We start from the raw sequence: 143,236 nt of genomic DNA, 5'->3' as shown, positions 1-143,236 counted from the left end.
TCAAGGAACCTGGCCTAGGAATTTTTCTTATTCTGAAAGCATAATGACAGATAATACAGGGAATTCTGGCTTTTTCAAGCCATTATTGCTTACAGGGGCAAATTCTGTTCTAATACCAGTTCTCACTGAGCTGAATGGTGGCTGTGCAGCTGCTCTTTGGTTAATTCAGTTTTCCTCTGCTGCTCTCACACTGTAGTGGATATGCATAGATTTGAGCAGAAATGTTTGCTCAGGGTACCCTAAATAGAAATGTTGGTGGGGAAGAGAACTGTCATTGCTTACAGCTAAATCATATAAACCAGAGGAAAAGCTGTCCTGGCCTGTCTCTGGCTGCCCAGAAAGAGGCTAGAATGTTGAAATCCTGCATTTAATTTTGAAAAGTACCTAAAGAACGTACACTGGAAGAATAAAGTCTCATAATGCATATAATCCTACTAAATAAATAGTTTAAAGGAATAGTTTAAATAAAGAGTTAAGGAGAGTGAATAATATAATAGGATGGAAAGTGTTTGGAGATCTGAAGCAACAGCCTCAAAAGGCTGAAGGTCAGCCTTGCTTTGCCAGCACACATCAGCTCTCAGGTTCAGACATTCTGGAGAAATTGTATGATGTCACTGTCTGTCAAATTAACAACCCTAAAGAAAACAATCTGAAGGGCTCTTTGAAAGCTTTGAAGTTTTGCAGTGGACCTGAAGAAACATGTTTCCCGATTGTGTTCTGAATTCCTGTGAAGCACAGGATGAATGAAAGCTGCCTTACCATTTCACCTTCAGCATCTGCTCAAAGCTCTCAGGCAGTGGATTGCCATAGCTCTCTGGGAGAAACAGGGTAATGATCCCAATCAGCACAGTCAGGCTTCCCATCAGGATATATGGTAGGAATCTGTTGTAGGCACCTGGCAGAACACAGAATATTCCAACAGTACTTAATGTCCACAACTAACAAACCCACATGTAAAATTCATATTCCAGACATTGCTGTAATGCAGAATTAATTTGGAATAATTAGCTGGAAGATTCATCAATATCAAAGGTGAATCCAAAGCTGAGTCACATCTATTACCTGCCAGCAGTCAAATTTTAAAGCTTCAACATGTGCTCTTGGATAGCCGCACCTACCATAATTTTACGCCAACCCCCATGTTTGTATAGCAGCTACAAGTTTGGGTTGCTTTTTTTTGGTTTGTTTGGGTTTTTTGTTTTTTTATTTGTTTGGGTTTTTTTTCTTTTACATTTTCAACTGGGATAATCAACATCTTTGCAAGGCAATAGCTCTGCTGGAGTCTTCAGTGCCACACTGTCATCAAGAACCAAATCCTCTGTTAAATAGTACAATATGAGGGAATAAAATTGCTTGTAAGCAATGAAGCACTCATCACTGCCTGAGATCGTGTATCTTGCTGGACTGATGCAAAAGAAGAGAAGAGACTAAGTCAGCTGAACAGCTCAGTTACAGACTAACAGCTCATTAATGGGGAAATGCTTTAATGCCTTCTTTATTGCAAAGGGAGAGAACGTCGGGCTTCCCGAGACGCACATGAGGCTCTGACCTTGGTCCACTCAGAACATTATTTTGGACTTGAAGGCAGCTGCCTCTGCCAGCAGCCAAAGCTGGCACACAACCGTTCAGGCAGGATGCAAGATCCTCTAGTCACAACAGCACAGCAATGAAAAGGTCTTTCAGAAAAGAGAATTAAAGTATTGAAGATAGAGAAAGTACCAAACTGGATTTGACAGCTTTATTTTATAGTTGGGATAGAGCAATATGCTTTATAATGTATGGAATAAACTCAGATTAAGGAGAGGACCTCTGGGTATGTCTCACAGAGATGAAATTTTGATCTGATCTCTTCTGTGTTTTTGAGCCGGATGAACTGCAAGGTCCTAATTTAGCTGTAGCAAATAGCAGCAGCTGACAAGTTTCTCCTGAAACCTCTTAAAGTTTAAGAAACAATTTTGATGTCTGGAACAAGATTTCTTAAAGACTGAGCCTATGGAGACCTGGGAGAAAAAATCCCCACAAACCCACAAAAAACAATCAGTAAAAATCTTATTTTGTATACATTTCTCTCTTAGTGCTGCAATGGAGACTGAAGGCCTTAAGGAGAGTCAACAGTCCTGCTGACCCTTTTACTTTACATTTGGACTGTACAAGTATGAAACTAAGACAAGGTATTTTCATCATTTTTTGGTACATTGTGTTCCAGTTACACTGGAATGCAAGCGTGAATCAACCCTGATTAGTTACAGATAGTCATCTCCTCTCCCCTTTCCTGGCATGGAGAATCAGCACTAACCCCTCAGCAGTACATCAGCAATGTTCTGCCAGAGCCAGAAAAGTCATGCTCATGTTGTATCAAAGATCTCAGCAGGAAGCAAGACTTGTTAGGGGCAGAGAGAGTTGAGATGCGTCCAGTGATGGCAGAAGGAAATAAATCGTGTGAATGAAAGAAAGAGGAGATTGAGCACCCCAGACTGAACAGTAGGTATTCACAGATACTCCCACCCTTAGTCCCCTGATCTCTATCACTCTTTCCTGTCTGCAACATGAGGAACATTTTCATGTATTAAACAAAAAACCAAACCAAACAATATTTGTCAGTTAATATATGTGCCACACTCAGAATGTGATGGCATTGAGTATCAAAAAAAGTCTATGAGGAAATCAATAACTCTGCTTACAGAAATATCAAGCAATAAGGAAAAGCAAAATGAATGAATGCTGAGGTGACTGGCTTAGAAACTAAAAAAAGTTTTTAAAAAAAAATCACTTCAAGTAAACACACTTTCATGCTACTTAACCTGTATGTTTTCCATGTATTACTTTAGAGAGCACGAATCCTGGGAATGTTTGGATTCCCACCTGGTTTATCTCCCAGCATACCCATCTCGGGATGCACAGGGACAGTATCATGCAATGAATTTCCTACTGTTACCTTTCCTTACTTTCAAGACCACTTCTTGTCACACAATCCTGGGAAACTAACTGGCATAACAAAATGTGATTATCATACCAGCCACTCCATTTGTAGTTTATAAACATCATCATTGTACTGGGCCGGCTCTAACCCACTTCAGTGATATATGAATGGTCCCCAAAGGAATGAAGTGCCTGATCATTCTGTGAAGTCCAGGGAGCTCCACTTAATTTCTACCATGTGTGACAGTGAACTCACACCCAAGCTGAAAGAAGGGACTGAAAAGACAACAAGTGAAGGGACTTAAAGCTGAGCCTGCACTGCAGAAGCTCAGACAACTTCTCTGGGCAGTTGTGTGGCGCAAGGCAAGAAAGACAAGATATCTCACCCAGGTAAACAAAGTAAGGAGCAATGATGCTGCCCAGCCTGGAGGCTGTGGAAGTCGCTCCGACTGCCATGTTTCGCACTACTGTTGGGTACAGCTCCACATTGTAGACATAAAGCATTGAAAATGCAGCTGTGATGCCAAACTTCCCAAGCATCACCAGTCCAACAGAGAGGACATTAAGTTCTGGAGGAGAAAAAAATAAAATCAAGGTGAATAAACAACACCCTGTGCTTATTACTTGTATTACTTCTACATCCAAAAGACTGTATTGCTGTGTTTTTCCTAAAGGTTGTGAGTTTGGTGCTTTAGTTTTTTTTAATTATACAAAGTATTAACCCCATCCCTAGATGACTCCAAATTCCCCACTGAGCATAATGCTCAGGTTATTTTGTATTTTTCAGATTTTGGTTGTCTTCATGTAAAACAGTGTTTTTGAAATGGAACAAAACTCTGGGTTATGCAGCAATAAACTACAAGCTTGAACCCACCCCTTTTTCACAAAATCCTATGAAGATTTACACACAGTGAAATCTGGATGCAGGTTTTTGTAGCCTGAAAGCACAACCAGATAAATCACAGTACGCTTTTGGCTCTCATTTTAGAAGCTGGTTCCCCGAACTATATAAAGCTCAGTAATTTGACACAATAAATGAGAGTCAAGTGTGACTCAGCATATGCATATGCAATACAAAAAACTAAGGCTGCAAAGGATCAGCATAACTCAGCCTCAAATTCTAAATTTGATCCTGGTTTCCAGTAATTTTGCAGAACTATTACACAGTACCATAAAATATTTTGGGTATTTCATATACTTAAGTCACACATTTAATTTTGTACCTGCAGGAACCAGCTGAATGAAGAGGACAACACTTCCACCTAAAAAAAAGGTGCCAGATAAGGAGTAGCGCCGTGGGAGGGAGCGGAGGAGAAGCCAGGCGATCACATAAGCTGGAACTTCAATAACAGCTGAGAGGAAACAGTTGACATAGGCATTTCCATGCCAGTCTGGAGTGCTCAGGGACAGGCCAAAGTAACCAACTGATGTGAAAAACCTGAGAAAAGCAATAAAACCAAATTATTCCAGAAACAGCAGTCTCTGAATGCCTCCAGTGTTGCCTCAGATGTTGTTACAAAAATAGGATTTTGCAAAGCACCGCCACAGGTATTATGGCTTAAAAAAGTCTCAGTGGCAACCCCATCTTTCTGTCATCCCATTCAGTGATAATATCCACAGCAGCTTGAAGACACCTCAGATTTCTCTGTCCTTCCTGCATACACTACACCAAGTAAAAAGCTTTGTGGAAGTCATTCACAAAGGCTTTTCACTGCAATGGTCTCAATGACACAATGAAACTCTTGCAAGCTTCCCAAGCCAACTACATTCCTACTTGTAGCCAGTGTCAGGATCTCCCACCCTCAGCAGTTCCATTACATCTTATTTAATGTTCACAGAGAGCTGGATGTTCAGGTTTCAAATCTCAGGAGTGCCTTACTATGGCATGCCAAGTATGCTAGCCAGTTCCTTTCTGCTGAGGGTAATATGGACAGAAAAGGGTCCTGGTTTGTCTATATGGCATTATTGGGTCCTCATTTCTCGTGGCTGCCCAGGCAGGGACCAGGATCTCACTGAGATGGGCACAGTACAGAAAGAGAACAAAAATGCTGGCCATGGGTCTGGCTCTTGTTATGTTACTGAGTTGCTGCCTTTGCTTCAAGAAGAACATTTCTCTTCAAATAGAGATTACAGAGATGGAAGCATTTGAAAAAAAAAAGCAATCTACTTCAAAATACACAAGTTGTTACATATAGTTTTCTAACTATTTTACATCTGAGTCAAGGCTACTGTCTCCATATTCATATTAATCACCCATATTAATGTGGGTGCGAGGACACTGAGGGCCATGTACCAGCCAAGGACCATTGGAGCTGGGCTCCGAGGCTCAGACTTATCATCTAAACCTGTGGCATGTGCCCTCAAATCAGAAACTGTTCTATTGCCTGGGTACTGTAGGAATACACATTTCCTTACCACAAAAGTAATGACATAATAGTAATAGTTGCAATGTTTCGGGTTCGAAACAGGTCCAGAAGGATAGCCTTCTGCTGCTGCTGAGGCTTCGAATCCTGCATCTGAAGGAAAAAGGAAAACAAAACCAAAAAAATTCCCACACACCTAAGAGCAAAACAACCGCTGCTACCCACAGTCTGGGCAGTTACGAAGTTATGACTATCAGGGGATAACTAGTCAGCCCAAGGGCCACTTCTGCACCAGGGAGCGCGGTCCTTAGGTGGGACTTATCTCTGCTACCAACTGTATTCATGCGAGTTTCCATTGCACCACGATGACTAATTAGAAAGGAGTACCAGCTGACCAGACAGACAAGTTAATGTTTCCTTAAGGATCTCACACAGTACTTGCAGAAGTAACCTCATTACCAAAGGCATTTTTCTGTCCATTCTGTGCACTGTCCATTCAACTCTCTTCAACCTTCGTAAGTGATGTGAAATAAATGTAGGAAATAATCCAGTTTTGCTGCCTGCCAGCACCCTGACAGGGAGAGGAACGGATGAGAGGAGGTTGGTGAGGTAGCCAGGGCACATCATAGGAGCATCCACCACCTCAGATTGGAGATGAAGAGTCTAGTTTGAGGCTTGAAGCAGGAATCTTTTGAGTGGAGTTAGGGTGCCTTCCTGCCTGCACATTTTGCCTTTGCTAGGGCAAAGCCAGCACTTGTGGCCAGGCTTCCCCCAGGCCCAAAGAACAAACCACCCTGGTTCTCCCTACAGGACTATCCAGGAGATAGCCTTTCCTAGGAAGAGATGATGGTTTCCAAGGAATGTCTTTCTAGTAATGTTTGAAAAATACTTCCAACATGAGACTTAGCATGCAGACATCATCCCCAGGCTTTTTTGGACAGACGCTTTGGCACACAAAATTTCCACTAAGCAGGTGTCTCCTTGATTTAAGAAAATATGCAGGAATGAAAATGCTGCAACCCAAAAAAGTCATGTCCAGTTTGAAAGACATCAAAGGCCTGGCTGTGAAGTAAGGGAAGTGCTTTTCCATGGCTGGTGCAGAATGAGCTTCCCATAATTGGAACATGCACTTCAATTTACACTAAAACTCCCACTTGGGAAAGAGATCTTCAGGCAAAATGTGACAGTCAAGTGACAGATCCTGCCCAGGGGAGGGGTAACTCGCAGACACTGCAGAGGAGCACACAGTGCTTTGCTTTCTGCTCTATCAGGAGACACAAAACTGAGGTGCCAGTATAAGGCAGTAAAGGAAGATCTAACCTGCATACACATGGTCATTGACAATGCAAGGCTGGAAGAGTCTGCACAAGAAAAATGTGCCTCTTTGGGAGGTGCTTCAGTGAGGGCAGAGCCAGCAGAGGGGGAGATGAGCAGACGAACCAGCCATCCCACTGTGGCTATACTGCTCCCTGCTGGGCTGCCAGGTTTGCACTAGACTTTCTTAACCAATAGTTATGAAATACAAGAAAAACACAATTTTGAAGAGGAGCTTCATGTTCTTCACCGTCTTCATTCACGTCGTGGTTTTCAAGCCCCCTTGTAGCACTCAGGTGCTTTGGCTGGTCTGTGCAACCTGAAGAGTCCCTCAGGCTCCACGCAGCCCCAGCTCACGTGGGTGCTGATTTAGGGTCCCCTACACAGCCCCCCTGCAAAGGGCTGTTGCTCAGCTGCAAACCACTAATAATGCACCAAACTGAAATGGGCACAAACACATTTTCCTTGGATCTTTGCAGTGCCAAAAGGATGAAGCAATCTGGGTCACCCTTGCTTTGAAAACCACAACAAACCACTGCTGAGGAAGAGAATTTTACGTAAAAAGCAAACCAATAAAGCCTCTCTCTGGGCTCTACTTTGATCTCACTAACCCAGCGCTTACTGCAGACCAACAGTCACTGCCAGCCCAAGAGCTGCTGGTGCAAACTAGTTCTCTGCTGGCATTTCCCAACAAGTCAACCAGCCAAATGGGGAAGTGCCAGCAAGGTAAAGTACCAGGATATATGAAACATACCTCTGCAGTACCGAAAAGCACAGATGGGGCTGGAATGCCATTTATTTTTGCAGCCTTTTGGATAATAGCTTCTGCCTCCTTGTATCTTCCCTGGGAGATCAGCCACCGAGGAGACTCAGGAATGATCCTGTAATAAGTTTCAGAATAAATGACTCAGTGTTTTCCCAAAAGTAAAAAGTTATTTATAACATATTTATTGTGTCTATGAGTTACACTCAGATCTCACAGATTGCTTGGAGCAGGAGACAGCACAGAAGCATGTGGGCAAGGTAATTCAAATATATGGGACTGTTTTATTCTCATGCTAAAGGAGATGCTTTGTCCTCAGTGGGGTTTTTTTTAAGGAATAATTGATGTCCACCAGATGTCACCAGATAGACAGAAAGGATGGGGGTAGCTTAGCCAGTGTCAATCAAAAAATATTCTTAGGAAACTGCACACAACGTAGAAATGCTTCAAATATGCACAGGGTGTATTTAAAGGTTCTGTGTCCTAGGAACCTTATATACAAACCTCACCATATTACCACAGCTCTGAGGCAGATTCTCCCAGGCAGAGGGCAGGGGCCAGTGTCCCCTTGCAGAGTTGATGACATTTTCTAATCAATTACAGGTACATGTTGAGTGAACTAACACCAAACACAGGACAGAAAACTTTAACTTTCCTTACTTAAATCCTTTGGTCTTAACAGATGCCACCTTGCTCCCTTTAGCCAGCAGCACTTTTTCCTCTCCTTGGAAAAAAGCAAGTCAGACCTCGTTTTCTGATGAACCCTAAAGACTGACTCAAAGCCAGGTCAATAATTTCAAACATCAGATGATTTATATCTGATCATTAATCACTAATGGGACTTTCTGTAAGATGAGCTGCCTCTACCACTCTTCTTACTGGGAAAGCTGAGGATCTTGAGACTGCAGAGACAATGCTGGGAACCTTCTGGAGAATTTGGAAGGGAAATGAGTAAAAGAGCAAGAATGGCACAGAGCAGAGGGACGTACACATCACATGGCCCGTGGAAGCAGTGGGTCCACTTGGCAGAGCTTTGCCTTGGCAGAGCTTTGCCAGTTCACCTTGGTCCCCATCTACCCCGACATCGACCCGAGACAAAGTGCCATCAGAGGAAGTTTTTGGCATTTTTAAGTGTAAGCTTTTAAAAGGCCTGGGAATTCCCATTCCACAGATTTCAAAGCAGGACTCTGAAGTCATGCCTTGGGGACAAATTTCCTGTGCCTCACAGTGCCTGTTCTATAGCAGACATGTGACAGGCTCCTACCCAAAACCAGCCTCCCCAAAGAACAGCCGCTCGGTACAGAGGGAAATGCTGCTGTGATGAAGGAGTTTGAAACACATCAAGTTAAATAAACAAACTGACCCTTAAACAGAATCAGAATGTCTTTAAAATACAATGACAGTAGAGGTGGAGCTGAAAACCATTTTAAAGGTTTGGTTTGAAGACTATGGTTAAAAAAAACCCCAACTAACCAATATACCATCAGCAGATGTTTCTAACAAGACTGGGACATGCAGGAGGTCTTTCAGACTATGGAAGAGTGTGTCTAAATCACTTAACTGTTATAAAGATGCTAATTGCTCACTTATAGGTATAACTTTTTCAAGATAGCAAGAAAAAAAGAGTTCCCTAAATAATATGAAAGAACTCTTCCTGTTGTGAATTATCCTTATTTTAAGAGTGTGAGTGATACCTTGCTTTTCCTTTCTTATTTTCAAACACCTGTCCCTTCAGAACACAGCAGATGCCCAAGGCAGCAACAGAACAGGGCTATCTGCCCTTCTTCAGTGCTTTGGTCCAGCTAAAAAGAGCAGGGCTTCAAGCACACAGACAGCACACACAAAAGGCTCTCCAGGTACTTACTCGACTTAAAACTGGCAAGAAAAACCACATAAAAAATGCCCCCTCAAGGCAAAGCCTTCTCACATGGTGAAGAGAAAAGTGCCCCTCCTCCCTGACCTCCTGCCATTACCCAGAACCTAGCATGAAGAGCATCAGGTGGGAGGGGAGGTGGGAAGTGTGGCCTTGGCATGGACTCACCACCAGAGCGGGATGCAGAACAGCCCCGGGACAGTGAGCGCCAGCAGCAGCATCCGCCAGTCTCTGATGAAGTAAGCAAACAGTGGCAGCAACATGTAGCCAATTGCAAAAAATATGCAAACTCCTAATGTAGAGAATAGAATACGAACTGATTTGCCAAGAATTTCTGTGCCTGTTTAAAACAAGGGAGGTTGGATTAGCATTTTAACTCTTTATTTTCAAGCATGACTAAATACTTTATTGCATTTACGAACAGAAAAATAAGCTAAACAATCTTGAAAGAGCAGCACAGCACAGACCCGCCTCTACAGAAAAGCTGCTGGGAGTATTGGGAACCTTCAGATAAAGAAGCTACTTCTGTTTGCTTTGATTAATGCATTGGCAGAGGCAGATAAGGACAGGCATGGGGGATGGTCAGCAGACTTCCCAGAAGCCTCCCCCACACACTCACCTAGGACACAGCCTGCTCCCCCACTTAACCCATCACGATTTAAGATGCAATTCACTGCTGGGCACTTCTGGAAGAGCAAAGGTCTGAGCACAGCAGACTGACGTGGGATGGAAGGATGTGAATTTACAGTGAGGTGAGGTGGGAACAAATTTCCCACCTATTTTTTGGAAGAGAAGAAAGGTTGGAATGTTGGATTGGCACATCATGGGCTGAAGGACAGAACCAGGGAAGATGCCATCCTCTAGCAATGTTACTGTACCAGTAGCCAGGCAGCAGTCAGGGAAAGCATCCTACAGCCACTGCACCATGCAGCAACCTAATATTGAGTAATAAAAACTGAGATTGTTCTAAGCCTTCAAGAGCAGCTAAATTCTTTTACAATAAAACACCCAGCCACTGCTTAATAGAATCCAGTGATGCCATCAGGCCCACCTCACTTCTCCTTGAGCTCTCAGCCCCTGGTCTACAGAGCTCTCCTTCACATTAGGAACACTGCAAGGGCCGTAACTGCCACAGTTTGATATTCAATTAAAACGCAAACGACACTGAGTAAACAGGAGAGTCACTAAGTGTGGAGAGCGTACTTGGGTTGTGTATCATGGCAAGAACTCCAACATTTATTATTGCAGAGAAGATGGAAAAAACACCCAAGACTGGAAAACCCTCCTACTATTTGATAGTTACATGAATTCCCATTTCAGAAACCTGGAGTAACTGAATAAAGTCACAGTAAAAAACCCTGAAAATAAGAATTTGCTAGGCTAAAATGAGTGTGTGGGGATACCATCTTCCTCTTGACTTGCTCTTGTTTAGAGGGGCTTTCTTGGGAGAGGTCTGATACTTGAAAGATTGGTTTATGCCTGTTAAATGTTACATTATAATTTGTGCCAATTCAAAGCCAATATGAAATGACATCTTTCATCTACAATTCCCTTGTCTCCTGCCTTTCCTCTACCCTCATTCTCTTAGCCATGGAGTAACAGTTCTTGGACAATACCAACATGCCTTCACAAACCTCTGTAGTGTTTTACAGTCCTAGAACCTGAACACAACAGTTTTGAGCACAGAAAACAACTGAGGCCTAAAGCTAAGAAAGAAATTTCACAGCATGTGGTTGAAAAAACCCTAACATTGACTACAGAAGTTCACCAACAGCTCAGGAGGGAACTACTCCCATTAAGGTGGGCAATAGTGCAAAGGGCAGCATGAGCTTGGGTGACTAAGGATGCTGAAAGAGGGTCTGAGCTACACATTGTGAGGTAACGCAGGTTTGGATGTTTCAAGTTTGAATGAGAAGAGGAACCTGCGCTGAACTTGGAAAAAAAAAAACACTGCTCTTGGGGATGGAGGGTGCCAGGGCTGCAGCATGGCCAGGGTCAACAGGGCCTTTATAGGTGCCACTGCTCCCCTCCCAAGCACAGGTCAGCCCTGCCTGCTCTTGGATGAAAGAACAGGAGCATCTCCAGCACATCCTGTAATCAGGATGGGCTTTCTTAAGGAGTCACTTTTCTTTTTATGGGTATATTCTCCTATTCAGCACCTCTATCATGTGCAGCTTCCTGGAAGCTCCTGGGTTTCCCTTGCCACAGGCAGAAGTCACAGTGCTTATGGGGACATGCTGGCTATGGAGTGTAGGGTGGGAAGAACCACCCTCCGTAGCTACCTCCCTCCTTACCCATGACAGTCAATGGCTCACTTAAATGAGGAAGCTAATGTCTAAATTAGTTTAGATTAATCCTGCCCTTAGAACCAGCCTCAAGACTGCTGGGGAATGGCCAGTACTGCTGGCAAGTGCCCCAGGCATCTGACTCTCTGCTCCCTGGGATCCATTGCTGCTGTGACAACTCTACAAAGAAGAGGATGGCAGAAGAGACAACACAATAGGGTGAGGGCCAGCAAACAACAGCTAAGCAATTAAACAATGATACCTGGAGAGACCCAGACCCTGCTCAACAGTAGGACCATTTGCCCAGTGGGGTGTTTCTGGCCCTCCCTTCCAGCTTTGCTTCTGCTGAGCACCGAGGCAGCATCTCAATCCACATCCAGCTGTGCCCTTACATTCCCAGGGGAGTTAGGAACTAAATTCCTGCCCAATCAGAACCTGCACCTCTGTGCAACACAACACCCATGTTTCCATAAGGATTTTGAGCTTTATCCAGTGCTGTACCTCCCAGCCTTCCCATGGCAGGCATTTGTTCCTGCTCCATCAGCTCCACACAAGAATTAAACTACCAGGACAGTGGGAGCAGTGGCAGTGGTGACAGCAACGGCGACAGCAATGGCAGGAACAGTGACAATGGTGATGGCAACAAGGGATCTCCCTGCTGACAGCCTGACCTTAATCCTCCCTGCCACAGCAGCAGTGACTCATGACTGCTTGGGGACACAATGCTGTGTCCTCTTCATAGCACTGACTTCATATTATGCTCTTCTGAACTATTTTTTTCCCTGTTAAAGCCTCATGGGGTAGGAAAGACCAGTATTAACTATTAATATACAATTTTGGTCTAGCTCACATTACGATCTACAAATTGTAATGCTGACACCAGGGGTTTAAAGACAGTCATAAATATATGTATGTGTTAAAGACCACTCTTGAAAATCCCAGTTTCCCCCCTGAGACCTGCATCACTCGTCCCCATAATCTGCCCATGCATTTGCCTTTCCTGAAACCCCCATGCCTAGTGGGAGCCTCTGTGGGGTCCCCTTCCCCATGGGGTGCCTCGTTCCCTGCAGGGTCCCCAGGCAGCAACTGTAGCCATGCAGCTGCTGCGTCTTTCTTCCTACACTCCCCATAGAAAAGAAAACAAACCTTAGCCTCTGAAACTTAGGACTTTATCACTGATCTCAACACTGAGAGCAATGACTTTTTGGCTAATGGCACCCACCCAGCTCCTCTGCTCTGGTCCCCCTGGCACTCATTGTGCCTGGAAATGTTGGTTTGCTCCAAGGCTTTGCACTCAGGTATGCACTGAGCTCTCTGCAAAGGGTGCAGAGGGAGGCAGGGATGAACCCAAATGCCTTCTCTATCTCAGACCTGCTGGTACTGCTAAACCCTGAATGCTGTCTTGAATGTCTTCTCCAAGGAGGAATGAAATTGATGTCTATTTAGACTCTTCCTGCTCTCTTTTTCTCTAAACCCATAGAAAGTACAGGCTTGAAGAATCACAGAGAAAAAAAAATTATACTGGCCTAATAGTAGGAATTTTACCAGTGAAGATTTTACCACTGTGTAATTAAATGATCCAGGTTCAGAGGGGAAAAAAGTAACAGTACCTTAAGCAAACATTTAATCTAATGCAAACATATTCATACCCAAAATGAAGGCCACCACGTAGTTAGAGATCTGTCCCATCCCCACAATGAGAAAGAGCACTGTGAACATCTCCCAGCTGGTGGAAAAGATCTGCAGGAAGCTGAAGCCAGTCTGCACAGCCATTGTCAAAAAAAGGATATTCTTCCTGCCAAACCTTTGGTAAAGAAAAAGATTATTACTGAAATAGCATGTATTTATGGTGGGGGCTATGTAGGAGGGCACAAGGCAGAACAAATATTCAACCTCAAGTGATGCATCTTAGCACAACCTGAAGTTCTGTTCATCTTAAAGAATTTTATTATTTTCATATGCACTAAAAAATATTAAAATTTCCAAGACCCACGAGACAAACAGAGAAGAAAAGCCATGAGCAGAAACTTCAGGGATGCACTAGACAGAGATTAAGGAGACTAGGCAACAGTACAATAGGGAGACACATGCAGGCTGCAAGCCACACACCTGAAAGTTAGGAAATGATGGCTTTTAGGCTACTGGCATCTATACTTTGCAACACCATTATCCTTAATGTGTTAAATAGCTTTGTCAATTGGTTTCAGTCCGAGTTGCCACACATACTGCACCCTTTCCCTCACCTGTTTCTCTGCATTAGGATTACGTGGCATGTTGTCCTGGAGAGGCAGAACAAGTTCATGTATGGGTTTTCATACCTGTGAGCACAGATGCTGCATGGGCTGCACCACCTGCTGCCTGCAGCAACCCTTGAGAAAGGCTTCTGTAGCAGACACGGGGAAATTGCTCAGGTACAGGTTCAGATCATACCCTTTTTACTGACAAAACCCCCAAATAATCCAAGGAAGCTCATGCAGGAAGACATGAGCCAGGCTCTCAGTGGCTGTGCTGCCACCAGGGCAAACACAGTTCCTCAAATGCTCCCACTGCGCAAATGGCACCACTGGGATTTAGTGATTATCTCATCTCCCTTTCAAACAGTAACACCAACTGACTTCTGCACTGGGGCAGGAGTCAGGAGACTAAATTCAGATCACATGGAATTTAATGCTGGAGGCTTTAGGATTAAGACTCCCAGTGAGTTTTGAAACCCCTCTGATAAGCACCCAGAGGACTCCTGCTACCTTATGACATCCTCATTCTCAGAGAGCAGTCAAAGCAGGATCAGAGATCGCATAAGAGTAGGGCTCAGGGCTGTACGGAGAGGGGAGCAGGGACTTGTAGAGGGAATATTCTACATTCAATACTTGTAAGGCCAAAACCTCAACACTGCTGAGACAATTATCAAATGTCTGTAAGGATTTTTTTTTTACATTTTATATCTACTTTGTGAGATGCTATGACAATTGCTATCCATTTTCAGGTTATCTTTTTTCCTTGCTTTCATATATCCTTACTCTATCCTACCATATAGCAAACCCTCTATCCTATGCAGAGATTCCATTCAAAGGGCAAATTTCTATCTTGCAGCTCTAACAAGGGATTATCAGTTAATGTGCAACAAAACCCAGCATCTTTTAAACTACTCAAAAGGCTGGATAAAGAAACAAATAGGAACTGGGTTGTGAAGGGAAATCCATTGCATGAATCTGCAAAGCAGCCACATGGGTTTGTTTTGGAGATCAGTCCCCGGGCTCTGAAGTGCCCAAAAGACAGAAATCCTTCACCTGGGATAGACCAAGATGGGATTTTTGGAAGAAGCCAGGCCAGTTACATAATTTTGATCAGAACTCAGAGTATCAGCCATTTCATTCCTTTTGTGTCTTAAAAACAAATGCACCAGCTGTGGCCCCAGGTCTGCCCTGCTCTGTCCATGACATTACCTGTCTGAGAGCTGCCCCGAGATGAAGGAGCCGATGAGGACCCCCACGAAGAAGAGGGAGGTGGTCAGTGGGGCTTTCCAGTCGTCCTCACACACCAAGTTCCACTGCAAGAGAAAGGCCTGTGCTCAGATACAGCCCCAGTGCTGTGCCGAGCCTCATCCAGCACAGGAGCTGCTGGTTGGAGACACACACATTTCCATGCAATGGAATTCTCTTTCCCCATATCCACACTTTCACCTATCACTGCCACTGTTTTCTTAGTCAGGGTCACTGTTGGAACATCCTGCTTAAAGCACAGGAAAAAGAAGGGAAAGTGACTGCCTCCCCAAGGCAACTCCATGAGGCCAAAACACCAGCAGCTGTCTGACAGCCCCATTGCCTCTGAAGGGGATGAGTAGCCAGCAAAACCAAACCTGATGGGAACCTGTGTGTGCAGCTCAGGTACTGCCCTGGACCTGTTTCCAGCACAATCCTCCCGTAACATACACACCAGACCCCTGGACCTGGCTCCCTGTGGTCCAAGATGCTCCCACCAGTGAAACAGAGCAATGGAGAAGGGTAAAGAACCGTCCCAGCTAAGGACAGCTTCCAGTTTACCTCTGCCAGCACAAAACGTGCTGCATCTCTATAAATTCTGGCACTGACAAAACATATGTAAGAAGACACACAGAATGAAATATCTTTTCTTGCACTCACACATTATCAAATTCTGTTCCACCCCACAACCTGCACCACTGACTTGCCACCCATCACTCACAGCCTCATGACTGCAGCTGGCTGGGGCTGCAGACTTAGGACAGTAGCCAGTGTGGAAACTTCCACCTAAAACTACTCATAACTTCAGACAAGGTTTAAAAAAAAATAAAAATGGCATCATGAGCCTCTGTCCACTGAAGTTACAGCTGAGCATGTCTCTGCCAAGGCTTGCTCCCTTCCTGGTGACTAATCTCCTGGTTAAGGCATGCCTGCCAGGAACACTTAGGGAGAGGCTTCAAACATGTCACTCTCAGATCAGATAATTCTACCACAATGGTAAGTTAATTAGATCACAGATCAAAGTATGGCATAATTTTAATAATCATCCATGCTATCAGAGAGTGGGGCCGTCGCTTGCAAAAGCAGTCACCCTCTGCTTGAAGAATGCACAGGCCAAGCACAGGCAAAGGCTTGGTGATGGAGCAGAAACCTGCCCTCAGAGCTGCTCAGGCTCCTCACTCAGCTGCAGGTAACAAGAAGCAACTCTTGTGTTACAGACACCCAGGTGCTGTCTGATGGCACCACAAATCCTGCCAAAAACGAACCACTGGTGGATTGGTGGCTGAGCTTCACTGCTGCTGCAGAACAGGCAGGCAAACCCCAAAACAAGGGGGAAGGTTTGATGCAGTTTGCTTTAGACTGTAATTTAGGAAAGAGAGGCAATCAATGCCTATGTTCAGGCAGAAGTATGCTGCCAGCAGAGGGGAGTCAAGTACTTCTGCCCTTTGCCAGCCTGCAAAGTAACACCAGCTACATGACAGAAAAATAAGTTGAGGTTAAAAACACAGCCCATGCCTCTTCCTTAGGAGCACACATGTCTTCAATGCAGGAGCAAGGAGACTTACTAAAACGTGCTTCCAAGACTTAAATCTGATTAAGAACAAAAAGAACCCTATGGCGGCATTTTCTGTAAGGTATTTTCTCTTCCCTTCTGGGAAGGGAGAGGTGATGAAGTTTGGGCCTGTCTGGGCACACATCTGCGCTTATCTGCACTGTGTTTGAGAAGGTGGAGGTTAGCATGTGGGTCAGTGGGGCTCTGGTACGTTCAAGGATGCTAATTGTGAAAAACAGATGCAGGGATCTGCTTCACTTGTCAAAGAAATCAGATTCCTGTAAAGAAGGTTGGTGGAAATCAAGTCCAGTATTTAAAACAAAGCAAAATTCAGCTACAAAAACCATGGCATTAGAAGTACACTGCAGAGGTCTTTCACCACGTCCTGCTGCACCTCCCTTTCCCCACTTGGGGAAAGCTGTTGACTAACAGTGTGGCAGAATTTGCACCTGATACAAACTATTGTTAATTATCTGGGTGCTGAGCACCCTGGCCTGGGGCCACCAGCACGGCGCCTGGTCCCGGACCTTCAGACTTGAGTTGCTCGAGGTTAAGGATCAGTGTTTTCAAAATATCTCCATGGTGCCAAAGGCACTTTGGCTGTAAAATAAACCCAGCTAAATAATAACTTGCCCATGAAACTGCATTGCCTCCTTGGTGCCAAATGCCTCCTATCCAGGTGTTCGCTCCATGACATATTGCACACCCAGCAAAAATTCACTGTACAGGGTCAAGTCTTTAAGATTTGGGGGATGTGGTAAACAGCACACAGCAGCTGGCTGTCCAAAGAGGGGTTACTGTGTACAGGAACTCACTGCATTTGACCAGAAAACACACAAATACATCAAATCCATCTAACTTTAAGTATACCTGAAGCTGCTGAGTGAACAATCCACCTATTTTAGCTCCAATACCACATGGTACCTGAGCAATACAGTCCTACTCTACAGGTACACCTCATCTCCCAGATTGCAACCTCCCATCCCCACAGGCACTCGCTCTGACTGAGGCTCATGCCATGGCACTGCAGAGTGATCAAGCACATATCAACATGGTAAGGTTTCACTAGTGCTTCAGTGTATAGGGAAAAGTGAAATGTAGCTTATTTGACCCCTTCCTCAGAGGCTGCATCCATCACAGACAGCACCAAGCACACCATGACTACAGGAGCTACAGCCCAGCCACAGCTTAACTGCCTACAGCTACAACTTCCAAACTGTCTCTACTGGGCTAATTATACATTAACCAGAAAATAAGTAATTCTGTAATGTCCCTGCAAAGCAGACTGGGGAGCAAAGTTCATGTAAGATTCCAAGCAAGGCCTCTGAATGCTAGGAATAGGAGCTGCTCAAGAACACTGTTTTAAATCACTTTTATTCCCATCAAATCCCTACAACCCTTTCTGACAAGGTCCCAGCTACTGGTAGAGCCAATTCTGCTGCGTGCTGCTGGTAGATGGACAGGCTTTCTGAAAAACTGAAATTGCTGTAGAAGGTGCCCTGACTGCCCAAAGTACGGGGGCCCCGGCCCCCCCCCCCCCCGCCAATCAGAAATCACTAATTAACATCCTGAGTACAACCTATTCACATCAGAGGAGAAAACACTAGTGGAGCCTTGTGTAAATGGGTGGATCTGCAAACCAGGGAAAATCTGAACTTGTTTCCAAGAGTAAAGCTGACGATGAATAACTCAAGAAGTGTTAATTATTCACAGATGGCCCCATCCTGCTCTCTGGGAACCACGGCCAGCAATGAGACCAGCTCTGCTCAGTGCACAAGTGACAAGCACAGGCACCTCCATGCCCGAGCACAGGGTGGGCCTCCAGGGCTGGGTAGGGCTGATCTCCACTGACGGAAAGAGCCATAACAGAACAGAAAAGGCCTTCAGATGCCTTCAAACCTCAGCAATTCCTATCCAGTCTCTTGCTTCTGCTAGCCCCAAAAGCTTCTGGTTTCTGCCTTCACTAACATCAGTGCCAGGGCTGGGACAGGGACTGAGCAGGGTGACACAGGTGACAGACCAGTAGCCCCAGTAGAGCCTCTGACACTCACTCTGCCCTTGGCAGGGGCCTCAAAGTGGTGTCTGGGGTACATGCCATACCCCAGTGGTGGAGGGTAGCTCAGTGTGTCCCCAGGGAGTGGTGTTGGGTGGCAACCTCCCTCAAGGGAACTAACCTAATGCCTGCTCCTAAGGGCAAAACTGGTGCTTGTCCTTGAGCCTCTAATTCATGTTTGATCTGAGCATCATTATCTGGAAGTAAAAGAGAAGTAGATTAAGTTCCAGAAAAGAATACCAATGTAATAGACCCCAGGAGCCTGCCAAGAGGAAAAGGAAACCCTGCAGCCTCTTCATCTCAGCCAAGGGATCACTCTTGACCCCACAATGACTCACATTTCCACTTGCTCACCATCATACTTACAGCCCCTTTCTTATATCATCCTGGCCTGATGATCACCTGTGGACACATCCACTTTTCCCCATCATCTCCATTTTAAGACCATGCAAATGACCCAGTCTGGGATTCTCTGTTCCCAGAGTTCAGCATGTCCTCACAGACCAAGTAACACAAGGTGCTGAGCTGGCATTTCCCACTTCCCTTCAAGCAGCAATAACAACAGGATTTAATGCAACTGAACAGATCAAATAAAGTCTCCAGTGCTTAATCCTGTACCATCAAGTTCTGCTCTTCAACTGAGTTTGTGAACTGAAGCTGTTTCTTCACTGAGCTCTTATGATGGCATGTCCTGGCTTGTCTTTCCTAATACAGAGAAAAATGTTGGATACAAAAACAAGCATCTCAAATTTATCTAAACTGCCTCTTTCCAGCATTTCAACAGTGCCTGTTTTCCTTGTTTTGAAACCAAATTCTGCATTTTTTCCAAATGTCTATGACAATTTTGAAACAAAACAAGTATCCTTCTTTTCCATCTGGTTTACAGATGGGAACCTGGCACTTGGTTTCCATCTCTGAATGTGCTATTGCCTCTCTGGCATGCCCCAGGCCCAATGGCAAACCCCACTGCTGCATCCCATCCGAATCCTGCACAGAATGCTCTATTTGGCATCTGCCAACATAAATTATTTACTGTTCATTAAGAAGAATCACATTTCTCCTCCTTTTGCTTCATTCTCGCAGAGCAAGCACTGACTCCAAAACAGAGATGACAAGTTCATAGACACCCCAGGATAAACTGACCTCCCTCTGGCAGTGAGAGTGGCATTGACTGTGCCAGCAGTGGCCACCAGGCTCCCACCACGCAGCTGCGCCAGCCCATGGGTCACAGCCGGGAAAGTGGGCAGCACAGGCTGCTGCTTCAGTTTGCCCATGGACAGGAGCAGGGCAAGCTTTCCATGCACCCCTGCCTTGATTTGATATTGTAAGGGATCTCCAGCGACTGAGTACAACTGTCAGCACAAATGGCAAGTGTCACGTGTGCCAGTGACTTCCCTTTGAGCAGGTAACAGGAGACTGACATCCCCTGCCCACATCCTGCCTGCCTGGCATGTGGCTGAGCCCATGTCTGCACACCCCAAGCACAGACCCTCTTCCTGTGTCCTCAGGGCACAGACTCCTCGCCTCATCATCAGAACCTTTCCTGGCTGTGCCATCCATTGATGTTTTTTTGGTGGCAGATGTTGCTGCTGAGTCACAGGGACTTATGAGGAGGGTTCCACACCCATTCCCTGCCATGAACCCCGAGGGTGAGCCATCAGTGCATGAGGAGGGTGGCCCTTGGCTACCTAGGGCACGCTCAGCTGAAGGACCGCGGAGCATGCCAGCTGCCATTGCCTGGGATGAGGGTGAGCCTGTTATTCCCTGAAACCCCTTACACAACGCAGAACAGCAGCAGCACTCTTACAGCTTCAGAGGAATAATTTTCCTTCTCTAACGGAGTTTGACACTCCGTGCCAGCTTTACAGAACAGCACGTCCCGGCGACCACACCATGGCACGGCTAGAAGACCCAAACAAGTGCTTACATGACCCGGCACCGCTGATGTTCCCACATGACACTCTGTACAAATGATGCCACTGCAGAGCCTTACAAACTGACCGGACAGCCTGGGAGTGACCACGGCACCTGCCTCGCACCAATCCCAGCGCTGATGGCCACGGAAGCCAATGGCATTCCAGGGTGCGGGGCCAGCGAGGGTCCACTGTGCTCTAGCTCCAGCCAGGCTGGGTGTGTGTTTACCTGAACGTGTCCATGTCCCCATTCAACGCCGCACTGAGAACGAGCAATTCTACCGCATAGAAAATTTACCGGGATGGTCAGCGTGTGGCAGGAGGAAACTACCGGGCTTCTATTTTCAGCCTCTGCCTCCCCCTCCACACAAACCTGTCTTCGAGTAAAACAAGCTGGAAAACACAGCTGGGATGGCGAAGGTGGGCAGCTCCTTTGGCAAACCCTACATCTCGCATCCCTCCCGCTCCTCGCAGCATCGTGCCCACCCGGACCCTTTCCCACAGGCACTTCACCCGCTGGTTCCTGCTCCCTGTTCGCCGCCCCCCAGGCAGAATGACATGCCCCGGCCCCAGCAGAGCCTGGGGTAGGGGCTGCCGCTCCCGCGGCCGCGCACCTCGGTGACGATGGTGGAGCGATAGACATCGCGGCTGTACTCCCAGCCGTCCAGGCACGGCTCCTGCTCCACTGCCTCCAGCTCTACGTCGGAGCCGGGTCGCAGCCCCAGCGCCGAGAAGTTGGCGAGCGCGGCCAGGCGGTAGCGGCGGCAGCGGCTCGGCGCCTCCTGCCCGCCCCGCAGCTCCAGCGGGATGCTGGCGTTGCGCCACTCGCCGCTCAGGTTGGCCCCGCGGGGCACGACGCACCGGTGCTCGGGGGTGCCGGCCAGGAACACAACCGACATCCCGTTGAAGCCATTGGGAATGATGCTGGCGCTGAGCAGAAAGAAGACGAGGCGCTGGAAGCGGCCCCACTCGCCCAGGAAGGCGGTGGCAGCATCGTAGTCGCGCATGACGAGCGCGAAGCTCCCCGCGCCTCCCGCGGGGTCTGCGCGCTCCGCGGAGGCGGTGCGCGCAGCTCCGCCCCCGCCCGGCCCAGCCCCCGCAGGGCGGTGCGTCTGTCCCGGCGGTCCCGGCCGGAGGGGAGTGGGGGCTCTGCGCAAGCCCCGGGCTCTGCCGGCCCCGCCTCCCCGCGGCATCCCTGGAGCCTTCCCCCGGCCATCGCTTCTGCCCCGCCGCCGGATCCGGAGCTTTCCGTAGGAGGCGTGTCCCGGTTTTTTCCATTTATTTCCCTGGGCAGCCGCAGCCGGAGCGGACCGGGCGGTGCCGGTACCGACAGGATGAGACCGGGCGGCTGCCTCGGCAGCAGCTGCCGGTGCGAGATCAGCGCCCGGTGGGAGCGCGGCGATAGCCCCGCCGCCCCCAGCCTTCCCCGAGTCCCGAATCCCTGACCCAAAACACGCTACCCTCTGTATTGCTGCTGCAAGATGGATGCACAGCGGGGCACAGCCGGGCATCACGAGAACAGTTAATAGACAGAGAACTGGAACAGCGAGCCATCAGCTGGGAGCTGGCGGGGCTGCCGGGGCCTCTTTCCCCGGATCATTCCACGAAACGTAGAGACGGCAATTATGTGAGCCCTCCTACACACTGGCACAGAGGAAAACAAGGATCAGACACAGCTTTAGGAATCAAACGCTCTCACAGCCCCTGAAATCCTGTCCCTAATGCAGCCCCGTGCTTTTTCCCAGCAGTGTTTACTCTCGGCAACAGACAAGGTCAGCAGTGTCTGCTCAAGGAGCCTGTAGCAGCTCTGGCCTGGGGAGAGGAGCTTTTTATATTCCCATCTCCTATCCGTTTACTATTCCTACTCTACACGTGACTCTGGCTTTGCTTGCAGTCGGATACGTGGATAGCTATCTAAGCCATTTCAGAAATCTGAACAACGCTGTCATCTTCTGAAATAACTCAGGGGGCACTCAGAAACCCCGTGGTGTCTAAAACAAGCACGGTGCTTGCCCTGCTTGGACAGTAAACTACCTGGAAGTGTGAGCAGGGCAAGCTGTGAGCAGGGCGAGCCCAGACGAGGATTCCCGTGCCAGCCTCATGGGCGAGAGCAGGCTGGAAAGCATTGCTCCAGCAGAGATCACAGAGGGCGACGCGGGAGTGTGGGAAGGAAGCACGGAGTGGGAGCGATGGCTTGGCGGTGCTTGGGGAGGAGAAGCAGATGGTAACATTTATCTGGCCAGGCAGCGATCTGCTGCTGCTTCAGATGTGGGATGAAGAACCCATGTCGTGGGAAGATTCAGGTATCTCCTGTTTGGAGAGAACATCCTCATGCTGGGCCTGGGCTACTGAACAGTCTAAGCTGTCCCCAGTGATAAGAGGAGGGTGGGGGCCAGTTGGGACAGATCAGGGGTTCTCAGGCAGCATCAAGCAACAGCAGACAGCAGGCAGCAGCCCTCCACCTGCCCTGCCGTGCCCTGGGGCTGTGCAAGAACCATACTAAAGAAATGCAATGCATGCCTGCTCCCATGGGGAGATTAGGGTTGTGGACTGTATTGTCTTAAGCATTAATGTTAATGCAATCTTAGTAATTATTCAGTCAACAGTAATTTATTACAGAGGACTAATTTGCAGTGCTCAGAAATAACTGTGGTTAGGCTGCAAATTTAGCATATCAAAAGTAAGTGGTAGACATTGACTCAGTAAGTGGTAGATGACATGGTTAGGTTTATCTGGTTTGCAGATGTATCCTTAACATACTAAAATTTCACGTGTCTGACGTGAAAACACCACAGTGTTTTCTCTTACAATGTGAACCTGCATAAATTAGCAGTTATAGAAATCCCTCGTGTTCTAGCCAGCTGTACTAGTTTGAAAGCAAACCAGTGAGACACTCTAAATCAGAACTACAATTTAATAGGAAAATTAAAAATAAATGCAGTAGTACAGAAACACTGACAGAGACAGAATACAACCTGACACCCTGTAGGTCAGGGTGGTGGTAGCAGTCTGATTAAATGGTGGCTGCAGTCCTCCTGAAGTGATGGATGTGGTTCTATTGAAGCGGTGATCCTGTAGAAGGGCCTGCTCTTCCTCTGAAGGTCCAGTGGTGGTTATGTAGCTCTTTTCCTCTGGGAACCCAGGAGGTAAGGGTTGAGTGCGGGGTTCCAAACCTCAGATTATATCCAGTTTGGGATGCTTGGTTCCTCCCCCAGGCAGAGCATCTCAAAATGGGATGATGTAATTTTATGAGTCATGCAGTGAGGCTTGATAGCCCATTAACAGAAGATATGTCCCGGAGGGAGTTATCAGGGATGTGTCATGGAAGAGATAAAAGAACACTGCCCCACCTGGTTTTAACATGTTAAGATGGTGATAGAATACATACTTTTGGTTACATTTTGCACTGTAACTTAAGACACAAGCTCTGCCACAGCACCACAAGCTCCTGCTGCAATCACCATAACCCAGAGTTTTTGCTGGGTGCTTGTGGCAGGACATCCTCCTCTCTCTCATGGCTGGGGCATTTGGAAGAGATAACTCAGGCCAGTTTAATAGCCCAGCAAGGGGTCAGAGAGCCCAGTAAGGGGTCACCTCCAGGCGCCAAGAGTCTGAGCCCCAGCCCCAAGTACACATCGTGGTATGAGAGCAGATGTGGAAAGAGATAAAAGAAAATAAACATCGGTGACCAAAAGACATGGTCCTTATGTCTATAAAAGTCCACATGAATTATCACAGAGGCAGAAGTCTCTTACACACTCCTTGGGAACGTGTGAGAAGATTTCTTCCTGAAGCTTGGATGCAACTTTGTGGTTACTTTTCTGGAAATTGAGGGAAAGGATTTCGATGTGTGCCCCTTCAACAATTTGGTGGTAAGAAACAATGGATCCTAAGTTATACTATTTCTTAGCTAGCTGCAAATTTCATGGTACCTTTAACCCCAAGTGTATAATACTAGTATTCCCATTTGTCTTATTCCTGTGTAGTAAAAGTCTGTTTTAAGTCTGACATATGTTAGTTTTGTGTCTATTAATAAATAATTCATTCTATAATAGACTGAATCAGCCATTATTAAAGAACTTGCAAATGAGAGTGGGTCTTGGGGTGCTGGCCACCTCAATAATGCAACTGCCTGCTGCCAGAAGCCTGGACAAAAGGCAGGGACTTATTTAAACCCACATCATCCATTCATAACAGTGCTCCCCAGCTTGCAAACCCCACTTGTGATCCAAGCATGGAAATTATGAAAACCACATGGAAACAGTGGCCAGTGAATGGCTTGGACAGTTGTGGAGCAAATTCACTGTAGGGGAAGGACCAGTCCTCGTTCTTCCAACTGACCCTTCTGAAGGAAGTCAGTGCATGTGTCCAGAGAAGGGCAACAGAGCTAGGGAAGGAGCTGGAGCATAATTCTGACAAGGAGCAGCTGAGGGAGCAGGAGGGGCTCTGGAGTATGGGAGGCTCAGTGGAGATCTTGCTCTCTACAACTCCCTGAAAAGAGGAGGAAGGGAGGTGGGGGTTGGTCTCTTCTCCCAAGGAAGAAGCAATAGGATGAGAGGAAACAGCCTCATGTTGCACCAGGGGAGGTTTGGGTTGGATATTAGGGAAAATTTGTTCATGACACTGGCATGGGCAGTGGTGGAGTCACCATCCCTGGAGGGATTTAACACACATGAAGATATGTGACTTGGTGACATGGTTTAGTGGTGGGCTTGATAGTGCTGGGGGGCTTTTTGCACCAAAACAATTCCATAATTTTTCCACACCCTTATAAAAGACATTTTCAGCTATTAGATGAAGAGCATTTTATGGGAAATGAGGTTAGGGAGAGTCCTGTAAACTGAAATCAGACACTGAAGAGCCAGCAGAGCAAAGGAGTAGTTCATTATAGAGGGAGATGGAACAAATCTTTGAATGGCTGAGACACCACCTCTGGTGCAGGCACTTGGTTCTTGTGGAAGCAGAAAGCTGCACCAATAGCTGCTGGATGCCACAAGCTGCCCCTAGCTGTGGAGCAGCCCAGTGCAGTCACATTATCCTCACCTAGTGTGACACTGTGCTACTGCTGGCATCAGAGCTCCTGCTCTGCTCCAGAGTGGGGTGGTACTGCTCACAGCAGCTCTGCTTTTTCTGCTAGGGCAAAGCTCCTTTGAAGGGATCCTCTGCTGTGGTGGGATAGCTGTGCCACCCTCCCAGTAGCTGTCTTGAGAGCTGGGAATTAGAAAGCACATGACAGTTTAGAGTTTTGTGGATTGCACAGCACTTGGATCATGTGGAAACTTGCTTATCAAAGCAAGACCCATTTTGTATGTGTCCTCTGAGGGGCTCTGTACCACATGCTGGAGCTCCCATGCCACCCTGCTGGAGTGTGATAGAGCCTTGCTCTGCCCAAAGCCCTGGCCTTGCCCTCCTGCCTGCCCTGGAGTTGGTGATCACATCCATCAGGGTCACATCCCACTGGACCAATAGCATCTGGGAAAAAGTTATCTTTAGCAGCCTTTAAAAAGGCTCTTATCTCTGCCTTTCTGCTCTCTCAGCAATATAGTGCAAGTACCCCTGGAGCAGTGCCAAGAGTTGCCTGATGTTCACTTGAATCCAACTTGTGGGACTTGGAGCCCTTAGGGGCATTACGGCCACCACTTTCCAGTTCTTGGTAGTAGTGAATGAACATCTCTCCTCCTAAGCAAAGCCCAGCAGACAAACATTTGGTGTGAATGATATTTCATCTTATTTGTGGTAGGAATGCTGTAAAAGAGATGGATTAAAGAGATGTCTTTAGCATGTGTGTGAGGATTTAAGATAAACCCTCCCAAAGCCCACCTACTCAAGTGCAGTCAGCTTTCCCAAGGCTATCCACCACCCACAAAGGACTTCAGTAATTTTCCTTGGTGTAAGGTCACTCCAGCCAGGGAAGAGATATTGCTTTGGCCCTGGTGGGGACCAGCACACACTTCCTCTGCAGCAGCAGCAGGCGCATCGAGGCAAACGCGTCCTGCTTCCCTGGCCCCCAGCCTTTGGGTCAGAGCTCAGTGATGTGGGTCAAGGGCTGCATCAGAGCAAGGAATCGCCAGAGGTCTTGCCAGAGAAAAGACAAGATACTCAAGCCCATCACTACGTTGTAAAACGACCTCTCCCGGAGCGATCATTGCCAGAGGTTTCCCGAAGCGCTGCCCTCTGGGTGGATTTGGATGTTCTTTCTTGAGAACCTCCTCACAACGCCGGGACTCCTCACAGAGCTGGCTCTTGTCCCATCCTGCTGGAAGCCGCTGGATATTTCAGTTTTCATCACTAGATGGAGCAAGAGACAGCACAGCGCCTGGATGGAGCTCTAACTTGCCCCACGGCCCTGCATCCAGACAGCTCCTCTGCCCCTCATCCACTCCCCACATCCTCTATAGACCCCTGCATCCCAGGCACAGCCATTTACCACTGTCTCCCCTACACATCCCATACATTCCTCTGCACATCATGCATCCAATGCCCTCCTTTATACCCCCTCCACTCCCCCAGATGTTGGGGGACATGCTGCCTGGGGAAGCTCGGATTCTCCATTCCAAGGACAGATTAGACACCTCTTGGGAGGGTCATGGGTGGCTGATACTGCCTAGGGACACAGACAAGGCGTGTGTGGCCTCCCGAGAGCCCCTCCAGCTGGATTTTCCAGTGATGGTGTCCATGTCCCACTGGTGAGCCCAAGTCCTCCCAACCCACAGTCCCACAGTGCCAGCAGCTTGGGGAGGACACACTCATCACTGGCCTCCTGGAACCCTTCAGGTTTGGGAGTGAAGAACTAAGATGTTTCTTCAGAAAATAGTTATTCTCATTAATAAAGCCAAAAGCCTGAACCAGGCTTGAGCAGTATCTTTGCAGAGTGAAGTGCGACCCTGTGCACATCAACTGCCCTGAAAGTAGTACTGACCCCAGCCAGGCCCTCCCCACTGGGCTTCCTGCAAAAGGAACTGCTTTAGAACTACTTAAAAATTCAGAATATTTAAGCGTCCTGGTGGAGAAGCTATTCCTGGGCTGGAAGAGCTCTGAGAGTGTTTGCTGGGGAGAAACAGAAGCAAAACTACTTGCAGATAAATTTCCTTAGAATCGGGAGCAGTTTTCTGGGTTTTACTATATGTGTAGGGAAGATTTTTTTCCTCCCTGAAGTAATTAAAATAGTTCTTTCACAAATGAGAAAGGGAAGAGAGGGAACTTTTCCAAAGAGCCTCTTTCCCTCAATCCCCCTCCTATGGCACAGGACATTTATCCTCAGAGGAACGGATGGACTGAGATTGAGTCCCTGGGACAGACAGGCAGTAACAAAAGCAAAGGTAAACCACTCCAAACAAAAGCTGCAGCAGAACAGGGGTGTGGTGGTGGAAATAATGCCTGGCGGAAACTTTAATGATGATACATGGAAAGAGTTAAAATGATTAAAACTTGAATCAGTCTGGCCCTGGTCCCACCTCATTTAGTTAATAAATGCTGTGCTTCATCATGGTGGAGCTTACACCTCTTTTTTTCTAAAGAAGAGAGGAGGCTCCCAGTGTTAGGCTAGTCAGAGTAGCTGCATGGGCAGCAGAGGATCTGGGGGCCCCAGTGCTGCCCAGGCCCTCTGTACCCTTCAGTCTCACAGTGGGGATCACCCCAAGGGGCTGAAGCCCCCCACCATTAATGCCCAGGGCAGAGAGGCCAGGGATGGTGGTGGCTAAACCACAGAAATACATCCAACAGGTGTGCATTCAAGGGTGAACAGAAAAATCACTAACTGCAGAGTCATAAGCATGTTAATTATTTGAATACATGCACTAATTAGACATGGAGTTACACAGACCCACACTATGAAAACCTTTCCTGCCACATGCAGATGCTCAGAGATTGTGTCTTTTAAATGTTTTAGGCACATACAGACAATTTCCATATATGAACACTTGCCAAATAAAACTGTTTAGGTTAAATATTGGAGGCACTTACCTCATTGTCCCTTCTGACTTTCCCACACACCAGTGATTTGAATCCCAATCAACTATTAAAACCAGACCCATCGAGATTGAGCTACAGAAGCAAACATCCCTCTGACACAGCTGCTAACCCCAGTCTGCCCTTGCCTCCCAATCCTCCACATTCCCACCACCCAGTGGGCTTCTGTACTCCAAGGGTCAGCAATAACCTTTCCTTGGGAAGAAGGCCCAGATCACTCCAGCAGTGACAGCAGTAACACCCCCAGCACTGCAGAGCCTGGGACATCAGGTGGGAGAAGGTTCCCTTGGAGTGTCACCATGGCTGGTCAAACATCACCAAAACCACTGATTCACTGGCCTTGTGCAGGGGCAGATGCAGCAAAGCTCTGGACCATCACAGGACAAGCTGGGTCACAGTGGTAGAGAGGAGCCAGGCACCAGTGGGGGATCATGTAACAGGCAGAGACACAATGGCCTTTCCCATCTCCACACCCAATAGGATGTAGGATCCCAGGAAGATCTCAAGTTAAAAAAACCCCACACCAACTCCCTCCAAAACATAGGCCAAACCTCAAACGAGCTCTCAATGAAATGTGAAAAGCAATTCACATTTGCAATTCGTACAGAGATGCAATTCATAACTCCAAGATGCTTTTTGAAGTTTATCCAGCTGTCCTCACCTGGATACCAGGGGAACCCCACACGTACAGACCAGGCAAAGGCCAAGTGATGTCAGACAAAACCCATAATACAATTTTATTTTTTTGTTTCATACAAACAGCACCCTCCCCATATTTTACAGAGTTTAACAGCATTATCTGGTGACACAGAAGGTGACACTTGCCTGTGGCTGTTCCTGCAAGCCTCACAACAGTAATGGGGTGGCCTGAAGCCAGGAAACCATGTGCCCTGGGATGGGCCTGTGTGAGGCAGCTCCAAGCTCTGCAGGGGGATCAAGTGAATTGATTACTCCTAAGAAAGGGTATCATGAGAGGCCATGTGGAAATACTCATTTGAGGGAACCTGGGATCAAATTAAAAGAATGGCTCCATGCCCAGCACTCCCAGTGCTGTACTGGTGTGCCAGCCAAGCAAGACCACCAAGGGTGCCCTGGCTCAGCTGGGTGTTTAAAATGAGGGCAATGAACCAACTTAAGAACTTCTTGGCATTCCCTGTATCAGGGCTGCTGACTCCTGGCATCCTGAAGGATATGGCCACCATGCAGGTGGAGTCAAATGGGGACAAAAGCCTCAGGGAGTGACAAACAGCACCACTGCCAGGTCCAAATGTCTGCCTGGAAAAGGGGGAAAGGCACCTTGTGCCATTCATGTTGAGTTTTCCATCATGCAGCTGAGCTGTATTCAATCCTGGATTTGGGTGAAGCCCAAACTCTCAAGCTACAGGCACCAGAGCTCGAACCGGCTATGTGTAAGGATAACAGAGGAATTCAGAATAAACGTTTCCAACAATGGCAACCTAAGGAGCTCCAAGTAGAGCCCTGCAAACCAGGGCAGTAATGCTTCCCACCTGATTACCATTAGTCTCCTCATTTACACTTGTCCCAAACATTCCCCTTCAGAGAGTCCAACTGACCAAGCAAGGTCATGCAAATACAAGAAAAACATGGTTCAGCTCTGTGATAAAAATTTCCATGTTTCTTGTAATTTAATAATTAAAAATTCCTGATGGCAGAAGGAGGGGGAGGTGGATGTCCGGCTGCTAGCAGGAATGCACACAGCCAGCATCCCTGTGGTACCCAGCTGGAGGGAGCCCAGGGCTGCTGGGAGGCTGCAGGACACAGGGCAGGAGCTGCTGCATCTCTGTAAAGCACTGCATGAAGAGATCTAGATGGAGACCAGTAACACCCTAAAATTCCTTCTGGGGTGCAGAACCTGTAGGAAGAAATTACCTGCTCAGCCCCAACTAGGATCATGCTCCCAATCCTCCTCCAATCCACGGTTTTCCCTCTTATGGAGAACCAGGAGGGAAAGGGGTGAGGCTCTCAAAGTGAGGCTGTTGCAAAGCAGAAGTAACCTCATGGTAGCAAAGACACAGCTCCCATCACCTTGCACAGCAGTACTCAGCAGCTGAGCAACTCAACTCTCTCTCTCCTTCCTCCAAGTATTAACATGAAAAAACCCACATTTCTCTAACAAAGCAACATTTCAAGATCCACAAAATCTCTTCCCTGTCAAATAAAGTGGATGATGGACGTGGCTGAAGGCACAGCCTTGGGAGATGGGTATAAAACTAATCCTGCCGCCCTGGGACTTGGGGCTCACCCAAGCTCCAGTTATTCCCTAAGTGCCTGGAGGGATTTTATCACCCCCTCCCTGCTGGAAGGCAGACCCAGATAGCAGTGATCTGAGGATCCAGAAATAAAGGACTGCAAAACTATAGCAAAAACTGGGGAACAGTCACAATGGCCAAAGCAAAGGCATCTGTGGGCAGAAGTAGGGATAATCAAAGGGTGCTCCAGACTACTGCAGTGTCCTTTCAAGGTGTGCTTGAGTGATTAGATGACAGAACAATAGAATTAGGAGTAGAAGAAGGAAGAAAAAAACCTCATCACACACTCAGTGTGGAGATCTCTTGGGGAACTCAAGTCAGTCCGTGTCAGCTTCAAACTGCACTGCCCTGGTCCAGGGAGTTTCACTATAATTACTGCTTTAAGAGACCACCCCTTCCTTGACACATCTGCTGGGATGCAGCTGACTGAGGCACCCACTGGTATCGTCCTGACTCTCAGGGATTGGTTTTTAATCACTGGGGCAGCCACAGGACAGAAGATTAGGGTCAGGACATAAGAGACAGCTTCTTTTGCTAAAGTGCCTTATTTTCTTTGAGCTTTTAAAACATCTTCTAAAACATCTTCAGTAGAAGGAGGGCACAAAAAAAAAAAAAAAAAAAAAGGAATACAGGTTTTTATATGAAACAGAGTAGAGAATTAATCAATATTTACACAGATCTTGGATAAGACTATAGCACAGACTAATAACCCAACACAGCAAAAAGCAGAGTGCCAAAAAGAAGGGAAAACCTGTTTGAATGCTTTCAACACCATTCTCCAGAGATCCCAAGTGTAAATGGTTTTATCTAGGAAAAAGCATTTTAACTTGGGCTTTGGTAATCGGGGTTGATTACAGCCCCACTGCTCACAGCTGGCAGGAGAACGTGGGTGGGCACACCCGACCTCTCCAGAGCACAGCCCAGGCTTAGACGAGTTCAACTTTAGCGTTTGGATAAACAGCCACCACGTCATATCCCTCGGGGGGTTTAACCCTCTCCTTGGCGTGCGTCTCACAGTACAGCTGCTCCTCAATGAAGAAATACCCTCTCTGCTTCAGGTTGAGGCCACAGTCGTCGCACATGAAGCACTCGGGGTGGTAGAGTTTGTCCCGAGCCTTGACGATGGTGCCCCTGGGACAGATGGGGAAAGCTTAGGTGAGGTGGAGAAACAATGTGCATGAACAGCTTTTCCTGCTGCCTCAAGTAAAACAGAGTAGGTGGAGGAAAGCAGCATGCAGGGACATGTAAGGGTGTTATCAGGGGTTCTCATCCCAACATCTCAGCCCACCCAAAGCTGCCACCTCATTCCAGGTATGGCTTCACTATGCTTCTGCGGGAAGGGGTGCTCCACACCCGGCAGCACTGCTCCACAGCTCGATGCAAAGCAGAGCCTTAAGTATCTACAGTCAGCCTGGATCTGAAAATCAGGAGCAAGCATCCTGCAAGGACTGGGGCTGTACACTCACAGGCACTATGACTTATGGAGCAGAGACCCTCAACTCACAGCACCAAGAACACGGTTACAGTCATTTGCACAGCTCACACTCAGCCAGCATACCTGGCTTGAGCAGGATGTAAATTACAGCAAAACCTAAGTTACAATAGGTCATAAATTACAACAGAACCAAACAGAAAAACACCTATACTTTCTGAAATAAACATCCATCTGTCAGACAGTAACTCTTCAACAAACAAAAAAAACAACTCACGGCTCTCTTCTTCTCAACACTCATGGTGTTTCTCCCCCCAGCCCTTGTAAGGCAGTGAAGGAGGGCCAGTGCTGTGGTGCTATTCATAGTCCCTGGGCAGCTACTGTGATAAGCAGGGCACAAACCATCCCATAAACTATCCCTTGCGAGACTCCCTTAAAAGGGGCAATCCAAACTGTATTGCTCAGGTTTAGATATGGTTAGAAAAAACCAGAAAGGGATTCAAGGTATTCTCCTATAAATTATAACCCATGTGCCTGGCAGGACCCAACCCAGCTGTGTTCCAGTGTCACCATCCCCACTGCACAGGGGGCTTTGGTGAGGCAAGACACTTACACAATCCCATTCCCACAGCGGGTGCACTCGGGAAGCATCTGCAGCCCGGACATGGGACCACCAAGCTTTGGCACCGGGGGCTTGATGTTTCGGGGGTTGCTCAGTTTGTCGAGTTTTTCACCTGCCAAGAATTATAAAGACACAGATTGAAAACTCTGCCTCTCAGGGCTGTTTTTTTCTCTTTTTCTTCCTTTTCTTTTTCTTTTCCCTTAAGGAGTCCAATGAGTCTCTGTGTGTCATAACAGGATCTGCAACTTCCTTGGAAGTTCCAGGATAGCACTAGCTCAATAGACATGGACCTTGTCAAAATACAAAGCAGCTGTGATCTAGAGATGTGAGGTTAATTTGGCTGTAACACTACTTACTAAGTTAAGAATAATAAATAGTGAAGAGCTCAGAGAAGCTCAAAAAAAAAAAAAAAAGGTTCCATCACACCAACATTTCAGGTACACTTGGTAGATCCACCATCTCTCAAGGAGATGGAGATGAAAGCCTTTCAGAGAATGAGGCAAACTGAACCAAACAATAATAGAATCACATGCACTTTTCTTCCTAGAGCACGCATTTAAGCTCAAATAATCTAAACCAAAATATTGTGATAGAAGATAAGGTCTTCTGAGGCACCAGGCCTCCTTTCATAAACATCCAACAATGGGAAAGGAAGCAATGAAGATTTTGTGCATGTGAACAGTATCATAGCAGAGTTTTCAGTGTTGCTGCCTGCACTGCACTCCCTACAGACGATCTACCATCTGCCCTCCAATTCTGGACAACACCAACATGCTTGTTACCAACCCCTGGGATACTTAAAAGCTTCCAGTAGTGACTGCATGGTTTTCCACGGCTGACAACTGACTGGTCTGTTTGGCATATATCGATCTATGGTTCCTCTCTGATGGCCTAAGTTCATAGAAAGGAAAAGCTCATGAAGAAGGACCATTTGGCTCACAGTTTGGAAAAGCAGCAGAGGAGCTCTTGGATGAACAAGTCATTCTCCAGAGTTCTAATTTGCCACGCTCCCTGAGCTTCCAAGATGTTTCAGTCCAGGGTCCATTGTAAACACATGCTTCAAGCCCTGACTCCCAGAAGGTCTCAGTAGGGCACAAGCACTTTCTGACTGAGCTATCTGCACATACTCTGTGCCAGTTTTGGCAACTCCAGAGCAAAATCCAGTGCAAGTGCCTTCCGTGGCTCCAGGAACATCTCTGCCTTTCCTGAAGGGAACTTTTAATATCTGGAGCCAATGCATTGTCACTGCTGGTTGCTCACTGACCCCAGGCAGGGTCACACAACAGATACAGTTTGAAGGGCATTGCTCAGAAAAGCTTTGTTCCATGGAGAGACCCCTGCTCCTCCATCCAGTGTGTCTCAGGAGTGCTTATTGTCCTGGGCCCAGACAGGAAGGAGGGTGCACACCTGACTCATCCCCTGGGGTGCACAGGCACCTTCACACCACAGCCCCCCTCTCCAGCCATGGCTCTGACAAAGAGACCAATGCTTCCAGCGGTTCCAGCGAAGTGGGTAAAACCTAAAGGACCAACTTCCCACCAGACCCCACTTCCCCAAAACACAATAGAGTGTTTAGCAATGCCAAGAGCTTTGATACGTGCAAGAGTGCCTGCCCAAGAGCAGAGCAGGGCTACTCCACCCCAGGAGTTTCCCCCAGTGCTCAGCTGGCTCCAGCCAAGCCCCTTGCTGAATCCTTCTGCTGCCTTGCTGGGAATAAACTGAAGCAACTGCTCAAGCTGTTGGCTTCCCCCAGCATGAGACACAGCATGCTTGGACTAGACATGCTCCTTTGCCAACATTTAACAGTTAAGCTGTCACTGCCTCTCATGCAGAGTGCTTGATAAGCTGCTTAAAAAAGGAAGGAAGGGAAAAAAAAAGGGATTTTACAGCAAAATGAACCCTGCAGAGAAGGCTGCTTCCCATCTTCCTGAACTGTGGATCATTTTCTTCTATTTACCAGCTCAGTCTAACGGTGATTTACAGTCTTCAGCAGGGCAGGAAAATGCTTTAACTCCACAACCTCAACCATGCCATCCCCGTTATGGCTGGAGGGTGTCATTCCTGGGTCATGGGTGCCTATGAAGGTGGGCACTGCCATCCCTCCAGCCTCCACCTCAGCACAAAGCATTGCTCCCTAAGGGTGTGGGATAGGGCTAAAATGCTTTCAGTAGAAACACATTCCATATAAAACAGATTGTTGTCCAAGACACGCAGCTCTTCAGGAGAGGAGAGCTTGACTTTAAAAGGACGATGCAGAGCAGGCTTAAGTCAAAATGTGTAATTTTAGGCTTAAGGAAAAAGCAGTGGTGGCAGCTGTAAAACAAACCCAGCAGGAACACTTGGGATTGAAAACATGCTGGAACATCACAGAGCTTCATGCCAAGCAGAGATGCTTTTCACTTAATTTTTCATCCCTTGTGAAATAAATGAATGACCAAGGCATGAGTGGGGCTGTGCCTGCAGGCAGTCACACATTCCTTCCACACCAATGAGGGGGAGAGGGAGGATGGTAGAGCCCAGGAGGTGACAATGACTGCTCCAGCCTGTCTCATGCTGGCTGGTACCCGACAGCAGCCTCTCAGGCTCCAGTCGAACAGGTGGTGTTGCACTGGTGATGGGCTAGTGCCAAGAGAATGCTAATGAGCACACATCCAGGACTGGCTGGACAGTCCCAGGATGTGGGGACTTGTCCTGACACCTCTTTGTTCCCCATTCCTCCAGTCCACAGTCTTTTCTTTCTCCCTTCCTCCTAGCAGTGGGTTGCTGCCAGCCCAGGGCTGCGGGATGCAGGGAGAAGCAGGAGCAAAGCTTGAATTTTGTTCCCTTTCCCTGGCACAGAGAAGGGAGGCAGTCAGCAGTGTTACTAATTGGGATTAACAGTCACTTCCCATTTGCTTCTTCCTAATGAGGAGACTGGGGGAGCAGCAGGTTTGTCCTTGCTCTTGGTAAAGGACTTGAAGGTCCAACTGGGGCCTGTATTTAACATCAGTTTTTCTGCCAATCCAGGGGCTGTAATACTAATAATAAATATAATAATAAACCCAGTGCTTCTGAGGTTGGTCCTGTCTCATGCTTTGCAACTATGGCTCAGTTCCACTGAGAAAATCAATGCTGGTAGAATTCCATGATGATCAGAAGTTACCTGCAATTGTGCTTCTTGTGAAGCAAGAACCAACATCCTTCTCGTCAAAGAACGGACTTCTCCAGCACTTTAGATACACAGAAACTGAAGTGCAACAGCCCAGCTCCCTACCTCTCACAGCTTCATAATGAGATTTACAGTAGTTGGTATTTTCCCATAAAATATACGTTCCTGGATTCCCATGATTGGAGTATGGGGCCCTTGGAAGCAAGCAGAAAGAGAAGTCTTGCCCTAATTACTGTAAAGCAAAGGCTAAAAGTTTGAATATAAAAATCCCAATGGACTTAAGGTTGAAAGGCAAAAAGAAAAGGTGAAATGTATAGATTGGGAAGCTTATTATTTAATGTGTTAATGACACGGGCAGGAAGCTGTGACAGACCTGAGAAGTGAGCCAAGAACTCCTGATCTCTATCCCTGCATTTCTGAGGACCATCCCACATCCTTATGCAAATGCCATTTACTTAACCAGACCAGGTTCTACAACAGCGATCTTAAACAACTGCTTAAGGCCATCACATTTCATAAACCGTCTCGGAAAAACAGCTGCCACACTGGTTGCAAATCCAGCTTTCACACGGTGCTCAAGTCAGCCACAAAATTTGGCAAGCCAGAGTACACAAAACCCTGATTTGAAACCTGCCATCCCAGTGGTTTCCTCACAGGAGGGTGCTTGGGTGCCAACCTCCTTACCATTCTCACCGGCCTCCAACATTCCCTGTAAGTATCGGAAGGATCCCGACTGCTTTGGCTCTGAAATGGGCTTTTCATAATCCTGAAGCATTTTGTAGACATCTGACTCCACGTCAATCCCATTTCTGTTCCGTGGGAGAGACTTCACGGGGTCAATGCTGGTTTAAAGCAAAGAAAGAAAGGCTCAAGTCAAACAGAAACAGCTACTGTAAGCTCATCAGGCAGGTACTGAAATCTCTACATTCCCACAGATTTAATTAAGCACCTCTGTTCCCATGTGTTTCCCTGCCTGGACGTATGTCTGGCCCAGGAACAGCTGCTGAATCAAGGAGGTTAAACTTGTTCCCTTGTTGGGCTCCAATTGAGCAACACAGCAAGGGCTAGCCCAGTTACCAAATGCCTTCAGGAAAGAGGGCAGCTGCTTGTAAATGCTGTAAATTGCTTTGCCACCCATGGAATTTACTGAAAAAATGGGAAAAATATGCATTTCATTAGCTATGCAGGGCCAGGGCATGCACTCACCCCTTGTAAGGGCATCTGGAGAGCATGTGCCAGGCAGGACAGCAAACCCTCTCACCACCCACAAGTGCTTCTTGTGAAGCTGGTGTTACCATAGGTACATCACAAGCACAGCCCACAGCTTAACTGAGAAAACCATGCCACCAGAGAGGGGGACACTGGGGCTGCCCTGTAACCCCCACCTCCAGCCTTCAGAGTGGAGCTGCTCCTGGTCTGTATGTGAAGCATTTGGGATGCACAGACAACAAATAACAATTTAAACCACTATTCCAGTCCAATACATCAAAACAGGAAAAGCATGGTCTGGAATCAAAAATATTTCAGGTACATGTTTAAATGTCCTGCTGAGAACAGCTGAATCCAAATGCTGTTGTGCTCCAGAGGCCCCAACACACAGCACAGCTCTGGGCAAGGGGCTCCTCCTCCTTTTTATAGAGGTCATCAAGATCATTATAAAACCAATAAAAATAGCAAGAGCCCTGAAATCCATCAGCTTCACATACTTTAGCCATCATCTGGATAATTTTCTCCACCAGTATTATATTCACATCTGCTTAAATAAATAAACAAAAGAAATAACATTCGCTTTTAAAGAAAGAAAGAAAGAGAAAAAAAACCTCCAGACAAAGGTCACTTTCAAAGAATGGCCAGAGCTCCACATTCTGGGAGTGACTCCCCAGCAGCTCTGGTCCCTGTGGGAAGTAAGGGCCAGCCTGGGTGGTGGGGCTGAGCCACGCTGGGGCAGAGCCATGGACTTATCCCCATGACTCCCAGCCAGTCCAAACCCTGCATGTGCGCTCCAAGTGCTTGTCTACCCTGCTACACCTCACTCCTACATCAGTTCACACATTTTCAATGGGAAAAGGCAGGTTTTGGCCAGCCCAGCCTCATCAAACACCAATTCAAAGAAAACGCACTCCTGCCCCAATTCTATTCAAAGACCCAAGTGAATGTCCTGGCTTTCGGCTCACTTGCAGATAACACCAGATTTTGTTCTCTATATTTTTTGTGCAGTTCTCCTCTTTCCAACTTCATTAACTTTCCTGGAGCAGCACAGGGAATAAGGTGTGCTGAAATACAGATTCATGCAGACACAGAGTTCCCAAGCTGAAAAGAAACTCTCTTTGCATGTGATACAGACATTACTTTCTTGCAGGATATTTTGCCAGTTTGGAGGAACATAAATCAAGATCCTCATAAGCCATGTGAAAGCATCCCAGCCCACAACCTGGCTTGTCTCAAAGTCTGAGTTATTCACCCAAACCATTCTTGGCTACACAAAAGCCTTTTCTTTCCTAGGAGTATTATTTATTCCTCAGCCTCCCGGATAGCTGTACTGAACAGATATAAACATCCCAGTTACTGGAGTTCATCTTTTCAGCCGGTATCTCCAGTTTCCAGGGCAAGTGTTGGCTCCTGGGTCTGTGGCAAGGTGATCCCCACTCCTAGGAGGGCAGCACCTTCCATCCTGCCTTGGATATACACTTTTAATAAACAGTGCATTATTGTCTGTGACACTCACAGCCATGGAATTGTTTAGGTTAGAAAAGCCCTCTAAGATCATCAAGCCACATCATTCCCCCAGCACTGCCAAGGCCACCACTAAACCATGTCCCCAAGAGAAACATCCACATGTCTGTTAAGTCCCTCCAAGTATGGCGACTCCACCATCGCTCCAGGCAGCCTGCGCCAGGGTTTGACAACCTTTTTGGTGACATTTTTGCTAATATGCAATTTAAACCTCTCCTCCTCTTGTCTTCCCTAGCATTAATCCCAGTACCCAGGGACCACTAATCTACCTACTCACATCAGCAATAGAAGGGTCTTAACAGAGATCTGGAGAATGAGCACCTTCACCAAGATGCATACCTGAGCATTGCATCAGCATCACAAGCCTCAATTCAATGTTGCAGTTGCTACCTAGGTAGATGTGGCTGTTTTGTTCAGAAATTGGTGTTTCCAAACCTTTTTTTTCCTTTGTTTTGTTTATTTGGCTAGTTTCTTTTTTTTTCCTCCCACCTACACTTGACCAGTGAAGCAGGGGTCCAGCCCAGCATCTTGATGGACTTGGCAGAGTTAGGTCAATGGTTAGCAAGGATGATCTTGAAGGTCTTTCCAACTGAAATGAGTCTAAGATTCCATGATATCTGGAGCTTCAGGAGCACCACAGCTTCTGTGCACTCCCTGAACTGGAGTTTGCAGGAACAGCAGCAGACACAGAACGCAAGCCCTGCCCTGGTCCTACCTGTGGGCAGGAGTGATGTGGAGTCCACTCAGCTGGCCTGGAAGCGCTGACTCAGAGCTGTTGTTCACATGGAGCCGGGTTGGTTGGTGATGCTGCACATTCAGCATCTGCTTGTTGTCCATGGGGCTGCCCTCAGATCCATGGGGAATTGACCTCCTGCTCTGGGCAGGGCCACTGTCCTGGAAGAGAAAGAAAGCAGAAAAACCTAAAATTTATAATGTGTGATGTACATGGAGGGGCTGTGTTGGGACATGCAGTTTGCAGTAATAACATTTTATGTGTGTTGTGGAAAACAGGCATGTGCAGCAGGAAAAGGAAAATTCAGGCTTGACCTGCAGTTAAATTGTGCTGAATCTACACAGCTCCCCTTGGTCCCCAAACAAATGAACTTGCTGTTTCTCCATGGTGAGCCACTGCCAAATATTCTGCATTTACTCTCCTGTAAAAGTGTATTTGCTATTTCTTTAAAAGAAAGGCTCTTTAAGTGAGTCTACTTCTTATTCCACATTCCATCACTCTGAGGGCACTTGTTGTGCTCCTGCCTTCAGGGCCATCACTTCCATTTCCATCAGCAAAACAGGATAAATCCACGCTAGGCAGCTCCACTTGTAAGTTGGGCAACACCTGAGGCCAAGGGACCAGTCCTGGGATTTTCACTTGCAGCTATCCATGTCCACACAGATCCATGTTCGTTTAGGGAGGTTTTCTCCCCAGATAAGATCAGCCTTTTACAGTATGAGCAACACATCAGTCAAGGGTTTAGCTTTGTATTCATATTTCCATTTGCTTTGTAAGTCCCCAAGGTAAACTGTAGAAATCTTTTTGTCATATAACCTCAAGTCAGGAACTCAGATGCCATTAAACCACAAATTTTCCCCATTACTTTACCATTTTACCAATGTCAAACATTACCTATGTGTTATTCCACACACATGGAATTCTATGTATATGGGTGTGCTATTAGTCAGTCCCATCCACACCCATAAACCAAGCAGTACCTACTGCTAATGTCAACTGAGCCAGGCTTTACCTGCAAAAACTCACTATGGGGAGAGGAGCTAATTCCAGCAATTGGGAAAAGCAGCAGGAAGCTGGACACAGCCCATGGACACACGCTGGTTGCTATTTCCAGCCATGTGAGTCACAAACATGCCTGGACTGATGAAAGACATAGATGCTGTGTAAAAAGCTGGAATCTGTTTAATCTGGTTTAATTTGTTCTTGGGCAGCTCCCCAACAGAGCTGCCTTCCATCATCTTCTCAGTAGATTGAAGCTGATGAAAAACCAAGCAGGGAAATAAAACACCATCCTGTGAACAAACAACAAAGCGCATATTGTGGGGCTCTGATACAAAGCTTACTTTTGACTAAAATAATCCCATAAATACTAATTGGAAACAAACGTCTATCACTGGTGCACAGGACAACACACTGGCACTCCCAAACCTTGTAAAAACGAACAGCTAAGAGAAGTAAAAAACAGATCCTGCCAGAAAACGGTCTTGGAAGTCCAATCCTTCAGTTCTTCCTAAGGCAAAACACCCATTGATAAAACCAAGCTTAGTTAAGAACTGCAAGATGGTGCCTTTGAGGTTTTTTCCCTACCATCAGCTGAAATCCAGCAAGCTCCCAGCAACTTCCCCAGCTCAGAAACTGCCTGGAGCCCTCTTGGCACAGTTCCCTCCACACCATGCATGCACACACATGTGGGGAAAACTGCTTCCAATATAATAACATCAAATTGTCTATTAAAAAAGAAATTTTGCTGCCAGGAATAATATAATTTTAACTGTCCCCCAATTTATATGCTTAAAACAAATATATATACAAGCAGGCTATGGGTTTCTAATTCCCAGATTTACATTATTATTTCAAGGGAAATAAAGAAAAGACTCAACCATGACGCAGATAGGAAAAGAAGGATCATAAAGATTTTTTGGGAAAAAAGCAATAGCCCATATGGGTGGCAGCACTGAGAGCTATGAAAGCCATTACCTTTAATTATCTGTGCCACATGGCTCAGATTCACACTCCGTCCAGGGTGGCTGAAGGAGAGGGTCCTCTCCTCTGACCTCATGTGCTCCTGCACACTGGTTGCCATCCAGACATTTGCTGGGGAGCATGGGACTGGCAGCTGTTTCCAGCAAAGGACCTCCAGACCATCATCTCCATGGACTTGCTTAAATCCAAGGCAGTTTGTAAAGTGTTGCCCCTTTGTCCCTGTTAAGCTCAGCAATTTGTACATCAAGACCAAATGTTGCTGTAAAGCTAAAACTTATTGCTTGGGCACTCTCCAAAAGGCATGGAAGGCCAGTGATGTAACAGAAAAACAGAGTCCTTCCTGCACTGCTTGGCATCCCCAATTGCCACTAGCTCTCCGTCCCTGTGGGAGGAGGATGTTCATGGTGGTGGTAGCTCACCTTTCCTCTGCTCAGTCATGTTATAAAGCCACAGGTGACCCACCAGCATCCATAGGGATCAAGAGGCTTCTCCGGTAGCACAAAAAGCTGTTCCCAGATCAGAGCTCAGTCTCCTCTTCCTCAAAGGCTGTGAGACCTCTGCAAGACATTGCTTTGTGCAAAACACTCACACATTCACCCTCAGAAACCCAGAACCAGATGGATTTCTTTTCAGTTGTCAAATTCAAGATCAGTTCAAATTTCCCCCCTTTGGGACCTAATTTGCTTTTCTTTGCTGAATTTTCTTCCTGCTTTTTACGGCCTTTTTAAAACTGAGTTCACAAACCCTTCTTAAGGGTGGCCTGTGGACTTTCACCAAGGACAACTCTTTTAGCCTACAAACCAGAAACTCCCAATTTGTTTTCTCATGCTTGGTGGTTTTTTTAAATGCATTTTGCAAAATATCCTATTTGTCCTTCCACCTTTTTTCAACTGCAAGTCCTTAGCTGTAGAGACCACAGAGATTTAGAGAACATCAGACTTCATATTCCGATCCAAAGCATTTAAAGTTCATTCACTTCAGTGTGTTATAAATTAAGACTTTTAAAAGACCAGAAGTACAAACAAAATAATTAATCTCCTTTTTCCAGACTACCAGACAGAGATTAAAACTGAAGATTGCTAATTTGAGAGGTCAACATTGGCTCCTAGAACCTCCAAGCAAGCCCCTCCACCCACAGCATGATTTGGAAGAGCTTTGAGCAATGATGGTTTCAGTGCATCTAAGAAACCTTCCTTGGGAGCAAACTCACCAGCTGCAGAGCTGGAAACATCTCCTAGATTACACCTCCAAGCCCCAAATCTACCCTCCATCTGCCCATTTGTGCAATGGTGGTGGGAGATTTGCCCAGACAGGACCAGCAGCAGCTCTGTCCCTGTGATGTGGGAGCTCATCCCCACAGGAATTGCCTGAACCTTGTTTATTTTCCTAATCCTGGGCGTGCTGGTCCTGTTCTCACACAACACATAAGACTCAAACAGAGCTGAAGGACATTAACGCTTGGCTCAGCCCAAAGCAGTTTTCTGTTTGATTGTCTTCAGATCTCTTCTCAAAAACAGAGCACGATGGGCCAGTGTCACCTGAATATCTGCTGCCAAAATGCTGAATTACAGACACAAGCAATGCTATTTATGCACCAGGAGATAAAGCACCCTTCAGCCATAGAGTCACCCAGAAGAGGTGCCTCTTGTGACCTGTGTCCATCATCCAGCAACAGCAGGACAAGCCTGTCTGCTCCAGCTCCTCCTTTGGCTTCTTTCTCCCTTGCTCCAAGCTTAGGTAATTGAGTCCCAATTGATTCTGGCCTCTCCTGGCAGAGGGCTTTCTGAGGATGAAGTTTTACTGCCTTCATTATTTCAAGTCCTCTATCATGCAAATGTGCCAAGCAATTAAGCCTGAAGACATATCCCAGTACATCCTGACACCCTCAAGCCAAGATTCGGCCTCTGCACAGAAGACAACTGCAATGCTGCAGTCCCTCCTCTCCTTCCCCCAGGTTTTCAACAGTAAAGATACTGTTTCATCTCTGATAAACCAGTTCAAAAGTCCCAGAAATGGAAATCTTATTATTACCCCACAGAAGGGGCGCATGGGACAGACAGCATGGATTTAATTTCAATGCAAGTAAGTGATTTACACTGTGGCCAATGGCCACAGGAACAGGACTGATTCTCCAACAAAAGCCTCAGGAGAAGTCCCACGGGGAACTCTTATAACAAAGGCTGCTCCCAAAGCTTGGAGAAAAGGATAAATTTTAAAAGCTACACTCATTCTAACACGTATTTCCCTATAAGCACAGTTCAGATGTTCTGTGTATATGCTGCTTTTACAGACTAAGGAGCCTTCAATCTAACTTTCAAAAGCTCCAGTAAGTATGATCCCATTACTTCGCTCAGGTCAAAAGATTAAGAGATAAGGAAAAAAGGTTGAGTCTCATTTACTGAGGCTGGATAAACTGAGTGTGTGGGTTATTTTACAAGACAAATTTCAAATATTCTGCCAAGCTCCCCTTTCAATGTATACCACAGTCTGAAGGAAAACCTTATCCATCACATCCTTCTCACTACACTCCTTTCACAGTTGTCACATAATACCAAATTAGTTTTTCAGATCTTTTAAAGTAAGAGATCAAACTCTTAAAATCAGATGGTCTTTTTGTACAAAGGCTGAAGACAGTGTTCATGTGAACATGACTCAAGCTGGAGTGTGGTGGAGCCCCAGCCCACCCATATCCCCAGGCAGTACTGCACAAAGGCATGTAGTGACAGGACAAGGGGGAACACCTTCACACTGACAGAGGACAGGTTTAGATGGGATATTAGGAAGAAATTCTTTCCTGTGAAGGTGGTGAGGCCCTGGCACAGGTTGCCCAGAGAAGCTGTGGCTGCCCCATCCCTGGAAGTGTTCAAGGCCAGGCTGGATGGGGCTTGGAGCAACCTGGTCTAGTGGAAGGTGTCCCTGCCCATGGCAGGGGGATGGAACTAGATTAGCTTTAAGGTCCTTTTCAACCCAAACCGTTCTGTGATTCTGTATAGCACAAGGTACAGCACAAGGCCAGCACACATTTAACCCAGGAACAAATCTCTCACAGTCAAAGAGCAGTAACATTTCTCCACCTTGGAGCGGCCATGTGGATGGCCACCAGCAAGGCTCTGATGGATGTTTTCTCCCACAGCTCCAGGGAAAAGCTCCACCCCCATGCAAATTAAAGAGCTCAGGAGAGACTCCAGCTGCAATGCCAGGATTTTACCCCATAAGCTACCTTGCTCCCCAACAGTCTCTTAAAAATCCACAGCAATGGAAAAAAGTTACCTGTCAAGATTAAAAGGTGTTTGCATTTATCTTGCCTGCAGCAGTGCAGAGGGCACATTTTTAACATCAAGTGTGAGAGTGGTATTTACCCAGCAGCCAGAGGAGAGCTTTGTATGAATGTCTTGGTAGAAGAGCCTTGAAATTTCCTCCTTTCCCCAGCAGCAGCAGCAAGCTTCTGCCAGGTGACTACCTCACTAGAGCTAGGCTCAACAACAGTCTAAACCCTAGAGAGGACTTTCCTTCTACTTCCCAGTCTTCAGGGTCACCTTCCAAGCTCAGAACAGGAGGACATTGCTCAGTGCAGGTGTTGGACTGATGCCCCCACCATGCACAGACTGCTGTTGGATTAACTTTCCCACTGACAGAAAATAATATCCACTACAGATGGAAAAATACCTGAAACCATCACAGCAAGTGTCCACCCGCCCTCCTGCCTGCCCCCTTTCTCCCAGGGAAGATGCTACTGTTTCCATTTCAGTCCATGCTTCCACTGAATCACTTTTCTCACCATCTGGTGTTTGGCTTATAGGACAAAGTTGGTGAGCTTAACACTAACAGGCTATGTCCTGATTTCATGCTTTCCAGCTTACTGTCTCTCTCCTCTTCCTCATTTGGGGAATTGTTGCATTTTCAGGTGTTACCATATCACACTTTCTGATTTTCTTTCCATAATCATTATCAGCAGCTAATTGAAACTAAAAGCTTCACTGGCAACAAGCTAAGCTTCAGGCTACACAAACATTACATGTGTAAAACCAAAAGGTGCCTACTTCACCAGAATGGCTTATCTGAACACCTCTTTCTGTAAAAACCAGGGTAAGGTACACCAGAAAACACAGCAAAAGCAATAGGTTAACATATTTTTTCATTTTGGAATGCCCCAACCTTTTTTTTCCTCATTAATAAAGATAAATTCAGGTAGATTCAAAAACACGTCTCAGCCTTTCCCAGCCCTCTGTGGCATAAGCTGCTTTAGAGGATGGGAGCAGCTGCTTCAGCCTGATCATCCCGAAGGACCACAGTGAGCATCCTTCCACCATCCAGTATGCCCCCCCTTGCACCACTGGGGATGGCTCTCTCCACATCTGTCGTCCCAGCAGGTTACTCAAGTGACCTCCAAGAGCAGTTAATTCCTTTTAAGTGAGACACAAGGAAAAATGAGAGGGGATAAGTTGTTTTTCCTGATGGATAAGAACAGAAACACTGAGCTACACCTGTGCTTCCAAACACTCAGCACTTCTGAGTACACAAGCAGCAGTTTCCTTACCTGTGTTAACAGAGTCATCACTGAAACTGGTGTTACCAAGTAAAATAACACAGTGTATGTCTGTGTTAGCACTTAATCCAACAGCATTTTGCTTTGTCCTAAACCAACCCCCACTGTTATCATTTCAGTATAATTCCTATGTACCTTCAATGAGAACAAATTATTCAAGTTACCTAGACAGAAGAAAACACCATTTTAAAGTTTCCAGTCCCATTTTTTCCCTCCTTTATCCTAATAGTGGTTTTGCCTCTTTCATATACCAGGACTACCAAAACTCACTTAATGCTAATTTATATAAGACATACACAGAGAATTTCACATAAAAGATTACAGCTTGAAGATGTTACAGTGGTACTCAGAAAACTCCTCTGCTTTCAAATGCTGCAATACTGTATCACAGGAAAAAGTAAACACAAGTACACAGCTATGAGTGTGTAACCTCTTCACCCAGTAAATTAGATCACTGGTATTTTGTGGTGTAAAACCCCAATATCTGGGTGTGAAATGTTGCCTGAGCACCCGGAGCTCACAGCTGATGCACCCACAATGGCTGTCAGGATTCAGCATGTTTCTGCTATTAAATCAGTCCTCAAAAACGAGTTGAGAGTTCCCATGGAAAGGAACCCGCATTTGTGCCAGGGCATTAGCTCATCCTTTGTTTTCCCCAAAGCACAAGGCAGACATTTTCCCTCCTTCCGTCAGGAGAGTGCTGGTTCGTGCCCAGCCAGTTGGGACAGGGGGTCCCAGCAAGACCTTTCCCAGAAGCAGGCACGGCCCATCCTGCCCTGCGAGCAGGGGAGGAAGGAAGGTCAGTTGCCTTGAGAAAGGAAATTCCACCTCTTCAGCAAGGAGGCTTTAACCCCCAGCTCACAGAACTCAGCATGGCCTATGCCAGGCTTTTGAAAAGAAGTTATGTGTAAGTTTCCTGCACGGCAGCAACCCACGGAGAACTTAAAAGAAATACTCCATTTAATTAAAGTTAAATTAAACTAAATCCATTACTCAGTTAATTAAGTGAGGAGACATTCACCCTTAGTAAAAAAAGAAAAAAGATCTAGCAAAAAGCAAATATGAGCATATTTAAGACATTTTTAAAGGTGTTAAAATCAGTGCTAAGGGACATGTTAGCAGCAAAGTACCCTCCCTGCTCTACTGCGGGACAACCACTGCTGTCCCTAGGTGCCCAGAGCTGGGGCACCAGAGGCTCAGACTCCCCTGAAGCCCACATGTAATTTTATTTATGTAATTAGGAGCAAGCATGATCAGCAGTGATACTATTTGTGAGGTCAGGGCAAGTATGAAAAACTCCTAGGAATGATGCTGCAGAGCCCATGCTGGGTGGATGCCACGTGCAACAGAAGGTAGCAGCTCCTCAGTCCTGCAACCACACACATCTGAGCCCCTCTGGCAAGAACAAACAAAGGTGTATTCACATTTCCACTGGCCTGGCTCACACCCAGCACTGGGTTTCCTGCACTGACTGGATTAGGCTGCTCAAACAGCTACACTAAATGCAAGTTTGCCCCAGTTCCTCCTCTTCACCCCCTTCTGGCTGGCATTTTCACATGGCAAGCCACACGCCTTGCACCTGATTTTAGTCAGGACAAACTAACAACAAATCTTTGTGGACTGAGAGCTGGGTGTCAAGAACAGATAACACATAGGAAAAATAATTCGGAAGTGATGAGCAGAAACAGCCTTCTCATCATTCCTGTGCAACTCCCCTGATGCTGTGGAGAGACCAGCTCTTCTCCACTGCCCAGAGCTCATCCCCTAGTCGGGTGGTCGGGCTGGGAAAGCCACTGCTCAGGACGCAGCACAAGAGACATCCAAGAGCACTGACCTACCTCCCTCATCCATCCCCTGAGAATGACATGGGGGCTGCTCTGCCAGCTGAGTAGCACCAGGATGCCATTCCTGACAGACTGCTCTGGGAAGTGCCTCTCCCTGTCTGCACTGCCAGCGGAAACCCAGCCTTTCACCCCACATAGCTATTTCAGCGAAGCATCCAGATTTGGGAGGACTCGCATCCTATTCCAGCTCTGGCTACGTGCTGCCAATTTAATTTCTGCTGCAATTAATTCTCTCACCCACACGCTTGATCTACTGTCAATCAGCACTGACAGGGTCCCCATAGCCCAAAGCCTGCATTTCCAGCCCCCCTGGGCTAGAGAGCTGCTGATTCTGGCAGTTTGAGAATGAACAAGAAAATAAATATGTTCTCTTTTTATTAGCACTGCATAGGGGTATTTTGACTAGCAAGTTGATGCTACAGGAAGCAAAATCAGTGGGATCTCCAGAAACTGACGGATAGGTGCTCCCACTCTCCCCATCTGCTGGGGAGAAGTGGCTGGGGCCCATGCCCACAAGGACATAAACACCATGCCAAGTGAGACTGGGGATCCTAACACATCAGCAGTGATGTCATGTCTGCATGATGGAAATCTTGACTGCTGGCTGGAAAGCTCTGAGCTGCCCTCAGCATGCCTGTGGGTCCCACCTCCACCCATCTCCGTGTCCAGTGGACAGGATGCAAGTCTGAATGTCACTGCATTTGTGGCCTCCTCTGTAGATCCTTGCTGTTAAGGACAGATTTGTCTAGTGAAACCAACTGACAACCAAAACCTGCATAAAAAAAAAAAAATTCCTGAAGGTGACTCACTCATCCTGTTCAGTATTATTTCTGCTAATTATGAAAAAGCAGCTCTCCAGTTCCAGCTTCTTCAGTTTGAGGGCAGCTATTCCCCACAGTCATGGCATTAATCAAAGTTTTAATAAGGAGGATTGATTACATTCTTGGACTCTGAGTAGGGATTTTCCACAAAGCTCAACTGAGAAACCACAACAGATTTAGAAAGAGGGGAGAGGAAAACTCACTGGCCACTCCATACCTTCCAAGTTCTCTTGCACAGAAGATAACTACAAATTTTACTGCCTTCAAGACAAAGATAATACCTAAACAAACTAAATTCTAATAATAGAAACACAGATTTTCCAACAAATCACTCAGACTGAGGCATTCTGCTTAAGCTCACGTTTCAGGGCCTCCAGCAAGAGTTACTGTAGTCACAAGTCAAGATTTTCAACAGATCTTTGCTCAGGATGATGAAAAAGCATACAGAGTAAAAACCTGGAGGAAGGAAGGATATGGGCTCCACATTACTGCAAAGGCCACTGGGGTAAAACTCTCAAAATCTTTTGCACGGACAACCCCCAACCTCTTTTTGTGATTTGAGGGCAGAATTCCAGCAGAAATTTTTCCCTGTGTTTCAAAGCAGATTGCTTTTTTCCAGATGCAAGGAAGTGCACCTAAAGGTTGCACATATTGAGCAAAGTTATTACTTTACAATGAGATTTTTCCTTCGCACAATCTAGTAAGTGCCTTTGCTAGAGGGGCTGAATGAACACAGCACAGGACAGCCCTGGGTCACCTGGCACTGCTCCACAGGGACTCCAGCCATGCCTGGGAGCTCTGCAGCAAGGGTTGGCTCTCTTGGGTGCTGATGGTCATCCTCAGCCTCACACAGGTCAGAGGACATCAGTGATAACACTTGGGTTAGCACAGCTGTTGGCATGTGTCCCAGGCTGTCAACATGAACAACACTGGAGGCACAGGCCATCTGGGGAGAAGAGTCAACCAGCACATCTTGGGTGCAAGCACCACAATCTGGAGGTGTGCATGGAACCACCTTTACCTCCTCTCTGGGAAACCCAAAAAGCCACTAAGGAAGACAACATATGGGAACAGGCACCAAAAAAAAGAGCAAGAGCAAGGATCTGCTGCCTGTACTTGTGTACCCTTGTTCACACACCTCTCTCGGTGCCCTACCACAAACACATCTGCTTTACACATCTACTCCCCAGATTTACATATTTTCAGTGTACATCTAGATACAGAATAGTCCATCCCTATCCCCTTCATTATATTCTACAAAACTGTCTAATTTTTAAAAATATCCATATGTAACATATATTAATAGTCAGATTCAAATCCAATCTGCATTAAACCTCAGAAATGTTGTATCTGGCAGTGGAACTGCTGCACATTTGTTCCTCATTTAATACTGTTCATAGGGTTTGGGCACATTAAAGTCTAGTAAGAAAAAATATCTGTCAGAGAAGATGGCTATAACTGATAAATGAAGCAAACATGGCCAGAATGCAAAGCCCAAGCTCACACATCACCCTGTGCTGTAAGTCAGGGCAGGAAAGACAAACAGTCCCACATGTTGCTGGTGTCCAGTACTGGAGCAGCTCTGCTGGTGCTGCTGTTGTGCTGTGCCTCTACCCAGCAGGAATGCAGAATATCTGCAAATTCCACAACGCTGGAACAGCCAACAGACTCAATGGCCTCACGCTTTGGTCAATTTCTCATTGGAGGATCTTGCCCCATCCTGATCACTCGGTGGGCTCTCTGCTGCTAGTGCTTTCTCCCCATTCCTCACTGAAGGAAACACCATTCCTTGTAGCGCCATCCCCTCTCTTCCACCCCTGCAGCTCTTGCATTCTTTCTGGACTGAGCCAAATGAGGGCTGAGGGGGCACCCTGGGACCCTCATCAGGACACAAGCCTCTCTGGAAAGGAGCAGTTGAGCTAAACCAGCAGATCCTGCACACAGGCATTTTGTAAGGGTTCGAGAAAAAGCATGGAATAGCATATGACATAAACCACCTCTGTGGAGAAGGAGACCATCTGAGCAATATTTGAACATTCAGAGTCAGCCAAAGAGCGCTCAAGTGCTTCTGGGGCAGGCACAGGGGACTGTGTCCGCCTGAACTGACATACTTTGGTGTTCTGAGAGCTGCAGGCAGCCCCAGGGCCTCTGCAACTGCCCTGGGTGGGGTGGTCAACCTACAGCAGTGAGAAGCTGCTCAGCAGGCTCCAGCCCTGCCATCCCTGACCTCGGGTGCCCTGGGAAAGTTGGCAGCATGTGCATCAGCTCAGCACACATTCAAGGGGCAGCCAGACAGCAGGAGCTGCCCTCTGCCTATCTATCCCCGTGGTCTCCTCCTTGTTCCCCAGATATCTCTACAATGTGGACCAGCTCATGCAAAAATTGACAATCCAGTACCTCATAAGCAGAAAAGAAGAAAAGAAACCCCATGCCTCTTTCCATCAAGAAGCCAAAGGAGAGTGAGAGTCACCTTTGACCTTGTTAACAAGCCATAAGTCAAGAGATGGGTAGGAAAGCTGGGGAGACCTGCTCAGCTCCATTCACCGCCTGGCTGCTGCAGGAGACGGGGTAGTAAGGCAGGGCAGGATATAGGCAGAAGGTTCCAGGGAACAGAGCTGAGGACAGAGGGAAGAGAGAAGCTGCAAAGCAGAGAGAAGGAGTGAGAGAGGAAAAAAAACCAAGGCAAAAGATGAGAACATTACAAAAAAAAAAAAAAAAAAAAGAAAAAAAAGAAATCCACCATCATGGGAGGTGAATCACTGTCATGGGATTGAGAGGGTGCAACAGATTTTGGAAGCAGCCAAGAGGCACATCAGCTGAGGTAGATGCAGACAGACTCTGCGCATGCTGTATCCCGGGACGGGCAGGCACCAGGCAGTCAGAGGACTCCCAACAGCTCCATCCAAAATAACACTGACTCTGCGCTTGGTCACGGCTTCAGGAGGGTCAGTGCTGCCCAGCCTCCTTGTGTCCTTGGCAACCTGATCCAGCAAAGCACAGATAGACCTGCATGGAACTTTAAAGCCACACATGGAAAGTCCTTCACTTCTGGAAGGACCGTAGGCAGAGCACAGGGCTTTCCAGACTCCAGACATGGATGTCCTCTCCTCAAAATCAAGTTGGGAGAGCAGCAGGTGTGCAGGGCTGCAGCTGCCATACCTGAGGGTCTGGCTCGATGTTGATCCGGTACGCTTGAGCCTTGCCATCTTCCAGGACAGGGGGTGACCACGTCTTCCCTTCGGCTCTGCAGTGGGAAATTAAGTAAACTCTACTTAAATGGCTTTTAAAAAAGCCCTAACTAAAGCACTCCACTCCAAACAAACAAAATCCACAAATATCCCAAAGAAAGAAACACGCTCCTTAAACAAAACAAAAAAGCAATAAAACAAATTAAATAAAAACCCAAACAAACAAACCACAAAAGAAAAAAAAAAGCCAAACACATATATAGCACATATTAATTCCCTGGCAGGCCTATATTATATATGCATTTGTCCAAAATTATCCTCAGAAACAGTACAATGGTAAATAGAGAAGATGACAGTTTCACGCTATTAAAACCATGAAGCTCAAAATCATCCTTGAACTACTGGCTCTGTCTCAGTTTGGGGTTTAAGAGACAAACTTATTTTGGTTCAAGAAATCAGAAGACAGGCTCTTGGTAGCTCCTGTTTTTCATATTCCTGGCTTTGTCCCTTTATTCTGCTCCCAAATCCAGAAAGTATTCTGATTACATGTGTGTATAGATATATGTATACATACATACATGCAATCCCTGGCAGGCCTGTGTACTAGACCACATCAGGAATTCTATAAAAAGGGACAAGGCTTACACCACCCTGTATGAATCATCTTGACCCTTTCAATAGTTGCCAGACAGAAAAAGCCCTAAAAATACAGTTTCCATTCTGAAATGCATCTTCAGTCCTGCCAAGGCAGAGCACAGTACTGTCACTGTCCAAAGATTTTCCATGTGCCTGACCAATTTTTTCCCCACAAAGGCATCTGGGGGCATGGCTGAGACATGATCTCCAGCATAGATCTCCAACACTCAGGGTATGAGGGAGCTGCAGGGGCCCAGGCAAGGTCCAGCAGGTTCATATACAGGCTTTTCAGGATGCAAGAAGGTTAAGTTGGAAGATGGAAATTCCATTAAGTTCAAGATACAGCTTTCAACATGCGAACTATTTTGTTTATCATCGCAGTCTGTATATGCACCACTTCACAAAAATAGGTCTTGCTCCATGGGCACAGATACATCCAAGCATCCACTGTGGACTCTCACCCCTGCCACATACCACATTCACTTTCACTTTAATTATCTGCAGAGTCTAAGTTTGAAAAATAAGGAGCATGATTTTAACCCAGGAATTCTTGATGTGATTTTTACCTTTTTCACAACTACACAAGTCAGCAGACAAAGCTGCCTTTCCAAATCTAGGATCCAACCCCTGAGGATTTCAGCTTTTTTTTTTTTTCAGTACTGCCATTATAGCCTTTTCAACAGGGGATGATTACTCTCTCTCTCATAGCTAGATATCTTGTTCTGATAATTTATCTTTACTGTAGTTATTTGATTTTAGGCTGGGACAATTCACTATAAATTGGTCTTTCCAAATGGGACAAAGGAAACAGTCCCTCCCAGGAACATCAGCATTCCCAGCAACCCCGACTTGCTTTTTGCCACGATCCACTGCTGTGTATATTGCTTCCACACTGAAAATCAGATCTGGAGGCCCAGAACAATGGAAATGCCTAATTACATTGGCAGGGATCACCATTATTATTTCCATGCTTTCCTGAGCCAGCCTGATGAGAGCTCGCGGTGCCCCGAGAAGGGTCCATGATAACTTTCCCCCCACTCAGCTCTGGAACCCACATGCCAAACACACTTAAAGCATCCCAAAAGACTTCAACCTGCCAGTAAATAAGAACAGAGCTTCAGAAAGTGATTCTGATTGCAGAAGATAAGAGTGATAGCAGTAAGTTCATTCTGTGTGAAGGTAGGGCATTCGGTCACCAGTATTGCCCGCACTTCCCGGTTCTCCATACCCCTGACAGAGATCACACCGTCTGTACCAGAAAGCAGATAAACTTGTGCATTCTAAAAGTCATTATGGGTATATTTACACTTAATGACAGACATGGACAGACTTCAGTTTGCATGGAGAAGCCCATTCACAGTTAATGCTTTAATGACTGAACTCAAGGCTTCACCATCAGTTCTGCAGAGTGACCAGAAGTCCTTGGTATAATGGAGACCAATTCTGAGAGCTTCCAGTGACAGCCTGAACAAAACCAGGCTCACATTAGACCCAGCTTTCACTTGAACTATACTCAAACAAGCTGATACAGCACAATGTGGGCTCCACTTGGCACTCTGAAAGGCAAAGCAAAGGTGAATGGGAGAAACACCAGCCTCACCAAAAAGAAAGTCAAGTTGTAAGTTTGATGAGCATTTATGTTTACACAGGGAGACTTCCTCTTTTCCCTGGGAACAGCAAAATACCATGTAATCTGAAATAATCCAAAATAATTAAGAGATGACTGCCTGAGAGAACAATGCTACAGGCAGCTACTGCAGGATGGGCTGATGCTTGGAGCTCATGCTCCAGCCCTGGCTGCAGGAACACCCCATGCCCACAGCCCCAGCAGGACCAGCAGCACACGGGTGCCCTGCACCTCCCAGAACAAGCCCCAGAGCAGTGGGGACCTGGGGGTCAGCAGAGTCACCCCGAGACCCCCAGCAGCAGGGTCACCCTACCAATAGTCAGAGCTTTGTTTTTAGGCAACAGCAAAACCCCAACACACTTTTCATACGTCATAGGCAACAGATCAGGCATCACTCAAATGTTCCGAGTTGCTTAATTTACAGCTCGGGGACAAGAAAAGTGTTCTCCGATGTGTTATAGGGGATTAAAGGCAGCTATGTGAAAATCACTACCCTGCACTTACACCACTTTGCTCTCTTAATGGCAGCTAGGACAATACCAAGAAAAATACCTTCTCCTAGGTTAGTGCAAGGCCTTCCACACAGGGCTTCGTGGGAAATGGACCCATTAACAGAACATCACTAAAAAAACAAAGTTGCAGACACCTTTTATCCCACCATTTGTTTTCTGAAAGTTTAAGAGTCATTCTCAAAAGATTACTTGCATATGCTCACATATTTTACCAGAATGTTTTTTCACCTAGTAGTGATCTGCAAGTCTCACTCTCAACATTTGTAGAGCTGCTTTTAAGTTGCAAGAATTCCTGTGTCTTACCAAATTTCTGATTTCTCCATCCCCTTAAAAACTAACATTTATCACTTGGGAAGTGCCAGTCTGGATCCAGGTCACTGCCATCTGTGACCATGCAGCCGCAAACCACCAGAATAATCATGTTGCTATATTTCGCCCGCTTTCTTTGGGGGGTGACTCCACGGTCCTGCCTTCATCTGCTCTTCATCTCCCACCATGGCGCATCATGATGCTCACAAGTGATTGTTATCACTGATATGACCATTAGCCTTCTAGAAGCTTAATTCAGTCTAGAAGCAGCTACAGCCGATGCTTCAAACTTCCCAGGATCATGAACCTCACCACGATAACCCTAAGGCATTGGATCCACCCTCTGCAAGGCAGGTGAGCAGCACAGGAGCTGAGCTCTGCTGAGCACCCCGAAGGACCCAGCTCGTCCAGACTGTGTGAAGAAGTTGCAGGATTTCTCCTCCTTCATTCCTCTCAGCTGAAACCACTGTGTATTGCTCTGGAAAGCTGCCGGTTTTCCTCTCTATTAGTCTTCAAGGAGCTCCAGAGGGGAAGCTGTGATTCATTTTTTCAGTTGTACTTTTACTGGAAACTTGAGAACATACATTGTCATCCTTCCCATCTTCCAGCAGCTTGCCTGTGCTGCTCACAGCTAACAGACCCCAACAAAATCCCCAGGAGCTGAGGGAGACGGAAGGAACATCAACTACATGATGTTCCAGGAACTGTTAGGGTTACACGTCCAGCAGATTCATTGCTGGGCTTTCTCACACAGAAACTTTTAGAGAAAGTCCATCTCTGTACAAAGAGCAGGAATAGATAGAGAATCTTCATAGTCAATTCTCCAAGCAGACTCAGCATTGGCATACACACCAAACAAAGGGGGAAGAAACTGCTTCCACGATTTATTTTAGATAGAAGGAATCAAAGCCAAACCTTTGAGGATTAATTCTTTGACACCACAGTCAGGAAATAAATTCAACTCAACCACCCTGGGGTTCTTAGCTGCACCTGGGGCCAGGCAGATGCTTCCAGTCTTCCAGCATCAACCTGACCCTGTGCACAACAGCCCTAGTGCTATCACCAAAAGAAAGGGCTGGAATTGGACTGGAAATCATAAAATTGTGAAAGTTGAAAAAGCCCTCTTAGACCATCCAGCCCCACTGTCACCCCAGCATTGCCAAGCCCACCACTAAACCATGTCCCCAGGTGCCACATCTACGTGTCTTTTAAACGCCTCCAGGGATACGAGTTCCCTAGGCAGCCTGTTTCAGGGCTTGACAACCCTTTCAGCGAAGAAATTTTCCTTAACAGCCAATCAAAACCTCCCCTGGCACAACACACTAACACACTTCTTGCCTCTTAAGGAATTTGTTGTGTAACTTGGAAGCAACTTCACAGTGAGTGAAAAGAACAAATTTTGCCAGGTGTTTGTGAGTAGCAGTTCATGGGGCTGCTCCAGACCCCCGATCTTCTCCAACCAGCTGCCACATAACTGGCCTGACCCTTCCTGCACTAAGGCAGGCAAAGTACATCCCATGCTACCTTGGCTTGAGATTCAACAGCTGGGAAGATGATGATGGAACAGCTGCCTAATTTATCATCAGGGCAGTCTGAACCATCCCACTAAATCTTAATCGGTGCCATCGCTGCCTCCCCCACAGCCTCAGTAAGCCCATGTGAACTCCTGGCCTCCCATTTTGGAGCCATTAACCACAGCCTGAACATCCAGCCCTTGTTCCAGGGATGCCCAAGTAATTCCTCACACCTCACATCAATGCCCATATAGGCATCAATGAGGACTTTCAACCACTTTGTTTCAGAACAGTAAGGCCACTGTGCTGCTTTGCCTTTCACAGCCTCACTGCCCAAAGACAGCCTTGCACATGTTGGGGCAAAGCAGGACCCAGAAAAGCCAGGGACAAAACACCCATTAACTTCAGGGAGGTCGGGGTCTGGCCAAGAAAGGATTTAGAAAATGGAGGGTGTGAAGAAGGAGGGAAAACCCCCTCAAGAGATTTGTTCTTGATAAAGGACAAAGAGATTTAAAAAAAAGGAAGTATCTGCTAGTCCAGCCTGAGAGCAGCAGCTTCACAGATACTGACACTGACTGTTGGCTCCAGTGGCACAGGAGAGCCACGGAGCCCAACATGCTTGAAAAGCTGTGACATCCCCCCTTGCCAGCAGTTTTCCCAATGCCAGCATAGGGCCAGTTTCTCCAGGAAAGCTGCAGCACAAGCCTTCACCCTCCCAGCTGGCAGACAACAAAAAGTTCAGAAAAAGCTGTGGGACTCGCCCTGGCCCTCTGGGACAGATGGGTTGTCTAGACAGAGCTGCCAAGGGTTTCCCGGCAATCTGTGTCAGCAGGAACAGCGATGCCACAAGGTCTACTGTCCCACACCCAAGGTCCTCAACCCTCTGCTTTCAAGTAGTGATTTCATCAAAACACAGCTCCAACCCAATTTTATGGCTACCTTTATTTGATGCATGATACTTGGTCTTGGTCAGGCCACTCAGTAACTCCCCCTTCTTGTTTTTCCCACATTCTGACTTTCCTACTGAACTTCCTAGTCTAAGGGCACTTACTGACCAGCGTCTGAAAACAAAACCCATCTTGTTCTCTATCTCAGCAACATATAATGTCAAGGGTTGATGGAGAAAGGGCACAGAATGGAGCAGTCCAGACAGCACCAGCACTGTGCACCTCCCTGCCCTCTCCTTCATCCCCACGCATGCCCAGATGGAGGAACCTTGCTTTGACAAAACAGAGTTAACACCAAATTTCATGTATCTCCACTAAAGACATACAACAAACAGGCATGTTATTTCAAATGTATTTCAGACAAACACATTTAAAAATAAATCTCCTTGTGTTGACTTGCAAACTGTATTTTGTTAAAGGCAGTGTACAGAAAAGATGCTGCTTGAAGACCATCCTCTCCCCAAGGGAAAAGATACTAATCCACACCCCCACAGGCAGGGCTTTCTTGGAGCTCAGCCTCAGAGCAGGGTCCAGGGTGTTGATCCATAGCTGTGACAAACAGCAGTGGCTGGACATGCACACAAACCAACAAAATCCCTCATCACTGCCAGAGGACATGGCTCCCTGAGCAGGACCAGGTAACCCCACATTCCAGAAGGCAGATCCTGGAGCAGGCATCCACTCACACCTAGGAGAGAACGCCAGATGTGCTTCCAGCAATGACTAACAATTAGGCAACAGGATCCAAGAGGTCACTTGGGAGACAAGAGAGAGATCCAAGAACCAAGTCACTGTGCACTCACTTTGGTCCAAACTAAAAACAGACCTAATAGCGCATCACTGGAGCTGCTGTCCTCACTGCATAAAAAAACAAACTACTCAGTTTTTCTGTCAAGAGAAGTGCCACTTTCATGGACATCTCTGGGCACAGCCAAGGTGAGTTCTGCCCTTGGAGAAGCCACCAAACTGATCCAAGAAGAGCCACCCCATGCTGAACAGCTCCTCCCCTCACCATCTGTTCCTGCCTTGTAGAGCCCTGAGAATTTATTTTTGCCTGACTGTAAGATAAAAAAGTCTTTAAAATCTGCATTTATGAAGACTTTAAGGCCTGACAAAACCATTGCAATCCTCTTGTTTAGCAAAGCCCACCCACTGCAAGGCTGTGGGCCACCACCAGCCACATCTCTATCAGAGAATTCACCTTCTCTGAATGTAACACAAGGTCTCACTGTTAAAAATATCCACACCTTGGTAGGTACAGTTGGGTAAAAACAACCTGAAGCCACAGCCCCTCCACACAGCATCTTCCAGATCATCTAGAGGTCATGAATGAACATTTCTGTGTCTCAGGAAAACCAAGAAGACATCATCCCTAAACCCAGCAAGGCACATACCAACACTGTTGTGAGACCATTGTGACCACAATCCTTGCCCTGTGCAGGAATCACCACTTAGGAAAGGAGATGCACTTTCACAGAGATATTCAAGGGTCCAATCTGAGCCAAAAAAAAAATCCCACCAGTTGATACCAGTGGCTAAAATGAAGTGGAAAGGTGGGAACGCAGTCTGTCAATTCACACAGCAGAAACCCTCATCCATAAGAATAAAACATTGCCACGCTGCAGGTGAAAACTGTTTTCAGCAAAACTTGGTTCTAACTCCCAATGAAGCTGTTCTGCTGCCAGACCACCCCAGCAGCTGGTGGCTCATCAAAACCTCCTGTCACTACATATGGATTTCCACCTCTTCCAAGGAGAGCTCCAGCAGCCTGCAGACAGTCAGGAAAGGAGCCTTGGTCCTGCCCTGGGCCCAGGTCCTCTTGCAGGTAGAAAATCACCTAGTCTCCCTAAAACTGCTCCAGATGGAAAGCAAAACAACCACCTTCCTTGGCTATGGGAAATTCCACCTGTGTGAAGGGGTTTTGCTTGCTTTCCTTATTTTCTTTCTGTTGTAATACTGAAGCCACATCATCTGTACACCATGGGCTGAGCTCAGAGGACTTTGCTTTAGACAGGCAGCTCAGAGATGCCTGTCTGAGGAACCATGAGGAATCACAGAGGGTTTGCTCCATTTATGGCAGCACTCCTTCCCTGCTGCCCAGGCATCCAGTCAGAACTACATGGTTTTCCAAGAAAAGTATAAACAGTAAATGATAGCTCTTTATAGCAGGAAATGACTCCTTAATCTGAAGTGGAAAACTATATCCACTTATTTAAATTTATTACAGATAATATTAGCCATTTGTGAACCTTATAAGGAGCACTCATTTTGCCTGGGTAATTTGTGATTTTGCTACAGAATTAATTCCAACAGAAATCAAAAAACCCCCAAGAAAACCAAACCAACTAAACAAAAAACCCCACAAACAAACAAAAAACCACAACACACACAAAAAAACCTTGCTCCAACTTAAAAAAAAACAGAACAACCAGAAGACCCCCAACCCCCAATACCAAACTCACGCTTTCATTTTGCTTTGAAATACCCTAAAAAGTTCATTTGGCAGGACCTTCAAAAGTGTATTCATTGAACAGATGCTTAAAATGATGGGTGGATGTTAATGAAGTGGAAGGGTTTGTCCAAAGGAGATTATGATTCCCATGCTACTCTTGCTTCAGTTGACACAACCTCAAAGATTCAACTCAGGCCACAGCCTGGACAAGCCACTTTTTCTATCAGTAATCCATTAAAAATAATTTTGTTTTACTGTTTTTGAAAACACATGACAATTATCCAGACCATGGGGATGCTCCAAGAACCCAGCCTGAGAGCACATCTGCTCCAGGGCCAGCCAAAAGCCGTCTGAGCAAAACTGACGCAGGAGGACATCAGAGAGAACCAACCTGTTCACAGAGAGCAGCAGCTGGTCCACACGCGCTTTGATCTTGTTTTGTGCTTCTAGATGTGTCATGTTGTCCGTGTTCTCTCCATTGATTGCCAAAATAGTGTCTCCTGGGCATAGGTCTGCCATGGCTGCTTTACTTCCAGGGTTAATCTGGGAAAAATAAAAGGGTTACTTAAAAGAATGCTGGGTTTTTTTTAAAAGAAGTCCAGTTTCTTGGAATAAGATGCAGGTAAAGGGAATAGTTATTTCTGGAGAATATGTTTTATCTACACCAATGGCATCTACCTGAGGTTGGATGTCAGAGCTCTCAGGTACGCCCCAGTTCTCCAAGGGCCATCCCCTGCAACAACATTCTCTGAAATAAGGGATTTCAGTCAACTCCAGCTACTGTGTGACGAGGTCCCCTCCTCACATTTGTCTCGTGCTTGAAATAAATGCAATACGCTCTTTCCAGAGAGATGCTTCACACTCCTTTGGCTTGCAGGCCTTTCATGACGCTGCAAGAGTCAATCCCCAAGAAGCACATGAAACCCTCCCCTTCGATTAACCACCCATGGAGAAGTGCCATCCCCTGACTGCTGCCTGGGGAGAGGTCATGTTTGACACCACTTTTCCTGGACTGTCATCCAAATGACGTGTCTCTTTCTAGTCCTGCATGGTCACCAATCCCAACCCCAGAGGGATTTAGCAGATGTGGCACTTGGGAACATGCCTTGGCAATGGTGGGGTAACAGCTGGACTCGAGGATCTTTAAGATCCTTTCCATCCTAAATGATTCCATGATTCTATTCTATAAATATCACATGGCTCTTTAAGCCTCCACAATTCTTTCCTTCTGGTTTTGTAGGAGTGCCAGAACCTTATAAAACTTCTAACTTTTTTCCTGAGGAACTAATGACAGGTCCAGGTACTGTTTGTGGTCAGCCACAAGATCAATCCTGGAGCCCATAAAAGAGGTTCTAGAGAAATTTCATTTCATTTATCCTTCCATCATCCCAAATGTGGTTTTAATTTTTACAATAATATAAAATGATGCAAGGTATAGTCAGAAAAGGTAAACATGTCTGGTTAAACTCTTAATAGCTATGTGTTTGCCCTCTAATTTCCTCTTCAGAGCATCTGCTAACCAAACACATTTTATCAACTGAGAAGTCATGGCGAGCTTGACTTTTGGTTATTCACGTGTCACTGCATTAAAGCAAGCTGGTGGTTTGATTCTGTTTACTCTTGATTTACACAGATAACTCCCTGTCTTAGGTGGTGGGTCTCTGTCCCACCCTCCTTGAGAAATCCAGACAACAGGAGCACTACTCTACCTACCACCTCCCCTTGGACATGGCTTACAGTGCATGACAGCAACCAGACAGACCAGGTACAGTTTTTCAGACAGTAAGACCAAGTGGGGCAGTTCCCCAGTGTCCAGAAGCCCCCCAACCACCACAAGCCATCATTAAACAGGTGGTTTCTTAGAAAGGAGGCATGCATATCCCAGCTTACATCTTGATTTCACAGAATCCTACAATGACTTGGGTTCAAAGGGACTTTAAAGATAATCTTGTTCCAACACCAAGGCACCTTCCACTAGATCAGGTTGCGCCAAGCCCCATCCAACCTAGCCTTGAATATTTCCAGGGACAATTTGTTCTACTTTTGTAGGGAATTCAAAAGGATTTAAGTCTTACCACAACAGCCCCTGGCGAGAAACAGACAGCCCCCAGTGTAACATGGGCCTGCTGCACTGCTCCCTGCGTGACCACAGCCACAGGCACCACCGAAACACGAACCTGAAGGTGTTTGAGAAACTCCAAACCACTTCTGACAGTTAAGTAGAACTGGCAGCCCAAGTTACAGCTTTTGTTGCATTGTCAGAGTCAATCAGTATTTGCTATTTGCTCTTCAATAGTTTCAGCTGGGCTGTTTGGCTCTAACAAACCTGCCCAGGCCAACCCCTCATGGGCTGCCCAATGACTCAGCTCAGAGCAAACAACAAGAGATGTCTTTCAGCTCCACACACATTAGATTAGCTCTGACACAGGACATTTCAACGCAGGACAGGATTATTTTTCCCCTGGCATCGTTAGGGTTTTTTGGACCCCTGTATCCATTCACAGGGCATTAGGGTCCTTCTACAGCCACAGAAGCTGCCAGACTCATCAGAAAGTGAACCTGAAGCTCAACCAGCAACTCCAAGGAAGCACCTCCATGCTCTTGCCTGCTGTTATCTGCTTCCCTCAGTGTTCACCCCACAGCCCTGGCTGCCAGCTAGCTTTTAGACTAACAGACCTTCAGCTTGACCCAGGACAGCTGTATTTTGTTCTTGTCTATTCAGTGCTGTCTAGATGTCTGATGCATTCTTCCCCCTGCACTGATCTTAACCAGGTTGTAGCTTTCTTGAAGAATAAGCTGTTCTCCAAAAATGGGACTCTTAGCTGTTTCCTACTTTTAGCTTCTGCTTTTCAAATTTCAAATTATTTTGGCAGTATTTTCATGTTAGCATTTTATGTTAGCTGTGGAGATGACCGAGGGCTTGAAACAGAGCTGCACACCAAGAATCCATTTGAGATACAGCATTGGTGTCTTAACAGGTTGGGAATCATTATTGTAATGCCTGTCAGGCACAAAGTTTGTATTTCAGTGAATAATATTTAAAATACTGTAGACTAAGTTCTCCTAACCCACAGCTGTGCAAAGCCATTGACACCAAACAGTCCACAGAAAGCTGGACAAGTCTGGTTATGGGTCAGTGCTGTGCCTGAATCCTCGTGCAGGGGTTCTACCTGCTTTGGACATGGTTAGTGGTGACCTCAGCAGGGCCAGGTTAACAGCCAGACTCAATGGTCTTAAAAATCTTTTCCCACCCAAGCATTCTGTGATTTTTATGACATTAGAGCCTGGCAGTGCGCAGAGGTTTTCGGATGGAGCTTGTATCAGAGGCACTCACCTCTCTCCAGAGAGCCCTCGGGTCTGCCCTGAGCCAGAACCACAGTGTGTGTGACATCAAGGAAGCACACACAAGTCTGAGAATAATCAGGTATGTCATGAAGTTAAAAACACTGCAAAGAAAACCTGCACTGAGCCACTGCAGCCCCATGTTCTTGAAAGGGGCCTCCAAAGGAGCTGAGGTTTGAGGACAGGAAAGGATTAAGAAAAACAGTGGTAAGATTTTATTTGGTTTTGAAGTTCTCCATCTGTGCCAAGAACAAACCATTTCAAAAATCAATGCTGAATGTACACAGACCAAGCCCAGACCAACAGATAGGTAACTCAGGGTGGTGTGAACGATCTGCCCACCACAGGCAGCAGTGAGTACCCTAAAGCCAAGTCCCATCTCATGCACCAGGGCCTAACGCAGGCTATGTCCCACAGTGCCCACTGCGCCCTGCATGTGCCATGCCTCATCCTGCCTGGGCTTGGTGCCTGCCAGGATTTTGGGCTGCTTGTGTGCTTTTCTCCAGTGAACAGCTTGGGCAGGGCAATTACACATCAGCAATGAGTCAGCCCAGTCCCTCACACCCTGCTAACCCCCAGGGCAGCGGGGCCCCACGCTAGTGTTGGTGTTTCAGGTGGGGAATTCTGTGGGTGGATAGGGTGGTCTTAGCCCTCACACCATCAGCAGCTCAGGAGGGTCTTGCTCCCTGTGAGGCCATGTAGCTCCCAAAGACCTCTGTCATACCATGGCGTGACAGCAACCTCAACAGACCTTCAGAGCAGTTAAGTGCACAGCACCAAGAGCCAAAACCACAGCAAACACCACAGGCTTAAAGAAACACCAATATTTTTATTACAATTCCCCTAAAGGTATTTATTTTTCAATCAGACAAGAACCCCACCTCCTCTGGAAGCTCTGAGCCCCCAAAGACATAACTTCAGGAAGCAGTGAAGCAGCACTGAGGTGAACGCCCAGCCATCAGTTAACTCACACTCCTGGTTCATGCTGTCCTGCATGCAAAGGTATTTTCCCAACAACATAAATCCAAAGCCAACTAATGGAGACTTGGGATGAAGTTGCCCAACACAGACAAGCCAATCCCACAGAAAGGGGAGAGGACCTTCTCTCTGCATCTTCCTGCTCCAGGAGTGCCATCCAGCCTCTTCCTTTGTGCCATCCCTGGTGCTCAGCAGGTTCTGAGGCACAGCCTGGGATGCAATCCAGAAGAGCTGATGGTTTCACAGAATAGTTTGGAATGGAAAAGACCTTAAAGATCATCTTGCTCCAAACCCCTGCCAGGGGCAGGGACACCTTCCACTAGACCAGGTTGCTCCAAACCCCATCCCACCTGGTCTTGAACACTTGCAGGGATGCAGCAGCTGCAGCTTCTCTGGGCAACCTGTCCCAATGCCTCACCACCCTCACAGAAATAATTTCTTCCTCCTATCTAATCCAAGTCTTTCTTGCTTCACCTTAAGGCCACTCCCCCAAATTTTCTGCGAGTGAATCAAAGCAACTCAGAAGAATGGGTCCAGTGCAGTGGACCTGTCATCAGGGACTAGGGCAGGGCTGGAGTGAGCTGGTGTCGAGCTCTTCATGAGACGGTTAAGCAAAGCCCACAGTGCTACCCACCACCTAAGCACTGCTGTATTTTCAGCAGGAAGGAACCAAGCATGAAATATGTACAGAACCAGTTCATGTACTGGGTAGGTCACTGGCACTTGTGGTTTCACAGCTCCTTTTATGCCCATAGAAGCACTGGTGTGTTCTCTGCCCAAGGCAGCCGTGCACACACAGCATGGCCGCCGCTCCAGGAACGCAGTGTGCATGCCTGACAGCTTTACTGCTCTCCCAAAATTAAATAAAGAGAGAACAATGTTCTGTGTTTAACCCCTCCGCAAAAACAAGCAGCTGCTTCCTCACTTCCCTCTCTCAAAAAATGAAGATGCTTGGAAACACTTATAAACAGAAAATACTAAAAGAAACAAACCACTTGCCCAGGAATGATACCCTAGAGCAGAGCATAAGGGGCTGTTTGCAGAGCACGTGCCCCAGGTGAGCAGCTCCAGACTCTTGAGATCCCAGAGAGCAGCCCCTACCCACACAGCATGCCTGTGGAGGGTGCTTCCTCCAGGGATTTGTTCCCCTAGAAAGCCAGAATGTACTTTTTTCCCTCTTTTCTAATAAACATATTATTCCTCCTAATCCCCTCAGGATATGTCTCATTTGTGATATCTTTCTATGTCCTCGACATAGCACTGTGGTTCAAAAATACCAGAAGTCCAATACTGGTGCCCGTCTCAACACCCTCTATTGTTCCAGTAAGAAAAAGATAATTTTAAATAAAGAGCTCCCAGTGAACAGCCCTTCTTTCACTGTCCTCTCCCTCTTCTGTCACCACAGAAGGTTCGGTGACAGCACTGCAAGCATCACCACCATATTGCGGCGACCCAGCCCACTGTTGGGCTGGGAGAGTTGAACGCCAATCAATTCAGGGCTCTCCCTTGGGTGAATTTCCCCACCCAGGACAGTGACAATGAGGGTGGGTCGGTGGGCGGCACAGAAGCCTAAGCCGCATCCCCCTGGGCAGTACCCAAGTTCAAACCGCCTCCCCCTGTTCGAGAAAGTTCTCTGTTATTCGGTTGTTCACTAGCTCCTTGTTGTAACTCCCGCCTCCCGGTTTCCCCCATTGGTTCTTGTTAAATTGTATCCTCCCCCCCGGCTCGTATGGGTGAGAGCCCATAATCCCCCAGTTCAGTTATCTGCATACTTTTTTATGGTTGGTTAATATTTTCTCCTCCCTATATTATGTATAATTCTTTGTATATTCATCTTCCTTAATTTAATATGTATAAGTTCTAGAAGGTTCTGTCATACTTAACACCCCATTGGTTCCTTCCCTAAGTCCCTCCTTGGTGTTATTTCCACTGGTTCCCTCAGCCTCAACCCCACCTCCTGTCAAGTATCCAATTGGCTGTATCCCTTATCCCTGCCTTTCCTATCCCCACTATAAAATCCCTGGACACACTCAGATCTTTGGCTGTCTCCTCCTCACATTCACTTAAATAAACCTTCTGCATGGATCCTACACAGAGAGTCTCCCCTCTCTCACTTCTGCACCTCAGCCTGCGTGCTCTCCCACTCTGCTCAAGGGACAGCTCCCTCAGGTGACGAGCGCCTCCCCGCTGATCCTTTTGTGTGTGCCGTTGTAAATCAGAGGCTGCGTGGCTAGACCTCCAGGCTTCTCTTCGAGCCAGCACACGTTATTACAGCCTCTTATTACAGGCACACAACTCCAGTAGCACTCCCCACGCTGCCTCTCCTGGTCACGGCCACTCCAAAGATAGGTTACAGATTCTGTACTGCTTTACTGCACAGAACAGCCCAATTCAGCAAATACAGCTGCTACTACACTTAAATCTGCTTTATATTTACTCTGCCATAATATAGGGACCAAGGCCAGGGAGGGACAGCCTGCCCTGGGGACACCAGTGAGCCCTTGATGTGGGTGTGCTCGGAGCACTGCCACAGTCCCTCACATACCACACCACTGTGCACCTCTGCGCAAACCAGACTGAGCAGCATCACACAAAGTGTTTATGACCATGTTATAAACATATATTGTAATATTGGCTTCTCGCAAGTATTAAGGTAGATATTATATAATGTTAGAAATGCTTTTGCTGTGTGGATGTAGTTTTCTTCCTTTTTAGCAAGAATATTAGCAAGTGTGAGCAGGTAAGATGACCACCAAGCGAACAGAGGATGAGGCCCGAGAAGCTGCTGATCAACACTTTGTCCAGGGAACAAAAGGGCCCAAAGGCTACTCCGCCCAGAGAACGGGCGGCCAGGAGGGTCCAAGAGCCACTATCACCGCTCTGCCCGGGGGGCAAAAGGGCCCAAAGCTGCAATCAGCCCTGACTGTCTGGAGAATTGAGAGATCCACTCTACTATCAACTCTCACCTAGCGAGCCCAAGTCCAAGAATCAAAAGAAATAAAACCGCAAGGCAGAAGAATACGCATGCTCTAAAAAGGCGGAACCAAGGAGTGGCCATGCAGAACAGCTCCGGGAAAAGTTTGAATATGCATAAAGAACAGACAGTTAAAAATGGTATAAAAAGGACTCACCTCGAGCATCAGGCGTGCTCTTGGCAGAGCGCCAAGGCACCCGGCCGTTACCTCTTTGCTTTATTTTATGTGTCTCTTATTGTCTTTATATTAAACCCTTTAAATTCTCACAGGAGAGTGAACCTCGTTTTTCACAACCAGAATTGCTTCATCTCCTTCAGAGGTTTAGGACCTTCCCCCTCAGACACCCATCAACAAGCAGCAGGGCTTCTCGAGCCCTTCTCAGGAGCAAGCCTTAAGCGCTGTGCAGAAGACATGGGGGAACTGCTTGGAGTTTGCCTTCCAAACCATCTGACTCTTGGCCAGGAAGGCAGGCCGACACTTTCCTTCCCATCAAACGGAAAGTGTACACAGAGTGATCTCCAAAGCGAAGACAATTCTTCAACATAAAAAGTTTAATATAGTTGGTGAGCAAACCTGAAGTTTCATTCTTGCAGCACACTCAGGAGTTAATAATCATACACTGCAGGGATTTGCGCCTTTGCTATACACAGTTGCTTTCTCCCACTTTAATGGTAAATGTCAAGTATTTTGCAGGGCTTGGTCTTTTGAACCAGAAGCTTTACACATGCTAAAGACTTCTAAAATGTTTTGTTGCTTATGGTAAACAACAGCATGCAGAGCAGTGTCAGCATCCTGCAAACCTCCCAGCTGACCGTGTCCTCTGGTGTTATTTGACCAGTCCTGGAGTCAACTGTTCAAGACAGCTTCTCTTTTAGCTGTGCACTGCCCATATCTGATAATTAAGAATAACAACTTTAAATAATGTTCTTTAATCTGGTATATTTTTCTTTCTGAAGCTTGGGCTGTAAAATGTCACTGCCACATAGTCTGCTATTAATCCACACAACATGTAAAACTACTTAAAGCTTAATGGGTGTGAATGCAAGTTGCTCTGGTTGACAAGAAGGATTGAGTGTGGAACAGGCTGTGAGGCATCCTTATGGTGTTTGGAAAACTCATTGGCTGAAATCCTCTTGAACACCACTTTCTATTTTTTTCAAATAGAGCTGTGTTCTCTGTGGGGAGAAAGTGGGATTTGTTTTGAGTCTCTCTTGGCTGTAAAAGCTCCTCAGATGCCACACTGTGACTTGACATCTTTGCAGTTGCTCAAGTAACACAGTGAAAACTGTGCTTGAAGTTTTTGTGTAAATTCTGAAGTAGAAACCAAACACAACCTTATCTACCAGGGCTTGGGGTAAGTGGGGTGTTAGGGGCTGTGTACAAACCCACTACATGATCAAGCTCGGTAAGATAGGGGGTTTGCTCTGGCACACATCTGGCACTGACAACAAATCAAGCAGAGTATTTTTCTGTGAACTTGTTTGTTTTAACCTTTTTTTATCAACACTGCTAGATCTTGAGAGAGCTACTGTTTTCTTTCACACTTTAGCACCTGTGGTCACAGACGACTTAAAAAATAAAAATGTTTTTACTAAGTGTTTGGGTATCTGAAAACCATCAAGGCATTTTGTGAGCTCAGAAATCAGACAACAAATTCAGTTAGAAATATTATATTGCTCCTTCTAGGATTTCCCGTGACTCTTGTGAACTTGTGACATGTATTTTGTCCCCAAGCTACCAAAAATGAAATTAAATTGCATTGGTCTGCATTAATTCCACACAATTCATAATGGCGTATTTGTATTAAAATTAAAGGATTTATCCAATTTCAGGAGGACCAGGATTATAAATATCTGTTGTGTTATATAGCAAAAAAAATTTAGGGAAAAAAGAATAACTGCACATATTTCCCCCTGTATGCTTCTTACACCAACAGGGCTGTTCTAGTAAGCCTGTTATCTTAACTATTTTCTTTAACCCATTTTATCAAGTGGAATGTAAGTGCACACTTCTACAAAATAATTTTGAATACCTGTCTCAACAGGCAATCTTTCAATCTTCAAGGAAAACTGACATCACCACCATTTAAACAAAAAGAAGGGGGGAGGAAGAAAAACCCCAAACCCACAAATCCCTAATCCCAAATACCCAGGGACACTGAACCCATACTGCTTTGTCCAGCCTGGCAGAGGCCTGGCGTGTTTTCGAGGGTGTGCTGGGTGTTATTTTGTTAACTTGTCCCAAGGTCAGACCTTGCCTAAATAGATCTACATGAATCATTCTTTCCACCTGCTTTCCCACTTGGGATTATCAGTATGCTTAATTACGGTAATTAGTATTAGGTTTTCATTCCAGCATGTTCCACCATTACTGTCTCCTGAACCAGCACAAGCATTTATTCTTCTCTTTCAGTTATTAAGCAAAGCCTCAGTGATAGAAACACTTCAGCATCAAATACATTTGTGACATATTTCTGTTAGTTCTTATCTGTAGCTCAGATTAACTGTTCTATACCAGCACAGCTTCACACGTAACCACCCAGACCTCCTGCCCCCGAGTTTACAGGAATGATGAGAACAACAAAAACTGACTAGCAGAAGTATTTCCTTCCACTTGAAAAAATCATCTCACTTGAAATACGAGAACAAACATTACTATGCAACCAACTGAAGGACAGCTTTTGTCACTCAGCGCTACACAGGCAGTAAACCCACCAAAGTCAGCAGAAATCAGGTGGGGGCATAGTTCTGGAATTCAGCAATCCAGAGTGACTTCTTCAGTCCATTTGGGAGCTCTGACCAGAGAGTGCATCACTTCCATCTAACAAACTATCAAATACAAAAGAATTATGTGAAACCAATAGAAACCTTATGGAAATCAAAGTGAAAAGCCCTGTTCCTTTTGCTGCTGTCTCTGATTCTTACCTTCTCCACCAACACACATGGAATTCCTGGGGTAACCAAACCTGTTACTCCCAGCCCGAGCTCTGGGGAGTCCCTTCTGCTCAGCCATCCCCACCCACACAAGAACAAATCTCACAGGCCTCCCCAGATATTATACCACTGAGTGGGTTCTCTCTGCATTCACACAGGATCACACCATAGACTTGGATCTGCCCTGACAGAGTCAACAAAATCACTTTTACTGGAATTCCTTCCTCAGCAGAATTCTTTCTCGAGTATCCTAACCTTTAACAGGACACATCTCTGCTCAAATGCGAAAGCTGCTTAAGTTTAAAAGTCAACCTTAACTCAAACAATACCTGGGTAATGGATTGCAGACCAATTATTTCTCACCCTTCTTGTGTTACAGTTCCAAGCCAATGCTGAAAATTACATTTTTGCTGCTCGACTAGAGACCAGTGGGTAAACCAATATTGAAGCCAGTAGACAAAAGAAAAATTGTATTAAAATCTCATTCAAAAAATCCTGGAATTGGTCTATTTGTCAATTGTCTGTTTAACCAAGTAATTTAGCTATGATTTCAAAAGCAGCAAGTGCATGGATTAACACTGGCAGAGCTGGGCAGATGATGACATCGGCTGCTCTGGAAGCTGAACAAGCAAGTTCAAGTGATTAAATGCATTCAGCTCCTCTAGTTACGCTAATGACTGATTATCTTTTAATCCCGGGCAAGGGCTAGATCAACTGTGATCCTGCACAGAACCACAGCACTCATTAATGTGGTTACAAGCACAACAGTGAGAACAGCCGAGTGAGTTATTTCATTCCTGTTCCTGAGCCATGGCTGCTGGTCAAAAGGAATGTTGTCACTGGAGTAAGAGCCACAGAACCTCCTTTCCCACAGAGGGCAAACACAGCACTCAGTATTACCCTGCTCGACCAAGGAAAAAGCAGCTGTTTGCTACCAGAAATTTAATTAAGTCTTAAAACCACTTTCTGTCAAGTCATTAAGGCCAACTTGAAGGAGATCTTTTAGATCATTCCCTACCCCTATAAATATCCTTAGGAGGAATAACCATTAATGATGTGATGTCCTACACCTAGTGTTAGCTCACTGTAACAGTGGGTATAAAACAAACTGCATTTCCCCCCAAGAGCACAGGCTGGGGCTACAAATCCATCCCCTACACTGTGCTGACAACACACCAGTATCACCCTCCAGGGCTGCATGCCCCCAAACTGGCCCAGCAAACTCCAGCCCTGCTCATCTGGGTCCTCCTGAATATAAAAGAAGAAATGGGGGATAAAAGGGTAGCTATAGCATACCTAACTTTTCATCTGACTGCATGAGAGAGATGCCCTAAGCATGCCCTTCTGGATTTGCATTTATCGTTACTACTGAGGAATTCAACACTCCACCTGGAGCCCTGGCCTCTCCAGGGCAGAGCTCAGCATCAGCTGCTCAGCAGAGCAATCAGATCCTTACCCCATGTCACTTAAAGCTGATCAAATCACAGAGGGAAGTGACCTGTTTTCAAGAAAAAAAGGCCACTGCATAACGTCATGAGCCTATTTGAGACAGCTGCAAGGAATAGACTGAACACCATCAGCACCTGCACAGACACAGCCATCTCACAGGGGCTAAAGGCCAAAGTAAACCCTTGTGAGCGAGGCAAGTCCCATACCAAAGCAGGACGGGGTCATCATCATGTTTCATGCTACCAAATCCATATACTGTCATTTATCTCTTGACAAAACTGTCACAAGACACTTTTGTGGACCACCTTCAGCTTTGCCCCGTCTCATGCTGGACACCTCTCTGCCCCGCATCACTGTGCCTCTTCCTCAGCTCAGCCTGGCAGCTTCTTTTGCTATTTCCAGCTGCTCCATTATTTCCAGCCTCCAGCACCCAGAGCTGAATGTGGGTGGCTTTGGATGTCTCAAAACCCAAACCACAAATGATTTGCTGGCAGAATTTCTGCTGTTCCAAAGATGTTTGTAATTTAATGGCATTTTAGTATAAAACAAATAAAATTGAAAGTAAAGAAAAAAGGCACTTTGAAGGAAGCAGAAGTCAGCTGAAAGCCTCCACAATTAGCAAGAATCTCCCTCCTGCCGTGAGCCAGCCGAGGCAAGGGGGATGTAGGCTTCTCATTCCTGGAGACAGGAAGCCCCCTTGCCCATGTTTCAAGCCAGAAAGAACAGATTTCCTGGACAATTACAGAATAAGAGGGAATACAACAGCCATGATCAGTCCTCTGCACAGTAGCAGGGTTGCACAGACCCACCACTAAGCAATGCCCAGGCTCCCCAGGGAGCCCTCCAGCAGCCCCTTCCTGCATTCCCATGGCCAGGAGCTGTAGCAAAAGGTAATTCTTCCCCAGCTATAACATTTTCAGGTACTATTTGTAAAGCAAGCCATGTCTTCTCTTGTGTTTAGAGACTAGAGCCCAAGCAGAGCAACCTACATTTACATCCTAGCAAGTTGTTTACCATCATTCAGGAGCAGCCGTTAGAGTATGGCACATCACCCCACCCTTCAGTGGGAGCAGATTTTAAAAAGGATCCAATTTAAAAGGCTGCCAAATGGAATAACACCCTACATCTGCTTCTTGTATTACAACTCCTTGTGATCCACAGCAAGACTGGCCTAATGAGAATCTTCCTCCTCACATCTCCCAGGTTTGCTGAATCAAGCAAGAAATGTGGCAAGCCACCTGTCTAGGCAGAAGCAGATTTAGGTTTTTCTTGTTTAATATTAAACCAGTTTTTTTTCCAAAGTAACAGGAAAACAGGCTCCCTCCACTGAGTTCAGATGTTCATTTTCACAACAGGAACATTTCTACAGTTGCTGGGAAGTGATTTGTGATACATCCCATGTTACCAGGGGAGAAATAGAACTCCCCATGCCCAGACGGTTCAGGCTGAGCCCCAAAAGCCAAGTGCCCCCTCTCACAGCACAGCCCCCCAGTTACTCCTCCAAAACAGCCCTCACTGGAGCACTTGGAAAGGGACAGCCCAAAGTAAAAACAGAGACAAAGCCATGCAATAGACATATATGAACACAAACTAAATCTCTTTAAAACATGCTCTCTTCCATAAGTATTTCTTTGAAACTCAGGGTACGTGTTTTCTCTTTTCCGTCACAGCTTTGGCACACAAATGAAAAGATGGCAAACAGCTTGTGTAAGTTACAACAGTATTTTTAAGTTATAGCTCCTTTCAAATGCACTCAGGGTTTGTTCCAGAACTTAACCAGCAGCTGCCCAGGGGAGCTCAGCAATCGTACACAGCCTGACATGCCGGGAAGGCAAAGCAGCTTGGGGCATCCAGCCCTTTCCCGGAGCAGCCCGACGATGATAGAAACACTAGTGCCCACGGGAACGTGTCCAGCTCACACACAGTACCTCATCCATCACATAGCCCACCACACCACCTCGCTGCGCTCCTTCCTGCACAGGGAATGGTTTGTTTTCACATATATCTACACATAACGCCTATTTTAAGCTATCTGCGGCGTCTTAGCAAAGAATTTTCCAGAATACATACTTGTGAGGTCGAACACAAGTGTGAGTACACTTACACAGTAATTATTACCAGCCCACAGAGACCCCAGAACGCTGCAGCCTGCATGGAGAAACTTCTCGCTGACTTAACTCATGCCTTCTTTAAAAACCCCAACAGCCTATGAACTCAGTCCAGGGCAAGAATCCAAACTCTATGAACACTAAAAGCTTTGAAAGCAGATCCTTATGAATTAACAGCCAAAAAAACAAAGCATGGAGAACGCTGTAACACTGGGAAAAGCAGCCGAAACAGTGCAAAGCTCAGAGGGAAGCACTTATTCGAGTGTATTGGGTGTATACAGAATGATCTGGAGTTCAAAAGAGTCCAAGCGCTGCTACCCGCTGGCCCCGGGTACAGTCCACCCGACTCCGGGTACCACCCGCCCCGCCGCCCATCACTTGCGGCCGGCCCCCTCTCCACTCCGTTCCGTTCCCCTCTCCGCTCTCCCTCCGAGCTCACCCTGGAGATGGTCAGCGGGGCGCTGAAATCTTTACCGCCCACCAAACGAAAACCCCACGGCGAAGGGCCACGCAGGACCACCGAGTGGGACATAGCAGCAGTGGAGCACTCCCTACCCACGAACGGCTCCAACTCCCACTCGCGATCACCAGCCGCAACTCCTAAATGCCAGGGCGGACCGATCCCGCCTCCCCGGCACGCCCCGCCCGCAGGGCGTGCCGGGGAGGAGGGATAGACCCTTCCCGGCCGTCGCTGGGGGAGCTTTAGCACGGATTTCCTCCTGAAGCGTTTTGTAAGTGGGGTTCGGAGCGATTGCTCGCTGTGGTAAAGTCTCAGTACTTTACTAGTAGTAAAGCATACGTTTGGTGTGCTCAAAGCCCCTCTCACTGCAGTTTCATCCTCTGCAGTGGAAGGAAAATAATGCAGTAGGTCAGTAAACGTTTGATTGTGACTGTTTTATTCATTACAGTAAGTCTCTTGAAGGAGAAAAAAGTTCAAGAAAATAACCAGATTTGGTTTAAAGCACTTTGTGAAGCCTTCATGGTCATCACTTGGGCAAAAGATAAACTTTGAAGAAAATAATCACAGAATCACAGAATGATTTCATTTGGGACGGTCCTGAAACATCATCTCATTCCAACCCCCTGCCACAGGCAGGGACACCTTCCACTAGACCAGCTTGATCCAAGCCCTATCAAACCTGTCCTTGAACGCTTCCAGGGATGGGGCATCCACAGCTTCTCTGGGCAACCTGTGCCACGGCCTCACAGAAATTCTGACAGGGAGGAATTTCTTCCCAATATCCAGTCTACCTCTGCCCTCTGTCAGTTTGAAGCCATTCTCCCTTGTTCTGCCTCTCCAGGCTCATGCTCCAAGTCCCTCTCCAGCTCTCTTGGAGCCCCTTTAGGCACTGGAAGAGGTTCTAATTTGCCCCCAGAGCCTTCTCTTCTCCAGGCTGAACACTCCCAGGTCTCTCAGTCTGCCCCACAGCAGAGGTGCTCCAGCCATTAGAGCATCTTCATGGCCATTGCACCCCAACATCACTGTGTCCTTGCAGGGGTCTCTGGAGCAGCACCCGGCACTGCAGAGGATCTCAGTTTCCTGGTGGTACAGCACCTGTTGGAGCACCATGGAGATGTCCATGCTGCCAGTGGTGTTTAATGGGATGGTTTGCAGGCACAGAGCAGTGGGTTGGAGGTGGGGTGAGTGGTCAGTAGAGCTGCTCAGCATGTCCCCCAGAAGCTGAGAAAAAATCTCAAAATGTCTGTAAAATTTCCTTTTCTTTCTGAAAAGGGCCCTCTTGAAAAAAAAGGACTGGAATATCCCACTTGAAAAAAAGGACCTAACAAAGTATTCATTGTTTTAAAAGTCCAGTTTTATTGAGCACCTTCTCGCTGCCTGGTTTCTGCAAGTGTGATTTATGTGCCATTTGCTGCAAAGTCTCTTTGTTCGTGACCCAGGAAGGTTTGTGTGACTGGCTCATTGCTGTGCCCATTTACTGGGCTTTGGTCTGGGACAAGGATAGGAGATGTGACTTTTAAATAGGCTCCTGAGCTGTCCTGCAGCTTTGGGATTTAGCAGCATGAGTACAGTCTACATGCTATGTCACGAACCTGAAACACAATAAACTTAGTTTGCTTTGCTAGAAAGGTGCCTGCAGAGGAGAGGTCCAGCTGCAGCCCATACCAGCTGAGCTTTCCCTTACTCTTTGTTCCTTGTAAGTGCCTGCCTCCACCAAGAGAGGCTACAAAGCCTGACTTAGGTCTGGGTGATGAACCATACCTCCTCATTCCTGCATGGTATCACCCAGCTTGCAGAAGCCTGGGAGTAGGCTGGTCTGAGGTTTGCTTGCTTGTGTTAGAAAATCCACACAGCCAAACAGCAAAATTTCTCTCGCAGAGAGCTGGAGGACTGGCTGATGTCCCACCTCTCCTGCTTTCACTGTTCAAAATGATGAAGAGGATTCCCTGAAGGACAGAGTTAAAGATGTGCACAAATGTAGTGTGTCAGCATCGGCATCTCCTTCTTCTTGGAAGGGAAAAGAAAAAATTCTTTCTGTGAAAGGCACTAAGTTTACTGGAAAGTAGCAACAATAAACAATATGGAAGAAAAGAAGAGAAAAAAACAAACCTGCAGTTCTGTAGTCAAACATTTCCCACTGCCATTCACTGGAGCTCCATTCTCTGGTTGGGTTCTGAACTGCACCCTGCTGTGAGGGGCAGCTCCGTTGTGCAGCAAAGCCTCAGGGGTTCGAAGTAATTCGTTTGCAGAGGCAATAGATGATCAAAACACAGAAATCCCCTCTACTAGAGTATTCATTTCAAAAGCAGACAGGAAACTGCTGGCTCTGAGGGACTTTCTCTTCAAGGCTTTTTGAATGCTCAGCCCAGATCACCCCTCATAGAACTGACGGCTCATCTAAAACTTAACCCAAGTAAAACAAAATTAGCTAAATTGGTATAAATTTGTGGGTGTGCTTATTCCAAATGAGACTATATTCCAGAATACACTATGCTGTGTGAAGTGGAGGCAGTTTTACCCTGAATAAAACTATCTGCATTTAAGTTGCTCCTGCTGGAAAGTGTTCACATGCAGAGCAGCCCTCAGGATTCAGAACTGTATCAGGAACTAATTTTGTACCCCTCTGTCATAGATGTTTTTCCCTAGGATGCAGGGTATGAGAACATTAGCTAAAGAGGTCCTTAGTTCACAGGTGGCCCATGTTCTCTCAGCTGCTCACACACCTTTTCATATATGCTTGCTTTGAGCAAAGCAAACATAACTGCAGTCTACAAAGGACCCAGTCAGCTCTCACTTCAACCACCTAAAGTGAGCTCATAAATTTCTGGTTTTGTCTTTGATAGAATCAGAGTCACAGAATGGCTTAGGTTGGATAGGACCTTAAAGATCAACTTATTCCAACGCCCATTGGCAGGGACACATTCCTCTAGAACAGGTTGCTCAGCGAGAATTTTTCAATTCTACTTTAAATCATTTCCAAAAACTAATTGGAATTCTACTTCTGGCTGAGAAGTTAACAGCAGCTGAACCTTGCTGTGGGAGCAAGCCTCAACATCCAGCTGAAGTAAAGTATTGCCAACATGCTCATTCTTCAGCCGAGTGCTATAGCAAGCTCTAAGACCACACATTATTCAAAGAGAGGTCAAACATGTTCATGAATTCAATCTCATCACTCCATTCACTTTATCTTTCCCCTCCCTGATATTTCCCTTGGTGTTTGTTTCCAGTGTTTTTCCACCCCAAAGCCTTATCACCTCTTTGTTTCTTTTTTTGAATATTCCATTCAGGTTCTACTTTGCCACTAGTGACACTCTCAGTTTCCTTCCTTTGTTATCACAGACCGACTGGGTAAACTAAGGATCTTTGTGTCCCATTTTAAATGAACATCCACGTTTTCCATCTGCCACCCTCCCAATATCTAGCAGAGGTCTGTGTTTATCTGAGAGTCCTGATAATGACGCTTCAATGCTTTTGTTTGAACATCTGTCCATATGAGAGTGATTTAAAGCATCATTATGGCTTGATGGTTCTTCTCCAGGTCAGGAGATTTTCTTGCTTGTACAAATTGTCATCAGGGCTCTGGCTGTTTCTGCTTAGAGCCATTTCAGTGGCTGAAGTTAGTCATGAGTTATCCATCCCTGGAAGTGTTCAAGGCCAGGTGGGACAGGGCTTAGAGCAACCTGGTCTAGTGGAAGGTATCCCTGCCAATGGCAGGGGATTGGAACGAGTTTTAAGATCCCTTCCAACCCAAACCATTTTGTGGTTCTATGATTTAAAAGTAGCTTTAAGCACCAAAATAGCTGTTAGCCTGTGGGTTGGCCTGACCAACAGCCACACTCCTGTTAAAATTGTGTGTCAGAGGCTCATGGTTTATGTTTGAAAATCATTTGTTGTGAATGGTCATTTGTATGTTTTAATGCTGGTTACTCTTCTTCATATTTGTGATTAGAAAAGGTCCCTGAAAGTGATGCTGATCGCATGAATTCAAAATCCTTCTGGGAGTAAAAAACTCCAAGCAATATTGCATGGCATTTGTACAATTTGCCCTCCCAATAGTCAGTGTTTCTCAGAATACAACCTCTTTTCCTTTCTTACATTAAATCAGTAATCCTTGACTTTTTTCATCTTAATTTCCATTTCTATTGCCTGAATGAGTCCCTTCTGGTGCCTTCATATCCCAAGAGTATTCACATACAACAGATTCTCAAGGGTTCCAGTTTAGTCTTTTACTTAATAGTTTAAAAAAAAAAAAAATCCAAAACCTCAACATCCTGTGAACAGTTAAATTTGAAACTCATTATTTGGATTAAGTACAGGCAAATCTCAATCCTATGGCAGCTTTAGCTGCAGGTTTCCAAAGGGTTACTTAATTTATATGCTTTGCAGGATCTCTCAGATCTGTGTTATTATTTTGGCTTTTGAAAGTTCCTTGGCAGACACCCAAGTGTTGGGAACTGTCATTCTGAATTCTGTTTAATTCGTTTGTCTAAATAATTTCTAAGTTTGTCTCATGGATCTAAGCATCCCACAGAGAAAAATCCAGCTGTGATAGAAACCATTAGGATAATGAAAGAAATATCATTCCTCCAGTAGAATTTCTTCTCTGTAATCACCTTCAGGTGGAGAAGCCAGCTGTCTCCCAAGGCTTTGGAGCTTTTTTACAGAGAAAAACACAGAGAGAATAGGTTTAGATTAGATATTAGGAAGAAATTCTTCCTTGTGAGGGTCATGAGGCCCTGGCACAAGTTGCCCAGAGAAGCTGTGGCTGCCGCATCCCTGGAAGTGTTCAAGACCAGGTTGGATGTGGCTTGAAGCAACCTGGTCTAGTGGAAGGTGTCCCTACCCATGGCAGGGTGTTGGATCTAGGTGATCTTTAAGGTCTCTTCCAACCCAAAACATTCTGTGAGTCTATGAAAACTAAGAAGCTTCATTGTCCATGGTCAGATTCATCTTTGGTTTGCCACACTGTGCAGCAGGAGCAGATTCACAAAAGGGACAAAGGTAAATCCTTTGCCTTTGTAAGATGTGTTCAGAGGGTAAAACACAGCAGGGCCTGACACAAAATGAATTTTATTCTTCTATTCTGGCAAATATTAATGAGAAAATATTTACATGTTATTCTAAGTCTTGCTCATCAGGCTACCAGTCATCTACCAGAACTTCATACACTGGCGTTTTGCAACCACTAAGCAGCAAGGATAAGTCCCTACCTCCCAAACACTGCAGACTAAACACAGGACAAGAGCCTGTGGATGGATTTCCCCAAGAGGAACACCAGGAAGCAATGACACAGTGTGGCCAGCTCACATCGGAGCTCAATAGCAGCTTGTCCTTGATAACAGCAGCTTCACAGAAGGCTGTCGACAAGGACAAAGCTCACATCAGGGCTCACAGAAAGGTTACAACACATTCAAAATGTTACAAACAAAACACTTTTTAAAAAATACATATATTCCCTTCTTACCAATTTTGCTGAAAAATGAATTGGTTTCATGGTCACCCTATTCTCAGTCTCACTTTCCATCTCAGAAGTCAGAGGAAACAGATGAACAAGTGCCTGTTAGGTCACGTCTGACCTTACTCACCTTAATCCCCAGACTGAGACTAATGCCATGACAAGCCGGGCTGCACAAAGCAGGCAGGTGGGGACTGTCCTGCTGCCCTGCCACACTCACTGCTGCCACACTGAAGCAGATCCTCAGGTCTTTTTCACCTCACCTGTGTAGCTGCAAGCCTGGAATATATGGGCCAGATGGAAGAAGCTGGTCTGTTTGCTTGGAAGGGGCATGACCTCCTCCCAGCAGGTTCAGCTGCTGCTGACGTGGGCAGGATTAACCCCAGTTCTCGCCCTGTGCGAGCGGTAACCTTTTCACAGCCATGCCACTGTGACCAATGAGCAGCAGTTGAGAAAATAAAAAGAAATATTGGCATAATATTGTAAGCAGAAGATGAGATTACAAGTGATCTGCTTTTTCTGCAAGGCTAATTGTTTCCATTATGGGATTAAACTGATTGATTTCCCATCAGAAACGGTGCCTGGAAGAACAAAGTCAAAACCTCTGGTCTAATGTGAGTCACTTCACTGAGCAGCTAAACACTGAGATTTTTCTCTTGTGAAATCATGACAGATGTCAGCTGTTGGTATATCCTACAAACAAATTTGGCACATTTTTATTTCACACAGTAGAATCCAAGCAATAGTACCTATCCAGCAGAAGAGCTCCCCAGACCTCTTGGGGATTTCAGCATTTATCACCCACACTCTTGACTGTTTACAGTGATGCTTCCTTTTTAGGGTATTGTGTGGCTCCAGAATGCAGGCAACTGGAGAGAATTAAGCTGAATGTTCCCAATTTATGCAGGTCAAGGAAAGTTTGCCTTTTATCGTTCAGAGATAATTACAGCAAACTAACTCTTTTTGAAAGGCTGAGTTCCACAGATGCTGGTGTTAAGATTCAGTGATCACAAAGGTTCCTGTAGTTGGTTTTCACAGAAGTTTTCCTATTCATTTCAACCTTAAACTGATAGGGACAGAGGGACAAACAGTACACTAAGAAATAGGGGATAAGTTGTGTGATATCTTACTCCAGTATGTTCTTCCATCAGCTGCTGTCTCGCCCCATGTAAAGCATTCCCGCTGTGCTGGGGGTGTTCCATATGCTACCTGGGGAGAATCCAGAGTGATCAGTCCCCATCTAGTGTAAGAGGCTGTACTCTGCAAAGTGTAAACTGCATGGTAAGGGCAAAGCAATGCTGGTAGAATAGCTTAGGGTGTGAGAACAGGATGTGAGGCACACGGCTCAGCTCCTGGAGAAGATGCTTCCTCCCTCCATTCAGGCTGTTCTTCATCATGTCCAGGACTTTTGCAGAAGTGTCTATAGAGACCCAAAGCATCTCCTCACACCATAGGTTCTACTCACTCATGCACAGTTATGTCACTTCTTAGGGACTGAAGGGAACATCCCCTAGAAGGACATGGAAAATGCAGTGCTTAATTGGGGTTGTTTATCCTGGAGGAGAGAGGTATGTTTAACAGTTTGAACTCTCCCAATTTCTTAAGTTCATCGGTTCATCAGAGAAGGATTTCCAAGAATCTTTTGAAAATGATTGTGCTTGGACTTTGAGGTGAAATGCTATGAGGTGCTCACACTGGACAGAAGATTAAGCATTCATCATCCACAAGCAAGAAATGAAAAAACTCAGTAATACAAAATGAAGAAATTCCTTCCTGATGTTATAGGCTTTAGATTACTCCTTATTTTTTTGGTTACTATAAAGAAACAAATAGACTAAGCTTTCATGTCACTACTTGGGCTTGCAGGCCAGAATTAAGATGCTTTGGTGTCCAACTCCTGCCATTTCTGGGAGAGAATCTCCTGGGCACCAAGTGAGACCAAAAGCAGGCAAATAACATGCAAATAGAATTTTAGAGATTACTATAACAATTCAAGATTGGTCTTCTGAATTACTATGTCTTGTCTTAGTTCTCTCTTAATATTCCCAAAATTTGCACTTCTGTGCCCAGATTACACAAATATAACAGCACAAATTCCAAACCCTGAACACAGACAAAAAAAATAGGCAAAAAAAAAATCATCAAAGTACTTGCCAACATTTGTGTTCTAGCACATAAGCAGGAATTCATAAATGCTTGCAGGAATGTAACATATCAACCTCCTTAAACAGCCATATCCTGTTTCTTTTGTTTCCTTTTTTGCCTTTGCATTGACTGTTGCTACAACACCATCTATCACTGCTCCTTTCATCTGTCAGGCCCTCCACATCTCACCTCCATCTGTCACCCACTCACAGCTCCATACCTGTTTCCCTAGGTTTGAACTGTCTGGATTTCCCTCATGTTTGTCATTTCAGGTGTAGATGCTCATCCTTTGCAGCTGGAGCTGCATGGGCAATTAAGGGATCCCCTGTGGTTCCTCAGCTCCCCTCCCATTCCTGATCAGCCAGCTGCATGAATAGGTTTCAGTCAAGAGAGATTAGATTTGACAGGTTTTCTCACAGGGCATTCGTGCTGGGGACTGAAACGATGGTTAAATGGACACAGTCTAGGCTGAGACTGAGAGTGTGGTGGCTGCAGTCAGAGGACAACACACATCAACATCCCTCTTCAGAGAAGTTCAAGCACATCTTTCCTCTGTTATTATTAGGTTCTTAACACATTAAATTTGTGTTAAGGCTGATCAGCTGCAGGCTCCTGCCACTGAAGATGATCTTCTGCTCTCTCCAGAACACTGCCCCAGGATGTCTTCTGGAGCATATTCCTTGAAGAAACTGATGCTGCACAAATGGTAATTTAATTTTCTTTTTCCCCTCATTCCAAGCATCCAGTTACTGGGTCATGGAAAAGCTGAGCCTGAAATAAACCTTTGAAGTATTTTGAAGGATTTGTCATTATTCAGAGAAATAGGTCTGACATTCACTTGAGTGCAAGGAAGTGGAGGGAACAAAACGGTTTACTCAGAAACTGCCTTGGCTGGGCCAAAACTCTGTCTTTGGCTCCATCTGGGCAACTCATTTAGGCTGAAAGAGCTGTATTGCATGATTTGGACTAGAATTTGCCTTTGGAGCTTAAATAACCTGAATGATATTTAGGAACCTACAAGGCTGTTTGGTGATATTGCACAAAACCTTATCTAGCAAGATTGAATATTTTGCTCCAAGATTCAGTGATGTCAATAGAAAAGATCCCACCAGTGATGGTGGGAATGTTGATTCAATGAGCAGCTTGGCTATTATCCCAAGTGTCCAGTGGGCATTAGGATAACCAGGGATTTCATCTAAAAAAAGGGTCAGGTCTCACTGTTTCTTTTTTAACACATGCGGCCCCTTATGTTCTTCAGCTTTTTTTCTGCCTTTCTTAGGAAAGGGTATGAACTGACGATGGAATAAAATGCCTTATGTCTGAAAAAATAATAAAAATCACTTAAAATCTGAGGAGCATGAAAAGCCAATGTTATTAATGTTGAACTGTTTATCTGCTTCAAGCATAGTATTACACTATGGTAATGAATATATGACTGTACTTTAATTTATTATTAAGGAAATAGCTCCCATCTACTTCTCTAACCAAGGCACTTAAGAGTCTTCTGCAAACACCTCCAAATTTGTCCTTGCACACAGAATAAATGATGTTTAACAAATAAATAAGACTCTGCATCAAATGGTTAAATAAACAGTCATGCTAGAAATTGTACCCAATCTCCTAGTTCACTCTCCTGTGGTTTAAGCAAAAGATGGATGTGTCTGAAAAATCCACAAGGGACTGAGGGTCCTCTTCTGTCCCATCAATTGTCCTGAAGTCCATCTGGATACACAACCAGTTAGCAGAAAGAGCTAACAATGTTCCACCAAAGATATTTCGTCGGTTAAAGACACAACACAAAATAATACTTGGTTGCCAAAGAATAGGATATTTTATGAATGTTTAGGCATGCAAGCTGAGGTGTCACAAGATCAAACAGAACCTAGCAGTTCTGATGCTCATAAAATGGGCAGAAAGAGTGACTCATTCAGCTTTTTTAATTTTTCCATGACTCTTTGAAGATTTAATGTGGTTTAGTTTTTGTTTAGTTGGCTTTAAATCTTCACAGTGCTCTAAAGCTCATTATTTATTCTCAGCAACCCCAACGTTGATCTGTGAATGGGTCTGCTGAGCTTAGCCAGAGGGTGCCCTGCTGTGCAACCGTGTGCCATGACCCCAGCTTGCCTGTTCCCAGGAAAACCTCGCCCGGCCCAAGATCCATCATTTTTCTTTAGTTCACCCCAAAACCATTCACTGCTTCCTTCAATATCTTCATTTCAGCACTGCTTTTAAAACCAGAATACAAATACTTGGCACAGGTGGACATTTACTTTTCTGTTTTCATGGATGTGGAGTCAGTTGTGCCTGTTCAGAATGTCTCAGGAGAAGCATGAATAGTTTAAACATGTGTTCAAGGAAGATTTTTAGTTTATGGGTCCCCAGGTATTATTCTAAGTTGTGCTTTTGTAGAATTTCTCAAATAGGTGTACTATTGTTCTTCTAAAGGAGACTGAAAAAATAATTGAGGACAGAAGGAATATTCTTCACAGCGCACTTTGCAGAGGAAGTGAAATTCCTGAATTAATGCCAGAGGTGGCCCAGCATGGCTGCAGTCCCTCACCCACCCGGCTCCCCAGGAAGCCACAGGCCAGCCATGCTGCAGCCACACAAATCATCCCAAGACAGGGTCAGTTTAGATGGGATATTTGGAAGAAATTCTTCCCAGTGAGGGTGCTGAGGCCTGGCACAAGTTGCCCAAAGAAACTCCAAATGCCCCATCCCTGAAAGTGTTCCAGGCCAGGTTGGATGGGGCTTGGAGTAAGCTGGTCTAGTAAAACGTGTCCCTGCATTGGCTGGGGGTTGGACTAGATAAGCTTTAAAGGTGCCTTCCAACCCCAAACATTCCATGATTCTATGAGGGAGAGAAGTATAGTGCTCTTGAAATGCTACAGAAAGCTCTAGTATCTTGGTGGTTTGTAAACTGAAGCTCGGATGGAGCAAGCATGTAGCTGAGTTAACAGCAGAGAGGTTTCTCTGCATCCTGCAGTCACTGAGCATCAACTGCTGATGACTCACTTGGAAATGATTTGTTGGCAGCTTGTCCCCCACCAGCACACAGCCTCCATCCCACCACTCCCACTGACCCCCTGGCTGCACACACCATCTCCATGCTGTCGGGCAGGGAGGAAATCCAGCTGACAACAACAGATACCACAGGAAAAAATTGCTAAGAGTTTCTGCTCCTGTGAGGGATTTGACAATGGAAATAGGGGAAGTCCCTTCGCTGGACTTGGCAAAAAAAATTTGGACAGTGCCATCAGGAAAATATTCTTCAGTGAATGAGTGATGCAGCTTATTAGGTCTTTTCTGTATTTTTGTGACTATGAAGACAGAATTAATGAGTAAGAGGCCCTTACAGCTGGTGTCCAGCTCAACAGTTACAACATGCTGAGGGAAGCAGACTTTTTCTTTCCTTTTGGACAACCAAACGGTATGGTATTTTTAGCCATATAGAGAGTTTTTTTCTCTGTAATGATGTAAGGCTCCTGTTAGCTCATCAGATCTGGTTGCCCACTATAAAAAGCTAAAAAGAGACAAAATTGAACACCCCATCATGTCTGAGCCTCAGCTCAAGGCAGGATGTCAGGAAGAGACTTGTAGCTCCTGAATCAATCACACCCAAGTGGAGGAGAAGGCAGGACACAGAACCCAAACCACAAAGCCTGATTCTGGTTTGAACTGAACTCCTCCTAATGTATCTCTTTTTATGGAGTTGTTTGATGTTAGACAGAATATTAAGCTACTTTATGGCTACTTCATTTGAGAGGATATTTGTGATGACCTAAACCCACAAATTATACCCAGGTGGCAAATTTATTGTTTGTGTTTTTAGAAGCCTTTTTCCTATAATCCTCCTCATGGGTGGCTCATTGGCGAGGCTGGATCCCTGGCTGGTTGTCAGCCTGTGTAGTTGTGTCCAGTGTATTCATCTCTGCTGATTTGTGCCAGCTAACAATTTGCTCCATGTATTTTTATGTTCTAGTGTTGGATGGGGCTTGGAGCAACCTGGTTTAGTAGAAGATGTCCCTGCTTATGGCAGGGTGTTGGAATGAGATAAGCTTTAATGTTCCTTCCCACCCAAACCATTCCATGACTCTGTGATTCTTTGTAGCTAGAAACCTAGAAATCTCCCCTTCTTCCAGCTCCCACTGCCAGCATTGTGTAACTCCACTATAAAGTGTTTTCGGGACAGTTTTTTCTGTCTCCTGTTTTTTCATCTCATAGGCAACCAAATCACATTCACCTAAAGCTTTCTATGAAAGAAATTAATTTCCTTTGAACATTCATTTGAGGTGTGTTCGTTTATAAAGAAATCTAGCTCTCTTCATCGCCCTTCCCAGGCACTTCCTTTGCATTCCTGGCTGGCGTGTCAGTAGGAAATGCAGGTGCTCAACCTTTGACTGCTGGTACCCATCACTGTGGGAGAACAAAAGTGTGAAGTTGTGTGCCTAGAATAGTCAACCCAATGGTTTTCTCAATCTTCCCAGCATGGAAAGCTTGAGGTTTCTAATTAAATTAATGGTTTCCTATTGATGTATAAAACATAGAGGGTCAATTCCTGATGTGCTGTGAGCCAGCGTCACCCTGGGGACTTAACAAATGGCTGCTGTGCCCTGTCATGCATGGGGACACTTCCAGCATGCTTTGTATAAAACTGGGGTTTACCTTGTTGGACACATAGTCCCTCCTCTGCTGACCCACTCACTAAAAGCAACAGGACATTTTAGGTGGATGTTCACAGACAGGCACAAGTTCCAGGTCATACATCCTGCAAAGATGCCCCCAAATAATTTTGGGGTGTAGAAAAGACCTTCCTGGCCCATTGGAAGTGCCTGAGAATTAAGTTTCTGAGTGAGGCTGGAGCCTAAATGGGATTTACTTTTGCTGAATGCTGAGGGGCCCCTAAAGACTTTGTATTGGCTCCAATCCAACCCACGTGAGCATTCCCGTCAGTGTGGCTTTCGGAGCAGGCCAGGAGCAGTAATGGATTGCTTGCGATATTTCCCAGGCATTTGCTTTATAGTCACTGAAGACAAAGTGTATTTGGTTTCTAATGAATCTGGGACGTTTTTCAGCATAATGAAGTTCCTGCCCTTGTTTTGCTATTTGTAGCCCAGCATTATGTGACATATAAAACCACCCCATTTGTTTTGCATTGTCTGGAAGTAAATTCCCCCATAAGACCACCACTGAGCAGATACTATCCCGGAGGCCAGCCCCGCTCCCACATTCCTGTCTCCCTGGACCCCCAGCCCTGGCTTATCTTGCTGCAGGCCATTAGTAGCTGGTGATGCTGGGTGTGTTCACACAGTGTCCACCCCCTGCAGGCACAGCACATGCTTCCGGGCATGATGTAATGGTGTATCCCATACAGGCACCAAGCCCCAGTTCTGTCAGGAATGTGTCACTCTCATGCCACAGTACATGTTTAGTCCTAATTTCCATGGGCCTTTTTCAGACAGATATGCCCCATGCTCCATCCCACAGTACAGCTGGATGTGTAAATGCCTTTAACATTTCTGGGTGAGTGCAAATGCATATGCTTTGTCGAGAATAGTGCTTTATCTCATCCAGAAACAACTGTGATCATAATAAATAATAAATAATATGGTGAATAAAATCATATGGTGAATGTGAGTGGGATATTCTGGTTTGGGGCTTTTAGTGTAAGGAGATTATTTTGTGGCAATAGTTCCTGTTTCTATGTCTGAGAGAGTCAGAGTTGTTCAGCTTGGAGAAGAAGAGGCTCTAGGGAAACTCACTGCAGCCTTACAGTACTTAAAGGGTATTCATTAAAAAGAGGGAGAGTGGCATTTTACAGAGGCAGATAGCAATAGAACAAGAGGAAATGGTTTAAAATAAAAGAGGAGGGTTTTAGATTCAACATTAGGAAGAAACTCTTCCCTGTGAGAGTGGTGAGGCACTGGCACAGGTTGCCCAGAGAAGTTGTGGCTTCCCCATTGCTGGAACTGTTCAAGGCCAGTTGGGTGGTGTTGGGGAAGATGAAACAGGAAAGCCTTATAAATATGATTGCCTGACAAAAGATTTTGGGAATATGAAAACTACAGGCGACATCGAAATGAAAGCCACTTTTGAAATACCAAATCTTAGTTACTGAACAACTGGAAAACAATGGTATGGCCGACTGAAGGTAATCCCCTCTTGATTGAACAATACCCTCTGCTTGCAGGCAGGTCCAAGGGTCAGAGCAGACCCTACTAGCTCAGCAGAAGGGGTCCAAAGAGTAGTTTTTAGAAGTTAAGATGTAACACTCTATGGTAATATAAGAACTCTTATAGGCTGTATGTAAATGCTATAGGATTTGTATCTTGTATTAGATTGGTTAGTGACAATTAGAATATTCAGTACAGAAGATGATTTATTGTATTGTAACCAGGACTTCAGACACTCTTACTACACTCTCATCACTACTTCTTCACTCTCATTCCTCTCGCTCTCTCTCTCTTTACTTACCCACTTACTCTCTTGCTCTCCTGGGCCTGCTCCGAGCTGAGTCTGGCAGCTCTAAGCAGTGCCCGTGTACCCACGCCCTTTGCAATAAACCGCATGTTCCAAGATCTGACTATAGAGATCTCTCGTCTCCGTCTGTCCCGACCGTCCAACCCACCAAAGCTCCCGCAGGGTGGTGCTTAGAGCAACCTGCCCATGGCAGGGAATTGGAACTACATGATCTTTAATATCCCTTCCATCCCAAACCATTCTATGATTCAATGATTGTCCGTCTGTGGGGCTAATGGTGGAGTGTTTTGTCACTGGGGTGGCTCTATGGACCCTGGTGTGTCCCTTTGAGCCAGCTGCAGTCCTGGCTTGTCTTCCTGCCCTCCTGGGAGTAATTCAAGCCAGGACAGATGACTGACCTGGCCCCAGGCAGGAACTAGTATGTCCCCCTTCCTGGTCAGTGGGGGGCCAACAGACAGAGACTGGAAAACTTATTGTGAGATGGAGAGAAGGAAGAATTGTTTTCCAGGTTGCAAAGCTGAGATGTGTAGAAATGAAGTGACCTGACAGGGATCTTTGGGGACAAAAGCGTGGTCCATGTCTTTCTGATTGCAATCCCGTGAATTCATACAAACCCATCCTTCCTGCTCCCTGCATCCAGTGGTAGTGGTGCCTTGGGGAGCCAGCACCACTTTGGGAGGAGCAGCAGGAGTCAGCCCGGAGGGAATGTGCCTGGAGAGGTTAGCAGCTCCTCTCGGTGCTCCTTAATTTTCCAGTTGGGTATTTCCAAAGCACAGAGAGGATCAAGCATGCTGCGATGGATGTTTTCCACACAAAGCCTGCTTGCCAGAACTTACAGCCTGTGCAGGGTCTCCATTTCCTTCAGTGTCTGGAAGTCACGTTAGGAGCACCTGCTTCTCTTCATGGACAATAACTAACACACAGTCCTATATTTCTGCTACATTTAATGAAGGGATTACTCCCTAAAGGACTCAGTACAAAATTCTGGTGTTGTTAAAATTGTGCCAACATTTTACTCACAAATCTTTGGTTCCCACTGAAGTTAGTGGAAAGATGGCTTTTAACTTGCTGGGGCTGTGCTGGGGCCCTAAATCAAGTTCACTTCAGGATAACCCTGAGGAAACCTTTTTTTTTGTTAAATGTGGAAAGAATCATATATTCTACTTGCTGTGATTGCCAAGGAAAAAATATAAGGGTTTTTTATTTTTTAGCTTTAGGCTTTTTGCTTTTTTTGCTGTAGGACCAGGTGCTGGAGCACCTGTATGCTGGTCTACATTGTTGGTATAGTGCTACTATTAATAACAACCTGACCAGAAAAAAGAATCTGATCCCATTAAGAAACGTGTTACACAACTCTCAGTGTTGAACCTTGAGTGTATCGTGAGTTGAACCCAACCAATCTTGATTAATTTGTGTTTGACTACTAAATCTACAGTTGTAATTAAATTCAGGGCAACAGCAGTTCTACAGAATCTGAGTTTCTAATAAACTCATTTAAATGTTTCATTTAAATGAATGGATCTTCAGCTCGGACGTATTTTTTTTCACTTATGAAATAGACTCAAAGGATCATCAGGATTTGTTCTTTATTTATTCCTTGAGCCTAACCAGCAAAATTTTTGCCTTTTTTGTGTGTGGCTATAGCCAAAAGGGACGTTACAAATCTCAGACTGCAGCATTTTGGCTGTTTTTACAGCAGAAGACAAGTTCAGGTTGCCATTGGAGTTAATTAGGAATCCTGTTAGTTAAATGCTGAAGATATGCTTTGTGTTTACATCACTTGGTTGTACTGGGCTGTGCTCACCCTGGATAAACACAGCTTATTTTCTTCTGCTGCCCTCTCCTTCCCTTCCAGCTGTTTGCATTGCTGTGCCCCAGCATGAAAAGTATGGAGGCTTTTTAGCCAGAATCCCCAAATTCCTGTCACCACCTTCACGGTGGTGGCAGCTGTGAGTAGTCCTGGCTTGGAAAGAACAACACCAAGAGGCTGGAGCCAGCAGTGCCGACCTCAGCTGCTGAATCCTGGGGAGCAGTGCAGGGAGCAGCTCCTTCACTATCCTTCCCTGTGGCTGGAAAGTGCCTGTGGAATTAGTCAATCACATGGCTCCTGTGAGCAGCTCACTCAGCCTCTTGCTTGCTTTAGTCAGGAGAGTACCTCAGTTAATAAAGCTTTGCCAATTTGTCTCAGCTCACTGCTGGCCCCACGCAGTGACTCACTGCTAATTATTTCTTTGAGGAAATCAGAGGTGGTTTTTAAATGTGGATTTTTACTGGCACAGACAACACATGAGTCTGGATTTCATTTCACCCAGGAACCCAGACATTGCAGAGAGGACAGGCCCAGACAGGGACCCCGATCAAGGAGGGCGTCCATCTGCATGGAAAACAAGCAGGTTCCTAAAAGGAGCCCAGTGGGTGCACCAATGGTGACAGGACGGGTTGAGGAGGGAAGAGGTGCAGGGGGCCCCAGCTGCTTGTCATGAAAGAGCAACACTTCCTCACTTGTCACCACTTCACCCCAGGGTTAGCATCCTTGTCAGAGGGAGTTTGCTGGCTCCGCTGCAAACATCCCCTTGTACAAACAGCTCCACGCAGTCAGGCTTCTCTGTGTTGTGCCAAGTGCCAGGTGGTTGTGCAGGGGCCAAGGCAGGTCACAGCCCTTTGCCCTGCCTCCTCCTCCCTCTCCCTGTGGGACACATGGCTTCCTCCTGACAGAGTCAAAGAATGATTTGAGTTGGAAGGGACCTTAAAGATCATCTCAATCTGACCCACCCCTGCCATGGACAGGGATACCTTCCACTAGACACCAGGTTGCTCCAAGCCCTGTCAAACCTGGCCTAGAACACTTCCAGGGATGGAACAGTCATAGCTTCTCTGGGCAACCTGTGCCAGGGCCTCACCACCCTCACAGGGAAGAATTTCTTCCTAATATCCAGTCTAAAACCAACCTCCATCAGTTTGAAGCCATTCCCCCTTGTTCTGTCACTCCAGGCTCTTGTCCAAAGCCCCTCTCCAGCTCTCTTGGAGCCCCTTTAGGCACTGAAAGGGGCTCTAAGTTCTCCCTGGAGCCTTCTTTTCTCCAGGCTGAACAACCCCAGCTCTCCCAGCCTATCCTGAGAGCAGAAGGACTCCAGCCATCCGTGCATCTTTGTGACCTTCTGTGGACCTCCTCTAACAGGTCCATGTCTTCTTGTTGGAAGGACCAACAAATATGTTCTTGTCTTCATCCTCTGCAGGAACAGAGCGAGGGTTTCCCTGACTCAGTTTTGCACCCTAGTATATCCTAGCAGCTCTCCTTGGGTCCCAGCCCCCTCCTTTGTTTTCCAAACTGCTCTTTGATAAAGTCAGGAGGACTTAGAGAGGCAGAAATGCACTTGACTCCAACTCCAGACAATAGCTTGCAAACTTAGGAGCACTGGGACCTTATTTCTAGTTTCTGAGATGGACAGCAAATGTGAGCAGGGACTTCAAGCTCTCCTGATAATTTAGTGTAATAATGGTGTTAGCAAGAGCCAAATTGCTAACTTGGTTGTGAATAAAAATAATCACCCTGCCAGACCATTGCCATGAAAACTCTAAGAGCAATGAAAACAGACTGGTCTGGAATGAAACCCACTCATTGTATCAGAATCATCTTGTGCATATTCATTGCCAAGTATGTTGGCTTTTGGGTTATTTGACAAAATATGGCCTCAGCTGCTCTCTGCTGTTTGGCACCGTGTCAGGAGAACATGGAAAACAGGGAATACTATTCCACAGATTTTTAGAAAGAGGGTAAAACAAAAAAACAAAACAAAAGCAAAACCCAACAAAACCAAAACCCCAAACAAACAAACAAAAAACAACAAAAAGAGAAAGACAAAGGGTATTTCATATAATTTTTAAAAGAATTTTTAATAGTAGTAATGATGCAAGCAAGCAATGGAATGGATTTTGTGTGATTTTTATTCTTGGCTACAAATGGGATTTTTTTTGTGGGGGAGAAAGTTCATAAAGCCTCTCTGCTGTTTATTCCTTTGACCTCTGCATTACCCCAGCTGTGGCTGGGATGACAGATTACATCCATGCACTCGAAGTTTTAAGGTTAAAAGGAAAAGTGACTCATTCAGTATGAAACCCCCAGGAAAAAAATCCCTTCAGAGTGAGAGAGGTGTTAAACCAGCAGCTGAATTTTGGCCAGTTGCTGGACTGACTTATGGGTTAGTGCTGTGCATCCATGTCTGCTTTGGGGTGGGCTTTCTGGACTAACTCCTTAGGGGCACAGGTGCTCGCTTCTGTTGAGAATGGGTGGGGGGCAAACAAGTCCCAGCTGCACAAGTCCTGCTGGGACACACAGCATGGTGCTGGAACAGAAGAAGAGTTGGATGTGAGAGGACTGAAGGAACCCTTGTTTGTGCCTACTGTAGGAGAGGCCCCAGCTGGTGAAGATGTGTCATGCAAGCTGGTCCTTTTTAGGGCAGAGACACAAAGTGAATGGCCTTTGACAGTCTGTCATTTACAATTCTACTTTGTGGAACACTGGGCATGATATCTCAGTTTCTGGGGTTTGTAACTAGTGTTTTAAATCAGGCTTTTCCTCTCTGTGCTTTTGGTTTTAAAAAAACCCCTATTTTTAGAGAGCAAAAGTGGCATTTACAGCTCTCTCTGTGTAAATCAGTTTTACTATAACCACTCTGAGGACAGCTTCATCCTCTTGGTCACAGTCTTGTGCTGGGGATGTGTCATGTAATAACACATCCCTAGCTTAGTGGAGGAGGGAACAGCTTAAACTACAGAACTATCCCAAGACAGGTATTCGTCACTTTTGATGCTGAAAATGAATGGACTGGAAACAGAACTGCAACAGCAGAGCTGACCACCATCACTTACATCTGGTTTGCACCCTTTAATCCATTGATTTCAGTGCTCTTTCCTGATGTCAGGCAGTTCTCAGCTGCCTGAGCAGCCTGGGGTGACTTTGGGTTTGGTATCAGCATGAGAAGCCTTATGGGCTCTGCCTGTCTGCCCAGCATGGTGTTGGGCTGTTACCACCATATCCTGGATCTCTGTAAAGCTGATCCTTTAATTTGTTTCTCTGCTTCATCCAACACTTACAGTATTCTTGCCTGCCCACATGCTTGGATCACCTCGTCAGTCACAGGCAGAGCCCTCTGTCCTGAGCAGAGGGAAAATTGCATGTTAATACGGAAAATACCAATAATGTTGTTGAATTTTGTTGCTATGGGAACAGGAGCTGCCCATTGTGAAGGATGCCCAGAATTGTGTCTTTAAACAATGACATGGAAAAGGAATGAGACACAGAAGGCCAAGATCTGCTCTGTAGGTTAGTTTTCTGTTTCTTTTGACATTTAACTATAAATTGTCCCTCTTGTGACTGTCTCGTAATATAATCTTACATCGTACAGAATTTCTCATGCTCTTGCATTAATAAATGGGATGATGTATTCTCCTCTTCTCTCTCTGTGACTTTCTGTGAGTAAAATACTTCACCGAGAGATGAAAGATACTATTAGCGTTCAGCCCACATAAATATCTTGTGTTAATGTACTAATGCACCAACGTCTGCAGTCTGCACCCAGATGTCAGCCGTGATAGCTTTTCATCTTTCAGTGTGATCACTGGGTTCCTTTTATTTAGGAATGAGTAGGACTCAAAGAGGAGGTGAATAATTCTGTGGTTAATGAGCACATCTGCAGCTATAAAAAAGCCAGGCTATGAAGGAGTAGGAAGGTCAAACTGCCTCACATGTGTCCTGCAGACAGCAGGCCTCTGCTGAGCTCCCTGGTGCTGGTGGAGGTACTTTAAATAGCCAGGGCTGATTCCCATCGATGCTGACAGAACGGATCTCAGTGTATACCCAACTCCAGACCCAACGTTCTCTGTCCCTAAACTCCTTTTCCACCACTGGGAACCACCCTCTGCCAATATACAGCTGGTTTCATGTGTTTAGAACAAACTAAGTTCCACAACTTTGCAGCCAGGCCATGGCGAGGAGCCAGTTCCCATAATTTCTTCACTGGGGCATTTCTGCCTGCACAAATGACAGGCAGGTCAGTGCAAGGCCTTGATGCTCCAGTTCAGCTGCCATCCCAGCTGTGTCAAGGCACAGAAAACACCCAGCAAGAAGTGGGTACCAACAAGGCCCATGATGAACACTCAAAATGACTGTTTCTTCAAAGCTGCTGGGAGTTTGGTCTTCTGCTGGCTTACAGCATGCACATCTGTGATGCATCACCAAAACCACAGCCAAACACCTTATCAGGAGAGAAGGAGGAACACAGAGCTTGTGCTAGCACAGAGGAGAGGTTTTCCAAGGCAGGGTGGGGTGATTACGCCACAACTCCCTCAGCCTCAAGCCAGAGGCCTATGACAGCAGCACTGAGCAAGGCCTCAGACAACTGAGTCAGCCTTATCAGCTGGGGCCATGCCGGAGGGAGCAGGTTATGGATGGGCTGTCAAGGCCTCCTGGCATGGCCTGCTAGCATTAGGTAGCTTCACAGCTGCTGGCCACTTTCCACAGGACTTCTGAGAATGCTTTTGAAAAACTGTGCAGGGAGGTTGTATTAAGCACACTGCCCAGCTGACAGGAGTGTCTTCTCAGCACCAGCTAAATTCCTGCTGTATTTTTAACCTGTTCATTGACCGTTGCACTGTGTGCCTATGTTAGCTGTCAGGAGCTGTGTTAAATTTCTTTTTTACTTTGTCTCTCAAGAAGGATTTCAGCCCAGGATGCTCTGCTCTCTCCCAAGGGGTGGGACTTACATGCAGAGCATGTGTTTCAGGCTCTGCTCATGCTGAGCAAGTGGCTGATGGTGACCATGCTCTGGGAGAGGAGGGAATGTCTGACCCAGAGCGGGGGGCAGTGGATCCTCCCAGCTCAGCAATGCTCCAGGATGCACACATAGGGTGTGCAGGAGACCCCATTCCTTCTCCCTCTGCATGATTCCTCTCTGCTTCCTTCACATCTTCCTTCCACAGCCAATCCAAAATCAAGGCCAGGAGGAGGAGGAGGGAGAGGAGCTGCTGGTCAGCTCACAGTCAAAAGAGGGATTGGGATGCAGAGAAATGTCCAGGCAGTTATAGGATGAGCTTTGGTGTCTATTCACTTTGCCTTTCTTGAGAAAGTGTCTCTAAGACTATGAAAATAAATAGTCCTGCTGTGTCTCAATTGTCTTTTCAGCCAACAGAGTTTGTGATGCAGCTCCTGGCTCACTGGTGTGAGGTCAGACACAGAGCAGCTAACGCTGACTTCCTGCTCACCTGAATTCCCACCCAGAAAGTGACTATGCTAGTTTAAGTGAATTAATTTAGAAATGGGTTCTTTCAGGCCACACAGTTTCTGTAGGGCCCTCGGGAGCGATGCCAAAGGGGAGCTCATTCTTTCCTGCTCATTGTTTTATGGCTGACCTGTCAAAGTAGGAACAAAGGTTACATTTAGCAGGAGCTGTGACAGCAACTGATGCCATATGGACCTCATTCTGCTTGTCCCAGTGATTCACAGGGGCTGTCACAAACCACCGTCCTTTCATGGCTACCAGATTTCCCTTTCAACTGAATCAGATTAATCCAAAATGCTTCTGTCAAAATAAGGAGAGTAACCATGGCATTACCTATCTGGATGGCTGAAAGCCTATTATTAATCTCACTAATTCTGTGTTTCACTGTCAAACTGCTGAGTCAGTCACTGGTCTGTATTCGTGTATATTTAATGCTTTTAGGGATAAAGCCAAGATCCTTGGGTTTTGCAGAACACAATTCCATTCTTTTACTTTAAAATAAGCATGGCACACATATTAAATACAGAAATACCCATTGTTTTCTAGTTGGGTTATAACAGAACTGTTGGAACTGTTAAATCTAATTTCTGAATTTTTTGCTAGTTACTTTGTTACTACCCAACTATGTGTGGCAGATGCTGGTATCGTGTCAGATTTGTTTAATGTATAGTGTAATGTATAGTGAAATATATTGCTTACATGTGTAGCCACAATATGTTGGCAGAATGTGAGTTTTTATTTCAGTTTGATGTGAGGTAACAAGTACTTGAGTATTATCCAATGTTGCTTCCTTGGCTAGCCAAGACTCTTCCCTTCGAGGGTAATAACCATTTTACGACAGCCATGTGGAGCTAGCACAGCTACTTGGAGGGGGGAATGGATTTATTCTGAGTACCTACAGCAAGAAAAGTGTTTATTATTTAAATGTTCACTCTCAGCTGTGGAGGTTTTTACGCTGGAAATGGATGCACGGGAATGCAGGGCTAGAGAAGGCATGCAGCCCTTCAGCCTGCTCCAGAGGGTGAAGCATGAGGCTGATCCTGGATCCGGCTGATTCTGGATCCGGCTGATTCTGGATCCGGCTGATCCTGGATCCGGCTGATCCTGGATCCGGCTGATCCTGGATCCGGGCTCGGCGTGCTCCCACGCGGCCGCTCCGGGAATCGCAGTCCGGCCCGGGCCCGGTGTCCGGCCCGGGGTACACGCGTCTGGCTGTCGGTCCCTGGCTGCGGGGAGAGCCGGAGGGTCCCGCGGGACGCACTGCCCGGCTGGGCTGGGCTCGGGGACATGGTGAGGCACAACCAACGGGGTTAATACAGATGATGCACAAAGCTTAGAGCGGTGTTTTGCCCGGTGGGAAGGATGGGTGAGCTGTCTGGTCAGCAGCCAGGGCCTGGGGGAGAACGGCTGTAGCCTTCCTTCAGGGGAGGGATCTCAGCCGAAGCACTTGGTGAGGACAAAACCCAGGGGTGTCAGGAGAGCTGGGCAGCAGCACGAGGTGAAGATGATTCCCAAGGATTCTGGGGGCTGGGCAGCAGCGTGGGGCCACTGCTTCACCAGTGTCACATTAGAAACCACATGGCTGCCTTGAGACAGCTTCTGTGAAATAAACAGTGCCACACTGAGGCATGAAAAGCCACTTTGCACAACCACATGGCTCTGAGTTTACCACGAGATTGGACAACACTCTCAGATACATCACAGGATTCTTGGGGTTGTCCTGTCAAGGGTCAGGAGCTGGACTCAATCATCCTTGTGCGTCCCTTCCAGGTCAGGATATTCTATGGTTCCAAGGGAACTTTCCAACAGCCTGAGAGTGTCCTTTAATTTCTTGCAGCAAAATCATGCTGAAAGTGATAAGGAAAGGGCAGCTCCAGGCATGTGAGGCCCTGCTGGGAGCTGGGCAGCCATGGCTGTGTTCCCAGCTGCCCTTGGCTGCCCATGGGCAGTGTGTGCTGTGGGGTGTAAAACCACAGCAGCAGAGCTGTGCCACAGGCTGCACCCTCCAAGAAAACTGAACACAAATACTAGCACTGCCCAGGGTGGGTCATTTCATTTTTGACTTCCCAAAATCATTACAGGGACAGCAAGTTAGGCCACAATACCAGGGTTAGATCTGCAAGTAAAATAGCTTCATCTCTTGGGACCTGAAACTTTGCTAATTAGACCCTTCCTTCTAGAATTATTAGGGGTTTACAATCTGTATAAGCTGAGGATTTGTCTGTAGGGCTAAAATTATTTACCTTGTGATAAATTTCCTCTGTCACACCTATACATTCAATACAAGCCAGATTGAACAGAGTGGAAATGAAGATTTATTTTATAATATTTGAATGTGCTTCTTGAATTACAAATGAGAAAATATAGTTTAATTTTCTTCTGAATTTCCATCCAGAAAAAGTCAAGGGATATTTTTATGTTAAAGCAAGTAATGTTATTAGCCTTTTGGTTGTATTAATACATATTTTCCAAGCATATTATTTTTCTGTATTAACCATGGAGCTTTAAATCTTCATTAACCAGAATAATTCAGTTCAGTAATTGCTAAATAGAGCTGAAGTGGAGACATATATAACAAAGAGCAGACTAGAACATAAAACCACACACTTATATCATTACAATTATATCAGGAGATATTAAAATGCCTATAAAGAACACTGGAATCTGTTTAAATGTCAGAAATTGTTAAATGTATATACTCTTTACAGATATGCAATTTCATTTCTTGCAGTGGCAGCTTAATTCCATTGCGTGTCTACTTCTTTTTTTTCTCTTCTTTTCTAATGTAAGGGAAGAACACAGCCCATACTGATTTAAGCTCTTTGAGTTACTAAATGTGCTTAGAAAATGTGGAGCTGAAGATGCTTCCACACACACTATTTACTGTAGAACCAGTCATTGTGGAAGAAATCTCTGCCTCTGCACTTCCCCAGATCATGCCAGAAATGAACTGTCTTGTGTGTCCTATCACAGGCAGAGCAAGAAAAAGTATGTGCTCTGGAATAACACCAGCAAGTGAATGGTGTGACTTTACCTATGGAGTTGTAGCATGGGCATATGTAGAAGATATATTTTCCCTTTCAGCAGCTGTAGTGAAAGGAGTTCACTGCCTTATTTAATACCTCTACATGAACATCCATGCTCAGGCATTCACTGTTTACTTATGCTGAGTATACAGTGCACACACTGTGCCTCTTCCTCTGCCTGGGAAGGAATAAAGATCTACTGTTCAAGTCAGACAAATATTTTTAAAATCAAGTGATGTGCCAGAAAGGATTTCAGGAACTCCAGAAGTTAACAATTCCATCACTGAATTTTGCTGTGCAGATGTTGCTGCTTAGAGGAAAGATCAGGACTCATGCTGCCAGAGTTGCCCTGATTCAGCACTGAAGTGGGGGTTCAGAAAAGATGCTTTGCAGGAGCAGCTCCAGATCAGGCAGGAGAGGAGGCACCTCTGGGAAGAAGACTGACCCTGTCCCCTTCTGGCCTGGGTGGCTGTGCATGAACCATGAATGATACAAAACACAAATGAGGGGATGTTATGTGAGAATGATGAGAAGCTAAAGGACTAAGTACTCTGCAGTTGGAGGAAAGATATGTTTGCTTTGCTTGCTGGCTGCTGGCAGGCCTGGAGGTCATGAGTCTGTCAGAGTGGAACTTACACCTGTGATCAGTCAAATTTAGGAAGGATGCTGTCAGCCTCCCTGGGATCTCAGTTCTGAGATCTGAGATTTCAGAATCTCAGCACAAAGCTAACAAGCCCTCTGCATAAGCATTTTTCATCAGCTGGGTTTCTCTTCCAAGGTGTCTGTAAATTATGTTGTGTGCAAAGACGGGATATGAAAAGCCAGCACAGGCTGATGCTGAATGAGTAAGGACATGGAGCTGAGAGTGCTGGAGCCAGTCAGCAGTGAAATCGCAGAGCTTGCAAGCAGTATTTTCCCAGGCTGCTCTCTTTAGTACAAAAAACCCAAATGCAGTGACCCTTTCCTCATGTGAGAAATCTTTTTTGGATAAATATACCTCGGTTCCATGTGGAAAACCCACACACATAGCAGGAGCTATGCCCGGCAGATGATTGCCACCTAAAACGCAGTGACTGCAAATTATCATCTCTCCAGAGAGAAATATTTCATCCTGATCTGACTTCAGACTGATTCAATATGTTTTTTTTAAACGTCTGGTTTTTCATCCACTAATTAGTAGCCTAAATAAAATAAAGGTTGAGATTTTTGTGGTTTTTTTCATGGGCTTGTAATGTCTTTTACCCATATTTCTTAACTACATCTTTCTCTAAACCTAAAAGAAGTAATGTGACTGGATGGCCTTTCCTATTTCTGGATTTGGTTTATGCTGAAGTATGCGAAGGAATGACTCACAGAGCCTTTACATTGGCTGCTTAGCCTCATACAGAATCTGTGTTGAAACCCAGGGTGTGCAGAGAAAGGTCTGCCCAGTGCAGTGTGGGATGACCCAGTCCTCTTCCACATTCCCTCTTGGACTTTATTATGCAAAAAGTGTGCTTCTCCTCCACAAACCCCTATGTTAAATGTGTCACAAGCTTAAATCCCTTGAAGGTTGCTTTCTGAGCTTCAAGCAGGGCAATCTGTCTGTGTTACTTCAAAGTCTTCCATTTCTTTACCTAGCAGTGAAAATCACTGCTCTGTGGAGAATACAGGGGTCGGGTGGGCAATGCTCAGAGGTGCCTGCTTGCCAGCCACCCAGGTACATTCCACTTCACTTACACCCTAGCTGTGGTGACACAGGGAGATGGGAATGCATCTTTCTGCAGAAATCAGGATCTTCTTCAGGCTCCAACCACTTAGACTATTTCCTTCTTAGTTCAAACAGAGAGCACAGGGTGATCCATCATTCCTGCTAGCCACGTTTACAAAAGAGTTTATTCATTTGCTGAGGCAGGGGCCAAGTTTTGATTAAAAAACATAAAACATGGGTATAGTTAAAAAATGTTTCAGCCTGGAGAGTGCCTCCTTTGCATGCAAATGATGGAAGTCACAGTCCTCAGAGCTGTCCACCCCCAATGCCCCCTGACAGATTTCAAAGGAGAATATCAGAACATCATTTATAAAAGGTGCCTCATGTCCTGCAAGCCCCTCAGATGCTGAGCAAGCACTGCAGTCTGTATCCCAACACCCCCTGGTTCTTTTGGGCATCCGTGGATAATCTGGAAAATCTAATTAAAACATGGGCAATGTAATTTTAAATAAGAAGGGGAGAATGTGTGTCTTTTTCCTTCCCTGCAGTAAGAACCCTCTAATTCTGTATGGGTGCACTTGTACTGTTTTAAATAAGCCAGTTGGGAAATTAATAGTTTTTTCTGTGTTTGCAGAAGTTTAAATGGCTTTGTGAATGTGCAGCTGGGCACGGCTCAGAGTACTGCCAGACCAGCCTCTACTGTTCCAAAATTATGTTGAATAGGAATACAAGCCATCAGATTCCTCCCTGGGATGCTCCTGGTGAATCCAGCTTTAGTGTCCCAAACCTGGCACAGAGACAGCTGGAGGTATCGCTCTGTATGACAGACCTTTTCCATCTGAACACTGTGTGTTTATCTCACCTTAAGTCTTTTCTAGATTATCTGCAGCAGAATTTAAGGCATAAATCCCATCCTTTCACTTCTCTGTTGCACTTTGGTGTCCTCAAGGGGTGCAGCCTTGAATAACACTGAGTTATTCATGACTGCCTGCAGCCTCCCAGTCTGCTCAGCTCAGTTGCACCAGCACCGGGGTGGCTCAGGGCCTCACAGGACTGAGTTCCCAAAACAGTGTATTGGCATAAAGCCTTTTGCCCATTCCAGGAGGATCCTGGCACAGGTCAGACTGCTCAGGAAACTTTCATAGCAGGAGTTTGTTTGCAGCCAAGGTCTCTGAGTTTTGTCAGAGGACAAAGCATGGTATAGTTGATACCTCAGCATTTTACACGCTAGGTTTCTTTAGTCTGTGCAGGGCAGCTCCATGCAGAGACATCTGAGCTGGCGTGGGCTAACTGCTGGACAAAGTTACCTGCAATCAAGACAGCAGATGCCCAGTGCAGAGCAGTGGCAGCACGTAGAGCAGTGGGCTGTGTGGGCTGTGGAAGTGCAGTAACCTGATGTAGCTTTTTGTTGCCACTGTGCACAGGATGTTATTCCAAGAGGAAGTTGTACTCAGGTCTGTTCGTAGTGAAGTGTGTCTGTCTGGCCACATTGCCTTTTCCCTGTGTTTGCATCTTAGTCGCACCTTCTCCTTGTGATGGAGACATTTCTCTAATGCTTAAAGGGTTTGATTCAGGATGGCTTCCTGACAAATGCTCAGGAATTTTGCTGTTTGGAAATGCTCTGTGATTTTGCTGTCAGATGGGTACCAGACAGTGCCAAGCCCGTGGCTGCAGCTGGCACAGGAGGCTTGTCCCAGTACATACACCCTTCCCTCACCTCAGAAGCCCCCCTTCTTCTGCCCATCACCAACAGTACAGTTTGTATTTCCTTTGGTCCACCAAATTCTCAGCTTGTGAGATTCACCTGTGCACCAGCTAAAGGAAGACTAATAATTAGATGATACTTCAGCAGGCAGCACATCCACAGCATGGCACAATCTTTTATCTACAGCTGATGTAAAGACATTGCTCAGACTTTTGGCTGGATCTTTAAACAGCAGAGATTGGATATTGGCATGCCTTGACTTTTGGCTTCCATCCTTGCTCTTCTAGGATCTGGTATGATTATTTTTTCATTCATGAAAAATAAAGGAAGAGCAACAGACATACAACTAATTTTAGAATTTGTTCCTGTACAAGGCCTTTTTACACATGTAACTTTTAGCTTCAGTTTCAGGGAGAAACCTGAGCTATGCTGAGGTCAGAAAGAGTTGTTTTCCAGACATATTCCTGCCGCCTCCATTCTGATTTGCTGCATTGTTTTATGGGAATTCCCATATGGCATGACATAAGTACTGTTCAGATAGTTTTAATATTTCCTCTGCCTAGGTCTTGAACAAACCCTTGTAATATGAGAGACAAGGGGGCACCCAAAAATACTTCTGGGGACTTTTGGCAGGCAAGCTCTCTTCAAAGGGATTTTTACTCTACTTTTAAGGAACATAAGGGCTTCAAACACCCACAGGATGCTTGATTCTCCTGGTTTTAAAGCAGATCTCCATGCCATACCTTTACAGGTTCAGTTGTTCCTCTCACATATTCTCACTCCTCTCTCTGCAGTTTTTTTCCCCCTTTTTACATACGTTAACACTGCTACTGTTGGCAATGGGCTCAGCATTGTTCAGCAGCAAGTCTCTTGGAGTGTGTGGCATTGGCTCCATGGGGCGTGGGGGAAGCTTCCGGCAGCTTCTCACAGATGCCACACCTGTAGCCCCCCACTACCAAAACGTTGCCAGACAAACCCAGCACACCTATACAAACACATTTTTAGTCCTTTCTACTAAAAGAGAAGAAAAAATCTGCTTCTCCCTAACATAAGAGCAAAAAGTCTATAATAGATTAACAAAGAAGCATCAGACCTGAGGAATCTGGCTCTGACTCATGTCATTGGCTCTGAAGACTAATGGTGTTTTTACAGTCTCTAAAATGTACAAATATTGTTAATGCCACCACAGACTCACAGCTTGCTTTTCTCATTGATAGTGATGCAATCATTTCTAAGTTCATCCAAACAAATGTTAATGTACAAAGGGTATGTATGTGCAACATACGGAACTGTGTTAGGATGTTCTGGTGACAGGACAGCTGGACCCTTTTATTATGGTTTATGATATTAGCAGTTGTTGAAAGTTTCAGTGAAATTGCACCCTTATGTTAGATATTTATTTCCCTATTTTCTATTTTTCTTATGGATTGTGCTTTGGTGAGTCATCTCCCAAAACGTTGTTTTTTCAGTTGTATTTCACTAGATCTCTCTTTAGAAAATGGACTTGTGATGGAGTGAATTTGGAAAGCAAGAGGTAGCTTGTTCTTGGTGTCTTGCATGGTCTAACACGGTTCCTGGTTCTATTTAATATTGAAAAGATGTTATTTTTGGTAGATGTAACTGTTAGGGTGATTGGCAATGATGATGGTCACTCAGAGTTAGAGTGAATGCTGGTTTCTGGAGAGGAAACAGTAAATTAGACGTTCTGGTGAGCTGGGGAATGATTTTCTCTTTGTTTCAGTTCTGCCCGTGCCTCGGGTCGGGTCCGCCCTCGCCCGAAGTTGTGCTTTGGTCCCGGGACACCCAGTGGGGCTCCGGCTGCTCCTGCCCTTGGCGGAGCCCAGGCCAGCGTGAACCCATCACCCTGCTCATACGGCCCTGCCACGTTCCGGCACTGAGATTGCTTTCCTTCATTGCCATCATTTTCTTTCTGCCACGAGCCCGCCGCCTGCCCAGGGCTCACCCGGAGCAGCGGAGCGCTGGCTCGGCGGTGCTGTGAGCAGCTCCTGAGCTGCCGCCGGCCTGCAGGGAGCACGTCCAGAGCCAGGCGGGTTGTTCTAGGGATGGAGCAGGGGTTACAGGGGTGTTTGATTTCCCTCTGGATCCGCTTTTCACCGGGGAACAGTCGCTGAGAGGCCTCAGCAGCACCCGGGCGGTGGGGGCTATGCGCTGCTACTCGCGGCGTTACGGAGGGGGGAGGGGCAGGGGCGGGGCTTCGGATGTGGCGGTGGCCCAAGGGGGCGGGGCCGGGGGGAGGCGGGGCTGGAAGGGCCGGGGCGCTTCTAGAACGGGCGGCGGGAGCGGCGGACGCAGGGTGAGTGGGGTAGGGTTGAGAGTACAGGTACAGCTGGCGGCTACGCTGAGGGCGGTGGGGCGGCAGCAGCCTGCAATAAGCTGTGCCTGTTCTCGCAGCCCCCCGGGACTCGCAGGGGTCCCGCTGCTGGGCTCCCCAGTGACGCTGCGGGGGAGCCGTGAGCGCTGCCCGGCGGCGCGGTCTGAGCGGTCTGAAGGCAGTCCAGCCCTGCCGCGCCATGGTTAAATCCTTGTCCAGGGTCCTCGCTCCGCTGCTGGGGGTTGGTGGGTCCTGGGTGGCTGCCCCCGTCCAGCGCCCCGCGGCGGGGTCGGCGAGCAGCAGCCCCTCTATGCTGCCCACGGGCCGGGCTCTGGGAGGACGGCGGTTTGGCACGGGGGGAGGTGGTATCGCAAAACACCAGCGGGTCTTTGTAAGCGTATTAGAGGTCTCATCGCAAAAATCATGGAAGAGCTTGTTCTCCTTCTCCGCGCTGTTTGGGTTCGATAGGACTGGCATTCCTGGTTTAATGACTGCCAGCTGACTGTGGCAGCTGCATTAACCGGCTGTGCATGTTCCCTGCCTGCCATACGCTCAGCATGGAGCAGGCGATGCCTTAAGCCTTGTAGTGGTGTTTAAACCCCACTTGTTCTGCTCATGTCTCATTTAATTTTACTCTGAGCTCTGTTTTCCTAAAAAAGCCTGTCCTTGTATCGCTGTGTACCTGAGCTGGGGACAAGCCAGGAGAGCACAGGCAGCTGTGTATGACCTGTACGATGTAGCGACCAAAGCCTCGGTGGAAAAGGCTGTGCAGAGACAGTGGAGAGGAGCTGGTGTGAAAACTGAAGGCACTAGCTGAGTATTACCATAGCTCAGCTGGGGCACAGCAGCTTGGCATGTCGTACGATGGCAAAACATGCCTTTGACTAGACAGGAGTAATTTTATTTCAGGCAGCAAAGAATGTTCTTGTAACCTGGAAGCAAGGAGGAGAGAGGATATGTAAATAAAGACTATTTTTGGGACTGTGTGACTTTGTGATGTTTGGTATTTCTAGCCAATAATCATCCCTCTTCCTCAATAGTAAGGTAGTGTTCCCCAGAAGAAATTTTTGTAACAAAACCTCTTGCTCTTTAATTTTAAAGGTGCTCTGTGAAGGTGGAGTGGAGCTGAAAGGCCACTGTGGCCGTCTTTACCAGGGTAATACTTCATCTTTCTGGCATTAAGTACTTGGAAATAATCCCACAGGTATGTTGCAAATATATATAGCAATCAGTAACTGCCACTCATATTTCACAAGCAGAACGTTATTCTGCACTTGTAAATTGGCACTGCTGTGACACTAACAGACAAGAATGTGGCTTCTTGCTAATGCCATAATTTCTTGGGATTCAATTTTTTAATGTAACCAATCATACTTTGGGAAGCAGTGTAGGAGCTACGTCCTTTAAAGAGAGTAACAGCAGAGGGAGCAGGATTTACCAGTTCGCATAAGAAGTTTTTCAGTGGATGTTTAAGTCAGGAATCCAGTCTGTTTGTAGTTACCATGCTGTGCGCATTGGCAAACTTCCAAAGAAGCAAGTTGTAAACGCAGATATTTTTCCTATGACTAGTTCTGATTTTTGTGCATGGTTTTCTGTATGTCAAAGACATGAGAACATGGAGTGTGGAAGGGGGCACGTTCTAGGGTGAAGTTAGAATAGAGTCAACCCCTGAGATAATGATAACCTCTGAGATAATGCCTGATTTTAATTAAATATAATTGAAAGAAATAGTTCATTGGCAGTAGACCTTTTAATATGAAAAGAACCACTCTTATTTCTGAGCAGGAAGATATTTTTAATGCTTTATGTGAGCAAATGGCAAGTATGATGATATACTAAATTCATGGCCTTTGCACAGTAAAATGCAGTCTAAATATTACTGCTAAAAAAACAAGCTATAGTGGAAAAAGCCCTGAGTCTTTTTGTTTTCACTGACACTGCGGGATTTGACTTCAGAATGCTTCATATAGGCAGAGCTTGCACAGTAAGATTCAGGTGAATTTGCTGTGTCTTAGACTTGCATCAGTTTTGTTCTCTGCTGGAGTGTGGAAGAAATGTTCTTTGTTATGGCTTTAAAAAATTATTGGTAGCTAATCAAGGTGATTATGGCTTCTAAGGTGGTTATAATTTACTTTATGTTGGAAGAAATGCCAGCAGTTTTGCATGATTGTGCTGTGTCCTTGTTAATGCTTGCAAATAAACAACTTTTCCTCATTTTCTTTTGGCTTGCCTTGAGAAACATAAGGCAATCCTATTGGTGTTTTTGCTTTTATAATTGGTTTTAGATGCATATTAAAATGCTTTGTAAATAAAGGTGGTGATGTTGGTGTAAGCTGCTTTGAGCGGTAAAGTCAGTGTGCTCTGGAGGAAGGGGCTGGGTTGGACACTGGTGCATCTGAGTTCGTGTGGATAATGAATTTCAGCTCTGAGTTACTTGTTTCAAAGTCTTCAGCCAATGGTGTAGGTTTTCTTTCTTAGGATAAAATTATTCATTCCTTAATATTTAATAATTTCTAAGTAGTTGTCTAGCTGCTATCATGTGTCAGGCTAATCTCCAAGATGGGAAATACTGCTACAAGTGGATGATTTTATGGCTGCTTTTCTTGGTTGGTATTGAAAGAGGCTCTTCCTTGGCAACATCTTGAAAATCTGTTTACAATTAAGCCTGTCTTTTGGCTCTTAATAGGTAAGCAGCCTTGCAGGTTTTTTGTTTATACCATTTTCCACTTAAATATCATTAACTTTGTCTACAGCCATCAGTATTGATAGCAGCTTGATGCCTACTTTTGAAGCTCCTTTGTTTGTGGAGGGGAAAGGGATGAAGCCATCTGCAGCACCAGTTCAGTACTGCTTGATGTGTCTGCAAGCAAGAAGACAGGGTAGAAAACAGTGGTATTTGGAGGAGCCCCAAACAGACCTGTCTCATGAAAGAGTCCAGCCTCAAACTGTGTTTTGAGGATGGACCAAACTTCAGAGCCTCAACTGTGTGTGCACTTAGAACTCATCAGTGGCCTGAGGTGACCTTGGAGTAGGGATTTGCTTATTGGATTTCACCATGATATTTAAATGTAGATACATGTGAAAGCAGCTGTTTTCAGAGTGATTATCCAAGTGTCTTTAACAGCACAGGCAAGCACAGAAGAGGAGAGAGGCTGTAACCCTTACTTGTGATCAGCTTGTATGTTGTATTCCATTAGCTCAGAAAAATAGTATCTTAATCAGATGTTGACAGTATCTGGTTATGATACTTTGTCTCATAAGCTTTATTATTCTGTAGGGAATTCTGGGTCTGTAAGCATGGAACCAAACCAGAGAGCAGTACTCTGCCTTAGTTCCTTAAAAGAAACTATTGCTGTGTGCTCTGAAAAAATTTTCTTCCACCTAGTCTTTGGAAAAAGAGGTGATTTTGCTTGAAGCAGTTACATCACACCCCACTTCCCCATCTCCCCTAGAGAAGCCCCATAGCAAAGGGAATGCTATCACCTCTAAGTGTGGAGTGGAAGAACGCTGGGGTTTTTTTCTGGAGTTCATGTGACCAAAAAGTGTTCGTACATGAGTACAAGTAACACTCTGGTCTAATTTACCACAATAAAGGGTATGACTTTTATTCTTTATGTTGCTCAGACTGGTCTTATGTTGGTCCCACTTAATTTAATTCTCCTGCATGAGGACTCTGTGCAAATTTGGAACTGGATGAAGGACTTGTGCTTTTTGTCCCTGTTTTTAGTTAGGCCATCAGGCAAGTGGAGGACTTTTGTTCTGTGGTGAATAGAAGAGACCGTAGCATATCAGTTTGATCAGAAGTTGAATCCTAAAGGCACTGGATGAGTAATAGGTGTTTGTTTCCTCTTCTGACCTGAAAAAAGTCCTCTCTTTTGGCTGAGAGCTGGCCTATGTCCCCTGTGACTGGATATGAAATTCAGGGTGAGTGAGAAACTGAAGAACCATGGTTATTACCGCAGGCCTGGGCCCTAGGGTATATCACCGTGTCCTGCAGCTGTAGGGAGGAGGAGGAGAGAAGATCCAGCAGGCAGGAATTGTGCAGTAAGATTGATTTATTTAATTATTTTACAAACTCTTTTATAGACTTTTTTCTTCATAGTCTAATTGGATAAGGATCAGCCATCCCTTGGGGTGATTGGCTAAAATCCTAAAACATCCATTGTCAAAATACTTTTCTACTGTACCATAAACAAGACTTTCCAAGGTTGCAGGTGGTTTGGTTGTTTACATAACTCTGCTACCTCTTCTGTGAGAGAGAAAAGTCTCTCATGGACTTACAAAAATGCTGCTAGCAAGGATTTTCTTGCTATTTTCTATCCACACATGGTAGGTGTGCAAGCAACTTCCCTTTAATAGGTCAGGTCTCTATTTTTATAGCTTGTTGATTATAAGGTCTTTAGAAAGCTTATTTAATAAAGAACTTGTGGAGAAAAATTCCATCCTGGTCTATTTTGTCTAGAAGAACCTTTTTTTTCCTTCTGCCACTGTTCTCTGGGCCTGACAGCACTCTTTCCGGTGGGAGTGATGATTCATTGAGGTCTTATACTGTAAAGAATTAAAAGAAAAAAAAGCCAGGAATATAGGCAATATTTGTCCTACACAGACTTATTGTCTGGCATTTGTTTGAATAAAACACACTGACTTTACAAACATTTGTCTCCATTACTGAAGCATGAGCTACTTATGCCTGTTCTGCCTGTCTTGCCCTCTTTGTTGGCATATGATTCAGCTGGAGTGGGGTGGGCACACATACGTGGCTGTGCATACATGCTCCTGCCAGCCAAGACTGTGGTTATTCAGCCTCCTGTAATTCATTATTTGTGCTGGTTTTCCCAGTAAGAGCTGTGAAAAGAATGTGTACAAACAATCTTTAAACCCTGCAGCCAGGTGTCCTGCTTGTTCGAGCAAGAGCTGCTTTCTCTGTTTACTGAGGTCTCTGTTTATTGACTTAAGTAAAACTGAGTAGGATGGTAAAGCTGTTAAAGATCTGCTATAAAGACAAGCTGCTAGCTGTAGTAAGTGTACTTCTTGGCAGATATCCTCAGCCATGAGAGAACGTGGTGAGGAGGTGCAGGAGAATGTAGAGTTGTGTTCTTTTAACTGGAAAATTTACTTGTAATTGTTCTCCCAGGCTTTATGTTATGCATCCAAAAAACCACTCCATTAAATGATGACAGACTATTCAGATGGACAGACGAAGCTTAATATATCCAAATTAATGTACTTCCCAAGTGCTCTTGCTGGGCTTTCTGCTACATCGCTTATTGTGGCTTGTAGTATTGGCAGACCTCTGCATGGCACTATTCACTCAGCTTTACTCATTTCTCAGATTCCCCATGTACTAGTTCTTAACTAACTTAAACTAGCAGTTTGGAAATATGTGGTTTGCAGGAGGGTGAGAAACAGAAGAAGGAAAGGAGAAGACTTATTTTGATGCTGTGAGATGTTTTCCTGCTCTTACTCATGCTTGCAAACTTGTGGTAAATGATTCTGATTCCATGTGTAGTCTTGTAAAGCAATCAAAAGAATAATTTAAAAACAATCATCTTGCTGTGTGATAATACACAACAGAGGACAGAGCTATTTCTAATGTTTTTAGTGATGGTGGTATCACTAAGGGTGTGTTTGATGTTTGTGTCTGGCACTGGTGAGCCCAGCTGACGGTGAGGGCTTCTCTTGTGCTGTGGGCTTGAAAATCCAAGTAAGAAAGGGCAATATCCACCTTTCATCTTTTGGAGGCAGATGTGTGGAGCCCAAGGGAACAAGTAAGAGTTATTGCAGAATTATCTTGGTTCCTTCCTATTTGCTGCATTGCTTGAAATTTCAGGACATTCCATGTATTTTCCCTTCCTTTCTCCCTTCCATTCCCCTTTCTCAGGTTGATTCCATTTTGCCCCCACTAGATGCATTTTTACTGTGCTGGAGTTAGTGGGTCGCACATGGTAATTTTGAGGCACGAGTTTGCCCAGTTACATTGAATAGGAAAAAGTAATAATTGCTTCCTGAGTTGAGGTGGAGAGTTGTCACCTCCATTTGGACACTGTGCAAGGGCGTGCCAACAGCTCAGTGTTTGAGCACCAGTGCCCCTACACAAGTCTGGCATTGGTGGCTGTTCCTGCTTGGTGGACAGGCAGCTCTGGAGCAAGCTGTGGGCTGATTCAAGTGCAGTGCTCCTCACAAACCTGGAAGAGGTGTTCTGGTCATCAGATCTCCCAGGAGGCTCTTTTGTATGCCCCTTGAATCCCTTGCTTCACTTGACCCTATCTGTTCCGACTGGCTTTCCTCCCACGCCCCTCAGGCCGTGCTTTTGGAAGTGGAACAATCTGCTTTCAACATTCATCTCTGGGACTGGGTTTCTAAACTGGCACAGCCTTTGAAATACAGAAGTTATAAGGGCTGTGCCCAGAGGCCAGTGTGCTGAGATGATGCATGTTGAATAAGCAGAGCTGGAAATTTCACTTTTAACTTTTCCAACCGTTGCTGCCACTTCCACACTACAAAATGTTCTGTTTCACTATTTGGCTTTCTCACTGTTTGTGTTTCTAGACAGTTTTCAAATAACTGAGTTTTATAGAATGCTATAAACCCATTTAATTTAGACTTTTATTATTATTGGAATATAATATAATTTTGTGGGTCTCATATTTTCCAGTTCTAGTTATGTCTGACATGGAAGGCACTGAGTTGCTCTTGCAATAGAGCTTGTTCTCACTGTCTCAGTGGACAATATATTGTTTCCCTTATTTTTCTCTTCTGGACTTTCCAGTGTCTTCCACGTAAATCCCAAAGAGTATGCGAGATAGCATTTGAGACTGTTAAGTAGCAGCTCCTATGGTTGAAGAAGAGTTTTCTCAAGCTTTACTAACTAAAATTCAGAGAGTCTAAATAACTTTCATGAGGGTAAAATGACTGAAGATAAAGGTTAATGCTTTGGTTTGTTTCTCACAAATAAGTTCATTATTTTTATTCCTCCTTTTAATTTTTTACAGGTTTGAGGTATCTGGAAGATGAAGCCCTGGCTGCAGTTGGTGTTCTTCCCCTGTGTTTTCCTGATCTGGCACACAGAAGCAGAATTCTTCACCTCCATAGGTGTGGAAAGAACAAGTGCATGATGTTGTGATGTGGTTATTGTGATTGCTAGAACTGTTGGAGTTACCAGTTGAAGCATATGGTTTTCTTCATGTGGCCACGGCCAACACTGTCTCTATTAGGAAAAGCTGCTCTTCTACAGCATCAGTGCAATTTGTTTGCAGTTGGTTGACTTAGAATGTTGTGACAAACATGATTCAAGTTTCTCTGGGGCCTGTCTTAGTAAAATAAGATGGGGCCTGTGTTCTATTAGGATTTGTGCATCTGTTGTCATCTTGAACAGAGCACACCACCTTATGCTAAAAAGCTTAGTACTGAATTTGAGTTACAAAAATAGTTAAAGTGGTAAATATATGAAGCTTTTTTTCCACAGGACCTGGAATTGCCTGTCTTCTCAAAAAGTTGGAATTAGGTGTCAGAAGGAAAAATTAATAACTCCCTTATGTTGTGTTTTGTTGGGTCTGAGTAAATCCTAAATAATTGTTATAAATCTGAAAAGTAATTTGATTTTTATGACAATTTAGTTCCTATGTTCTAATAGGATGCAAGCATGTATGATTGTGGTAGAGCCTCAGAATAAGCACAAACTGAGTTTTCTCCTGTTAATTGGTCTAATGTTTTCCTGTGGAGCAGTATGGGGACTTCCCCTTCATAAGGGCATTAGAGGCTGATTAACTACCAGTGGCTGGTCTCCAGAATGTTCTTTGAGTCAGTGGAGCTGTTTCTGGATGGCAAAGCTCAGAGCTCCTGGTGGGTTGTTCAGCACCACTGTGTGGAACCGTTCAGCCAGAGTCCCACTGCCAACCTCCTCAATGCCTGGCGGCTGGCTGAACAATATTTAACTACATGTGTAGTATTTGCTTCTGATTTTTTCTAAGTTAAGTAGCACTTTATACAAAGCTTCCATGAAGGATCATCTTCTCTTTACACTTACCTAACTCTGAAACTTTCTGAACCTTTCCTAACTCTGAAAACAGCCTGCTGCCTTCTATCTGCTTAATCATGCCTCATTCATAATTACTTTGGAATGCTGGAGCTAGAGCTGTGGTTGCAGTTATAAATCGCATCATGCTCTTTCAGTTTGGGCTTTGAAAAGCCAAGTTTGTCACAGCAATTGGGACTGACATGTTAGCAATTTCCACTAATGCTAGTCAGGAGAGTGTGTGTGTGAGTCTATGAACATTAGTCTGAAATTCCTCTCTGCTTAATGTTAGGTTGTTTCCACAGTTACCCATATTGTAAAGCTGCAACTTTAAATAATGCCAGAGATTACACTAATGATTCGTTAGTGTGACCTAATCTGTATCCATATGTAGAACAGATGCTTTGGCAACCATTTGGATCTTTTGTTGCTTTGGCTCCATAGCTATATGAGTGTCAAACCTTTCTTCTAATTTTCTTGCATGCCCTTGTAATACTAAAAGTAATTCAGAGGCAGTGGAAGGGCTAGAGCAAAGCTACGTGAACTGTTGAAGCTAGGACTTTAAAAGCCCCTTGAAGCATTTGAATGCCAGACCCATGTGTCTAACAGCTTTTGTGCTTTACAGGCATTGAAGTGCATACCATTAATTTGTCTGTTGTTTGTGGTGGTTTTAATAGCCCTGGAGCATTTAAGGTTTGTCTTCTGTGCACTTGGTAATTGTTACTTTTTTAGATCTGATGGATGTTTGCTCCTATTCTTTTTAGGTCAAATGACAGACCTGATTTATGCAGAGAAGGACTTGGTACAGTCTTTAAAGGAATATATCCGAGCAGAAGAGAACAAGCTCTCTCAGATTAAAAGGTAGGGGAGGAGATTTGTGTAATGAAGGGTGACAAAATATTTCATTTGTGTTCAATCACAGCCCACCTTTGTCACCACTCTCTGCTGCTAGATCTTGTTGGTATTGCCTCAGTAGATAATCACAGGGAGAGGATAGGTACTAACTTGGTTTAATTTATTCCCATTAACCTACAAGGGTCCCTGCTTCAGATATCACTTAGAATTTGCTTCTTTGGAAATGGTGCTCTGGTGGGCTTTCCCCACTTTGCCCTGTCCTTGTACTATCACAGGACTTGCGTAGAGAGGACACATCAGAGTTATATCAGGAGTCTTGTCATGAGAGCTGAATGCCTCTGTGTGCCAGTGTTCTGTGCTGCCTGTTGTTTCATGCCATCAGCCCTGCTTACAAGAGCCAAGCGTGCCAGTGGCATTTACCAAATCTCTGGATTCCTTCCTCTGTTGGCTTTGCCCTCAGGGACAGTGTTCCTACCTTGTTCTCTTCAGGTGCCAAAGTGTCTGCAGCACATCTCAGATGTTGTCCTGATTGCTTGGATCGCTTGAAAGGCTCTTGCTGACAACTGATACTTTGTGTCCCTTAGGAAGATTGTTATGCTTGTCTAGCCAAAAGCAGTATCTACTAGGGTGTGACAGGAGGATAGTCTAAATGAGGTCTAGGTTCAGAAGAGCCAAGTGCCTTTAGGAGGAGTCATGCTTTCCAAAGAACTTCTGAACTTGAGGCTGTATCTGTCAATCCAACCTTCCTTTGGGAGTGTAAGATGAGAATGGAGCTATGGAGTAGTGAAATGATAGGAATTCTGGTCATGTATACATAAAATGTTCTTTTCTTGAAAAGCTGCCCTTTGGAGGCAAAGCAATCTCCTCTTCAAGTACTGGTAAAGAGAATATCTGTTAAATCTATGTATAAACTGATATTTTTAAGGCTCGTTACAACTGAGATGCATGCCTGCTGTAGTTAGCCTTAAAATACTAAGCAGGGAAATATTTTCCCTTTGAAAGAGACTGTTGTAATTAAGAAACGTCCACTTTATCCTTGTGAACTTGAAAGGTTGAAAGCCAGTTTTGACAATAATTTGATCTAGATGTGTAGTTTGCATGATTTAAGAAGGAAGATGTGCATTCATAAATTGTTCTCAGGCTGAGGTGAACATTTCTCATTCCAGTTGGGCTGAAAAAATGGATATACTGACCAGCAAATCAGCCTCCGATCCAGAAGGGTATCTGGCACACCCCGTAAATGCATATAAGCTTGTGAAGCGTTTGAATACTGACTGGCTGGAATTGGAAAACCTGGTTCTTCAGGATACAACAAATGGTAAGGAGTTACAGGGGACTGCTGTCAGGAGGCAGCCTTGTGTTCTGGAAAGCCACAAGCTTGGCTTAAATATTACTGCCAAGTTTGTTTAAAAAACAACGAAAGGACTTGCCTTGTGTGTACAGATTACCCAAGTGAGTGAAACTTGCAACTGAAACACATCTCTGTCAAGGCTCAAAAACTGTTTTATTTGTGGGGAAAAAGGGAGAATGGGATATGCTTAAAGCTGTGGTGGCAACTGTTGAGTATTATGTTCTCTGTATATAAACTGCTACCTCTGCTTTCCCAGTCTGTTCCTTCTCTTGATGATCACTGGTTTTTGACCATGTTGATCAGAGAACGAGATTAAGAATCAAAATGAGTCCCATATTGAACTGGTGGAAAAATTTGTATCAGCCCCAGCATTAGAGTTGGCAGATGCTGTTGTCAGTCTGTCAAAACGAGGATAATATATGGTTGCTATCATTAAACCTGTCCTTCTAAATCAAATGCTTCCCATACTAATCCTTGGGTTTGCATCATATTGTCAAGTGTCTGCCTGAATTTGCTTGCATACCTTTTAATTTGCTTGCATGCCTTTTTTTTTTCCTTAAGTGGAGGTTTATTTTTACTGGACTCCTGGGAAGTGAGGAAGAGGTGGTTATGTTTTTCAGGCAGAACACCGCATGTTTTCCCTTTCTACTCTGCATATGCTAAAGTTTAGGTACTTGGAAGTTTTTTCCAGACAAGGCTTTTATTGCCTTTTGGAATAGTCATCCTAAATGGAAATAAAATACTCAAGTCTATTAAATACATCTGTCACTAGTTCTTTTTCAAAAGGCTTCCTTTTCCAGTTTGGCTTGCTATATGACTGGAAATGGTTGGGCTGTTTTATTCAGTTGATGGCTTCCTCTTCTGCCCAACCAACCTGCTGTGTAACCCTGATATGTTTACTCAGTGCATCTAATTTTATTTCTGGATATCACCTGGTTTTACTTGTCAGATTTAAGTCTCTTCACTGCATAAGGCCCTACCCTAGTGAGGGAATCCTGGATCAGGGTCTCTGTCCCTGGAACTGAGACTTGAAAAGCTCTTATGGCTTTAGAGGTTGGAATATAGATTTGGAGGTCATTGACCAGTACTACAATCTAAAATCAGTTGTCTCTGTGGATATTGCAGGACATCTGATGAAAGCTATTAAGTTTTCATGTCAAAAAGAGACATTACAGGAAAATGAAGATCATTAGATTCACATTGTACATCAGTAATTGTGTGGCACAAGAAAATTGAGTTTAGTTATTTATCCTTTTTTTTGCTCATGAGCCATATTTCTTAAAAAGGGACAAAAAGCAAAGTGTTTATTACTTTTGAGCCTAATAAGAGGCTTTAAATCTGGATTATTTGAAACTCAATTCTAAAGACAGAGCAGATATTTCCTCTTCTATGTTAATCTTGTACTGATATTTATTCAAGCTCTGGAAGTAACATCTTTCCCTTTTACTGCAAAGGCTTTATTGCAAATCTTACAATCCAGCGTCAATTTTTTCCAACTGAAGAAGATGAGACTGGAGCAGCGAAGGCACTGATGCGCCTGCAGGATACCTATAAGCTGGATCCTGAAACCCTCTCTCGAGGGAACTTGCCAGGTAAGTGCACCAAGGTCTCCTCAGCTTTAACAGGAAGGAAGTGATAACATCCTCAAACTCTCTCCAAAAGTCCTTTATGAAATGAAGATCAATGGGTTTTGCCACAGAGATGTTTTAGAAAATTTAGCGAGATACTGGGATGTCTAATTATTAGCTGAGTCATGATGAATGTTTGTTGCTGCTGCTTGAGACACCTACTGAAACAGGTTATGGTGGCTACCAACATGCTGTTTACAAACTAAATAGGCTTCACTGGTGTGTGGGTAGATAAGCTGACACAATGTTTTTAGTTATAAGTGTTAATAACCATTAATAATTAACTAAATTTTAAGTCTTATCTGCGCAGCGGAGCAACTGGAAATCAGTGCAGTTGCACTCAACTGTACACCCAGTTTGTTTAAATAAACATTAGCTTGCTTATGTGCAAATGCAGATTTCCAGTAAAGAGGAACAAGCTGGCTGTGCATGTAGTCAGGCTTCTCTGATCATCTAACAGTGTTAATCTGTAGGTTAGGTTGAAATCTGTTAAGATGTTAGTCTGCTCTTCCATTGTCTACAGCAGAAAAAACAATATCTTACCACTGTAACTGCTGTTAATTTTATTCTAATTAATTCCTTTGGAAACAAAGAGAAGTTTAAGATAGAGCTTACTCTAATTTTGATGGTGATCATTTCAGTACTGAACCTAAAGTATTGTCAAAGCATTGTTTCTTAGAAACATTTTTGGATAATAAGTGTGTATTTACAGATACCTCTCAATGTATTAAGACAAAGGTGCTTCTGTGTGGATTGCTGAAAGCTATCTTTTTGTTTTTAGGAACAAAATATCGATCCTCCCTGACAGTTGGTGACTGCTTTGGCATGGGGAAGACAGCCTACAATGATGGGGACTATTATCACACTGTGCTCTGGATGGAGCAGGCCTTAAAGCAGCACGATGAGGGGGAGGATACAACAGTCAGCAAAGTAGAGATCCTAGATTATCTCAGCTACGCTGTTTTCCAGTTTGGGGATTTGCACAGAGCCATGGAGCTCACCAGACGGCTGATATCCCTCGGTAAGAACAAAGACCATGTTATTTTAGCTGGGGAGAGTTGCCAGCAGCAGAACTGAGAACAGTCATGGTCCATTCCATGAGCTGACTGGAAAGGATATCCTGACAGATGACTTACAATAAATGTGGGTCCTGGAAAAAAGTCTGTTTATATATGAAGTATCTCTAACAAGCTGTCTTCTGGTCCATGCTGTTGTTACCCAAGGCCCCAGTGTATCTGACTGCACTCACTACTTGTGTGCTTTGCTGCAGTGTACTGAGGTACTGTGTTTGGCAGTGGTAAAAAGCCTTGCTTGTCTCAAGTGGAGATCAAGGCTACCACAGACTTAGGCAGTGCTGCACCTTCTGTGAAGTCCTACTAACTTTACATATTCCTTAGTGCAGGTACTCTTGGATATTGGAAGAGTACTTTGCCTGAGATCTTACAGTATTTATTTCTGAATATTCAGAACAAATTTTCTTGGAACTTTTTATTTCTGAACTGTTTCTAGCTTTCCCTTGAGTAAGCAAATAAGCATTGCTTCCTATCCATCTTTGCCTGCTTCCTGTCCTCCTCATTTAGAGCTAACATTTACTGTGTTAGGTATTTCATGTTTTTTTAATGAGCTGTGGTTTTAGTTTAGATATTAGCAGCATCCTGAGAGTGGATAGGTTCAATAGGAAACCTTCCTATTGAAAACTATGTATTAATCTAATTTCCACAGACACTAGAACTCTTAAATTAAAATTTACAAGAATATGAGTATGTATTGAACCGAGCTCCCTCTGCAGTGGGGCTTAGCACTGATAGCAGAATGTAAATCCTTATCAGCAGCAAACAGTGGAACACACTTGGTAGTCCCCTCTGGAAGCAGCAGCTTCGTCTGCTCTGGGCTCAACTTCCCTATCTGGCCACTATTGCCCTGTGCTCTAAAGAGTGGTGACTGCAGTGAGCATTGGGGTTGGTTTCATGAGATAAACACAGTGAAGTTGGGAAGGCCACAAGGAAGAGAATCTGTTCTAGGTGGTAGTATCCAGAAACACAGGTGAACACGTAATTGTTCCTTCTTAGTTATCTGGGGTAAAGGTCTATTGATGATGTTTATTGATTCATACCAACATCATTAATAAATCACTAATATGTCCAAAGATGTTAGTGATCCAGACTCCCTCCCATATAAACCTGTTAGAGCTACAGATGGATGCTGTAGGTGGGCTTAAAGTAGTAACACACACTTCAGAGCTTCCCAGCCTGAGAGGAACCTTTGGGACTGAAGACTGTGGCTGGATTCTATCACAGTCCTTGGTTAAAGTGTGCTTGTGCAGTGTGGGTGATGAGCATGGTGGAGAGGACAGGTGCAGCAAGTAGGGTACCTTGGTCTCTGCTCATGAGCTCTATGATCTGCTTATCTTGGGTAGAACTGGTCAGAAAAGGTGAGAGAAAAAGGAATGTGAAGAAAAAAAGCTTCTATTCTTTTTCTTGGAATACAAGCTTTGTGATGGGTTCTTCTAGAAAGGATTCTTTTGTATCCTGTGTGCACCTCTCCTTTGTGAAGACAGAAACTTCCCAGTGTTGATTTTCAGTGCAGACTGAAGCCAATGCCTTTGTTTGCCTGATAATGCTTTAGGAAGGGAGGAATTGTTGCTGTCTTGATACAGGGACTTGTTTGTGCTAACAGTTCCTGAGTTTGGAAAAATCACTGTTTCTCTCTGGTTTTCTCCCAATGAAGACAGCACTCATGAGAGAGCAGGCAGTAATCTGCGCTACTTTGAGAAGCTGCTGGAGAAGGAGAGGAAGGAGAAGGAGAAAGAAAAGTCAATAAACAACTCTGTGACAACCACAGAAGCCATGGTGCAAAGTGGAGCCTATGAGAGACCTCTTGACTACTTGCCAGAGCGTGATATCTATGAGGCCCTTTGCAGAGGTGAAGGGGTGAAAATGGTAAGAGATAAGAATTTCCTGACTATGCTGCCTTTGCATAGAGGTGGTCAAGCTTGGTGGGACATGGTGTGTTTGTCCTTCTGTGAAGCTGTTTTTGAATTTGGTTCTGTCCAGGCCAAGATTTGTACCTTATATCTTGGCTTCTCAATCTTCAGCTGTTACTCACAAACAGCTCTTAGCTGTACCTCTTAAAGGTTGTTGAAAATTGATTCTCCTCAGTTTGTCTACTCAGCTTTTTCAAAGTCAGCTGTAGAGATACACAAGGAGGCTTTTTCCCCAAGAGCTGATTATGCTTTACCACACTTAGGGAATCATGTTATTCCTTCCCTTTTGCATCTTAGGCATGTTCTTCTGGAGTGACTATTTTGATCAAGTGATTTCCAGTACTTCTCAACAAACATGGCTTCAGTTCTTAGTCCAGGGAAAAGAACCAGTTTATTTCATCTGCATAGTCTTAATTATAAGAACCAGGCTTTTTTTCACAGCTCACTGCTTGTGCACTTCTTAATCTGTAACCTATTGTGATTTAATTCCCCTAAAGGTCAGTGTTTCAGATGCTGCTCAGTGGAATTTGGAACAGGGTATCTTGGTTTTAATTGCAGTAAATTGTAGAATCACTCTTGTTTACGTATGTGGAATGAAGCTCATCTTGTCTTGCCTGTTCGAAGGTCAAGAAAAGTGTTTGAGCAAACAATGCTTTGTTTGGCATTTTGTTTCAGACACCTCGAAGACAAAAAAGGCTGTTTTGTAGGTACCATGATGGAAACAGAAACCCTCATCTGCTCATAGCTCCCTTTAAGGAAGAAGATGAATGGGACAGCCCTCATATTGTGCGATACTATGATGTCATGTCTGATGAAGAAATTGAGAAAATTAAACATCTAGCTAAGCCAAGGGTAAGTTTCCCTTTTCCCATCTCACTAACTCCATGCTTCAATCTTTATTAGCAAGGACTAGGCAAAGGATTTGAAAGGCCTGGTTTCATACTATAGATTATACACTGCAGCTGTGAGCCTAAAGATTTCAAAACTGCCTGGTGATGTAGGACCATAAAGCCCAGGCTCCCAAAGGTATTTATGCATTATTGCACTTAATTATGCAAAGTTCTCAGTAAATGGCTTAGAAAGCTTTTAAGAAATTAGAGACTATATTTGAAAAGGTAAATGGCTGGCTTAAAATGATAGGAGTAGGTGTGCAATATGCCTTAAGTCTGCCTTTTGAACTGGAGCCAAACATAAATGAAATTTGAAAAGCCCAAATGTCAACAGAAGTGGAAAGAAAAAAAAAGTTGTGCTAGAATAATACCTAGAGGTTTGGGGTTTTGGTGGTTGGTTTTGTTGGTTTTTTTTTTTTTTAAATTTTGGTTTTTTTGTTTTGTTTGCTTGTGTATCCTGGAATCTACTGCTCCTATTATAAACCACATGTGTTCCCTTTTACTCAAGGTATGAGTTCTGGTGACTCTGCACACAATAAAAAAAGCAGCTACCTCATGCAGAGCTAGTAATTATCTGGTTTTCTGGAGGTGGAATTTCCTGCCTAACTGTCACCTTTCTGGCAAAAAGTAGTATGGCAGTGTGATAGTAGTAGATGCCACCTTAGTTTTTCTGTGATGTCTGAGCAGAATGTAAAGCTGAACAAATCTTTGCTTATAGAGTGGTTCATTTTAGCACTCTTCAGGCTACTGCTATGAAATATGGTACTAAAATTCCAGTGAAGACTTACCCTTCTGTAAGTGTTTCTGAATGTAAGCATAAATAGTTAGAAACAGACTGAGAAACTGATGCTTCCCAAGAACATTTAATAATTTGGGATGTTTGTGAAGCTGGACTTCTGTGACTACCAGCCAGCTATGGAAATGTTGGCTGAACACTTCTGTCTCAGTGAGGACTCTCACCTCCATAAATGGAGAACTTTTCCTATTACATCATAGTAGAAAACTTCAAGAGCTTCAGATAAAATGGAAGCATTCACATAGAGCATATCACTTAATCTATTTTATCAAATAAAGCACTATCTAAAGACAGCTGGTTTTTTTGGCTTTTCCTTTTTGTTCAAAGTTTTATGGAAAGTCTTAGTTCTTGGTCTCTGAATTTTGTGTATATTACTAATGTTAGAGGAATTTTTCATGTAATCTATGTAGTCAGTCCCTAGAAGAGTAGATAAATATTACAGCCTTAAGATTCAGATGAAAATTGTCAATTTAAAAAAGCAGCCATTTTCTTATGAGTTATTTTTTCTAAGCCTATGTATAGCTCAGCTGCAGGAATAACTTTAAATTCTGCAGTATTACTGAAAGAATGGAAAATGCAAATCCTGTGATGAGATGGTCCTTAATAAATACAGCTTAATTTTAGCCAAGAAATTTTAGGTAGTAATCATGGAAGCTTTCAGACAGAACTGTGAAGTGTTATTTTATTTTAGGCTCAGAAAGATGAGCACTTTCTTTATTATAAAATGCATTTGCAAGAAATTTTTACTTTTGAGTCCAAGTACTTCAACATTTTCTGCAGTTTACACTTGCCAATACTTTTTGTAGAGAAAGAACATCTATATGGGATTGGGACTAGCTGCAACTGAGTTGCTTTTTATGCTTGTTTTGCAAAATGCAATCACTGTTACTCCACTTCCAAAAAGTTAGATCCAGATTTTCAGGCAACCCATCAGAACTGGCTGGGGTGGGTCAAGAAGATTCTTAGCTCTATTGATGTGGATAGCATTGAGGCAGGTCTGCCATTAAAGTATGAGAACCATGTTCCCAAAATTCTTAATGTTACGTGCAAGTCAGGAATGTCTGAACAGGCAAGAATATGGCATGAAGTGGGGAGCTATGAATATCTAAGCTCATGCTGCAGAGTTTCAGCAGTGCAGAATTTCAGAAGGAAATAGCAGTGCAAAACTAGATAGACTCTGAAACAGTCAGTGAAGCTTCTGACCAATGAAGGGTGTTATGATGATTTTTCAAAGCGAATGCCTCTTAAAAGGCTGATTTCTCCACCCTGAGAGAGGAAGCCTTACGTTTATCAGTTGCTTATACCAACTGAGATGTAGATTGTGTGTCTTAAATGAAGAAACCTGCCTACCAGAGCAGATAGGGAAAAATATCAAGGCAGTCAGGCTTTTTTGAGTTCTGATTTATTTAGATCATATGCTAGGTGCAGAAATCAAGCAAGCATATACAAGCTTGAAAATGGCAGCAGAATGAAAAGTTTGGGAAGCAAAATATATATCCCTAAAGCTATGCTTCACTGTACCAGTGAAGAACAATATTCAGTCAGCCTGGCTCTTCTGTTATGATTTATACAGGAGAAATCTGGAACGAAATAATAGTGAGTCAGAATTACAGCAACAGCTCTGCCAAGAACTCTTGTATAGGGACAACACAGCTGACATGGATTGTAAAGCTGGCTGGAGACTTATTTGAGGAAAACAAAGGAAATAATGACACTGTGCTCTGAAGAAATGCAAGTAAAAAGGCTTTCTATGACATATAATTAAGTGGAAGAAAAGAGGTATGATTTAGAGCGTGTGCGGTTGGCAGGAGTTAAATTTAAATGTGGTCCGAGCTTATAGTCAAAGAAAGGAGTGTCCCAATTCTTATTCTCAGCTGCAAGAATGAAACCAAAGTGACCAAAGTACTGTTAGCAGTCATCTGTCCCTCTGACACCACAGCAAACTTTATCAGTTTTGCCAAGTTCCATTTTTTTTTTTTCCTACAGATCTGGTGAAATGGCCTAAATGTGATGATACTGTTTAAAATGTGTAGGTGTGCTGTGCTTTTGCAGAGTTACCTTCATCATGTAATAACATCTCAAACTGTCTCAGAACTAGATGTTCCAGACATCTTTCAGCTGGAAAATTTGAGCATGGGAATGTTGAGAGCTGTCCTCAGGAGTTTTCTGCCACTGGGGATTTGCTTGCCCCATAACTTGTAACTCATTCTGTAAAAGTTTTCACTTGCTATTTTGCATCTGAGAATGAGGTTGGGTTTTCAGTCCACATGAGGAGCAGGCTTATTCATGGACTACCCAGTGATTTTCTCTTTGCCAGGAACTTGGACTTCATGTGTTGTTAACTTTTGTTGTTGTTCCCTCTCACTAATATTGACTCCAGCTGTTTAAAAAAAGTGCTTTCAAAACCTGTTCACCAAGCAACTTACGGATTTAATCAATATCATGGCTTGTGCGGTCAATCAGACTCTTTTTCCAGGATCAAATGCAGGTGATGAATTGTACTTGTGTTTCTGCAGTTGTTGTTTTAACATGAAATCAGATTATATTCTAGGTTGAAGCTCTTTCATCCAATGAGATATTGAAGTTGGACATATCAGGTGTTGATTTTGGTAAGATGCAAGAAATTTTCTATCCTGTAGCTGATGTGTTTCTTCCCCCTTGGGATTTTTTTTGGCACAGCTGGCACGAGCCACAGTACGTGATCCCAAAACCGGTGTCCTTACAGTGGCTAGCTACAGGGTATCAAAGAGGTAAGCAGAGAAGAAGGGTTTTAGCTTTAAGGTTTTTGTGCTTAACAGCTGTTATCTGCTACCTATTGTGTCTGAAAACTTGAACTGCTTTGCATGTCACCAAAGCTTTCCCCAACAAATGCATGGAAAATGGCTCTTTTAGCCATCTGACAAAGGGCAGAAGAATCCTTCTGCTTTGGGAAATGCGGTGTGGTGGTTGGTATTGTAAAATGATGTGTTTCTGTCCTTCCCTTAGCTCATGGTTGGAAGAAGATGATGATCCTGTTGTGGCCAAGGTGAATCAACGAATGCAGCAGATCACAGGGTTAACAGTGAAAACAGCTGAGCTCTTGCAGGTTGGTGCACTGGGTTCATCCTGGTGGAATTAGCTGCTGGTTAGGTTGGTCTGGTGCAGATGGATGGTTTCCCTGTGTGTGCCAGGTGTAGAGAGGGTGGAGATATCGAAGAAATAGAAGATTAACTTTGTGCAGGAATCTGAGATTCACCTGTTTGTTCTGAAGGAAATGTCTGCTGCTTATTTTTCAAGTCCGCAAAAGCTGAATTTGTCCTAGTTCAACCTTTCTAAGACCCAAATATTTTTTTGTAGTCCTGCTATAGTCTCATATGAATTCTGGTCTCTGGATGGCTGTTGGGGAGAAGAGTGCCAGTAGTACAGCACTGCCAGAATAGCTGTACCTTAGCCCATTCACTGTTTCTTTTCCTCCATGCTCCTTCAATTCCTGTTCCAGAGCCTGATTGAAATACTGTTGATTACAGGCTATCCATAGAAACCAGGTAATTGTGTAGTGATCTGGGAGACACATTAAGTACAGCCTCAGAGTAACTAAAACATGTTATGTGATCGTAAAGTAAGTGAAGAGGTGCTTCTAAGTTAATTTTCTGTGATTCTGGAGAGGCATTTGTATATAACAGATCATTCACGAGTGGCACAGAATCCAGTCCTGTCCCCTAGGCTGGACCCACAGGGAGTTGGACACATTCATCTGCCTTCCCTTCAGAGGAAGGAAGCAACAGTGTGGTGAAACTATTACTGCTGTATGTTAAACAGGCTGTTGTAGTGATAAGTACAAACCCTCGAACTACGAAAGGGAAAAAGCACTCAAGCTGTTTCTCATCTGAGTACCTCAGTTCTGGCAATCTAAAAATAAATTAAGTGTACTATAGATAATAATCTTGCCACAAAGTGCTGTTTCTCAGAGCACGCTTTGGATTTCTGAGAGCAAGTGCTATTCTGCAGCAGTCACTTGCAGTTCAGTAGATATTTATGTGCTTCCTTCTTCCATGCTGTAGGTTGCCAACTATGGAATGGGAGGGCAGTACGAGCCACACTTTGATTTTTCTAGGGTAAGATCACACTTGCAATTATTTCTTAGTAGAGTGGGGAGGATGGAACAGTTTGGTCTGGGAGAACTTTTGAAACTGTTTTCTGTTAGAGCATTTAATATGTAGGCCTGTTGCATGGATGGATTATGAATTCTGAAAAGCCTTTGCACTGCCTTCTCTGATGCTGAAAGTTCAAGAGAATAATGAACAAATCTCCCTGCTTACCTTGGGGACCTTGATTCCTTGCACAGTACAGACTCATTAAAAGAGTCATGCAGCACTTGACTGTGCTCTTTCTATTGTTTTATTTGTAAACTGAGGTCTGCAAGCCCTGGGTTATGAGGGCTTTGTTCCATTAGGCTTCCGATTTCAGTAATGTTGTCCAAACCCTGCTTTGCTGTGTGCTCTAAAGCATTTTGCAGGAGCTGACTGAGGAGGAGATATCCTTCCACCTCCCTCCAGAAGAGTAAATGTTATGGAAATCCTGATGGGTTGTACAGCCCTTCTGGCAGACCCCTGAGAGTGGCTGCAGTGCTGGGGTCTGAAAAGGGTTCCCTGGGATGGTGTTGAGGGCAGTGCTCCAGCAGCAGGTGGATGTGCGGGTGGTGGTGCTGGGTCTTCATGAGGCACTAGAGGGCTCTGCCTGGCAAAGAACAGCTGTGGTTTGCTGTGAGTGGGGAGAAAAGAGCAGATTCTTAATAATGACCCTAAACAAATTCATGGATGTGCTAATCATACTGAAGAACTATGGTGACTGGTAACTTCAAATATAAAATCCATCTGATGCCTTGATTTCTGTGGTATTTCAGTGGAATCTGGCATAATTCAGATTGTCCCAGTGGTTTTACCTGGTAGGAGTGATTGCTGCAGCAGAGCACACAACCCAATAATTGAGTGCAGGATTGAAGCCACCCAACTTAGCACTGTTTAAAAAATAAAAAAAAAATCCAAGTTTCAACACTGTGGAAGCTTGTTATTAACTTTGTCCTGTTGTGAGAATTTTCCTCTTAAGTCTGCTTGGTTTCCTGAGTTGAGCAAATGCTCTTGAATTCTCTTCAAAGCCATTGAACTCAAGGACCTCAGGCATCAAATGTCCATCAGTGTGGACTTTACTTTTGGATTAGGAGCTGGAGCAGAGCTCCAAGTGGAACTTAACCTTGGCTGCAGTTTTCAGCTGAGGCAAGGCAGTTGCAGCAGTTGCCAGAGTTTTGGTCTGGTCCTGCAGGCTCTCTGTGCATCATAGAGTTTGTGTTGAAATAGAGATGCTGCGGTGTCTCCCCAGTTTCTGATCAGCCTTGGAGCTTTTTGTTCCCTTGCAGTTCTTAAATAGAGGCATTTCAGTAGCTGCCTATTATAACCTGGAGATTTTATTGGTTGTTCAAGTTAGATTTTTGCTATTGAAGTTCAGAAATTCATGGTTGGACATGGGTTTCACAGCAGTGGCAGTAACCAGGGAATTCCCTGTATCTCAGTGGTCTTATGTTGGCTTTTTTGGATTGGATTTGCATGTGCAAGTCTTGGGTTTTTTATGAACCCATTTCAGGAAAGACCACTTGTTTATTAAAATATGCTTCAAGCAGACTGAACTGCATCATCTTAGACATGGTGGCTGTGGTTTTCCTTGCTGTTTGTCTTTTTCGGTACTGATTTATTGTTTTCTTTAAATTTTGAACATTATTGCTTTTGTGTGAAAAAATGCACCTTGATGTCTCCTGACTGGAATGACTTCCTGACTATTAGCAATGTAAATAAATTTCTGATTTCATTTTACTGAAGGCAAGAAAGACACTGATATTTTAGATGTTCTTTCTGCTCCTACATGGCACCAGTGTGATCTCAGCTTCAACAAATGAAACTCATTGTTTATTACAGAGTAAAGACAATTTGATCTTTTTGATGTGGTCTTTAGTCCTAGACAGGCAACCACCTGAAACTACTCTATAGTTTTGTCTGCTGTCAAAACATGCATTTGCTCTTCTTATGACAGTATTTCTTTGAGTTGCTACATTTACAAGAATCTGTGTTATCTAAAGCCCACTAAAGATTATTTTTTTGTATTCACCTCAGTTGTTGACTTTGGATCAGTGCCCAGAATAATGGCCTGTTGTTGACCTTACTTGGATAACATCTGTGGCACAGGCCCTGAAAGCATTGCTTCTCTTCTCCCTTCAGAATGTTTCAGTGCAACTTCTCATCGCATCCAAGTGCTCTGTGCATGCAGCTGTGCACCCTGGCTGCAGCTTGTGATGGCTTTAATGTTGCCCTGTATCAGTGGTCCCCTTTCTATTCCATCTCTTAAATTGGGCTTGAAGATCTCTGCTGAGCTGCACGTACGTAGCTCTAGTGAGAGCCTGTTTGGAACCCAGGTTAAAGTTGTTGTCTGTTGCAGCGACCCTTTGACAGCACACTCAAATCGGAAGGAAATAGGCTAGCGACGTTTCTTAACTATGTAAGTACCTCTCTGTGTCTACTGTCTGGGAGCTTGAAATTTGCAGTTATTCTCATTTAATTTTATAGAAAGATGAGCCAGATGCTTTCAAGCGGTTAGGGACTGGAAATCGTGTGGCCACTTTTTTAAACTATGTAAGTATGATGATCCTTTAGCAGCATCTTATTTACAGCTTGTGCAGTTGGTTATTTGTAGAGATTTCCTGGCATCTAGCAGTAGGGATTTCATTATTCTTTCAGCATCAGGTGCTGTCCCATCTGAATTGATAGAATTCTGGTGGTATGTAACCTCAGAGCAGAAAATTTGAATATAGTACCCATCTTCTCCTTTTGGCCACTCTACTATGGAATCTTTTACTTAATTGGATTCCATGGGGGAAGAGGAGAATTTGGCATGTTTCTCAAAGGGAAATACTTGGGGTACTCATATGGTATGCTGTTGGAGAACTTGACTATCAGCCACTTAATGTGAGACAGTCATATTTTTCCACCACTGTTTGACAGCTGTGGATGTTGTGGTCTGTCAGCCTCTTCCTCAGCTGTGTGGCAAAGCCAGAGTTGCTCAGCACAGCTGCTGCTTCAACAAACGGAGGGAGGCACAGCTGATAAACTTGGTGTAACTGGGTTACAAGTGCAGATTTGAAAGATTCATTAGTTGCATGCATTATACAGCCCACAGACCATGTACACTGGAATCCTAAACATTGCTGCCACTGGGAATAATGGCCTTGTTTTCACAGTAGTCTTCTGATGCTGTTTTATCTGTGAACCTATACTCATTATATCTTTAGGATCACCTCATCTTCTGTGTTTAAGATTTGAGTGATATAATTTAAATATTTTGTCACAGAATTTTAAATTTGATGGCTGACATCGTATTTTGAGAGTGAAATGCAGCTCAAAACAGAACCAGAAGCACTTTCAACTTGATATGGCGGGGAGGGAAATAATCTTCAAAACAAGAACTGGAGTAAGATGGGTAGCTGTGAAATATTCTGCTGCAAAGAGATTTTAATTTTAAATTGAGTTAAACTTTGTTGTTTGCTTCTCAGAATTTTGGACAAGCCTTGATTTAGAAGGAGCAACACACACAATCTCTGCCAGTTGTACATGGTCAAAGGCAATTTGCCCTTGTTTGTCCCATGTAGAACACATAAAACATACATGTACCAACACCCTTACTAAAAACAGTTGGTTGTATGGCTAAGACATAGATATTAGCTTGCAAGGCTGCATGCTCATGCTTTCTAGTTGGAAGGGGCAAAAACCCGTGCACCTTTGGCATCTTAAGCCCTTTTATTGTAGGTACCAAGGAGGAGGACACCAGAGTGGTAATTAAATCTGCTTTAAACAGAAATCCAAGTTATAATAGGGATTCTGGGGACTTGGGGAGTGTATTAATAGTAGTTTTTAAATTTGGTGGGAGCTGGATCTGACTAATTTGTTTCTTTTCATTAGAATCTGACCCAAGGCTTACTGAATTCAGTGGAAAGATGTTATATTTTTAGTGGGAGTGTTTCCAAGAACTTTGGTGGGTTTTGAGTCAAGTCTAGAATTTACAATAAATCCATTGTAAATTACTGATGAATTTAATAGGGTTAAATTCATTCCAGTGTGGAAGGGCAAAGCATAAAGATACATGGGGTTTTTTAGAGTCACATAGCTGTAGCTGTTGAAGCTTGAGCTGCCTAAAGCACTTGAAATTGCATAAGACTGCTGGTGAGCAGCATAGAAACAGTGCCGAAAGAAGCTTTCTAATAGTTTGTGTAGTTTTTGAAGTGGTTGACCAAGACGCATAAACTAAATTATGAAAATTAGTTCCAAAGGCATGGTTTCAGTTTGAGGAAATGTGGTTTAAGAGACGCTTGTTTTCCTAACTGGATCATAAAGTGGAATGAAATTCTTGAAACCAGCTTACTCTGAAGTCCTTTCTCTTGTTCTAGAGCATTAGCTTATTAACCTTATAGGTACTCAACTTCTAGTGGCTATTTGAAGTAGATGATATATAATCCAGGCAATATATATCTAGACATACATAATCTGGACAAAAGCCTTCAGTTGAAATAAAATTGCTCTACAGCAGGTACTGCTTCTTCTGCAGTTCGTGCTGGTTGAAGTGCACCCTCCTCATCAGTGCTGCTTGTAGAGGTGCAAGTCGAAATTTCAGGCCTTGGGACACTTTAGCTTGTGGGACTGTATAAAAAGCCTTGTAAATGGACAATTTGTGGACTTTGTTTTCTCAGATGAGCGATGTAGAAGCTGGAGGAGCGACAGTTTTCCCAGATTTTGGGGCAGCAATATGGCCCAAGAAGGTAAAGTCTGTTTATGTGTTTGGGTTTATTCCTTCTCTCTCCAGTTACTGTCTCTCCCTCTGCACAGTCCGTGTAAAAGTCAGCTGATGCGACAAGTGCACTTCATTGCAGTTATAGTGATCTTGCAGACTTGAGGGCATCTCCATTTGTTGGTATGTATGAAGTGAACAGTTTCTCTGTACAGCTGTTTTTAACAAAGTAAACTTGTGTTCAGTAGACTTCCTCTGTACTCTGAACATGACTGAGTTAGAACAGGACTAAGGGTTTTTTTCATGTGCTGTGTATGGTGACCTGTTAAAGTGCTTCCAGCTGCCTGCAGCTGAATCTGTAGTCATCCCCCTCCCCTTACTGTAACCTGCTTATATTGACTAGGTTCTGACTAATCCAGACCTGATCTCGCTTTTCAGGGAACAGCAGTGTTTTGGTACAATCTCTTCAGAAGTGGTGAGGGGGATTATAGAACAAGACATGCAGCTTGTCCAGTACTAGTAGGGTGTAAATGGGGTAAGTAATACTTTTTTAGGAACAAAACCTGAAGGAAGGTTCATGTATGTAAAGCTGGGGATATACTGACCTCTTATAAAAGCATTTAGTAACCTGGGTGTTGCCATTTCAACTACTGGAGTCATTTGGCTATAATGAAATTTCCTGCTATTGATCTCATGAAGTGTTAAGCAGCTGCATTGTTCAGCTATAGCTTTTCTAGTGAGTTTTTGTATCAATGGCAGCACAAAGTGTAAGACTATCACTGGGTTTGTGTAACGTATTGTCTCGGTTTTGAAAGACAGGTGTCTGCTAAGGAAGACAGAAGCCCCCCTTGAAGTGGCAGATATAACCCCTTTTCCCTCTGAGTTATTATATTTTGAAATCAAGGGCCTTTAGCCAAAGATGTGGGAAATAGGAATAACAGTTCTTTTATATATATATATATATGTGTGTGTGTGTGTGTGTATAACCAGTCAAACAAAACAGCAATAACTATGGCAGTAACAGCAAACACAAACCCAGTCCCAGCCTTCTCGGCTGTCAGGCCCTTTCCCCTCGGGTGCAGTTCCGCTCGAAGCCAGCAGGGGCGCTGGCGGCTCCCGGTGAGCAGGGCAGGTGCGATGGTTCCCCCGCGGCTGCAGGGGGCGCTCCGGAGCGAGCTCGGGGAGCACGCGGCACCGGTGCCCCGGGATCCCGGGAAGGGATGGAACAAAGGCTTCACAAACCGCTGGGCAGCTGATCCCGGACTCTCAGGAACGGCAGGCTGGAGCGGCAGGCACAAACACAAATCCCGGGTGGCAGACGAGATGTATCCAGATGGGAGAACCCCACGGAGGCCCACACAGGCAGGGAGAGCATGGCTACAACGCAGTGAAAGCTCGAAGCAGCAGCGGGGCAGGGCGGCCACAGCCCGGCCTCCAGCAGGGCAGGGAAAGCGGCTTTTTGGGGGTCCTGGTGTTGTTTCCAGCAGAAAGAAAGAACGGCCGGAAAAAAAAAAAAAAAAAAAAAAAAAGCAGCAGCTCCTTTCTTGGCAGCTTCTCTCTCCCAAAGCTGAGAGCAAACTGACCCCACACCCAGGTGTAGACAAAGGAGTAGCCAGGCCCGCCCCACTCCCCTTTTTGTCTTTCTTAAGTACAGCTATTTGTCCCCTAGCAAGATGCCTATGGGAGAAAAATTCCTTTAACAGGAAAAAAACTAAAACTAAACTAAAACCCCAACACGTATCAGCATCAGAATGACTTGAATTATCACTTGGGGAGAATCGGGTCTGTTCCTACAAAGATTTGTGCACAGTTCTAGCTGCAAAAGGATGAGAGCTCCTTGCAAGGTAAATGGGAGTCTCTGGGCACTAGGAATTTCTGCTTCCTGCTGAAACCTTCTCAAGCTTCATGTTACCTATTCCCGTACCTATATTCCCCCAGCCTCCAAGTTATTCCCCTGGAGTGCCAGAGCATGTTGACTGTCAGTGATACCAGCCCCAGAATACACTGCTCTGTTAGTGTTGCCTCCAGAACTGTGCATTGCAGAAGATGCTTTCTTTCCCAGGCTTTTGCATCTTTCTGTGTATTTTCCCTTGGGTGAGTAGAGAAGTATAAACATGGATCCCCAAACTGAGAGATTTTATGTAAAGTATCCATCCAGGTTGTGATGATACCCACACTGGGTACATGGTGATAACTAATTCCAGTTCCCTGTTTCCACAGTTTCAAACAAATGGTTTCACGAAAGAGGAAATGAATTCTTAAGACCTTGTGGGAGAACAGAGGTTGACTGAACTCCAGCCTGCTACAGACCTTTGTTTGTGTCTCCTTTTCTACTGTTGTTTGTTCCAGTTCATTTCTAAGAAATGATCCATCTTTTTCTCCAAGAGTCCTGGCACTTTACAACAAAAGAACAATAAAATATGTAACACCCATGAAAGAAAGCATTGTACACATCCTTGTGTTTTGGTTGCAGTTATTTCCATATTTCTCCTGCCTTCCTCCCTAAAGTCTTCCTCTCTAGTGGTGGTGCAAACAGTGCTGTGAGCAATTCTGTTTGTTTGGGTGCTTGGTCTTGTGCCTTTTGTACCTCAGAAGATTTAAATGTTAAATATTTCTTTGAACCAAAGTTGGTTTTTTTAAAAAGTTTTGTGTACATGTTGATTTTATTGTATTTCTATGGATCACAAGTTTTAAAGCAAAAATAAATGTTCTTTCCATAAAGTGATTATCTATTTGAAGTCCTTGATTGGTGCATCAGTGTTTGGTTTTAGGGAACAGTGGGCCTTTACTTTTTCCTCTGAGGGCCTGTTGCCTTGTTGCCCTTTTCCTGTAGAAAATACATCATGGTTTTGCATAGTGTTTTGTCTAAAACTCCAGTACACAAGACAGAACTGTTGCACCTTCTCCTGAAACTGGAAGGATGTAATTTGTGTATTGAAACTATAATGTGTCCTGGGAGCAGAGAGGCTGCACATTTTGTGCCAGTGGCAGCTGTGGTCTCAGTGTTTCACACTTACGAGATGCCTTGTCCTGTGGTGTTAACTCTCCTTTTGTGGGGTGCTTTTTTTGACACAAGCAGTTAAAAAAATCTGAAGCCTTTCAAGAATGTTGGTAGCCTTGACAATCTCTGATTCTAAAAGCAGGTATCTGCTGATGAAACAGTGTTTTTCCCACAGGAGTACCTGAACTCAGCACATATGGAAATCAGTAGGATGTTCTGCAAGCGAATCTTAATCTCCTTTTGTAGACTGGAGGAGGGTTTTGTCATGCCCTTCAGACAGGCTGGCAATAATCCTGCCCTGTGATCCTCCTTTGCCCTTTTGCTCTATTAACATGTGAGTGTTGGCCCTAAGCCAACACATGGAGGACTGAAAGGAAGTCCCATTTCTGAATTATTTATGAAGAAATGAGAGTTAATTGCTGAAAAAAAGAGGCAAAAGTTATGGTGAAATAGTTAAATGTTTCAGAAGTGTAGGAACTTGGTGTTAGTAGCAGGCTGTGCAGGTGCATTGACTGGATCTTTCCCTGGCTGTGTGTCGTTTGGGCCTGACTTCATGGGACTATGGATGACTGCAGGTGAACTGAAAGCCAGAACTGGTAATGGCTGTACAACCAGAAGCTAGTGCTTAAAGACATGCTTGGGTGATAGTTAATGTACCAATACATGGAACTGGCTTGAGAAAGTGAAAGAAACTTCAATTGCACTGAAACATCCGCTTGCAGTCAGGGTTGTCATATGACCAAGGCTGGTTTGCTTTGTGCTTCTGCATTGCCCTGTGTTGTGCAAAGACAGAGTGAGGTAAAGCTTGAAACAGGTTTTGGGCAGGGTTAGAAGCAATTCCCCTGCTGTCCTCTTAGGAGAGACTTGTGCAACAGAAGAGTTTTACATATTAGATATAATAAATGTCATCAATTTATTCTATCAGTATTAAAACAATGTGGCTCAGCAATGTATCTTCATGTGCTCTTGTATTTTATATGTGAAAAATTGATGAATTTGAGGGTTATTGCTTCATTTAGATGCAGCATGTACCTGTACTCACTAAAGCTTTAATTTTTCTGTTAAACATGCACAACTGATTGAAGAGAGAGGCCTTGCATTGTCCAGGCAGACACTTGCTGAGCTTAAGTTGTTAATAATACTGAAATGAGAATCTAGACTGGTAACTAAGCTTTGTGTGAATACTTACAGCAGGTAGCTATAGGACCTGCAATATTTTTTTCCTAAAGGCTTTGAAGACCCAGCACAGCAGAGCTCAATAGCTGCTCTCTAATCTCCCAGTGCACTCCTTTGCTTGCCATGAATTTTGTGATTGCTGGCTGGCTGTTCAGAATATCTCACTATTGACCTCCAGTTTTCTTAGTAAAATGTCTCAACGTAACATAAACTTGGGAAATAAGGAGTTTTGCTTTGTAACAAAGTATTCAATGTATGACAGTCTTGCAGATGTGAAGAAGTGACCATGAGCCAAAGCCACAGCCTCTGGCTGGAACATTCTGGGTTTCAGGGGAAGGAAGAGGAACCTACTTAGACTTTGTCAACGTGGTATGTTGACAGATAAAGTTCACATCAGGACTCTGGCCAGAAACTGCACATCCCATTTCTGAAATAGCACAGTTGGCTGGGAAATACCATTGTTAACTGTGTGTTATCCATACTGAACTTCTAAGGATAATTTTAGTTGCTTGTTTTCTCTGGGAAAAATCCTATTCTGTCTTCTCAGTTGTCTTTGACCTTGCTCCCTGTCTCAGTTTTGAAAGACAGGTGTCTGCTAAGGAAGGCAGAAGCCCCCCTTGAAGTGGCAGATATAACCCCTTTTCCCTCTGAGTTATTATATTTTGAAATCAAGGGCCTTTAGGCAAAGATGTGGGAAATAGGAATAACAGTTCTTTACTATATATATATATATATATATATATATATATGTATATAACCAGTCAAACAAAACAACAATAACTATGGCAGTAACAGCAAACACAAACCCAGTCCCAGCCTTCTCGGCTGTCGGGCCCTTTTCCCTCGGGTGCAGTTCCGCTCGCAGCCGGCAGGGGCGCTGGCGGCTCCCGGTGAGCAGGGCAGGTGCGATGGTTCCCCCGCGGCTGCAGGGGGCGCTCCGGAGCGAGCTCGGGGAGCACGCGGCACTGGCGGCCTGGGATCCCGGGAAGGGATGGGACAAAGGCTTCACAAACCCCTGGGCAGCTGATCCCGGACTCTCAGGAACAGCAGGCTGGAACGGCAGGCGCAAACACAAATCCCGGGTGGCAGACGAGATGTATCCAAAAGGGGAACCCCCCAGAGGCCCACACAGGCAGGGAGAGCATGGCTACAACGCAGTGAAAGCTCGAAGCAGCAGCGGGGCAGGGCGGCCACAGCCCGGCCTCCAGCAGGGCAGGGAAAGCGGCTTTTTGGGGGTCCTGGTGTTGTTTCCAGCAGAAAGAAAGAACGGCCGGAAAAAAAAAAAAAAAAAAAAAAAAAAGCAGCAGCTCCTTTCTTGGCAGCTTCTCTCTCCCAAAGCTGAGAGCAAACTGACCCCACACCCAGGTGTAGACAAAGGAGTAGCCAGGCCCGCCCCACTCCCCTTTTTGTCTTTCTTAAGTACAGCTATTTGTCCCCTAGTAACATGCATATAGGAGAAAATTCCTTTAACAGGAAACAACTAAAACTAAACTAAAACCCCAACACTCCCATCTAAAGTAGGAGGCAATGAGTGTGGATGCAGAATTGCTTGAATGCCAAGCTGCTTTTGGTGCTGTGTGCAGGATTTGCTTACTGCTAATCTGATCTGTAGAGTAATAGATAATAAATATAATAATTTGAGAGAAAAGAGCATATGTGGCTTTTTTTTGTGAGATTCAGGAACCTCCCAAGCATATTTGTGTAGTCTGTTGCATTATACTCCCTATTCTGTCTCCTGTCATTGTAGAAGATGAACAGAATATGGCAGTTAGCCTAAATTTAAGCCTATGGGACAGTTCTTAGACCTAAAAGAAGTTTCAAATGCTGGAGCAAATCAGCCTTTCTGCATCTAGGTACACAGAGTTCCTGCCAGTATATTACTGGTAAGGGAAGTACTTAAGTCTTGTTGAGACTGAAATGGTTTTTCTCCTGACATCATGTATGCTCTTCTTTATTTCATAGGGTTTAAGTACTTAGCACAGATACTGACATACACTGCAAAGGCTGAATCTGGACCAGTGGCTACCAGTCACTTTGAAGTGCTTTGGATCTTTTCTGGCCACATCTGGTGGAATTAGCTGGAGATGAGGTTGTTACAATCCAGCTTAGACCCAGGAAAGCAAAGCAAGCTAAGTCTCTGAGCATAAACCAGAAAGAAGGTTCAAAATATTCCCAGAAATGAGAGTAAAACCAAACGTGGTTAGATGTTGTTGCTAAAAAATGGATGTATTTTATTTAATAGTAAAAGAGGCAAAGAGAAGGGAGGAGAAAAGGAAGAGAGAAAGAAATAGAAAAAAGAAGTGTGCGTGGGGGGTGGGGGAACAGGGAGAGGTGACAGGGGTTAGGTGGAAGCATATCACCCATCTGAGGATCCCAATGATGTCTTGTTGCTCCCCTCCATCTGGTCTGCTGGTGGTGATGGTCCCCCGTCACCGCTGTGGCCACGCCACTACATGCTGCCACACGCCATGCCACGCTGCCACACCACACGCCCAAGAGTACAGAACTCTGTGAATTAATGTATACTTTGGGCCAGGTGGGAACACCCACGTGTCTTTCTTGCAGGGGCTAGCTTGACACACTGTCCTTGCAGCACTGAGGGTCTGTTGCATCATCTCTGGTGCAGGGTCTGGGGACCCCTTTGAGGGGGGCCCCTGTGATGGGCCATGTCACCCCTTCTGCTGTGGATAAGCTTCCTCCCCCCTGGTGAGGACCTGTCAGCTGGGCTCCTCTGCACAGTTGGAGGATGGGCAGTCACTGCGCCTCTTATCAGAGGCGTTTCCAACACACACCCAAAGCCTCTCCTCCCTCCTGCCTTTTGGTGGAGAGTCTGTGCAAGCCTGGCAGCTGATAGCCCTGGGGCTGTGGTCCTCATCTTGGAGGTGTTAAGCTTGTGCTTTGTGAATGTTCCCAGCCCTGAGTTGTTACTTTATCTTATCTTCATCAGTGAGAGGTGTAAGGCCTCAGTCAGGGCCCCATTCAGGGTGCGGTAGTCTTCTCTGCAGCTTTTGGAATACAGTTTTAAAAGTCCTTTAAGAAAATGTTGAAGTCATAAAATATAATATTTCAGTCTCTGACAGAGGTCTGCAAAGTGCTGCCCTGTATGACAGATACTGGTGAAGGCAGACAGCATATGAGCTCTTATGGAAAGATGGTTTCTTATCTTGTGTAGCTTTTGTAGTCATAGGAAGAACAACCACACCCGGTCCATGCCAGTAATCCACATCCTGAATGCTGCTCAGGTGGATATATACTGTGTCACTGAGCAGTTGTGCAGCCGTCCAGCTGGGTTGGGAAATCACCCAAAATATTCATGTTCAGCTGAACAGACTCAGTGAAGTGCTTATCATCTTTTTACCTGCATTAGAAATTAATTCTCATTCCTGTTACAGTAGAACAGCATGTGAAAACCATCAGTCTAATCACCTTAGATGGAAAAACTGGCATCCAGGCTGAAATGTGTAGTGGGAGTGGTGAAAGGGTCTGGCTGGGATGGACATGGGAGGCTGTGTAAGCCCTGGCAGGGAGCAGGTGATGTGCTCTGCTTAGAGGGGGATCACATTTGTGCTATACAAGACAGTTCTGTACCTTGGCTGAGCTATGGACTCCCTAATGCAGGAAGAGGAAGGGTCCTTTTTCAGTGATGCTAAGTTGTATTTGAGAGGAGGGTGGTGCATGTGTGTGTGTAAAAGGCAGCCTAGGATATAGCTGTCCTCCAAGCCTCTTCTTTCTGTTATTCCTGCACCCTGAGATGGAGCTGGGCTGGCTCAGCGCAGCAGGTGACCTGTCATTAAAGCCAGGCAGTTCATGCCCAAAACTTACCTCTGCTTGGTAAGGATTTACCCAAAGACAGACTTTGCAAAGCCCTGGGAGAAATGCCCCCCAGGTATTCTCTAGCTTTCAGAGATGGCTGTTGGCTTGAGCATACACATCAGGATCTTTCTTTTGAAATTCCTGACGAGGCCTTGGGAGAAAGTCAAGGATAAAACCAAACTGCTCACTTAATGTTAGGATTAGATGGGTCAAAACCCACTACATAGATGAAGAATTATTTTTCCTTGAAATCTCTTCTTCTCTTATGCTCTAAGGGCTCTCAGCTGCATCAGCAGCGTGAAGGGGAACTAGGGTTATGGTGCCCTGAGGTCTCGTGGCAGCACCTCACTGTGTGTGGGCAGTGTGACCCAGCAAGCTCTTCGCCATGGGGAAGGAGAGAAAGGAGGCTGGTTGCAGTTTAGGTTTCCAGCTGCTGGAGCAGGTGGGCAGTGGCAGCTGTGGGGATGTGACATGCAGGTGGGCAGCCCCACGGCTGCAGCTTGTGGCTCAGGTTAAACTCCTGCCCACGTGTTCTGCTGTGGATCTTTGTGCAGCCCAGCTACCAAAAGCAGCTGTGTAGCTGCTGTTTGTTGACTAAGGAGAATAAGGATTAAGCTGTTTGGCAGTGTGTAGTTTTGTGCTAGAAATATACTTTATCAGGTGTTTTGCATCAAGATTTGGGTCAGAAATAGCAGACCTCATGTTCTGATTTAAAGGACAGGTGTCTGCCAAGGAAGGCAGGAACCTCCCTTGGAATGGAAAATGTGTCCCCCATCCCTCCAAATTATTATAACTTTGAAATTACAGGGCTTTCAGGCAAAGATAGGGGAAAAGGAATAACAGTTCTTTACTAGTATATATATGTACAACAAGGCAAACAACCACCACCAACAGCAGCGACTACAAACAAAAGCAGAAACCCAACAACAGCCGTCTCTCGGCTGTCGAGCACCTTCCCCGTGGGTGCAGTTCCGGTCACAGCCGGCAGGGGCGCTGTTGGCTCCTGGCCGGGCAGGGCAGGTGCGATGATTCCCCCGCGGCTGCAGGGGGCGCTGTGGTGCGAGCTCGGCCGCCTCTGTGCAGTGGGGAATGGCGGGCGGGCCCGCGGGAGAGAGAGAAAAGGGGATTCCTTTGCAAACCCCCAGGGGCAGCTGGTCCTGGTGCCCCTCCAGGTGGCGAAATGGGCTGCAGCAGGAACTTCAGGGCAGCTGGAACGGCAGGGACGAGCAGACTCCGGGGTGGCAAACAAAATGTAGCAGAAACTCCACAGCCATAGCAGAAACTGTGGGAGCTTGGGCAGACATGGGGTATTGGGTTAAAATACAGCAAAAAACCTGAAGTAATGGCAGAAGACAGTGGGGCTGGGCAGCGGCAGCCAGGCTCCCGCAAGCAGCCAGGAGAGGCTGCCTTGGAGGGGCTTGGGGTCCCACGTGTTCCCCTGGGGCACCCCAGTAGATGGTGAGGGTCTTTTACCAGTGAGGTTGGGTGTTGATAAGGTCCCAGTTCAACAGCTGCTCTTATGAGCAAAGACTCACCCACTGTAGGAGAAGCAGTGGGAGGACAAAAGCTCTGCAGTGGCAGCGAATCCTCTGGGGAGCAATGGTCCAGCACTAAACCCCACCTGTCTCCACTCCGATCCCGAGAGGGAGCAAGGAGCCAAGCCCAGCCCCTCACCCCCCAGCCAAAATCTCGTGGTACCTCTGCCCTTTCCAAGAGAAAACCCCCCAGCTAACAGAGTAGCCAGCTGCACCTTCCCCCTCCTCTTCCTCCTCCCAGCCACATCTTTTGTTCTCTTAAGTACCGGTCATTATCATCTTTTAGGCAACAAATGGGACAAAATTCCCTGAGAGAAAAGGAAAAATCCTAACCTCCAACGCCTCAGGGTAATATCAGGTGTTTCTGACTTCTTGTTTCATGAGAAGCTTGAGAAGTATTTATGAAATTATCCTTTTTTTTCCCCCTGAAAAGAGCAGGGTTCTGCCCATTTCCTCATACTGTGATAAGGGATAGGCTTTGGGGGCAGCACTGCCTCTATCTTTGCTTAGCTTACCCTTGCAACATCCTTGTACTTCTACTTCCTGGCGTTTCAGCTCACAGATGATGAAAAGGAGAAGGCGAGTTTCACTTCATTGGCATATTGGTGCACTTTGTTGAAAAACAGGATACCTCAGTCTAGGCAGGGTCATATCTGACCACAGGCTTGAATGGGGGGTTTCTCCTCAATGTTCTCTGCTTCAGGCCCTCACCTTCAAAGCAGACACTGGACTCAAGGATGCCTTTTTGCCTCATGCTCCAGTGTGGAGGTGGGATCCCTGCAACTTCTGAAACTTGAGGTTGATGTAAAATTATATAGGAGTGAGCTGGGTGAACACCAGCATCCCCTTGTGTGGTTGCTGATTGTTTAGGCTGTTAGGCACTTCATCATTCCTTATAGCTGCAGAGGATATTGCTGTCCATGTCTGCGAAGATGATGAAAGATTTATGTATCCCATTGCGCATTCAGACCTGATGAGACCTGATGAACTTTCTGAATTTTCTCTGCTTGGCTGGGCTGCGGTGGAGTGACTCACCTGCTGAGGTTCAGCAATCCTGTGACCATATCCATTTGTGGACCTGGACAAAGTTTCCAAGGGATTCATCGCCTGGAAGAGGAGCTGGCTGATCCTGGCACTTATTCCACCTTCTACAGAAGATGAGTTGGGTCCATGGAGCTCGTTCCTCTGGCCCTGGAGCAGCTGTGTGTGATTTGGTTTGAGAGTGGAAGCTGCAGTCAGCTGTGACCATTACCCACCTGCACTCCAGGTGTGCACCAGCCCCAGTGGTATTGTGAAAAACAAGGTTCACCCTCCTGTGAGAATTTAAAAAGTTTAATATAAAGACAATAAGAGACACATAAAATAAAGCAAAGAGGTAATGGCCGGTTGCCTTGGCACACTGCCAAGAGCACACCTGATGCTCGAGGTGAGTCCTTTTTATACCATTTTCTTTATATGCATGTTCTTTATGCATATTCAAACTTTTCCCGGAGCTGTTCTGCATGGCCACTCCTTGGTTCCACCTTTTTAGAGCATGCGCATTTCTCTGCCTTGAGGTTTTATTTCTTTTGATTCTTGGGCCTGGGCTCGTTGGGTGAGAGTTGATAGTAGAGTGGGCCTCTTAATTTCTCCAGACAGTCAGGGCTGATTGCAGCTTTGGGCCTCTTTGCCCCCCGGGCAGAGCGGTGATAGTGGCTCTCGGACTCTCCTGGCCGCCCGTTCTCCAGGTGGAGTAGCCTTTGGGCCCTTTTGTTCCCTGGACAAAGTGTTGATCAGCAGCTTCTCAGGCCTCATCCTCTGTTCACTTGGAGGTTATCTTACTTGTTCACACTTGCTAATATTCTTGCTAAAAAGAAAGAAAACTACATCCACACAGCAAAAGCATTTCTAACATTATATAGTATTCACCTTAATACTTGCGAGAAGCCAATATTATGATACGCGTTTATAACATTATCACTGAGCTCTCTGTGAAGGGTGCAGCCATTGCTGCTGCACCATGGGTAGGCTGGCAGTGAGAGCTCACCTCCTCCTGCTACAGTATGGTTTTGTTTGTTTCTGCACTGATTTCCTCCACTGTAATTTTGAGTGGGCACAGTCAAGTGAAATGTTTCTGACTCAATGAGGTATGGAAATCTGTGAGCCTTAATACCATCTGTGGCCTTAGGCTTTCACTTCCTAACAAGTGTTAATTTATTCATGTTCTCAGCTCTCACTTTGCCCCCACATATGTATTTTGGTGGGAGAAACACTGCAAAACGTGTCACTCATCCATAACTGCAGGATGGATGCAATTGCTGGCTATGGTGTCCCCAGCCTGCAGGATATCACCCTGCTAATATGGAGTCAAGTCTGGGTCTTGCAGGTGTGAGAGATGAGGTAATATTTTGCTGCAGACAAAAGCTTATTAGGTAAAAGAATGAAAGTTGTTGGTTCTATGTGTTGTTCTTTATGGTTTGAATTTGTTTTAGTTAATTTGGTGGGTGTTGCTGTGAGCTGGGAGAGGGGCAGGGCTGAAGACAGGACCAAAAAAAGAAGGAGGGTGAGAGGGGAGGAGACAGAAAAGTAGGTGATCGGGAGAGAATCTAAGTTCCCGAGTACCCATCCAATGGGAAAGGGGACAGGGACCGCCCCCGGCCGCGAAAGGGTATAAAAAGTTGCCATTTTGTTGGAGGGGGGGTGTGTGTGTTTGGAGCTCGTCAGAGGAGGTACGCACCTGGTTCAGCTGAATCATTACAAAAAAGTTTTCTTTTGCAACTTTGTCCCCATTTAAATTGTATCTGAAAGTTAGTTTATTTCTAACACAGGTGTCCTTCTTTACCATGCAAGGGCTTAGTGTGTTTCTAGCATGGCTTTCTCCAGCTCCTCTAGCAGCTGGGAATACATGCTTGTATTCTGGACGTGTTGGTTACAGTTGGATCCCACCTTCTCTGCAGCTCAGCCTCTCGGGGGTTGCTCCAGCTCAGCTTAGAAGGAGGGAGCTGTTTCAAATTAGCAAAGAGTCTGAGGTAATGGAGCTCTTATTCATGTAGTTTTACCACTGCCAAAATAAATGATGAAAACCTCTTAGCAAGCCCATTGGCCAGCTGAGGCTCTGCTTACTGACCCACCCCCTCCACCCCCCTAAAGATGTTCCATACGCAGAGAAGAACCAGCTGGGTACAGCGGCCTGGTCTGACACATTTTTGGGCACTGTTACAGTGTGGAAATGTCCTACTATGTCACATTCAAGCCAGAAAGAGTTTGTACATCACATAATTCATTTAAAAGAAACTATTTCTGCATTGACATGTTGCCTAGAAATTCAGACTGCTTAATGGCTCAGGTTTGTACCTGAGTAAGATGAGCATCTGAATTGTTACACACTCCCAGCTTTGAATATTCCTTCCCACAAGAGCTTCACGGTGACTGCACTGCCTGTGACAGAAGAACACTGACAAAAAAGCCCTTTGAGTAAGAAGGTTTGCACAGGCTGCCTTGCTGTGGTTTTCATCTCTGTGCTTTGCTCTGAGTAAATGATAGCTTAGGTTTTCAAGAAAATTAGCCTGGGTTTACTCACAGGAAAGAGGAAATGACAAGCTCAAGCTGGTTTTGAAGCGGTACAGAGGAAACATTTGTACAACTTTGAGTGCATTTAAAGGTGGAGGGGAGTGGCTGTGGACTGCATCCTCGGTAAGCAGAACCACATCTTGTAGCACCAAGTGACATTACAGCAGTGTATCATGTGTCCAAGGTCCTTAAGCTGTTGTGGACTAACCAGAACCCCACAGCAGCACTCCCAGGAATGGAGTCAGTGCTAATGGAAGATTTGGCATGAGTTCAAAGTAATATTCCCATCCTTGGTATTTGTCCCCAGTGGCCCCAGGCAGGCAAAGCAGGCAAAGGTGTCAAGGAGAATCACCCCTGTAAGTACCAGACCTTTGTTTCTGCGAACGATTTAATGATGAAATGCCATTTTTAAGTTGTATCTGGGAAACCACAAATTTGAAGCTCCACACAGATCAGAAGCTTCTTACTAACCCTCATGCAAGCAGTGCCTCTTTTTGACACTTGGCATTCAGTTCTGCCAAGGTGCTGCTCTGGCTGGTTGCACTTTCATGTCTTTCAGAAATAGCAGTTCTGAGTTCAGGAAGTCTGAAGTGTGTCTTGTACTCAGCTGGGAAGTTGGATTTTACAAACCTGAGTCTAGAGCAGGACAGGGTGTTTCCAGGAGTGTTCCTCTCCCTCATCTCTCCTGG

The 143,236-nt window shown here is 45.2% G+C and overlaps 3 protein-coding genes across 10 annotated transcripts in view; 1 reads left to right on the top strand and 2 right to left on the bottom strand.

The window, feature by feature from the left end:
• Window positions 1–21,601, bottom strand: part of LOC121658048 (solute carrier family 22 member 5-like) — a 53,360-nt gene extending 31,759 nt beyond the window's left edge. The window contains exons 1-9 of one of the 4 annotated variants that reach the window (XM_042014440.1): window positions 21,129–21,601; window positions 14,961–15,064; window positions 13,167–13,321; window positions 9,401–9,572; window positions 7,351–7,477; window positions 5,335–5,435; window positions 4,143–4,357; window positions 3,306–3,488; window positions 760–895 (exon numbers count right to left, since the gene is read on the bottom strand). In XM_042014440.1, the coding sequence (XP_041870374.1) occupies window positions 760–895; window positions 3,306–3,488; window positions 4,143–4,357; window positions 5,335–5,435; window positions 7,351–7,477; window positions 9,401–9,572; window positions 13,167–13,321; window positions 14,961–15,064; window positions 21,129–21,521 (1,586 nt within the window). In that variant the 5' untranslated portion in view covers window positions 21,522–21,601. The remainder of the gene's footprint in view (window positions 1–759; window positions 896–3,305; window positions 3,489–4,142; window positions 4,358–5,334; window positions 5,436–7,350; window positions 7,478–9,400; window positions 9,573–13,166; window positions 13,322–14,960; window positions 15,065–21,128) is intronic. The other 3 variants (XM_042014441.1, XM_042014443.1, XM_042014439.1) reach the window with 3 other exon arrangements.
• Window positions 21,602–29,193: 7,592 nt separating this feature from the next.
• PDLIM4 (PDZ and LIM domain 4) lies at window positions 29,194–74,198 on the bottom strand. The gene is made up of 7 exons (XM_042014679.1): window positions 74,024–74,198; window positions 60,191–60,342; window positions 51,774–51,858; window positions 39,403–39,581; window positions 36,639–36,796; window positions 32,798–32,918; window positions 29,194–31,883 (listed from the first exon to the last, which is right to left on the bottom strand). Exons 1-7 carry the CDS (start codon window positions 74,114–74,116, stop codon window positions 31,679–31,681), a joined length of 993 nt encoding a protein of 330 aa, XP_041870613.1. The 5' UTR covers window positions 74,117–74,198; the 3' UTR covers window positions 29,194–31,678.
• Window positions 74,199–104,077: 29,879 nt separating this feature from the next.
• P4HA2 (prolyl 4-hydroxylase subunit alpha 2) lies at window positions 104,078–131,924 on the top strand. Of its 5 annotated transcripts, none has more exons than XM_042014601.1 (16): window positions 104,078–104,136; window positions 105,256–105,358; window positions 111,147–111,246; window positions 112,933–113,029; window positions 114,190–114,341; window positions 115,829–115,966; window positions 116,784–117,023; window positions 118,730–118,941; window positions 119,661–119,837; window positions 123,351–123,421; window positions 123,657–123,756; window positions 124,712–124,765; window positions 127,262–127,327; window positions 129,436–129,504; window positions 129,912–130,008; window positions 131,694–131,924. In XM_042014601.1, exons 3-16 carry the CDS (start codon window positions 111,165–111,167, stop codon window positions 131,762–131,764), a joined length of 1,626 nt encoding a protein of 541 aa, XP_041870535.1. In that variant the 5' UTR covers window positions 104,078–104,136; window positions 105,256–105,358; window positions 111,147–111,164; the 3' UTR covers window positions 131,765–131,924. The 5 variants fall into 5 exon arrangements, with proteins under 5 accessions (XP_041870535.1, XP_041870537.1, XP_041870538.1 ...); XM_042014603.1 differs by lacking the exon at window positions 127,262–127,327 and adding an exon at window positions 127,134–127,193; XM_042014604.1 differs by lacking the exon at window positions 127,262–127,327.
• The last annotated feature ends 11,312 nt before the right edge of the window (window positions 131,925–143,236 follow it).

The sequence above is a fragment of the Corvus kubaryi genome, unplaced genomic scaffold (genome assembly GCF_017639235.1).
Source record: "Corvus kubaryi isolate FWS band 111438036 unplaced genomic scaffold, C.kubaryi_AGA036_p1.0 split2-37374, whole genome shotgun sequence".
In the NCBI taxonomy this organism is placed as follows: Eukaryota; Metazoa; Chordata; class Aves; order Passeriformes; family Corvidae; genus Corvus; species Corvus kubaryi.
This window is presented reverse-complemented; position numbering and strand designations above follow the sequence as displayed.

Bases quoted from the DNA above. Each gene is read 5' to 3' on its own strand.
- PDLIM4 (XM_042014679.1), bottom strand. From the start codon at position 74,116: ATGTCCCACTCGGTGGTCCTGCGTGGCCCTTCGCCGTGGGGTTTTCGT. The intron at 39,582-51,773 runs GTATGGCAGCTG...TTTCTCTTCCAG, and splicing joins ACATCGAGCCAGACCCTCAG to GACAGTGGCCCTGCCCAGAG. The intron at 31,884-32,797 runs GTAAGTGTCTTG...CATCTGTCCCAG, and splicing joins CGCTGTGGGAATGGGATTGT to GGGCACCATCGTCAAGGCTC.
- P4HA2 (XM_042014601.1), top strand. From the start codon at position 111,165: ATGAAGCCCTGGCTGCAGTTGGTGTTCTTCCCCTGTGTTTTCCTGATC. The intron at 113,030-114,189 runs GTAGGGGAGGAG...TTCTCATTCCAG, and splicing joins AAGCTCTCTCAGATTAAAAG to TTGGGCTGAAAAAATGGATA. The intron at 129,505-129,911 runs GTAAAGTCTGTT...CTCGCTTTTCAG, and splicing joins CAGCAATATGGCCCAAGAAG to GGAACAGCAGTGTTTTGGTA.